The 138,651-nt window shown below is 46.1% G+C and overlaps 11 protein-coding genes, 1 non-coding gene and 2 pseudogenes across 24 annotated transcripts; 5 read left to right on the top strand and 9 right to left on the bottom strand.

Moving 5' to 3' along the window:
* Positions 1–7,273: 7,273 nt before the first annotated feature.
* Positions 7,274–14,538, bottom strand: LOC119061791 (40S ribosomal protein S25-like; annotated as a pseudogene).
* A 1,255-nt stretch (positions 14,539–15,793) lies between these two features.
* S100A5 (S100 calcium binding protein A5) lies at positions 15,794–19,117 on the bottom strand. 2 transcript variants are annotated; one of them, XM_037162495.2, is made up of 3 exons: positions 19,105–19,117; positions 17,796–17,947; positions 15,794–16,096 (listed from the first exon to the last, which is right to left on the bottom strand). In XM_037162495.2, exons 2-3 carry the CDS (start codon positions 17,931–17,933, stop codon positions 15,953–15,955), a joined length of 282 nt encoding a protein of 93 aa, XP_037018390.1. In that variant the 5' UTR covers positions 17,934–17,947; positions 19,105–19,117; the 3' UTR covers positions 15,794–15,952. The 2 variants fall into 2 exon arrangements, 1 of the variants encoding a protein (XP_037018390.1); XR_005084859.2 differs by lacking the exons at positions 17,796–17,947; positions 19,105–19,117 and adding an exon at positions 17,553–17,680.
* Positions 19,118–21,195: 2,078 nt separating this feature from the next.
* On the bottom strand, positions 21,196–23,351 carry LOC119061752 (protein S100-A4). The gene is made up of 3 exons (XM_037162389.2): positions 23,267–23,351; positions 22,278–22,433; positions 21,196–21,490 (listed from the first exon to the last, which is right to left on the bottom strand). Exons 2-3 carry the CDS (start codon positions 22,416–22,418, stop codon positions 21,326–21,328), a joined length of 306 nt encoding a protein of 101 aa, XP_037018284.1. The 5' UTR covers positions 22,419–22,433; positions 23,267–23,351; the 3' UTR covers positions 21,196–21,325.
* Positions 23,352–25,198: 1,847 nt separating this feature from the next.
* Positions 25,199–26,744, bottom strand: S100A3 (S100 calcium binding protein A3). Its single transcript, XM_037162403.2, has 3 exons — positions 26,667–26,744; positions 25,803–25,948; positions 25,199–25,363 (listed from the first exon to the last, which is right to left on the bottom strand). Exons 2-3 carry the CDS (start codon positions 25,941–25,943, stop codon positions 25,199–25,201), a joined length of 306 nt encoding a protein of 101 aa, XP_037018298.1. The 5' UTR covers positions 25,944–25,948; positions 26,667–26,744.
* Positions 26,745–34,278: 7,534 nt separating this feature from the next.
* LOC119061799 (protein S100-A2) lies at positions 34,279–36,285 on the bottom strand. The gene is given in 4 exon segments (XM_037162474.2): positions 34,279–34,712; positions 36,147–36,196; positions 36,199–36,264; positions 36,267–36,285. Coding segments are annotated over 4 exon segments (285 nt in total). The 3' UTR covers positions 34,279–34,562.
* Positions 36,286–57,902: 21,617 nt separating this feature from the next.
* Positions 57,903–58,584, top strand: LOC119061792 (60S ribosomal protein L21-like; annotated as a pseudogene).
* A 17,565-nt stretch (positions 58,585–76,149) lies between these two features.
* S100A16 (S100 calcium binding protein A16) lies at positions 76,150–81,786 on the bottom strand. 3 transcript variants are annotated; one of them, XM_037162511.2, is made up of 3 exons: positions 81,594–81,786; positions 77,120–77,297; positions 76,150–76,842 (listed from the first exon to the last, which is right to left on the bottom strand). In XM_037162511.2, exons 2-3 carry the CDS (start codon positions 77,270–77,272, stop codon positions 76,684–76,686), a joined length of 312 nt encoding a protein of 103 aa, XP_037018406.2. In that variant the 5' UTR covers positions 77,273–77,297; positions 81,594–81,786; the 3' UTR covers positions 76,150–76,683. The 3 variants fall into 3 exon arrangements, with proteins under 3 accessions (XP_037018406.2, XP_037018408.2, XP_037018407.2); XM_037162513.2 differs by lacking the exon at positions 81,594–81,786 and adding an exon at positions 78,428–78,449; XM_037162512.2 differs by lacking the exon at positions 81,594–81,786 and adding an exon at positions 77,983–78,088.
* A 1,610-nt stretch (positions 81,787–83,396) lies between these two features.
* Positions 83,397–85,878, bottom strand: S100A14 (S100 calcium binding protein A14). 2 transcript variants are annotated; one of them, XM_037162481.2, is made up of 6 exons: positions 85,716–85,878; positions 85,408–85,470; positions 84,882–84,942; positions 84,439–84,550; positions 83,847–83,993; positions 83,397–83,623 (listed from the first exon to the last, which is right to left on the bottom strand). In XM_037162481.2, the coding sequence occupies exons 4-6, from the start codon at positions 84,466–84,468 to the stop codon at positions 83,486–83,488; spliced, it is 315 nt and encodes a 104-aa protein (XP_037018376.2). In that variant the 5' UTR covers positions 84,469–84,550; positions 84,882–84,942; positions 85,408–85,470; positions 85,716–85,878; the 3' UTR covers positions 83,397–83,485. The 2 variants fall into 2 exon arrangements, with proteins under 2 accessions (XP_037018376.2, XP_053522287.1); XM_053666312.1 differs by lacking the exons at positions 85,408–85,470; positions 85,716–85,878 and having other exon boundaries at positions 84,882–84,954.
* A 1,231-nt stretch (positions 85,879–87,109) lies between these two features.
* S100A13 (S100 calcium binding protein A13) lies at positions 87,110–101,082 on the bottom strand. Of its 4 annotated transcripts, none has more exons than XM_037162523.2 (4): positions 100,963–101,081; positions 100,752–100,888; positions 99,717–99,910; positions 87,110–87,333 (listed from the first exon to the last, which is right to left on the bottom strand). In XM_037162523.2, exons 3-4 carry the CDS (start codon positions 99,867–99,869, stop codon positions 87,190–87,192), a joined length of 297 nt encoding a protein of 98 aa, XP_037018418.2. In that variant the 5' UTR covers positions 99,870–99,910; positions 100,752–100,888; positions 100,963–101,081; the 3' UTR covers positions 87,110–87,189. The 4 variants fall into 4 exon arrangements, with proteins under 4 accessions (XP_037018418.2, XP_037018422.2, XP_037018423.2 ...); XM_037162527.2 differs by having other exon boundaries at positions 100,752–100,881; XM_037162528.2 differs by lacking the exon at positions 100,752–100,888 and having other exon boundaries at positions 100,963–101,082.
* Positions 101,083–101,650: 568 nt separating this feature from the next.
* On the top strand, positions 101,651–105,205 carry S100A1 (S100 calcium binding protein A1). The gene is made up of 3 exons (XM_037162486.2): positions 101,651–101,769; positions 103,778–103,930; positions 104,878–105,205. Exons 2-3 carry the CDS (start codon positions 103,790–103,792, stop codon positions 105,019–105,021), a joined length of 285 nt encoding a protein of 94 aa, XP_037018381.1. The 5' UTR covers positions 101,651–101,769; positions 103,778–103,789; the 3' UTR covers positions 105,022–105,205.
* Positions 105,206–106,709: 1,504 nt separating this feature from the next.
* CHTOP (chromatin target of PRMT1) lies at positions 106,710–116,972 on the top strand. 6 transcript variants are annotated; one of them, XM_053666216.1, is made up of 7 exons: positions 106,710–107,015; positions 108,345–108,426; positions 109,870–110,023; positions 110,611–110,694; positions 112,446–112,632; positions 113,444–113,581; positions 115,751–116,972. In XM_053666216.1, exons 2-7 carry the CDS (start codon positions 108,362–108,364, stop codon positions 115,954–115,956), a joined length of 834 nt encoding a protein of 277 aa, XP_053522191.1. In that variant the 5' UTR covers positions 106,710–107,015; positions 108,345–108,361; the 3' UTR covers positions 115,957–116,972. The 6 variants fall into 6 exon arrangements, with proteins under 6 accessions (XP_053522191.1, XP_053522193.1, XP_053522195.1 ...); XM_053666218.1 differs by lacking the exon at positions 113,444–113,581; XM_053666217.1 differs by lacking the exon at positions 110,611–110,694 and having other exon boundaries at positions 106,711–107,015; positions 112,449–112,632.
* Positions 116,973–125,522: 8,550 nt separating this feature from the next.
* Positions 125,523–127,683, top strand: SNAPIN (SNAP associated protein). The gene is made up of 4 exons (XM_037162468.2): positions 125,523–125,704; positions 125,973–126,019; positions 126,289–126,407; positions 126,956–127,683. The coding sequence occupies exons 1-4, from the start codon at positions 125,562–125,564 to the stop codon at positions 127,055–127,057; spliced, it is 411 nt and encodes a 136-aa protein (XP_037018363.1). The 5' UTR covers positions 125,523–125,561; the 3' UTR covers positions 127,058–127,683.
* A 392-nt stretch (positions 127,684–128,075) lies between these two features.
* ILF2 (interleukin enhancer binding factor 2) lies at positions 128,076–136,494 on the bottom strand. The gene is made up of 14 exons (XM_037162467.2): positions 136,394–136,494; positions 135,666–135,725; positions 135,416–135,458; positions 134,789–134,893; positions 133,791–133,868; positions 133,418–133,520; positions 131,851–131,916; positions 131,333–131,449; positions 130,775–130,853; positions 130,439–130,526; positions 129,239–129,300; positions 129,051–129,165; positions 128,739–128,829; positions 128,076–128,588 (listed from the first exon to the last, which is right to left on the bottom strand). The coding sequence occupies exons 1-14, from the start codon at positions 136,396–136,398 to the stop codon at positions 128,428–128,430; spliced, it is 1,173 nt and encodes a 390-aa protein (XP_037018362.1). The 5' UTR covers positions 136,399–136,494; the 3' UTR covers positions 128,076–128,427.
* Positions 136,495–136,672: 178 nt separating this feature from the next.
* Positions 136,673–136,744, top strand: TRNAM-CAU (transfer RNA methionine (anticodon CAU)). Its single transcript has one exon. It is a non-coding gene; the product is annotated as a tRNA-Met (tRNA).
* Positions 136,745–138,651: the final 1,907 nt, after the last annotated feature.

Raw genomic sequence — 138,651 nt, 5'->3', positions numbered from 1 at the left:
AGAACAATGAATTGATGTTTTTATCTCTCTTTCTCTCTCTCTCTCAAATTAAAAAAAAATCAGTATACTTTTCAACTGAATCGTTTTATAGAAAATTTTAAAAAATAAAATACTTTACTGTTAATGCTGACCATCACCTGAGAAACCAGGGAGCTGTTGCTGGTGGAAGGTCTTACCTTCAATTTGTAAAAAATGCAATAAAATGAGGTATGCCTGTCCTGGACCATCTCCTACATCTCTCTAGCACTTGTGTATTTCAGGTCTTCAGCTCTACGGCCTCACTCCTGGGCTAGTCTGTTGGGCTTTGTATTTTTTTGCAAGGTATTTTATTGCCGCTATGAAATCCATTAAAACTAGGCATCTAAGTAAACTGAAATGACTTGCTCTGATTTGCAATGGATAAGGAATTTCCCCAGGGCAGAGAATGAATCTCATCCACCAAGGCAATAAAGCTAGTTCCTGGTACACAGAAGGCACTCCCTGGGTGCATGCTTCTGGGATGAAAGAATAAACAATGGCAGAATAGGGACTCTGGCCAACTAGAAACAACTCAAAATGCTGCAGAAAATATGCAAACCCTTTTTAAAGTATATCAATAAATAAACAATTTGGTTAGAAATATTCAGAGGTCAAATTTAAATAAAAATAGAAATCCAGAGAAATAAGAGGAGCTTTGAAGTTGGCTTTTGCTTTCAGGGTATTTGCCAAAATTAGTGAAATTGAGTTTCTATTTTCACTGCCACCCAGGGTAAAAAAATGCAAAAGACAAAGCCCAAGATCTTCTCTAGGTAGGAAGTTTATTGAGAAAAATATCCCCCATCCCTGCACAAACCTGAGATTGTAGAAGTCTTGCCTATAAAGTGAAGGTGACGTAGAGATAAATCTGTGCATATACTCAAGGAAATTTCCTTTTTTGAATCCGGGTGCTGAGTAAGGGAGAAAACTGCTCCCCAATAACTGAACAGCAAACCAGTCACCTCTCAGCTGTACATCTAGAGTTGACAACACAGGGTGACCCAAAACACCTTCGAATTAATATTCTATTTAAAACAGCCCCAGTAGGGAGTTCCACAGGCACCTGATGGAAGCAATGCAGGTCTGCTCTAGGGAAAGCTATCTTCAACCTAAATGCCTCAAAATATTTCACAGATAAAACTTCCAGAAACATGAGCTCACAGTGAAAAAGCAATAAACACACAAGAAAATCAGGCACCGTGATCCAGGAAAAAAAAAAAGAGATCAGAATTAGTCCCCTAAAGACTCCAATATTGAAACAGTAGCTACAGAACATAAAATAACTGTGTAATAATATGTTTAACAATAAAATAAGGAGGCGATATATTAGCAAAGAGCAAAAGACTAATGAAAAATAGCAAGTATATCTGAAGAAAAAACAAATACAGAAGTGAAATGTAATAGAAATTAAAATAAAATACAATAATTGAAATTTAAAACTCAGTGAATGTATTTAAGCACAAACTAGATACAGTTGAAGGCACAGTTAGGCACAAAGAATAAATTTTCCAGAAAGACAGAGAGAGATGGAAAATGTGTGACCAGTTAAGAGACAGGGAGGAGAGAATGATAAGCTCTAACATTCAGACTTCCAGGAAAGAAAGGAGAGGAGAGGAACGCAGGATCATAGATCTAAGGATGAGAACTTTCCAGAACTGAGGAAAAACACCAATCCACAGGTGCCAGAAGACTGAGGAATCCCAAACAGGTTAAATACAAAGGAATCTAAACTCAGAGACATAATAATGAAACTATAGAAATATAAAGACAGGGAAAAGATCTTAGAAGTAATACACAGATTGTAATAACTCTGTGTGGTATCAGATGGGTACGAGACATTGGGGTGATGACTTTGTAAGTTATTTAAATGTCTAATCACCGTGTTGCACACCTGCAACTTATGAAATACTGTATATCAACTGTAATTCAAAAATAAAAATGTTAAAGAAGTAATAGAGAGCAAAGAAGAATTGGTACTAAGGAATAAAAAATAAACTTATGGCCCAGTTTTCAAAAACAAAAGTAGGAGACAGAAGAAAGTGAATAACTTCTTAAATGAGGATTGAGAAAATAACTGTCAACCACCAAAATATCTTTCAATACAAGTTCAAAATAAAGAGAAACGAAAACCTAAGAGAATTTACCCTGACTGCTGTGGTTCAGTGGATTGAGCACCGGCCTGCGAACCAAAGGGTCACCAGTTCTCTTCCTAGTCAGGGCACATGCCTGGGTTGCAGGCCAGATCTCCAACAAGGGGCATATGAGAGGCAACCACACATTGATGTTTCTTTCTTTCTCCCTCCCTTCTCCTCTCTCTAAAAATAAATAAAATCTTTAAAAACTGCCTAAGAGAATTTGCTACCAAATGATAGAAAATGTTCAAAGATAAATTTTAAACAAGAAAAATTGAGCAAAATGAGTGACATAACAAGTGAGTAGTTATATATTAACTGCATAAAATAATAATGATGATAACTTAATAGGACCAAACAAAAAGAGAGAAATAAGCAAGATACCGATACTTCACAAAAACAGTGGATAAGTTAGAAAAGGGGTGATCAAAATTAAGGTATTGTAAGGTCCTTATTTATTCAGTAGAAGGGAAAAATACTGAATTACTTTACACTTTAATGAATGTAATGTACATGTGAACATATACAGGGTAACCACTAAAATAATGGGAATAAAATATATTCCTGACTTGCAGACCAATAAGGAAGAAAAATGAAATGAGAAAAAATATTACTTCAATCAATCATGATAAATAAGGAAACTTAGAAAAACATGGAAAAATTAAAAGCACAAAATAAAATGGTAGGAATAAATAAATATATGAGTTATTTCAACATAGCTAAATGAACTAAATGTTCCAGTTAAAAGAAAAAAGATCACCAGATCAGATTTTTAAAATCCACATATGGTCACTGAAGGCTGACAATAGAAGAATGAAAAAATATATATGCCATGCATGTATTAACCAAATGAAAGCTGATAAATATAAAATGTATAGCGTGTAAAGATTATTATTAGAGATAAAAATAGATATATATTAATACAAAACATGTCCTGAATATATAACAATTCTGAACTTATTTTAACTAAAAATATAGCTTCGAAATTATATAAACCAAATATTAACAGAATTACCAAAAGAAATTAATAGATTTGTTAGGTAGAAGTTAGCAAAAAGTAGGAGGAGTGGGAGCAATTCCACAGTACTCAAAGAAAAAGTCCGCATGTAACTTTGGGCTAACTACCTGCCTCTGGTCACTATCTGTTTTATGAGACAGCCCACAGTGCTTGCAGTAAAAGCCCATAAATAACTTTGAGTAACTGCCTCAACTTTGATTAACTCTGGTCATGTATCTGTTTTACAATGGATGACAAGACTTGGTTTGGATCGAGATAGGGACTGGGGTTAACAGCCCCCTACACATACCTGAATTTAGAAAGTCACATCCCCCAAGGGGAAACTGGCACCACCTTTAAGGACCAATCACTATGTAACTCTCTCACCCATCTTACAATTATTTAAGTCCTCAGGACAAAGGACCTGAGGCAGTGCTGCCCTTACCTTGCCCTGCCTTTACCTATGCCTCTGTTCCTGACCTCAGAAAGGCCCATTCTCTTTCCTGACAAGTTACTACTACTAAACCTGTCTTGCATGCTAACTGACTTGCTGACCTGTAATTCTTTGCTATGTCAGCAAAAAGAACCAGATTTTTCCCACAACAGATTTACAGCCTCAGTGAGATCTTTCAACATAAGTACTTCTTTCAGTAATTGAGAGAACAAGCAGACAAGAATCTTTAATTAGAAAAAAGACATTAGAGAAAATATAGAACAGCCATCACTCAGAACTGTCAGAAATCAGTTTGAATGGAAGTATGACAACTACAGAATTAAAGAAACCTCATCTATTCAGAATGAGCCAGCAAGCTAGTGCCATATCTGAGATTCCATCAACTGGGCTAACACTGTTTGACCTGCCTTGGAGATCCCCAAAGACTCTGTCCCACCCTACTTATGGACCCACTCAAGTGCCTTTTCCATATGAATGGCTGGTCTTGGCTCATGCTTCACAACTTTCTAAATCCTATCAAACAAGCAACAGCTGGCCTTAGTGAGCCCCAGGCTCACTAAGCCCAACACAAGTAGTAGTTCTCTCAAATTGTTTTTTTAGATCAGGCAGGGTGGCCCCAGGCAGAACATAAGTGGGGGCTGACCTTGGCCTGCACCACCCGGGAAATCCCCTGGCCAGCAAACTCAGTGGATAGCTACAGACCATCACCGCTACAGCCACCACCCTGTTCCTACACAGCTGATCCTCCACAGAGGGCAGATGTTGATGGTAAGTGGTCACAGCCAATCCTTGCAGCTAACTGGCCTAGGTAAATCCTTCCCACTGACCAGACAGACAACAGCAACCAAGGCTCAACTACAAGAGCAAAGTGTACTTAGCCCACAAGAAGGGCATACCTTGAGTATCCAGCTTGGGTGATAGGAGAGGCTGTGCCACTAAACCCTACGTGACACCTACTACATGAGGCCATACTACCAAGACACAGCGTCAAAGCAGCTCTACCTAGTACATAGGAACAAACCCTGGGAGGCTGCCAAAGTGAGACAAAGAAATATGGCCCAGATGAAATCAAAGACCAAAACTCCAGAAAAAGAACAAAACAAAACGGAGATAAGCAATCTCTCAGATGCAGAGTTCAGAACACTGGTTATAATGATGCCTAAGGAACTTAGTGAAGACCCCAGGAGCATGAAAAAGATCCAGTCAGAAATGAAGGATACATTAATTGAAATAAAGAACAACTTGCCCTGGCTTGTATAGCTCAGTGGATTGAGTGCGGTACTGCAAACCAAAGCATTGCCAGTTCAATTTCCAGTCAGGGCACATGCCTGCATTGTGGGCCTGGTCCCCAGTTGGGGGCACATGAGAGCAACCACACATTGATGTTTCTCTACCTCTCTTTCTCCTTCCCTTCCTCTCTCTCTAAAAATAAATAAATAAAATCTAAGAAAAAAAATAAAGAAAGAACAATTTACAGGGAAACAATAGTAGAGTATATGAAGCCAACAATCAAATCAATGATTAAAAACATAAGGAAGCAAAAAAAACAACCAATCAGAACAACAAGAAGAAAAAAGAATCCCCCCAATAATGAGGATAGGGTAAGCAGCCTCTGGGACAACTCAAGAAGTCCGACATTCATGTCATGGGGTACCAGAAGGAGAAGAGGAGAAGCAAGAAATTGAAACTCTATTTGAAAAAATAATTTTAAAAATTCCTAATTTGGTGGAGGAAATAAATAGGCAAGTCCAGGAAGCACAGAGTCCCAAAAAAGATGGATGCAAAGAGGCCCACTCCAAGACACATCATAATTAAAATGCCAAAGGTTAAAGATAAAGAGAGAATCTGAGAAGCAGCAGGAGAAAAGCAGTTACCTACACGGGTATCCTCATAAGACTGTCAGCTGATTTATCAAAATAAATTTTGCAGGCTAGAAGGGATTGACAAGAAATATTCAAAGTCATGAAAAGCAGGACCTACAGGCAAGATTGCTGTACTCAGCAAAGCTATTGTTTAGAATGGAAGGGCAGATAAAGAACTTCCCAGACAAGAAAAAAACTAAAGGAGTTCATCATCACCAAGCCATTATTATAAGAAATGTTAAAGGGACTTATTTAAGAAAAAGAAGATCGAAACTATGAACAATAGCTCTGGCTGGTGTGGCTCAGTGGACTGAGTGCTGGCCTGCAAACCAAAGGGTCTCCAGTTCTCTTCCTAGTGCCTGGGTGTGGGACAGGTCCCCAGTAGGGGCCACGTGATAGGCAACCACACACTGATGTTTTTCTCCCTCTCTTTCTCCCTCCCTTCCCCTCTCTCTAAAAATAAATAAAATGTTTTTAAAAGCTATGAACAATAAAATGGCAATAAATACATATCTATCAACAATTGAATCTCAAAAACAAACTAAGCAAACAAGAAGAACAGAGACAGAATCATGGATATAGAGAGTGTTTTGATGGTTGCCAGATGGGAGGGGGATATTGGGGAATGGGTGAAGAGGTGAGATTAAGAAGTACAAATAGGTAATTACAGAATAGCCAGGTGGCTGTTGTAAAGTACAGAATAGGAAAAGGAGTAGCCAAAGAACTTATACGCATCACCCATGGACACAAACAATGGTGGGAGGGTTGTCTGAAAGAGTGGGGATTGCTGGGTGGAGCAGGACAAAGGGGAAAAAAATCAGGAAAACTGCAGTAGCATAATCAATAAAATATAATAAAAAAGAAAACAAACCTACAATAAAAAGATAAAGTCAAGTTTGGTGTCTTAGAAAAAGTGGAAGAATGAAGACAACCCTCTGAAGTATACTCCAGAAGTATACAAAGGAAGGAAAGGCACAAATTATCTTTAAGAACCAAAAAAGGGGGAAGCATAAATACAAATGTTTCAAATATATAGGTAATAAGAATACATAGTAAATAATTTCATGTCAATACATTTTAAAATGTAGATAAAATAGTTAAATTCTTGATGAGTGGGAATCCACACAAGAACTGATACAAGAAAGAATAGAAAGACCGAATAGCTCAATAATTGCATCAATAGTTTAAGCTCTTACAACTAAGAAAACTTCTTAGTGTAAGAGCCAAATTTTACCAATGACATTTGTGGAAAATATTCAAGGAACAAATTTCAGCTTTTTATATACTATACTAAAGTTATGAACAAAAAAACTCTCTCCAACTCATTTTATAAAGGCAGTATACCCTTTGTTAACCAAACTTGACAAAGACAATACAAGAAAGGAAAATTACAAGCCAATCTTACTTAAGAATACAGATATAAAAATCTAAAATGCAATACTAGCAAACCCAGTCCAGCAATGTATAAAAACTGACACATAGCATCACCCAGGTGAGTTTCTCCCGAGAATGCAAAGTTTAGTTTGAGAAGAAAATAAAGTTATATAATTTATTTCATTAACAGATAAAAGAAGAATGTTCAATAATTATCTTCATATATGCCAAAAAAAGCATTTGAAAAAAGTTGACCCAGTCAGGATTTTAAATAAAAACTCAGAAAACTGAGAATAAAGAAAACTCCGTTTTTGAAAAAAGCCTACAGCAAATACTTATGATGAAACATTTGGATGGATGAATGGATGGATTTATTTATTCATTTACTTATTTAATAAAATTTTATTTTTCAAAATATACAGCTGGTGAGACCTGTTGCTCATGCATCCTCACCGGCAGCAAATGCATTCCCAACTTCGGTGTTTCTGGTACGTTACTTGAGCTTTGTGCTTTGAAACTAAATTTAAGTCCTTCACTAAGGAGCTCCTGAAGGGCTGCCCTGGCCAAGGAACAGCAGATCTTCAGTCTCTCAGAGACAACTTCTGGGATTATAAACTTATGCTTGGGAACTTCCTTACAAAGTTTGTCATGTGTTGCTTTGTCAAATAAGACCAGATTATTGAGCTTGTCCCAAACTTTGCCTTGGGACCACTTCTTTTTGGCCTTTCCCCCGGATTTGTTCACTGGGTTTTTGTCTTTCTTGGACAACTTTCCAGAATCTTCCCTCTTGTTGTCATTGGGCAGCAGAGTGAAACTCAGAGAGCACCTGCTACCACTGCTGCCTCCATAAGATGCTGAACCAATGATGAAACATTTAAAAGCATCCCTTTTAAGGTCAGAAACTAGAACCTGGCCAGGTAGCTCAGTTGCTTAGTGTCCTCCACTACACCAAGGTTGCTGGTTAGATCCCCAGTCAGGGAACATACAAGAATTAACCTGTGAATGCACCAATAAGTGGAACAATAAATCAATGTCTCTCTCTCTCTCTCTCTCTCTCTCTCTCTCCTTTCCTCTCTGAGATAATTTTTTAAATTAAGATCAGAAACTAAACATGAATATCCACTATCACTTCTGTTTAACAAGGCACTAACAAGATACTAGACATCCTCTCCAGTGCAATAGGAGGGGGGAAAGGCATAAATATTACAAAGGAAAAAAGCAAAACTTCAATTATTTGCAGACTGAAATAATTGGCTCTGAAAGATTCAAAAGAATCCAAATGATTAGAAATAATTAATATATCCCTGCTGGTGCGACTCAGTGGACTGAGTGCCAGCCTGTGAATGGAAAGGTAATCAGTTCGATTCCCAGTCAGGGTACAGGCCTGGGTTGTGGGCCAGGTCTCCAGTTGGGGACATGAAAAGGGCAACCTATCAATGTTTCTCTAGCATGTCAATGTTTCTTTCCCTTTTTCTCCCTTCCTTCTAAAAAATAAATAAATAAAATCTTTTAAAAATAAACTTTCAGTGATGCCACAAGTATAACTTTTCCATGGTCCCAAATAAAATATCTCATTTTTAAAAAGAAATAATACAAGAGTTTATTTCAATACAAAACTCAATTACAAAGAGGAGAGAAATCTTGTCACATACCATAACATGAATGAAACTCAAGCACATTATGATAAGTCAAATAAGCCAGTCCCAAAAATACATACTGTATGGTTCCACTTACATTGATATCTAACATAATCAAATTCATAGAAACAAAAAACAGAATGATGGTTGCCAGACACTAGGAGAAGGATGAGATGGGAGTTCTTGCTGAGTGGCTATAGATGTACAGTTCTGCAAGATGAAAAAGTTCTGGAGATCTGTTCTCCAACAATGTGAGTATACTTAACACTACTAAACTTCATAAACTATACACTCAAAAATAGTTAAGATGTATAGAATCTAAAGAACTTGAGACACATGGTCATAAACTAAAGGGGGAGAATGGTGGGGGCAGGGGGGTGCAGGGTGGAGGGGAATGAAGGGGGGAATAGAACAACTGTAATGGCATAATCAATAAAATTTTAAAAATTTAAAAATTTTAAAAAATACTTAAGATGGTAAATTTCATGTTATGTGTTTTACCACAATTAAGAATTTTAAGTATCTAAAAACTTAGTTACATTTCTATACCAATAAAAAAGAGAAAAATATTTTTAAAAACATGCCATTTGCAATGTCAATAAATTGTACAATGAAACATTTACATGGTAAAATGATAACATGTTCAAAAATGTTAAAGAAGGCATAAATAAATGGGCATATAAACCATGTTCCTGGATTAGAAGATTCAATATTCTTGACAAGGTGATCTCTAGAATCAATGCACTTTCGATAGAAATTCCAACAAGTTGTTTTGTGGAATTTTAAGAAGCTTGCTCTAAAGTTTATATTTATAGGGCCAAAAAAAGCTAAGGTAGCCCTGAAAATGAATGACAAGATGGGAGATTTGTCTTACCAATTTTTTTAAATTTTTGAAATTCTTATAAAATATAAACATTTTTAAAAGATGACATTGTATTGTATAGAAACAGACCAGTCAAGCAATGAAAGAGAAAAGAGAGCACAGAAACAGACACACGTATAAATGTGTTACATAACTGGCATTACGGAGTGGGGGAGAAGGAATGAAATCTTAAATACATTTTTCTGGAATGATTGTTTATCTGTGAGAGAAAAAAATAAATTTGACTCCTTCATCACACTATAAACAAATATATGGTGTCATTCCAACTATATAAAGCTCATGATAATGCAAAACCACCTATTGTTTAGAGATGAAAATGTATGTAGTAAAAGTCACTAGAGGAAGAAGAAATGACACCACAATGCAGCAAAGTGGTTTGCCCTTCCCTGGCAAATACCTAAATCTCTGCCCCTTACAATGCAACAGATGCACCAAGACAAAGAAATATGGTCCAAATGAAGAAACAGATCAAAACTCCAGACAAATTATTAAGTGACAAGGAGATAGCCAACCTATCAGATGCACAGTTCAAAACACTGATGATCAGGATACTCACAGAAATGATTGAGTATGGATGCAAAATAAAGGAAGAATTGGAGGCCATGAAAAGTGAAGAAAATAAAGAAAAATACACAGGGAACCAATAGTGAGGGGAAGAAAACCAGGATTCAAATCAATGATTTGGAACAAAAGGAAGTAATAAACATTCAATAAACCAGGACAGAATAAAGAAACAAGAATTCAAAAAATTAGGAGAGGCTTAGGAACCTCTGGGACAACTTTAAATGTTCCAATGTCCAAATCATAGGTGTGCCAGAAGGAGAAGAGGAACAGCAAGAAGTTGAAAATTTATTTGAAAAAAATAATGAAGGAGAACTTCCCCCATCTGGCAAAGGAAATAGACATGCAAATCCAGGAAGCTCAGAGAGTCCCAAACAAGATGGACCCAAGGAGGACCACACAAAAATACATCATAATTAAATTACCCAAGATTAAGGATAGGGAGAGAATATCAAAAGCAGCAAGAAGAAAGGAGTTCTTATAAAGCTATTAGCTGATTTCTCAAAAGAAATCTTACAGGCAAGAAGGGGCCGGAAAGAAGTATTTGAAGTCATGAAAGGCAAGGATCTACATCCAAGATTACTCAATCCGGCAAAGCTTTCACTTAAAATGGAAGGACAGATAAAGTGCTTCCCAGATAAGGTCAAGATAAAGGAGTTCATCATCACCAAGCCCTTACAAAATGTTAAAGGGACTTATCTAAGAAAAAGAAGATCAAAACTATGAAATAGTTACATGACAACAAACACAATTATCAACAACTGAACTTAAAAACAAAAACAAACTAAGCGAACAACTAGAACAGGAACAGAATCACAGAAATATCGATCACATGGAGGATTATCAATGGGGAAGGTCAGGGGAGAGATTGGGGGGAAGGATACAGGAAATAAGAAACATAAATGGTTGGTACAAAATAGACAGGGGGAGGTTAAGAATAATGTGGGAAATGGAGAAGCCAAAGAACTTATACCCATGATCCACGGACATGAACTAAATTGGGGGGGAGGGGAATGCTGGAGGGCATGGGGGTACCAGGCAGAGAAGGATAAAGGGGAGAAAAAAGGAATGGGACAACTATAATAGCATAATCAATAAAAAGAAAGACGAGATGAGAAACACAGCGACATGACTGGTTCCACTAAGAAGGAAAGAGATGGGACAGGGAAGACCATCCAGGGGCTTAAAAGATAATGGTAATGTTCATTTCTTAAACTGGGTGGGTTTTGTGTCACTATTCTTATATCTTACATGCATTCTATAAATCATTTCGTAGACTCTCAATGTTATTAAAACATGTAAGAGAAAAAGATGAAGAAGAAATGGCTGAAGTTTGCCATGATGAGAAAAGCATCAGTGAATTGACAAGGGGATGGTGCGTGCTCCTTCCTAACCTAGAGGTTGCCCTGGATAAAGTAATCTCCTATAATTTTGTCTTTTCATTTTTGATTGGGGTGAACAATACATACCACGCATAAATCTTCTAAGGATCACAAAAGGCAGTGGTGATGAAAGTGCCTTGTAAAAGTAAAATGGCCATGCAAATGTGAAGTGGCATTATTCTTGACAATTTCAAACTCACTTGCAGGAGAACAAAAGCCACAGCTCGTGACTCAGTCCTAAACCCCTCACTGGGGCCCGCCCTGGTTACAGAAACAGCTGTGGCACCAGTCTGTGCTCCTCTCCACGCCCAATCCCACCCTTTCACAGCAGCACTCACCAAATTCCATTGTAAATGTTGCTTCCTCCCACCCACCCACCCCCCAACAATACCCTTAAAAATCATACCCTCTAAGCCAACAAAAGATTTGTTATTTGTTCAGGGTTTTGTTTTATTGTTTAAATCCATGTTCCTGTTTCCCTCCACTACCATGGATGCACCTAGGTATTCAGCAGGTGGACTGAGAGCTTTTGTTGATTCTCTTTAACCTGTTGTTTGGCTCACCCACCAGCTCCCTGGAAATGAAGGGTTAGGGCTTTCCCTGAGCCCTGCCTGAGGCAGTGGGTCTTTGACCACAGAAACAACCCCTCCTTCCTCTTTGTATGAAGATCTTCTTGGTTCAGAAAGCTCTGAAAGCAGGGGAGAGCAGGGGCAGGAATTTCTCTTTGTAAACCTTGGATCTGTTCGTGGTAGGTGTGTCTTAGGTGTAGCCAAGTTGCTTTACTTGGGGATTTATGGCTGGAAGTCAAAAAGTTCCCCTGCTGACACCCACTTGGCATCCAAGTTCTATCTTCCTCTTCACAGAAAGGTCTCCTTGATGGCCAGGGTTGTGGTGCCTCCCCAGGGGTTCAGGAAAACATCCCAACTCTTCCCACAGCATCTTTCTGCCCACATGAGGGCACTCGCTCCACACCCCAAATTATGAGTCACTGCTGGCCTGAGGTATTTTCCAAAGAGACTTGAATGGAGCCAAGGCTTGGACGGGGCTGGGCAGACTGGGAGCCGGAGCCTGGGTCCCTTCCTGTGGTCCAGCCATGGAAGTCCCTACTCCCTGCAAGGCAGAGGAGACCACTAGAGAAGGAAGGACTCCGACAGGTGATGGTTCCAGCCTTCTCAGGACGTCCCCGCCCCAGGGAGGAAAAAGAACTACTTCCACAAAGTTGGGTCCTCAGGGAAGTGGGAGGTGAGTAAGAGGGGAAGACGGACATGGTCTTACTCTGAAGTCCCCAGAACCTACAGAGGAACTTGCCTGGTTCAAACTAGGCCTGGAGGGGACAGAACTGTGACAAATGCTTTACTGCCCTGAGACAGTTTACTCTTTTGCCCCCTACTCCCACCTTCTCCCTGCAAACACTAATAATGCAAACGGTGCTGATGGGTTCCTGGCGCCTGAGAGTCAGTCTTGGTTTCAGGAAATAACCAGAGTGATTCCTTCTTCTGAGGCTGCAGAAATGGGCAGGGCTTTATACTGACAGAAAGGCTTGAAGCTGCAGTTTGCCCAGCTCCAGGGACCCCTCTGCCCCCCCCCTGCCCCGCCCCATGACTCATATGTTCCTACAGCTGCCAGCTCCTCAGACCGCCACCCCAACACAAAGGATGCTGACCCTGAATGCAGGGACAGGCTGCTAAAGCATGCCTCCCACCTTAGACCAGGGTGTGGGCAGGTGCAGTGAACTCAGCCGTCCTCAGTGGTCTCAGAAAGAATAACCCGGGCCAGGCTTCGGGTATGCCACCTGCGTCCTCTCGGCCCCCACTTCGCCATGGTGAGAAAGTGAGCTGGCCCAGCCCAGGGCCCTCCTGGCTCTTCTTCTCTCACCATACCCAGAGCAAAACACATCTTCTGGAACCCTGCTAGGACTGTCTCTCCCCCACTCTGAGCCCTTCGCAGCCTGGCTCAAACACCATTTCTCTTCCCAAGCCCAACCAGAACCCTCTCCACTGAGGATCACTTGAGCCTTTGTCCAGAGGGGGTACCTTTTCTAATTCACGTAATGGCACCTTAGGAGCAAGCCGCCACCTTGTCAGAGTTGGATCCGCCATCCTGTGGACCTTCCCACCAGCTCCCCTGGCCTGGTGAGTCACTGAGTCACTCCTAGAGCTTACTGAACACACCCTCTGCCAGCTGGGACAGCACCAAGCAGAGGAGGAGGCAGAACTCATTGGAAAGCAAGGACAAATGATTAAAGTTGACAAAAATACGTATATATTTATTATACAATTACCCACCACTGGATTGGACTTAAGCCAACTAGAGGGTGCCTCTACCTTCCCAATTTATCCTTAGCCACTAAGAAGCTCATGGTAGAACATAACCAAGGCCCCGGAAAAGTGATACGTTCCTGGAAGTTCACCACCTGGTCCTGTTCTGGTCCAGGCCAGCCATTGGCATTCCACTTTGGAATTTCTGAAACTTCTAAAGTGTTACAGTGAAAAATTCAGACTCAGTGGTGATGAGAACCTGGGTCCTCTCCCTTTCCCCCTCCCAGGCAGCCCTCTCTCATATAAGTGGCTCAAGGGAGTATTCACTTGTCACCAAAGATCCCAATCCACCTTGGGTTCACTGGGCTTGACCTCTCCTTTGCTCCTACTCCTCACTCAGAGGGAGTGACTACCAGGCTGAGAGTATCCCCCAGCCCCTCAGGGGAGTGGACCAATGAGCTGTGTGAACTAGGACCCCAGCATGCCAGTCAGATGCATTTAGCACCTCCCCCTGTCTAATCTGCTTCTAAAGGGCAAGAGGTAGGAAGAGCTAAGGAGGATGATGGTTCAAGCATTCTAAGGAGCAAATAGGGCTGCAGCTGGAAACTGTCCTCAAAGGGTTCCAAAAGAAGTAGGGAAGTGTGGGGTGTGGGAAGCAGAGGCTGAACACCCAGCCCTTCACGCACAGCCTCACAGGGCCACACGCTGCAGGCTGACATACCCGAGAAGTGCCCTCTCACACTCCAGAAAGCCTACGGCAGGAGCCATGCCACGGGAAGCCTTAGCCAGGATCCAGCCCACACTCCTGACTCCTGCACAGACCTGCCCAGTCTGGAGTCCGCACAGTGGGCCTGGATGGTGGGGGTGGCTGCACCAGCCCTGGGGTGGCTGAGGGACCACTGACCTGGCCAGAAGTCCTCTTCTAGCTGCAGCCAAGCCAAAGGGAGCATGGAGGGGATGCACTGAGTAATCCAACTGCCCATAGCCGCTGGCCAGGGGTGTACCACACCCCACCCCATGGTTTGCTCAACACTCACCCGTCCCACTCAACTTTTCGTGCTTCCTGCTCTGGAACCGTTGAAGAGAGCAAGGGAGGGGACTAGCAGGAAGATGGGGGCCCAATGGAGACCACTGCTCAGTTTGCTTGCCTTGGTGACAAGTGACATATGGTGACAAGTGACCTCCTGGAGAGCCAGAGCAGTGTGTGTGTGTGTGTGTGTGTGTGTGTGTGTGTGTGTGTGTGTGTAGGGGGAAGGTGGAAAAAGGTGCCCCACAGAGGGTGTTCAGGCTCAAACCTAGATGAAATGAAAGAAGGGGTGTAGCCAGTGACATGATTTACATTTTGAAGGACTTCTACACCTATCCACCAGCAAAAATAAATTCCTACTACCAAACAACTTCCTCCTCCCACCCCCAGCCCCTACCCTGGAATTCTACCTTCTACCTGGAGCTTTAGGGTTATGAGCCTGCCTGCCTGTGGGCCTCACTAGTTACTTCCCCTCCACCGAGGGAAATGGGGTGGCTGGGATTTGCTGCTACCCAGGGGGGAATGGAGGAGAGGGAAGAGGGCTGCCAAGTTTGCCCATCTTTTTTTTTTCTTTAATGAATCAGTTTTAGAGAAAGAGAAGAAAGACGAGAGAGGAGAGAGAAATAATGTGTTCCACTTATTGATGCATTCATTGGTTGATTCTCATATGTGCCCTGAGGAATTGAACCCACAACCTTGGAGTATCAAGTCTATGCTTTAAACAACTGAGTGACCTGGCCAGGGACCAAGTTTACCCTTCTTTTTTAATTATTATTTTGTCTTATTTTTTATTTTGTTTTGGTGGGGGGGCAGGGTTAGGGTTTTGTTTTGGTTTGGTTTTGTCCTTCTTATTAGTGTTGTCAGGGTAAATTCCTGTGAGCTGGTGACAGGTCAGACTGGCTGGCCCACCACCACCACCACCCTCAGTTACCACACCCCAGACAACCCCAGTGTCCTCACTCTCAAAGCGCTTTCCCCTTTAGCTTTCTCTGCATCTTAGCAGCAACCATGGAAGGCAAGCGAAAGCCTGGCCCCACTTCCCCATTTTCCAGAAGGGCAAAACTAAGCCTGGATAAGCTCAGTGATGTCCACAGTGAAGACCAGGAAGACGAGTGGGAGCCCAAGGCTCTAACACCCGGAGGCTCTCAACCCACTCGAGGAGAAGCTCTGCCTTGCCCCACCCCACTCCCGGCCAAGGTGGACAAAACGTCTTCAAAGCTAGCCTCCAGACACCTGGAGTGGAAAAATCTTTATTTCCTCTGGTGGAAGGGAAAGCTGAAGCGGGGTCCACCTGGGAGGGAGAGGGGTGCATAGGGCCGCAGAGCATCTGTGAAAGGAGCCGCAGAGGCTGGGGCAGCAGTTGAGCCCTGTCATTTGTGGTCCTCCAGGAAGAAGTCATTGTAGGCCATGCACAGCGTTGTCAGGAACACCGAGTACTCCTTAAAGTCGATCTCCTGGTCGCAGTTTTTGTCAAGGCTCTTCATCAGGTCATCGATACTGCCCTCCTGCATCTTCTTGGAGGGCCCAGGTACAGGGACACATCAGCCAGCCCTCGCAGCCCTGCCCCACCCCCGCAGGTGCCTCCCACCCTGGGAAAGGCAGCCTCACGGTGACCCCCACCTGAGTCGGCAATGCCTGAGCATCTGGACCCCCAGACCCTCCCCAGCCCACACCCAGCACAGGGCCTGGCACAAAGCAGGGGTGTGGGGACCTGACACCTGAACTTAAATAAATTACAATAGGAAGGCAAGGCCACCCTCCCTCTCCCCCACCACTTTCCACACTCCGGATTTTATATAACACCTGACAGTAACCGCTTGGTGACAATGTGGCATTGAGCATGACCCGAGTCTCTGACTTATGCTGTCCCTATGGCGGATAGGTGAGGACTGACCCATACTACACATCTATCCCTGACAGCAGTGTTGGGAGCTGGGGAGATGCAGTATCCTGCCCTGCTAGCAGAACTTGCAGGGCAGCTGGACAGAGATGAGTGCCTGGCGCCCAACCGTAATCCCTGTCTGGTCCCCTGCCCTCCCAGCCCAGCTCCACCAAGAGAATGGAGACAGGGCCCTGGAGTGGTACACAAAGAAAACACAGACACCCTGCCCTCCTCTCCTCACAGGGGGAAGCTCCAGCCTTTCCACAGGAGACAGGACATCGGGACATACAGAGATGGAAACAGCTTGTCTGTGATGCAATCCTTGTCCCCAGTCTGGGCTCCTGTTATAGAGCCAGACCCTCCCCAGGGCCTCTGTCCTCCTGTAATTAACCCCTACTGGACCCGGGGCCCCTCCCTCTGCCCTCATTAACTCCAGGATGCAGAAAATCTGGCAGGAAGGCCAGAGAGTAGGCCTGGTGACATACACACTTGCTTCAGTCCCCTGCCCACAGGGGCACACTTGGAGGAGCTCCTCTCTGGGGAGGCCCTCCAGGGTTCAGTATGACTGAATTTTAAAGGGCAAGGGAAGAGTGATGCACAGGTCTTGCCTGGAATTCCAGCTCAGCCTCTCACAAGCTGGATGTCCCTAAACAAGTCATATAATGTATGTGAGACTCAATTTTTTTAACTGTAAAAATAATACCATAACTACTTCCTAGGCTGTCCCCTCTGCCAGTTACCTCTCTCCCAACATCTGCATCTGGTAACAATCAGTTCCGCCTCCTTCCAAACCTGTGTTCACAGACTGGCAGAACTATCCTTTTGGTTCCTGAGGCAGCACCAGCTGAGAGCTCTGCTTGGGGGGGCTCTGCCCTTCAGCGGTGTCCAGCCCAGCCTAGTCCCCCTGCGTCCCCTCATCCCCTGCAATGCCTCACATAGGCTCTGCCACCCCTGTGTGGGCCTGGCCTCAAATCAGAGATTCCTTGATTTCATTCTCTAAAGCCTCACCCAGACTTCCTTCCTCCCAGTGAAATCCGACTTACCCCGCAGCCTAGAGATCTAGAGTTCTGTTGGCCTAAGGCGCTCACCTTCTTCCTTTGGTCTCTGTCCCTTTTGGCCACCCTGCTCCTGGCTGAGACTAGAGTGCCCTGTGGGTAGGTGTGTGTCCCCTCATTCTGGGTCTCTATGAAGGCAGGGCTGGGTCTCCCACCTCTACTGGGACTCCACGACAGTGGTATCAATGCTTCGGTGCTTCCTCTTTTTCTCTCTCCATTCCCATGGGGCCCACAGGGAACACATGAACTTGGGTGGGTGAGGGGGCAGCCACCTACCTCGCCCAGACACAGCTCCTTCTTGATCAGCTCCTTTAGTTCCTTCCTACTCAGGGTCAGTTTGCTGCCCTCTCTCCCCGAATATTTGTGGAAAGTGGTGACCATTGTGGCCAGGGCCTTCTCAAGAGGGGTCTCCATGCTGGTGTGCAATTCTGGAGGGGAAAGGGAGGGGACAGGTCATATTTCCTGGGAAGCCAGGTCTTCTGCTGCCCCCTATCACTAGCCCATCTCCAAGACCCACCCCTCAAGGATCAGAGACTGGAATCCATGAAACCAAATCCACCAACAGGTGGACTCAAGTGTGTCAAGGATGGTTCTAGTGAGAGCCAAGCTCGAGTGGAACAGCCAGAGTGGTGAGACTGACCAGCTCCCGAAGGAGACTGCACACCGCCCTGCTCAGGGGGTGTTAAAAAGGGGGTCTAGGGGCTGAAGTAAGACAAGATGAACTCTCCAAAAGAAGAACTGGTGATAGATGATGGAGCAGATAAAAGGTCAGGATTTCCTCCCTGCCCCATCCAGCCTAGACATTCCTTTCGAGAGGCACCCTAGTCACCCTCCTTTGCCTCCTGTCCTATGTGGGAGTTGGGAACAGGGAAAGGAGAGAGTTCAGAGGTTGGAGGGGGCTAGAGCTGGACCCAGGAGATATGATCTCAACAGGAAACAGAACAGAGGTGATTGGACTTGTCCAGCTGGTCTCCAGTCTCTGGCCCAGAGAACTGTGCCGGGAGACTGGCCCCGAGGCAGCAAAGGGGGTGCACTTATTGAATTCTCCAGATCATTCTGACAGCTGGATCCAGAGGTAGCATTGGATGGGGCCCTCTGGTCCATCAGCACAGCCACACCCACCCAAGTAAGGAGGCAGCTGGAGCTCCTGTGACTCAGACTTGAAAACCACTTCCCCCTTTAGGAGGAAGGAGGCAACACCCAAGGAACTTGGAGGCTTCAGGTAAATCTGCAGAGTCCAGAGTAAGCAGAAAGAAGCTGCTAGCTTTCATTGTCAAGCCAAAGACCACCCCATGATTCTTGAAGTGGACCTGTCATTCACCTCACAGCTCCCCAAAACCTCAGCTTCTCCCCACCTTCTGGAGACTCAGCCAGGACCAAAGTGGAGGCAACCCTAGAATCCCTCTCAGGAAATGCTGAAAGCCACAGTTCAAATGCTCTCTCTGTTCTCCTTTCCCTAAATAGATGCCTACTCATTGGGCCGGGTCTCCCTTGGTGGAGGTCGTCATGGCTTATCACCCTCTGGCCTCATTGCCCAGCTTGCCCTACCATATAGATGAGCAGGAGATCAAAAAGAAGGACTCACCAAGGAAGGACCAAGCCAGAGAACTCACGCAGCAGAAACAGGCTCCCTTCCACTTTTCTCCGCCTTTATTCCCTCTCTCCAGTCCCCAGGAAATTAACAGAGGGACAGAGCCAATGAGAAGGGGCCAGGGACATGAAGAGACCCAGGTCAGAGTCTCCTGGGACAGGGTTGGGGAGAAATCCCCTCTGCCAATCTCACCTTTCTATTTCCAAAGGAAGGGACGTCACACTGAGCCCACTGTGACTTACACATCATCAGCTCTGGAAGCTTTGTTTCCCCACAGAAACCCAGAATTCACAATCTGATGGGTCAATAGAGCAGAAGAGAAGCCAGGCTATCCTCAAAAGAAGACCCAAGAGGAGTGGACCAAACACAGGGTATCTCCCATGCCCCAGGCTGCTGTCCACTTGGGCCCTCCTAACCTCTTCAAGAGCAGAGCAGACACACCTGGAGATGGGAACTAGATGGGAAGATGTTTTTTGTCAAGGCGATGGTCCAGGTCACTAGTTAGTATAGAGCTTAAGGTTTTGAAATGGCTTTCAAATGAATGATTTCTTCTACACCTCATTTAACTTCCTGAGAAAGAATTGTCAGAGATTCTTGGGCTGGAGAACTGGAAATCAGGGCCTGGGGAGGGGGCCCGGGAAGGGTAGTCCTGGTGATGGGCTAGAGGTTTGGATTGTGGACAGCAAGTTCCAGGTGCAGTAATGAATGGGATAGGGGTCAGGGAGAGTTGCCTTATCCCAAGAGAGACTCATTGTTCTACCACGAACCAGGGCAAGTCTGAGAACAGAACAGAGTTGGGGCTTAGCACCTGTGGCTGCTGCAACCCCACCCTAGCTTGCCTAGGTCTTCTCTGCAGCCCCACTCCACTTCCACCCCCAGCTGGCAAGGCTAGAAAGGCAGCAGGGACTGGTTGCCTAGCAACAGAAGTTTCCGAAGCAGAGAGTGAAACTGGAGGAGGCTCTGGGGAGGGCACTCCCCAGGGTTATGGGCAGACTTGGGGCAGGGCGGAAGGCAGAGAGAGAAGAGGGAAGAGCCAAACTTTTTCCTCGACCAAAGTTCTACCAAAGTCTCTGTAGTCACACTGAGGGAATATCTGAGTCACCTACCCCATTCTTCTGAAACTTGAGAGAAAAACACAACATAATGAGAAGAAAAAGGGAAAGCTTAGAAGGTCAGGGGGACAAATACCCCCTGCCTCTGGACCTGCCCTCTACTCAGCTCTTCCCTAAAGGTCCCCACACCACTCAGGTGTGGCCTGGAAAGCTAACCTCAGTCCCACTCACTGGAGGCTGAAGCTACTTCCCTTTAACCTACAGAAAAGCAATGCCATGCCTGATATTTTGGGGGTGGGGGATTCTCAATTTTATTTATCAGATCATATGTCTGGAATTTTGCCTTCAGAATTGTGGTCGCCTCCCACTGTCTCCCTCACTGTCCTCCACTCACCCCCTCCGAGCTGCTCTGTCCTTCTGTGAAGGAATGTGATCCCTAACTAATAACAGATCTCACTCATCCCAGGACCTCTGGGACAAAGACGGGGGGGTTAGAGAAGGACAATATTCTCATGCTCTTGCCAACAGCTGGGTCTCCCTCCAGGTCGCCCCTTCGATCCGATCCTGTCCAGGGAGGACTCACCCATGCCTGGGGGTTTAAGTCGTGCCCTGGAAGGAGGTACCAGGACGGAGCCCGCCTCCACATCCCACACGGCCTCCCCGTGACTCAGCCCGTTCCCCCACTGCACCCTCAAGGCACACAAGCTTCATCCCAGACACCAACCAGGAGCAGATGTGACCTTCCACCCATCCCAGCCTTAGTCAGAGGTCCGGCCAGAGCCACCGTTGGAGGGGTGGGAGTAGCAAATGCCCCGACTAAGATCCTAGAGCTGGCACATTCCAAGCCTCTGGGCGTCCCTTTATCTGCATTTGGTCCACTCAGAGTTGACTCTGTCACACACATACACACACAGAGTCACACTACATCCCTCCCCCATCCTCCAGTTCTCTCCACAAAACTGCAGCTCAACTCCCATATCCCTTAGCCCCCACCCCATGCCCCTAGTGTCTTTCAGACCATTAGACTCATACATAGTTTTCAAAAATCTTTATTGAATTTGATCAGCATCCTGCACACATCCGGAGGAGCCAGGATGAGGCTTGTGCCCACTGCCCACAGGGAACACCCCAGCTGGCAGGCTCCCACCGCATCTGAGGAGCCCTCATTTCTTCCGGGGCTGCTTATCAGGGAAGCCCTCGAAGAACTCGTTGCACATCATGGCGATGCAGGAGAGGAAGACACAGTACTCCTGGAAGTCCACCTCGTTGTCCTTGTTGCTGTCTAAGTTGCTCATCAGTTTCTGGAATGCTGCTTCATCTGTCCTTTTCTGCAGGGGGAAGAAGCTACAGGTAGACACCAGCACCCCAAGGGATGGAGCCAAGACTAGACCAGGTTTCCACATGCAGACGGGCTCAGGAAGGTGCAGCCAGTGCTGGGGGGTACAGCTTTGGAACTCTAGCCTCCAGAACTAAGCTAGGCCAGGAGGTGGGTTCCCTGCAAATGAGGAAATCTGAGTCCCAGGATGTTACTGGAAAAGGGGACCCCATCTTCCCCCAAGGTCTTTTTGAGAATCCAATTAGCAAATGGTCATGAAAGCAGTACATAAACTGCATCAAGTTTGATACAGGTAGAAGCTGTGCCTGATCAGGGGAAATAAGCAGGTGAGTGTCTCCTTCATTGTCTTCACATCTAAAAGCCAAATAGAAACTCAAAAATTGTTCTTTGCTGGAGTGATGGTGGACCATCCTGGTTCACAGATCTCAGCTTTGCACACTGACTACCTCAGGATGTTACTTAGCTTCTCTGAGCTTTGGTTGCCCTTCAGTGAATTTGTGCAAAGCCCCTGGCCAATCGTCAGGCTGGTAACCTGCCTGTTCATTCTCAACCACCTTTCTGCTGGGCACCAGGAAGTAAGTGGTAGGTGCTCGCTCTGTCTCCACCCCAGGCAACCAGAGCAAGCTCTCTGCCCCACCTTCCCCAACTCAGTGTTAGATGCCAGCTGCAGCCACTGCTCTGCAGAAAGACTCGTGCCTCCCAGGGCCCTAACCCCTCCTCTGTGGGGGATGCCCCACAACGGAGACTCAGAGACTCGTTCCCAGGCAGTAGTCACTCACCCCCAAGAAGCTGGGCATCTCCCGAGTCAGCAGGTCCTTCAGCTCCGATTTATTGAGCTTGAACTTGTCACCTTCCTTGCCCGAGTACTTGTGGAAGGTAGACACCATCACATCCAGGGCCTTCTCCAGAGGGTATGCCATGGTAGCAGTCGAGATCTGCAGATGGGGGGTCACAGAGGCCTCCTTATCTACCCCACCCCAGCTATATAATTAGAATGCTTCACCCCACCTCCATCACTCAAGTATCCTTGGTAACATTCTACTCCCACCACAGGGGGAGCCCAGAAAGGTGGGGCTCAAGCTCCTGGGGGGAGCACAGTGGGAAATGTATGTTTTGGCAGGACACACTTGCAGGATCCACTGCACAGGCTCTGGGTTTCAGGCAGCAAACTCCCGGGGCCTCACTCGGTCCACTCAGCCCACAGGAGCCCGCCCAGCTCATTCTTCCCCCTCCCAGTGTTGGGCGAGGCTGCTGGAGCCTGCCCAGGAGCCTGTAGCGGAAAACACCAGCGGTCTAGCATAGGGAGGGGCAGGGTGAGGTGGCAGTCAGGGATGCCGGGGAGGCTGAGCACCCATGGGCCGGACTGCTGGGTGCTGGGCAGAGGTTCACGGACACTACCGGACAAAAGCTCACAGCTACCTTCTGCCTCCACTTTGCTTCCCACACCAGAGTATGCACACACAAGCCCGTGCAAGCCAGCAAACACAAGCCAATGTGCACACCCACAGGTCACACGTACACCAAACATACTAGAGCAACTGAACGTACTATAGCTCAGATCCAGCCACCTGCACACATCTTTCTCTTTGTTTTCTCTTTTGCACATGCAAGGGTGTGCACGGCACACACATCCCACACCAAAGCCTCCACCTTGGAATCTCACATCTGGACCTCATTAGCACATCTGGCCCCTACCAGCCACCTCTTTTTCTTGCCCTGAGCCTCAGCCTGCCACCTCTTGCTTGCCAGTCAAGTGACCACAACTCACCAGTCCAAGAGAGAGGAAGCGCTGAGGAGAGAGGGTTGGGGAGACAGGAAGAGTGGGGAAAGCCCAGCGGTCTGACCTATTTATACCCCAGCCAGGCCCTGCCCATGGCAGCGGATGGGGGAGAGCAGGAGGCAGCCCTCCTGCCTGGGCCAATGTGGTGCATGCCAGGGCCCCCTCCACCAGCCCAGCCTGGAAACACAGCTCCCTGCCCTGAGGGGCCAAAGAGAGACAATGGGGGAGCCCAGTGGGCACAGGCAGGGGCCTCAGTGAGGTGGGCACCCTCCCCCCACAATGCACACCACCCGTTCAGCCTGAGTTTTAGGTACCTGAAGGAAGGGGCAGTCTATGCCTGGGAATGGGGAGCAAAGAATAAGTGGTCCCACCCGGCAGCTAGGAAGGGGATCCAGGTATGGTGGGTGGTGGGTGGGAAATGGCCCTGGAAACGTGACTGCCCAGGAATTAAGGGACAGGACCCCAGGCTCCTGTGTGTGTGACAGAGTTGACTCTGAGTGGACCAAAGGCAGATTAAGGGACCCCCAGAGCTTGGAATGTGCCAGCTCTAGGATCTTAGAGCAATTGGGACAGCTCACGCTGCCTTTCTCCCCTCCCCGAAGGACTCTCTACCATGCTGAGTGAGGCTCAGGGCAGGAGCTGGAGGTCTGGGAGGGGGAACAGGCTCACACCTAAATGAGGCACTGGGACCACGGAAGCTTGTCAGTGGAGAAGGGAACCTGGGTGAGGTAGTGATGAGTAGGGAGTAGGAATCAGGTGTGGGAGCTCAGGGATGGATTGGCGGTACCAGGAGCAGGTGGGGCAGGGAGGGCCTCCACAGTGGGAGTTTAGAATTGGGTGGGTGTCTAATGAAAAACGGGGTAGAAAGTTAGACATAAAATGACACAAAATGGGAGAGTTAGGGATCAGGGTTAGCCCCTCAGGGTTGGGGTATGAATTCAGGGACTGAGTGAGGGTCAGAAGCGGTGGTTAAGACCCTCAAGTGGCTGTGGCTTCAGGGATGGGGTACACCTCAAGGTTTCCCCTTCCCCTCCCATTGCAAGGCACCCCTCCCTGGCTGGGACAATACCCTAATCAGATCTCAGGCACCCTAATCCAATTAGTGCTGCGCTCTGGGCTCACACAGCCCTGGGCAGGGAACAAACCCGCCCCAGGCCCACAGCCCCGCCCCCACGGCCCCACCCTCATTCACAACATCCTGTCAGAGGGCTGACTTGGTCCTCAGGCTGCCCACTCTCCCTCCCCAGGCTGCCCTCTCTCCCTCCTGAACAGCCCAAAGAAGCTTGTCCCTCAAAGACCCCAGAGAGAGAGAGACCCCCAGCCTCACCTGGACATCGGCCTTGTGTAGATCCCACCCTCTCCTGCTGGACCATAGAGACCATTTCATTTCTACAGTGTCTGAAACTGCCCTCCGCCTCTTGTTCTCCAGTGGAAAAGGCCAGGGAGGAGCTAAGAAGTCCGCAGACTTTGCCCCAAGGCCCTGGCTGTCCTCTTAAAAGAACCAAATCCAGCCAAGTGACACCAGTTCTTTATTAAGAGTTAAGTAGGCTTGCTCCTGTCGTGGTTTCCTTTGTGCACATACTCGGTCAGGCCCAGAGGGCCTCAAAACAAATCCCCACCCCTGCCCACCCATCTCAGGCCACGGACGGACTCGAGGGTGGCTGGCGTGCACATCACTAGCTGTGATCCTGGAAACAGGTCCCTCATGTGCCCCCTACCATGGGCAAAGGGAGAAAACTCCGATGGGGATACCGGGGGCAAAACTGGGAGACTCCTGGTGCAGAGGGTGTAGGAGAGAGGGGATGGAGGTGAGGGCAACATGACCAGGACCACCTCAGGGCAGAGATGGAGCAGATCTGAGCAGATCCCGGCTTGCAGGGGCCCCACCTGCTGGAGCAGAGGCTACTGGGAGCAGGGAGGCTACTGGGAGCAGGGAGGCTCCGGGGGGCAGTCCTTGAAGTAGTCGTGGCAGTAGGTGCAGACGCAGGCAAGGGAGCGCACATACTCAGCAAAGTCCACCTCGCAGTCTTTGTTGGTGTCCAGAACGCTCATGAATTTATTGTAGTCACACTCCCGGAACTCAGTCTGCGGGGGGTTGGGAGGGATTGATGGGGGCAGGTTGAAGAGGTCAGGACACCTTACACACGCACTGCTTCCCTCCCCTCTACTCCTGCGTGATCCCACCCACCCCCAACCCACACCCCTTTGGGGGCCAGCCTCACCCTCCCCACCCTGATAACTCACCACGCCAACCCCCTCCCAAACCCTCCTTCTTGGGTCCTGTACTGAGCACCGGCTCTTGACACCGAGTGCCTCTATGCGTTAGGCATTCTTCCCAAGCTCTCACTCCATCCTCCCAGCAGCCCTGAAAACCAGCAGGGCTGATGAGGAAACGGAGATTCCGAGTGTCAGTTCCCTTCCTAGTGTCCCCTCCCTGTGGTCTAGCCTCGCCCCTCTTGCTGTCCCATGCTCGGAGCTCGTCCAAGCAGTGCTTCCCTGCAGGGTCGGTACCCCAGGTGCTCACCGGGGTCCAGGTGGGCAGCTCCTTCTGTAGCAGCTCCTTGAGCTCTGCCTGGCAGAGCTTGTGCTTGTCCCCACAGCGCCCCGCATATTCTCGGAAGGTGCACACGATGGCAGCCACCGCCTGTTCCAGAGGCCTGGCCATCCTCACTGTTACAGAATAAGGATGTGAACCACAGCGGAAGCCCCAGTCCCCCCCCCCCCCCGCACCTGAATCCTCCATGTTTCTGGGCCTGCTCCCAGGCCTGTCTTAATCTCTACCAAACTTCTGGCCCTACAAGCCCCTTCTCCTCTGAGCAGCCCACCCTGATTATACCAGTGTCACCTAATCTACCTCCCTACTGCCTATCCCTCCCACCTGGACATTATTTTCCTGGACAGAGGTCTCATTTCCCCATCATCTTGGCATAGGGACTCCCTGATTCTCTCCACATTTTCTCATTCCAGACACCCAAGAAAAATCTATTCCTTCTGCACCACCCTAGAACATATAGCCCTTAGCCCTGGAAGCTTCTTCCCCTTCAGGACCCCAGAGCTTCTGTAGAAACTTACTCAAAAAGACCCTTGCCCCATGCTCCATGCTCCCTGTCCTCAGGTTCTTGAAGAAGCTGGGTATTCTTAGGAAAGGTCAGGTCCAAGAGGGACCCCCGCTGCCTCACCACTCCTCACCAGCCCTCCTCCCCTGACTCAGGGAAGCTGCATCCAGAGGAAATACTTCTGGGACCCTCTTGCCTCTCACTAGCTGTGCAACCCTGGACGAGCCCTTTACCTTGCCTGGGTCTCAGGTGCCTTATCTGTAAAGTGGGGTCAATCCCATCTCAGCCCCAGTCAGGCAGGTGCCACATCTATAAAGTAGGGCCAGTCTTACCTCACAGGCCCAGATGGGGAGCTAGATCAGGTATTTGCCTATCTCTAATCTGCCCCATCTGCGGCCATCCCATCTTCCTGACCCTTGGGGGTCTTGTGACAGAAAGCTCTGCATAGGGGTACCCTGTTCTGTCAGAGGGGAAACCCTTTCTGGAATTTCCCTCCACCCCATTCCACTGGCTCCTTTCACTGGCCTTCTGGGAGGACACTTCCAGCCTGGGGAAACCATAAGGCAGCCGGGGAGCCAAGTGTTGTTTTCCTGTGAGCCCCGTGACTCACTCCTGATTCCCTCAGGGGATAGGAGTCTTACAACATAGGAGACCCAGGGCCAAGCCTCTCCCTCTAATGATTCCCCCTCTGCCGGGCCTATGGAACAAATGGCCAGCAAAATGGTTGTGGCTGTGGGGGAAGAAAAGGCCGGGGGAGATGGGTCCAAGCACTCCCAGGGGTCTCTTTGTGGCAGCCCAGGATGGGAGCAGGGTGCCCAGGTTCCCAGGAGGAGAGAGGGCCATGATCCCAGACAAAGGAATCTCAGAGGTGCTCAGCTGCCCTCCTAGGCTCCCGCCAGCCTGCCCAGTGCCACCACTGTTGCTTTTCCAGAAGCTCTGTGCCTGTAAACTGGAGGGAACCCTCTCTTCCTCCAAGCAGTCTGACTTGCCTCGACCCGCGGTCAGCAAAGAAGAAAGAAGGCAAAGGGGAGGAGGAGGGAGCTAACTGAGGGCAGCACCAGTGCTTTTAACCCATTGCCCCCACCCAGGCCCAGACCTCAGCTCTGCACACCCCCTAACCCAAACTTCCCAACAGCCCCTCACCGCACAAGGGAAGCCCTGAGTCCACTACATCTGACTTCCCTCACCTCATCAACCCCTGCTGTGGTTATCCCTCCAGCCCCATGCCCAGCCCTGGGCCAGGAGACAGGTCCCGCGCTGCCTAACACCCCGACCAGAGCAGGACCCCAGCAGCTGGCACTCACCACTGGTGTTGGTGTTTCAACTGTAGGAGCCTAGAAGCAGCACGCCCCTATTTGTAGTCTGCCAGGGAAGGAAGAGGGCAATTATAGGAGAACCCAAGCAGGTCAAGCGGAGGATGCCCCCAGGGGCTCCCCCTCTTTCCGGCAGCACCTATTACTGGGGCTGTCACCCACCCACCTATCCACGCACACATCAAAGGCCCAGTCTGGGCCTCAGTCATCACCCACTTCATTCCTCCTCTGCCCTCCCCCAGAGCTGGGAACTGGGGCGGCCTCTCCCCCAGCTCCTTCTGGACTAGTCCATCACTCCCACCCCCTACACTTCACTCTGGACAGGCACCACAGAATACTAAGTGGGAACACACTCTACCTGGAGTAAGTTTGTACCCCAGAGAACCCTTGTGCCAGGGGGATCTTGGAACATCTGGCTGAGCCTGTCACTTACAGATGACAAGAAGGAAGCCAGGGGACATTCCCCTGCCTGATCTCCATTGCTTTGCATTTGGTTGCTTTGGGCTGGTGACTGTAACTGCTCACTGCCCTGAAGAGATCACCTGTAGGATGTGTGAGGGAAGAAAAAATTTTATTTTACCCTTCTAAGTTCTTTGGCTGGTCTAATAATCAAATGAACAGGAGAAAAATATGGTTAACTTTGTATGTACAGGGGTCTCCATAAGAATATGGGGTCTACAGGTGGTCAGACAAGAGGGGTGATAAGCTATTAGGAACTAAAGAGAAGGGAGCTAGGGTCTGGGGCTTCAAAGGAGAGAAAGACAATTCACATGGAGGTGGAAAAACAAATGTTTGCTGGGCCCAGAAGAGACAATGGGACACAAAGAGGACTCTCTCCGACGCTGGAAGAGTCTCCCCTCCCCCACCTGATTCTCCCCTCCCCCACCCAGCCCACATTCTTTGCAGATCTTTCTGGTAATAGTGCTGTTCTTGGACCAGGTCCTTTATTTAAATTCTTTTAGGCAGCTAAGAGGGACATAAATACCCTTCCTGAGACTTTTGGACATCTATTGTCTTCAGCTCAAAGAATCCGCAAGCCAGGGTGGTGCATTCTGGGGATACGCATTCTGAACCCCTACAGATGTCTTTGAGACACAGGAGGAAAATGTGTTGCTCATAGGGGCACTCGCAGTGGTCTAGCTGGGCTGAGTTCTCCCACCAACCCCTGCACCCCCGGCCCCCACCACTGCCAAGGTGCCTTAAATGAAGGTGGACCGCGGAAATGTGCCTGGGCCGCCTATTTCCTGTCTTCCCCAGCCCCCTTCAGCACCACCGTTCCTTGCAATCCCATGAAGTGGGTGGGATGGGTTTCCTCTGGTTTTTAAGCTTAAACCATTTAGGGTCACAGCATAATGGAGAGGAGTCCCCCTTGTCTCCCCACCTCGAGTGGACCCTGGGCTTTAGCTCTGTCTTCTTCACTTCACAAACCAACAAAACTAAAGTTCTTCTTGGTTAGTTCGGTCAGTGCCTTCAGGGCACAAGGGGCCCTGGTGCCCTGCTCACCTCCTGGAGTCTGCTTTTACTTAGACTGTGATTTCTTCATTCCTTACTGCTTTGTCAGAACTTACATACTTGAAAAAAATTTTTTTAATCTGTGCAGCATTTCTTGATGTTTTTAGCTGGAGCAGGCACAGATTTCCTTGTTACCAGAAACGGAAATCCCTCTTGCGGGGTTCAGAACAGGCCTCTCCGAGAGGTAACACTTGGGCATGTGATTTATTTTGAACTGAAGGCAATCGAGACCCTATGGGCTCATGAGAACAGTTTACCTCTCCCTTAAAGAATTTAAATTAGTGGCTTTGTCCATAATAAGAGTATCACCAGAAATAACTTTTACGAACTACCTACATGGCAGTGCAAACATCTAATTACTGAACACCGGCTCTTTTTATCATCCTACCAATAAGCCTCCCCTCTGAAGCCCCACCTCCTGACCCCATCCTTGGCTCAGAATGTCATACATACCTCATTTTAACTTTCTGTCTCTGAACCCTGCATGTATGTGGGGTCTCTGACTCTCTCGTGTATGTGGGGTTTCCATGTGTACATCTGTAATTAAATTTGGCTATTATCTTTTGTTAATCAGGCTCATGTTGATTTATTAGACCAGCTGGAAGAACCTAAAATGGGTAAAGGTAAGTTTCTTCCTCCCCACACTTCATATTCCTTCTTCATTCCTTATCCCTGAGCCTGAGAGACCCCTTCACATTTCACAACGGAGAACCCAAGACCCAGAAGAGTGTTGGACAGGGAGGAGAGGTCACGTGCCAGGCCTCTGAAGAAGCCCCAGCGCTTGTGGAGGTAGACCAAGAAATGACATCATGAGCTCACCCTGGGTCCCCAGCACCCAAACCTTGCCTGCGCCATCATCTCCTCGGAGACAGCCCCTGTGGCTGAGGGGAGTAAACAACGGGAGAGAAATGGGGGCTGTGATTAGACCTGTTTTATAGACAAGGAGTTATAAGGAGCAGGGCTCAGAAGTGGGGGCTGGAGTGGACCAGCAATTAACTCAGTTCTAGGTCAAGCATTATTCTCACCTCTTATAGCCCAGCTTCCCCTCCAGCCACCTCTTGGCAGCAGGTCACTCCCTTACCTCCACCATCCCTCATTTTCCTCATCTGTCAGTGACCGAGGATAATAATGGGGACCACTTCATAGGATTGCTGTGGGGTTTAAATGAATTCATTTACACGAAGTTTCTATATAAGTGTGCCTGGCTTTTGGTAAGGGCAGAAATGTGAAGGTAACTTGTTCAAGGTCCTGTAACTAATCAGTGGCAGGGCTTAGAGCCATTTATTATTCATATAAATATTTAGAGACACCTGTCCAAGGCATTGAGGATATAGCCATAAGAAAACAAACTGCCATAGTCCCTGTTCTGTGAAGATGACAATTGAAAGCCAAACTCAGACAATAACAAATACATATGCGATACACTGTAAGCAGGCAGATTAAATGCCAGGGAGAACAGTAAGCAGGGTTGAGGGGAAGAAAGTGGTGGTGGGGCCCAGGGAAATTTATACAGGTGGCCCGTCAGAGCAGGGCTGGGTCGCCAGGCTCCCGAGCTACATCCTCATCTCCCAGCCTCTCATGTTTCTCAGCCTCGATGTCTCACCTTTGTTTGCCCAATGGGAGAGGCTGAGATTTCCAGAGCAGGGCAGGCTGGAGCGGGCTGGGGGATGGAGGGGGGGTCTGAGTATAGGCATTTTGGGCTTGGAGGACCACCAGAGAAAGAACCCTTGGTGGGACACTTACTCCAAGCTCCAGCACCCTCTTGCCCACCTGATTTGAGCACACCTTGTACCTAGTTTGGACCTTAATTTCCTTTTCTCCAAAATGTGTTGGGAAGATTCCTAGGCAAGACTCTGACGTGAAAGTCTTGCTATTACCGTCGACAATTCGGGCAGAGGTCTCAGTCTCACTCAACAGTCGCACATAGTCCCCTCGATGGAGGCAGCACAACGGAGGCAGCAGGGAGAAGGGAGGTGGAGGGAGAGAGCCAGGCCCTCCGCACCAGGTCATTTCGTCCACCTTCTACCTCCACGCAGGCAGAGGGCAAAGCTGCAGCCTCTCTTCCCTTGCTCCCCAAGCTCTCCTCACAGTAACTGGAATCTTCCTGCACTGCTGGGAGTGCTGCCCAGCATCCACCGGAATCCCCCTTTCCACAGTGGTTCCAAATGCACGTCACAATAACTGCCCCTCTGAGGCCCTGATGGGACCAGTCCTCCTTTCCCACCCCCACTGTCTACAATGTCCACTTGATTCTCCACCCTGGGCTGGAGCCCTGCCCTTGGCCTCTCACCAGAACTCTCGGGTGGGATATGGAGCTGACTCTGAGAAGTCCACCACGTAGGGAGGGTCTGTCCCCGCAGAGGTAGCACCAGAGTGTAAGGGTGAGAGCAGATGCCATCTTGCCTGGCAGGACTTCTTACAGCACTGACCCTCTCCCCAGCTCTCACTACCTCTGCCCCTCGCCATCACCCCCATCCCTTCACAAAGGCCTCCCGGCAAACTGCCTTGGGCCCTGAAGGTCAGGTCTAGTGCTGCACGTCAGAGAGAAAGATGAAGTGTCCCAGAGCACCTGGGTGCTTACGTGCTTGTGCCAGAGGACTTGGGCCTGAGGGACAGGGTGACCCATGGGGCCAATGAACCTTGTCACACTGATCCACCTCCATTCCCATCACCTAAGGCAAGTACAGAGAAAGCGTGGGAAGGGGTGTTTGATTCCCGGGACTAGAGCCAGGGAGGCCTTCGCTCCAGGACTGGGGGGTAGGGTAAGAAATGGGATCAAAGAGAGCCTGTGGGGTTTAGACCTACTACCCTTCTTGACTGACAAGTCAATGCCCAATTATGCCCACTTCCCAGAATGGCGCAGTGAGTTGGTGGGGAGATCAAGTGATTTAAAGACAGGGAGACCTAAACAGGGAGAGCCCTATTTCAGTCATTCCCCTGTCTCAGAACCCACCTTTGCTTTAAGTCTCTCTTTTCTTAGCGGGTCAATAGGCTGCCAGGGGCTTACCTCAAAGACCAGAGACCAAAGTGACAGTAGGACCCGATGGAAGGTGAGATGTGTATACCTAAGGCTCTCTCTCCTCCCAATCACAGTCCCAGTGGGAGGGGAGAGAGCACCTGGTCAGCGGTCTCGCATGCAGAGCTATTTTCCTGATCCTCCTGCTCTCTGCACCAGCACAGAGATGTGAGAGGAATGTCGGGACAAGGAAAGATTGTTGAGATCAGTTAAGAAAGGCTGACGTTTGTTAGATTGTCAAATGTGCGGAAGGAAATTAGTCCTGTTCAGTCCCTAGCCAGCTGAGGCCAGTCTCCACCAGCCAAATAAGCCCCAGCACCTGGAACTGAGCCCCAACAGAGTCTGGGGTCCACGGTGAACTGTCAGACTATAATATGCTACCACTAGCAATTGGGCCTTGTTCCCCATTGATCCAGAGCATCTGGACTCTGCTCACCTAGAGTCCCTGTCACCTGACACAAAGCCAAGGCTCTGGAGGTGGCTCGGGGAAGGGGAGGAAGGCACAGACTGCCACCCCTGTGTTGCATAGGGGTGAGACCTTTTCTCCGAGACCCAGGTCAAGACCCAGCACGGCTCTTCTTAACCTCTCCCAGCCCCTACTTCCTCTTCTGTGAAGGGCAAGAACTGATGGCAAATCCCTTGTCCAATGCCGAGGAGTCAATGAGATGGCGCTTGGTGCTCAAACAGGCTCAGCACAGAGCCCGGCCAGAGGAAGTGCTCCTGAGTGGTGGGTGTTCTTTCCTCCCAGTTTCCTCACCTGTAAAATGACCTAATAATAGCGCCTCCTGGTGTTACCATGAGGCTCAGATGACAATGTACGCTAACAGAGCTTTGAGAACTGCTGTGGAAATGTTAATTGCCATTATCGTGATTTCCTGACCTATATTCACTGGCTCCCTTTCCTACAGAATATTAGGAAGGTAGGCTTCTCATTTTTTTATTGCTAGAACATACCTGGCCTTGCCTCGCCAGCCCCAGACATGCCGTTAAGGCAGAGGAGTAAGTGAGAACAAGCAAGTTGTCCCAGCATCTCCTCACTCGGCTCCTCTCCATCTCTGGGGAGGAGGAACTCCAGGCACAGCCTTGAACTAATCCGGCAAAGGGTGGTGGGGTTTTTCTTTGGGTGTTTCCGAGGGAATGGGCCCTGAGGCAGAAGCCTGCCATTCTCCCGAAGTTGTGAGTCTTTTGAATAAACAACCTCTTTCCTTTTTCACCAAGCCCCTGCCTCTGGAGTTTGCCTATGGGCAGCGGGCAGTAGAACCCCATTTCTGTTCAGTAACAATCCCAGTCTACTCACAGAACCTTAAGGGATAATAAATTTACATTTTAACTCACCAAGTGTTGGGGTGGTTTGTTCTACAGTAACAGGTAACCAGAAGAGTATCTTTGAGTCACTGAACCAAACCTGAATTGCATACACCAGACTTGCTATTGTATAAAGCATTTAAATGCCAACATTTAATAAGGTTTCCTGTAACTCACAACTGAATATATTCCCAACTGGTAGAGAATTTAGCAACTAGAAGTGAACTCCATTTTAAAAAAAAGGAACCAAAAATGTGGAATTGGATGAAGAGAGAAAAGAATAAAATCTAAGGACCTAACCTTTGCAAATTGGAAAATTGATGACCTTGTTATGAGATGGCAAAGCATGGTCAAACCATCATCTGATAATGCTCCATAGGATGCAAAATATATGGCAATTTTAGGGAAAATGGTAGAAAAAATCAGAATGTTGTTATGAACAAGGTGCTAGTAGCTTTCAGCAGAGACCAACAGGATAGGAATGAACTCTGACTAGAGCTAGCCAATCTGAAAGCAGATATGAAAGGAAATACAGCTTTGCTGGAAACAGCCTATGGCCTGCAATTAGACAAGAAGTCCATGGTACGCAGCCTTGCTGGGTGACTAGACTAACTCACATCTCTCAAGCAGATCCTAATGCCATGACTGCTTGCAGTACTGAATGTCAAAGTCTATCCTTTGTTCTAAGATTATATCTTTCCTTCTTCATTGGAATTTTCTCTTTTTTTTATGAAATGATAGTGATAGTAGACAGAATTTGCCTTTTTTAATATCTTTATTTGGCAAAAAAAAAAGTTAGCAAACTATCTCCATTTCCAAATTTTTACTGGTATTTGAAACCCCAAAGTATGAGACCTCAGGCCTTGGGGAGACTTCTAGAAGGAGAGTCGGGGCCCAGAAGGGGGTCAGATCCAGGAGGCCTTCGGTTTCCAGCACTCCAACTAAGCCAGCCAGGTTACAGGGCATCACTGGATGATTAAAATTTTATCACCAAACAACAAAGTTTACTGAGCACAAAACTAAAAAGATAGGAAGTCTTCCTGGGCCCAAGAGACCAATGGCAGGGAGTCGAGAGCTCTGCTTCAGGACTGGTCTGGGAAGCCCTGGAAGAAGTCATTGCACATAACAGTGACCAGGGCCAGAAAAATACCATACTCCCAGAAGTCCACCTCCTGGCCGCTGTTATCATCCAGGTCTTCTATGAGCTTCTTCAGGCTTTCTTCATCCACCTTCTCCTGAAGGCAAGAGAGAGTGGAGTCATCACCAGGCAGCTCTCCACCCGCCTCTACCCCAAACACACAGTCACTGATCAGAGCCCAGTTCTCCCTGTGAACTGGGCAGCCTGGTAAGCAGGGTGGGGGGGAGTTGGGGGAGAAAGAGAGCCCCTGGGAGCTACTCAGAGGCCCTGTGAGTGAGGACAGATGGATGCTCATTGGTAAGAACATCCAGCTCTTCCTGCTGAGAGTGGGGAGCATGCCGGGTACCCCCTAAGCACGGGGTCAACTCTACTCCCCACAGGAGCCCAGTGAGGTGGGTATCATAACCCCCATTTTGCTGACAAAGAAATAAAGCTTTCTGGAGCCACTGCCACTCTTCATCATCAGCAAGTTAAATTCACAAGAAAGCAAACTTTTTAAAAAGTCCTCACTCAGGGATATGTTTATTGATTTCAGAGTGAGAGGAAGGGAGGGGGAGAGAGAGACATTGATGTGAGAAAGAAACATCAATTGGTTGCCTCCTGACCAGGGATCAAATCCACAACCCAGGCATTTACCCTGACTGGGGATAGAACCCACAGCGTTTCGTGTGTCGGACGAAGATCCAACCAACTGAGCCCCCCAGCCAAGGGAGGCAAGGCAAACTTTTTAATACTAGCCAAAATGAAACTAAATTTTTAAAGTTTGGCCAAAGAAATTGAATTAACTTTTAACTGATTTTAGAGAGACAGAGGAAGTACGGTGGTAGGGGGTGGGGACATCACTTTGTTGTTCTACTTATTTATGCATTTGGGGGTTGATTTTTATACATGCCTTGACTGAGGATTGAACCCACAATCTTGGCGTATTGGGACAATGCTGTAACCAACTGAGCCACCTGGCCAGGGCCCAAAAATTGTTTTAAAGGAATAAAGGACATACCTCCTAGGTTCAGAGTCTAAGACCTGACTTAGGGATTATCCAGTAGTCAGTATGGGGAGGACTTTCAAATGAAAGTTGAAAGTTGAAAAGTTGACTGCATTTCTCTGAAAATATCTCAGGGGTGTGTCTTAGCTGGACCTTTCTTCCCCAGCACACCTTAGTGTGGCATATATATATATATATATATATATATATATATATATATATATATATATATAATGGGAGAGAGAGCACACTGTGCAACCTTGGGCCAGGCACTTCCCTCTCTGGGCTCTGGTTTGTTCAACTCTCCAATGAGGATAGAACAGCCAGACTTTGAAGGCACTGACAGCACATCCATTCCCTGGAGAGCTGCAGGGAACAGGCAGTACTAGGGCTCTCGCACGTGGGCCTCTCTCCCACTCCAGCGAGGCCATGAAGGGCCCAGCCCCACCCTGGTGTCTGTGTCAGCAGGAGGAGGAGAGAAGGGGTTTAACTGGTGGCCCCACACTCGCACAGCAGGGCCCTGCCACCCCAGGCCAGCCCCACTCAGCCCTGCAAAGCTGGGCAGCTCTTTTTCAGAAGTTCCTTCAGCTCCTTCTCAGCTGGAACTTGTCACACTCTCAGCCGGAGTACTTGGGAAAGGTAGTGACCGTCACAGCCAGCCCTGCTCCAGGGAACTGCACATCCTGGATCTGGGACCCAAATAGGTGACGTGATGGCGACACCTCAAACCCGTAAAACCCACTCTGCCCTTGTGCCCCAAACTGCCCCTCCAAACGAGGAAGGCAGGGTCTGTGTGTCCTCCTCAGTCTGACTCCCCAGGCAGGGGCCACACCTGCACCTCACACTGAGGGCAGATCCTAAACCTCCCCTTGTGTATGGAAGTCCCCAAGGGCAGGGCCTCAAGCCTCCTCTTATCACTCTTGGGGCATAACTCTGAGGGCAGGTCTCCCGCCTTCGAGTGTCTGTGGGAAGGGAAATGACAGGGGCACCAGAGTCCCATTTGGCTCCTTCTCAGGCCAAGGACCCTCTGCCAGCAATGGGGTGACAGGCATTTCCACGGGTTAGTTAGTGGACAACCACAGGGCTAGGGCAGTAACCGTGGCTACAGCCTAGGGGTACAAGGTTCCCTGAGGAGCTGTTTCCATCCTCAGACAGGGGCTCCTAAGGCCAAAAGTTGTCACTCTCCCATTTAAATGGAAACTTCCTCAGGCAGGATGTTTCCTCTCTCAGACTAGGGACTTTCAGAGGGTAGGAACTAAGCCTCCCTTCATATCAGAGGCCCCTGAGCCAGGGTGCTGGCTCCTTGCAGACGGGACATGAACACCTTCTCCACAGGAAGGATCTTGTTGGGTTTGGAATTAAGGAAATTAAATGCCCAGTGCCCTGGGATCAGGGTGGGGTCTTGGGACATAGGGGCAGACCTCAGAGGTCTTTCCCAAACTCCTGCCTCTGAAAATGCTCAGACCAGCCCAGGAGGGTTGGGCAGGACCCAGGATGAGGCCAACAGAGCTGGTGAGGGAGGCAAAAAAAAAACCCCACCTCCACCCCAGGGGCCCATCCTGCCAGCAAGGGAGGGCAGGAGACAGGAAGCTGCAGTGGGCAGAGCTATACTGCTACTGGGGCGGGGACCCAGTGGCCCCCACATGTGAGATCCCTGACTCTTGTTCCTTAGTCCTGCTAGGTTCCAGGACTTTGCAAAAAAACAAAATCACACAAACTCAGGATTCTCACTAAAGCACCACCCCCACGCCTCATACTCCGAGTCCTGGATCCCCAAGAAGGGCCTCCAGACTGAAACATTCAGACTGAGAGACCCACAGGGAGCCCCCATACTGAGATCCAAGAGAAGGCCTCAGAGTAACCTCTAAACTGAAGCCTCACAGAGAAACTGGAAAGAAACCTTCAAACTGATCCTTCATAAAAGTTCTGCCCAGTGGGAGAGATGCAGAGAGGCCCCGAGCTGATCTATCAAGGAAACCAAAAACAAAACCATGAAGGAAAAGTCAGGACAAAGAGGCAGATACAGAGACTCATGGGGGCCCTCCCTTCCCAGCCCTCAGCAAGACAGAGGTACTCACCAGAACAGATGGAAGAGAGAGATGGAAGGAAAGTATAGGGCCAGGTGCCCAGAGTGAGGATTTATATGCCAGCCCCACTGGCCCTCAACTCGGCATTTCCAGGAAACTGAACGTGCCCTAACCTGATCCTGCCGAAGCCTGGCCTTCGGCCACCTCCGTGCCCTCCCACCGGGTACCCTCCCTCTCAGAGACTGCCAGCTCTGCCACCAGCTGAAGGACAGCTCAAGGCCCAGAAGGCAGCCCCTGGGCACACCCAGGCCCCAGAGGGAGTGGAAGGAGCAGCCTGGGCCCGTTTGTGGGGCCTGGAGACTCATGTTAGGCCTTGTTCTCATGACATGCCTGTGAGTCACAGCTCTTTCATGTGTCACAAGCTACAAAGGCACACTGGGACTTCACAGACGTGTGTGTGTGTGTGTGTGTGTGTGTGTGTATTTAAAGCAGTCTACAATCACCCTTAGAAAGCTGGGGGCCAAAAAAAAAGGTGGGGAAGCTATAGGAGGAGGAGGAAAGTAGGGCGGACTTCAAAGAGTGGGGACAAATGAAGTTACTCTTTATAGCCACCACCAGAATACTTTTTAATGAGGTAATAAGGAAAGTGGGTTTGCTTAAAAAGACCTTGAAAGGCCCACTTTGGGTCTGAAAAGTTCTGGAAGGAGATAGGGACACAATGCGAGATGTAGATGGCTCTGTTCACCACTGGAGTCGATGAGCAATAGACTGTTGTGACCGTAAAGGAGTCCAGAGCTGAAAGGGAGAGCTTTCGGACCTCCTCCTCTCCAGCGTGGGGGATGGGTGATAGAGGAGGGGTGTGGCAGCTTTCCAAGCCTGGAAGCCAGTCCCAGGGCAGAGGCTACAGACCCCAGCTCTCCCTCAGCCTTCCTTACAGGCAATCCCTACACCAAGAAAACAGTGAACATTGTGGACATTCAGGACCCAGCCTAGCATGCAGGTTTCTGGGGCAGAGCAGGATTCATGCTGCCCCCTTCCAGGCCTGCTCTCTTGGTCTCTCCCAAACTCAGTCTGGGCACTGCCCTTTCTGCAGGCCCGCCTCTCCTCCCCCACTCCAGATGTCCAGCAGATTTTCCCCTATCCCAGCCCCCTACACTTCCCCTAGTCCTACGCGATTCATGACTCACCCCTCGTGCAGGCCCAGATGCCCCAGGCAGTGAGTCAGCAGCTCCCTCACAGCCCTCCTCCCCCAGGGCCAGCGCAGCAGGCGGAAAACCCCAACCCTGCCTGAGACCCTCTAGTGGCCCACCCCGGGCAGCTGTGGATTACAACACAACAGAAGTTCAGACTGAGAACTGACTAGGATCATATGTGAAGCCAGCTGGCCTCTTCCTGGGGGTCACCTTGGGACTTGGGAAGCAGCCAAGCATCATAAATAAAGTCAGGCCCTGGAGCCCCAGGGTCCTCTTCTACACTTTTGCACACCACCCAGTGTCCCCTCCTTCCCAGGACGCCTGAACCTCCCATGCTACTGCACTTCCTCATCAAAACTATCACATGGAGCTTGGAATAAAAATTCTTTACCCTGAGCACCAAGATCAATGCGGAGTGAGAAATGAGTGAAGAAAACAAGATGGAGTCAGTACAGCTAAGCTGACTTAAAATGGATTCTTTATAGTGAATTTGACAAAGCTGGTTCAGACCAAATAGGCTGAAGCATGAGGAATAAATTTTATTTTACTTTAGCCTGAAGACTTAAAGTTTTGAACTTTCCGGTTATACGGCAATGTCTGGAGATACATAAATTCCCACAGATAGCCCTCTGAAGGACTTAGAACAGAATAAAAAACTTAGGAAAGAACCTTCACTAGTCCAGAGCACCTGCCATCCACTAGCCAGACCACTGAACATCTGGAAGGTTACTACCACAGACCAGAGGTTGAGATTGAAGAACTGATTGTTCTCAAGAATGTACTTTTTCCTATAAGAATTCTCAACTTTTCTTTCTTCTTCAGAACACTCTGGGTATTGCTTAGTTGCGTTTTCAATTTGCAAATCCTAAAACCCTCTAATAAATCTTTGTCATTATTTTCTGCCCAAGCCTCCTGACTCCTTTATGCTCATCAACAGGTGCAATGCATTATTTTTTCTCAGCAGTCCTTCCATTTTAACTGAGAGTTTTAGCAGATGCCTCTCCTGCTCTGTAATTGCAGTGGTGTCCCCCGGCTGTTCTACAAAGCCCAGAAATGAGGTCCACCTGCTTTCCAACTTCCCCGGCATATGCCCTAACTGCCTTGTTCATTGCTCCTGAACTATAGATACTGTACCTGGGGTGGCCAACATCCTTTGCATATGCAGAGGGATCCTATTGAAATCCCACCTGTCCTTCAAAGCCCAGGTATATGCCATCTACTTCATGGAGCCTCCCCAGGCCCAACGGGATTCCATCTCTACCTGCTCTGTCCCATACAAAGCACTCCTTTTGTCCTTGTGTCCTTGTGAGCATTCTGCTTTAGACTGAATGACTTGTGGACATGTCTTCTCTTGCCCTTGCCCCCACATGGTGAGCTCACTGGGCAGGGACTGGGTCTTACTCATTTCTGCATGTGGAAATGGTCTCTCCCACACCAGCTGCCAACTAGTGTTTGTGGTTACTGCATGGCAACAGAGATCAGGGAGCACAGGGGGTAGCATTTAGGAGGCAGGAGGCCTTCTCACCTCCCGTTATGTTACCAGGTCATAATATCTCTGGATCCCAGGAGTGGAACTGAGACACTGGGTTGGAAAACAGAGCTTCAGAGAGCTACAAATCCCCGAAGACTGACTGCAGGAAACATCTCACTCCAGGGACCCAATGAACAAACTCCCCATCAGGGAGAGATGAGGACAGGAACAAGAAACACAGAGGCAGACAGATGGAAACTAGAAGAAAAGATCAAAGAAAAATATTTACAGAAATAAAGAAAATGTGACAGAAAAAGAAATAAGGTGAGAAAGACAGAGAGGAGAGACAGAGAAAGAGAAGCTGAGTTGATGATTACTAAGGTGGGGACAGGGCCCCACCTAGAGACCTGTTCCTAACCTAAGAACTGAGGGTAGAGGGTGTCCATCAAGTGGCCATATGCCTGAGACTAGTGAAAATCACATTAATTTGCCACCAGCATGCTATGTGATCTTGGGCCACTCCCTCCCCATTAGCAGAACAGGAAGATTTGTATAGAACCAACCCTAGAATCCAATCCCCCTTTTGACTTTTCACTTCTCGGTGAAGGCAGAGAAGCCAGGACACAGACAGGCAGTGGGCACCTTCCTGGCAGTGATGCTGGCCATGCCCAGCCTAAGAAGTAGGCTCCTCAAGGAAGCGCACACCAAGGCACATCATAACTACAACACCCAAGATTAAAGGTAAGGAAAGAATATTAAAAGCAACAAGAGGAAAGGAGAGAGTTCCTTACCTACAAAGAAGTTCCCATAAGACCATCAGCTGATTTCTCAAAGGAAACCTTACAGGCAAGAAGGGGCTGGAAAGAAGTTTTCAAAGTCATGAAAGGCAAGGACCTATATCCAAGATTACTCTATCCAGCAAAGCTTTCATTTAGAATGGAAGGACAGATAAAGTACTTCACAGATAAGGTCAAGTTGAAGGAGTTCATTATCACCAAGCTCTTATTATGTAACACTATATGAAACATTAAAGGGACTTTTTAAGAAAAAGAAGAAGATAAAAAATATGAATAGTCAAATGACAACAAATTCACAACTATCCACAACCAAACCTAAAAAACAAACAAACAAAAAATGAACTAAGCAAAAAACTACAATGGAACAGAGTAACAGAAATGGAGGTCCCATGGAGGGTTATCAGCAGGGAGGGGAAGGGAGATAGAGGGGGAAAAGGTACAGGGAATAAGTAGCATAAATGGTAAGTAGAGAGTAGGGAGGTTAAGAATAGTATGGGAAATGTAGAAGCTAAAGAACTTACAACACATGGACATATACTAAAGTGGGGGAATGTGGGTGGGAGAGGGTGTGCAGGGCAAAGAGGAATAAAGAGGGAGAAATGGGACAACTGTAATAGCATAATCAATACAACATATTTAAAAAGAAAAAACCATAAATGGGGTCCTCACTCTGTCCAACACACACACACACACACACACACACACACACACCAGTTTTTCCACCAGCAGCTTCTTGTTTTTGCCTGCCTGATCTGTGCCCCCTGGTGGTTCCCTGCTTTCTCCTTTCCTTCCTCTTGGGGGCTGGCCAGCCCTTGCCATGCCCTGCTCCCGACTCACACAGGAGGATGCTGTGCGGATTCATCTCCAGGGAGCCTTCCCACACCCACACGCCTCATATCTGCCTCACATACAGTATAAGGTGTTTCCTGGACAGTCCCAAGTGGACTTTTGGAAGTAAGCCAAATGCCTGGAAGCTATTTTAAAAGCCTTAGGATAGGGGTATGAGGGAACAAGGTGGCAAAACCCGGGAGCCAAACACTGCCCACTCACCCCTTTCCTTGGGGCAGCTATGTCACAGGGAAATGGCCTCACTGTTGGGGCCCTGGGTTTAAGTCCTGGTGTTCCCTTGGACTCATCACCCTACCTTAGGTGAGTTGCCCCATACCTCTGAGCTTAAACTTCTTCATTGCAAGGATCACTCAGATTATTTCCCTGCCCTCAGAAATATGCTTTGAAACATTTCCCCCTAGAAAACTGCATTAAATAATTTATCTAGCCCTGGCTGGTGTGGTTCAGTGGATTGAGTGCCAGCCCATGAACCGAAAGGTCTCCAGTTTGATTCCCAGTCAGGGCACATGGCTGGATTGAGGGCCAGGTCCCTGGTTGGGGGCATGCAAGAGGCAACTAACTGATGTTTCTCTCACACATAGATGTTTCTTTCCCTCTCTTTCTCTCTCTCTCTTCCCCATCTCTGAAAATAAATAAAATCTTTAAAAATGATAATAATAATTTATCTAACTATCCCCTGATAGCATGATCAACACGACAGTGTTGTCACAGTGGGTCTGGGTCATTCTGGACTTGCCGTGTACGATGGGTTTCTGCGTGTAACATTCCAGAGCACCTATTGGGGTGCTAGGGGATTCCTGTGTATTTTCCCCTTTAATTTACACAACAATCCCAGCAAATTGGTACAATCTCACCAATTACAGAGGAGGAAATTGAGGCTCAGGAGAGTTTGCCCAAGTTCACACAGCTAACACGACCTGATGAGCACAGGTAGTCACCATGTTAAACCTCCTCTGTAGCCCCAAGCACTGAGGAGCCCCAAGCTCCCTAACTTTCCGATTCTTCTCAGACCAGCCTTGGTCTCTCTGCCCATCCTCTCCCCATCCACACATGAAGTCTCATTTCTCAACCTGCCCCTGTGCCCAGGAGCCCACCTTCGCTGCCTGTTCTGGTCTGTCGTCTTCAGGGACCCTCTCTCCTCTTGCCTCCAAATCATCTGGACTGGATTTAAAATAAGCTTGAAAGAAACCTTCCTCACATCTCCCACCTCCCTTAGCCCTTCTCTTTGCCACAAATAACACCATCACCCACCCAGTGACCCAAAGCAGAAACTCGACCGTCCTCCTAGCCTCCTGTTTCCCCCTTGCCACCCTCCAGGTGTCTGATTTTTCATCCTGCCTTCTACATACTGCTCAGCTTTGTCCACACGGCCTGCGCTTCTGCAGTCCCTGGATGCTCCAAACACATCTGGACCCTCTCCCCTACTCTAACATTGACCCCCATTCTGACCCCTTCTCAGCTCTGCCACCAGGGTAATCTTAATATTCAAACCTGAGCACAGCACTCTCCAGATTAAAACACGGAGTGAACCCTCAAACGTTCAGGAGAAGGCTACAGAGCCTGGCATGACTTCCCAGGAATGAAACTTCACTGTGCACACCCCAGACCCATCCATGCTTCCGAGCCCTGCCTACACCTTTGTTCCCTCAGAAAGCCTTTCCTCAGCTTGTCCCCCAGTCAATCTCCTCGCCCGCCACCTTCTAAACCCATTTTATGTATCAACTCCTCTGTACAGCAGTCCTGAATCTACTTCCCACACGCCGGAACACGTGACAGTATATGTGAGCATGCGCACATGCACACATAGAGTTAGGTGTTTCTTTTATGTACTTCTGCAGCCCCTTGCCCATCACCCTTTAAGAGTCATTGTAGACTCACGGACACAGAGAGCAGACTGATGGTTGCCAGGTTGGGGCGGGGAGCTGGGCGGAGATTGGGGATTGAGTGCACACTGGCAGTTGCTGGGTGGTCACAGGGATGTGGGATGCAGCATGGAGGGTGTAGTCGGCAGTACTGTAACAACTGTGGACAGTGAGCGCTGGAGTTATTGGGGGGATCACTTTGCGGGTTATATGGGTGTCTGGCTACTGTACTGTACTCCTGAAACTAATACAAAATAATGAGAATGTCAACTGCAACTGAAACATTAAATGTGCATGTGTGTGTGTGTGTGTGTGTGTGTGTGTGTGTGTGTGTGTGTGTGTTTTTCCTTGGTCAGGTAGCTTAGTTGTTTGGAGTGTTGTCCCGATATGCCAAACTCGAGGGTTCAATTCCCAGTCAGGACAAATACAAGAGTCAACCAATAGAACAACATATATGAGTAGTACAACAAATTGTTCTCTCATCAATGAATTAATTTTTTTTTATTTTTTAAATTTAATTGTGACTATTTATGTGTCACCCCCACTAGACTGGGCTGCTGGGAAACACACTGAGTACTGTTAATTGCCTCGGTCCCAGGTGCCTGACACAGAGCAGGTGTTTGGTGAACGGCCAGAGGGGGGCACCAGTGCTGTCTCAATGGCCACTATCCTTCCCCTCCCTTCAATACCACATTTCCAGACCCCGCCCTAAATTCTCTAGCCCCACCCCTGAAACTTCTAAAAGCTCACTGGTTATACTCTATGGATCGACTTTTTCCAGTGGTACCAGAAACTTCCTTCTTGCCAATGGCAGTGTTTTGGGGAGGGAACAATATAAAGCCCACTCCTCAGAGGGCTCTTCAGTGGGAGGAGCCAGTCCACTCCTCTCTCCACCACTCACCCTCCTCTGAAGGAAAAAGGGTGAGATGCTGCCTGTTCTAGGTTACCAGCTCCCTCTTTCTCAACCAGCCAGTCCCTCTTCTTCCCCACCTCCCAGGTGACCCCATTACCCACGGGACAGGGTACAGTTGGGCAGCTGCTCTCTGCGAGGAGTTTAGGAAGGTCAGTAAGGAAGCAGCAACATTAGAACATAAAGAAAATAGACAAAAAACTGTACTTGAAAAATAACTAAATAAAATTATAAAAAAAAAGAACATAAAGATTTTTTTTGGCTTCAGCTCCAAATTACATTCTCTGGTCCACAGCTGAGATTTGGAGGTTTTATCAGCACTCAAAGGGAAGAGGGGTGTGAACAATCAGCACCCTTGGAAACCCCCGTGTCCAGGCCTCCTCCTCCTTGGCCCTTCTGTTGTCATCTATACCATTAACCAGGGTCATTCTGCAGAGAATCCGGTCAAGAACAAACCATTTCTTGTGCCCCCAACATTCATTTGTGTTCTCATGAAAGCAGGCTCACAGGAGCACAGCACTCTGGGCCATCTGCCCAGCTCAGGTTTGGAGAATTACCTCCTCAACCCACAGCATCTACAGAAACTCAGGTACAGAGACCTGTGGTTCTGAGGTCCGACCTGACTCGGGACCCCGGGACACTTCCGCCCCAGCCTATAGGCTCCTCACAGCCTCCCACAGCCTGGAGGGCAGCAGCTGTCCCAGCAAACTCTCAGGCTTGGGTGTCAGGCAGACTTGGGCTCTGCCATTTGCTAGAACGGAAAGACCAAGCATGGAAAATGTCACTTGGTGAAACCGGTGCTAACAGAAATCAACATAAAATGGAGTGATTAACCACCTTCCCAGAGGACTCAACTTGAGAGATACATTCTGATGTGTCCTGATAAACCCAAGGAACTTCGAAAATCTCAGAAAGGGACCAAGGCCAGCTTCAAGAAAAGAAAGGTGACTCAGGGGAGTGAGCAGTGGTTTTAAAAATTATAGGGTGTTGCTCATGAGGAAGTGGTTTAAAGTGATGTTTTAAGAGATCAATGTGTAATAGTAGAAAATGTTTGTTGCAGAGAAGAAGATGGATTTTGGGTTTGAATCTTTTTTTTTTTTTTAAGAGGGGAAGGGAAGGAGAAAGAGTGGGAGAGAAACATCAATGTGTGGTTGCCCTTCATGTGTCCCCTACTGGGGACCTGGCCTGCAACCCAGGCAATGTGCCCTGACTGGGAATCGAACTGGCAACCCTTTGCGTCACAGGCCCGTGCTCAATCCACTGAGCTATACCAGCCAGGGCTGGGTTTGAATCTTGACTCCCCCATGTTGTAGTCCCATCAATACCCACTGACACAAAGAAAAGGGGAGGGAAGTCTCGTGTTACATACTGGTAAGGTCACTTGGAAGATGCACAGAATCAGAGAACCACACGCTTGGAGGCTGCCACAAGAAACTCCACAGCAGCCGTCCTTCATCCTTCCTTTCATCTGTCCATCCTTCTCTCACCACCGTTTGTCTCTCTTTGCATGTTGGCTTTCCTTACTGTAACAGGACCGCTCTAAATTATGAGCAACATGGTCACAGGCTGTTCCAGCTTTATAAACCCAGTGTTCATACATCCCAGGAAGAGCCTTGATTGGCCCTGCTTCGTCCATGTACTCAGCCATGAACCAGTCCCTGTTTTCAGGAGGTCAGGGTGCTATGCTTGACTGGTGTGGTCAGGTACTCAGCGAGGATCTCTTACCAAAAAAAGAAAGCAAGTTACTACACCAAGTGACCTTACTAGCATTACTTAACCTTCCGCTAAGCGTCATTTGCTCTTCTGTAACACAAGGATATTGTCACTTACCTCAGAGGTCAAATGATATAACACATGCAAAGTACATAGTGAGCACTCAGTGTATGTTACTGGATCCAGCAGTAGAAAAAGAAACCATGACACACAGTGGGAACGGACATCCTTGCTGAGATGAGGCTGTCTAACATATCAGCAGCATTAAACCGCGATCAAGCCCCACACATCCGCTAACATACAAGGACAATCATCTGCTCCTGGATTCCTGTCAATATGTATTTATCCTTTGAACCCTCACCTTGTCAACTGCTAACATCAAGTGTTAACAGTTTAACAAAAAATAAAGGAAACCTTCAAGTTGAGAAGCCTGTTCATTTGCTTCATTCTTTCTCCTAGCTTGGAAATGGTCATATTTTTCCCATTATTGCAACTGAGGACAAACCTAGGCTCAGTCTTCAAAAATAGTGGAGTTCGATGACAACCTGGCCTGACCTAGGTCAGTGCCTCTCCATACCCCATTTCACAGATAAGAAAGTAATTCTTTGTGTGGTGTGGGTAACACACATGGCCATCCCAGCTTATTCGTGCAGCTCTTTAAGATCTTGCACTTCCAGTCACCTCAGCTCTCTATTCACCAACCAACCTCCGGTTTGCACTTAGATTCTCAGAGGGACTTTCCTTCTGGCAAAAAATCGAGCTGATTCCTGGAACGTTTGCGTTTATCATGCAGTCATAAGAATAAACAAGAATTCATCTCTCAGAACAAGGTCATCCCTAAGGGAAGTGATTTAAAAAAATGACTTTCTGAATCTGCCCAGCTTTGGCCAGATAAACATCTTCCAGGAAGGGAAGAGGGCGGCAGGCAGGTAAGAGGGAAGAAACTAAAGTTTACTGAGTGTTTACGCTGTGTAGACATTGTTCTCATACTCTATACACATTATCTCATTTAATCCTCCCAACCATTTTATAATGTGGACAATGTCTATGATTAATAGATCAGGAAATGGAAGCTCAAGCAAATAAGTCCTGAGCCAGGGTTTGAACTCAGGTTGGCCTGGCAGGAGAGTGCCACTCCTCAGTCACCCCAACAACTGCTCCCTCACCCAGAGTCCCTTCCCTGGCCACTTCCTGGTTCCTGCCCCCCTCCCTACCTCCATCAGTGGGTGTAACTTCTTTTCTGGCTAAATTGCTTCTCTTAGACTCCTTTCCCCTTTTCCCTCAGTCTCACAACACCACCATCTCGATTTAGAGAACTCTTAAAATGGAAGAGTTTGAATCTGTACTCAGCTGGCCCCATCCTCCCAGCCCCAAGCTCCCGCTGCTCCCCTAGCCATCCAGGCCCCGAGCCACATCACCTCTGCCTTGCTCTGTAGAATCCCAGATCTGGCCAAGCAGCCTCGCCAGCCACGAGTGCTCCCCAAGTGCTCAGAGTTTTCCTTGCAACCTCACCTAGTCAGACAGACTTTTCTTCTCAGTACCTTCAGTTACTGCCTCACCCCAGCTGTCCTGGGACTGCAACCTCCTAACCAATCTTCTCCTGGACTCCAGTCTCTCCTCCATTCACTCTGATCGTAGCTATCCATTTTGGCAGTCAGTTGCTCAAAAACCTTCTGGTTCTCTCTACTGATCTCTTTCTCAATTAGATTATCCTGTGTGGCTCTCAAGGATACAACTCTCCAATTCATTCTTCATTCATATATTCAACAAATGTTTATCATGCATTGACACAGCACTAAGCCCTGGGGATACATTAGTAAATAAAACAGACATATTCTCTGCCCTGGTAGGGCATGTAATCAAGAGGGGAAGACAGGAAGTATATGTATAATTACAAGTGGTAGTAAGTGCTATGAATGAAAACAAGGGCACAATGACTGAGAATCACCACCTGAGCAGGATGCTCAGAGAAGGGCTTGCTAAGAAGATCTTCCATCAGAGACCCAAAAGAGGAGCAGTTACCTATACAGGGAGTGGGGGGTGTGCATTTCAGGCAGCAGCCCAAAGGTAGAAAGGAGTTTAGGGTGTGAAAGAAGAACTGTGTGAGTGGGGCATGAATGATGAAGGAGAGAATGGCATAAGATGAAACAGGTCGGGAGGGGTTAAATCATGTACAGGCTTAATAGGCCAGTGTGAGGAGTCTGGGTTTTATTTGAAGTGCAACAGGAAACCAAGTTTCCTCAAAGCAAAGGAGGAGCTAAAAATCAAGTAAGCATGAGTTAATCCCACAGCTGTTCCTGGGAAGGGGTGTCATCCAGTACGAGGAACAAGGGGCTTCAGTTTTTAAGGACCAATTGAAAAGAGAGGAGTCTTTGTATTTGCATGGAGCTAGGAATTGGAGAGCACCTACATGAGGCCAAGACTTCCAAAGGATGACACTATCTCCCACCAGCAAAATGAGGTTACAGGGAGGTTTGTGCATGTCGGCCTGGGCTCTGGGTGGGAAAAATCATTTTCTTAGAGAAATTTTAACCATGGTCTGCCTTCCTGCAGATTTGAGATTTTAGTTTACACGACAAGGATGGATCAGAAAATCCCAAAACAAAAAATTAATATTAAAATGGTGCTAAATTTGTAATAGCCCTGGGGCACTTGGGGAAAGTGAAATTATTTTGCTCACACCCTTAATCCAAATTAACCAGATTCCCCCAATAAAACTAAGATTGAAATGGGAAAAATTCCAATAACCAGGTAGTTTTGCAGAAATATATATCTATAACTTACCAACATGGATGAAAAGAGAGAAAATCTGAAGATCTATAACCATTAAAGAAACGGATCAGGCAGCACACGGAGCTCCACAGACAGAGCACTGGGGCAAGTTACAGACAGGCACTGGAGGACTCCGTGCTCACAGAGGAAGAGTAAATAAACAATCCTGCGAGGCCAAGAGACAAAAATGTCACCCCGTGCTTTCTTTGTACAAACTGGCCAGGAGGAACACAAGAAGAAGCACTCGGACTCTCCAGTCAACTTCTTAGAGTTTTCTCAGTGCTTAAGAGGGGGAAGACCACATCTGCTAAAGAGAAAGGAAAATGTGAAGACGTGGCAAGGGCACACAAGGCCCGTTATGAAAGAGAAATGAAAACGTATCCCTCCGAAAGGGGAATTGAGAAAGAAGTTCAAGGATTCCATGAACCCGGGAAATTTCCTTTGGCTTGTCTCTTGTTTTGTATTGCCCCAAAACCAAAGGAGAGCTTCCCGGCCTAACAACTGGTGGTGCTGAGGCAAGAGAGTAAAAAGCGGGGAAAATTCCTAGGCAAGTGGATTAGGGAAACTGAGACAGATAAACATCAGTTTGCAGTCATTTAGTAAATCCTACCTTCCCTAAACCGAGGACACTTAAGAGTTAAATGATTTGCAGTAAACCATTTACAAAAGTAAGTGATTCTCCCCAACAGAGAGTGAATAGCTTAAATCACTTTACTCGGGTAGGTAAATAGCACAAATCCAATTAGTACCATTGGCCAACCACACCCAGGACAGATGCTTTTAAGGGAATAAATCTCATTTTGGCATATTAGCATAAAGCTGGTGTACATTCTATCAAATTCCTTCCTTAAGACCTCCCCTAAACTCCCAGCCTTTAAAACCCCTCAGCACCCTGGCTGGTGTGTCTCTGGATTGAGTGCTGACCAGCAAACTGGAAGGTCACCAGTTCAATTCCCAGTCAGGGCACATGCCTGGGCTGTGGGCCAGGCCCCCAGTTGAGGGTGTACCAGAGACAACCAATTGATGTATCTCACACATCAGTGTTTCTCTCTCTCCTCCTCCCTCTTTAGAAATAAGTAAATAAAATCTTTTCTTTAAAAATCCCTTCAGAACAAAGGTTCCCAAGTGCACGACGCTCCCTCCCAGGACCGCGCCACAGGGCTTTCCCTTCCCCATCTCCGTTCCTCATCAACATGCTTCCTCTAAACTGTGAGCTTCTCCACAAGGCTTGCAACCGGGGGCAGTGGGCAGCAGCAGCTATTCCAGGCTAACAACCCCTGCCCTGTCCCCAAGGCCCCCTTTTCCCTGACTTCTTAGTTAGCTAAATCAGCCTCCCCAAGGTTCATTTCTTTCTTGTAACATTTCCTGCAAATTATACAGTGTCTTTTTTTTGTATAGTTAACACACTACCAAATGTGGCTTTTTTTTTTTTTACTCCTCACACAAGTATATGTTTTCACTGCCTTTAGAGAGAAGAAGAGAAAGAGAGAGATAGGGAAACGACAATGTAAGAGAAACATCAGTCAGTTACCCCCTGTGGCACCCCAGCCGAGGACCTGGCCCACAGCACAGGCATGTGCCCTAACTTTTCAGTTTGCAGGACAACGCCCAACCCACGGAGTCACACTAGTCAGGACAACAGAGAAAGCTTTAAAGTATTCTTACTAAAGTCAAGGACAAGGAAAGGATTCTCGCTATTGTAGCTTGACTCAACATCAAATTGAAGATTATGGCCACTTCAGTAAGAAAAACATTTTTCTTAAGGTTCAAGTAAAACCAGATGACAACCAAGTCGGGGGCTGGAGGTGCCTGTCGCTGGCTCAGCCAAACCTCCAAGACAAGGACTGGATTATAACTGCACTTTTACTAATATCAGAGGCCAGCAGTCTGAGAAGGTGGCAGGTAAAAACCCTAACACCCACCTCCCCTTGAGCTTTCAGAAGCAAGTTTATCCAGGGAATTTGGAAAAGGGGAATTCCTAGGGGGGAGCTGAAAGGGAAGTGTGGCCTCCTCCCAGACTGGCTCCCTGGGTCCCAGTCTTATCTCTCCTGTTTGCATTAGAATTCCTCCCTACCCTGGAAGCGTGTGGGTTTATGGCCAGGGAGGTTATGTATTCTCTGGTTAACAAAGATAAGGTCTTGCCATTCACCAGCTGGCAGTAAATTGTTCGAAGGATTGGCTTTGTTTAATTTACTTGCCTCAGTTTCCTCATTCCACTAGCCCAGGAAATTTCCCAGGAATTACTATGGTGGGTTTGTGGCCAGGGAGGTTATGTATTCTCTGGTTAACAAAGATAGGGTCTTGCCATTCACCAGCTGGCAGTAAATTGTTCGAAGGATTGGCTTTGTTTAATTTACTTGCCTCAGTTTCCTCATTCCACTAGCCCGGGAACTTTCCCAGGAATTACTATGGTGGGTTTGTGGCCAGGGAGGTTATGTATTCTCTGGTTAACAAAGATAAGGTCTTGCCATTCACCAGCTGGCAGTAAATTGTTCGAAGGATTGGCTTTGTTTAATTTACTTGCCTCAGTTTCCTCATTCCACTAGCCCGGGAACTTTCCCAGGAATTACTATGGTGTCTCATAAGGACTGAAAAAAAAAAAAAGCTGATATGATTGCCTCCATAGAAAAGACAAGACCCCTGACAGCTGACTGCAGAGCAGCACAGAGCCTTCTTGGGAAAGAAGCTGATGAAGACAGGTAACCGGAAAAGCTGGTGTTCGTGCTGCCTGTCACCTGCCAGACCCAAAGAGCAGAGGCCAGGATTCTATCTTTATGCTGCTTTATTCAGATGGTCAGTGATCTGAGAAGACAGATGGTCTGCACCCTAACACCCTGTCTTAAATTCCATTTTCAAATGACCCTTTTTTATAAGGAGACAAAGTGTAGGTAAGGGAATTGGAATTCAGGGGAAAGTTCATTAGATTTCAAAAAAACTGCAGCATTCTCGCCCTGGGCAATGGTCTGTAGCTGAGTCTCGGCAGTGGTCATCTCACCTTTGAGTACAATGGCTCAGATACCACTTTGACTGCTTGCAGTCCTCCTGAGGCACAAAGGTGGAACTGCTTATGGTCTCCCGGAATCAGTTCCTGGAACAATAGCTTTTACATGCATTGATTACTAAGCTTATTAGCTATTACTTAAAATAAAATTTTCCAACTTTCCAGCCCCTCATCAGGATGACTTGGGCCAACCAAGTCTCCTCCCCCTTTAAATTCCCAGAGCTGGACGATTACTATCTGAAGACATTGCCTCTTCCCAGAGCTGCATTTTAGAGTTAAATTTAAAGGCAAATCCCTGGTCAGGATGTCATTCAGTGGAGTTGTTACAGAACCCCAGCCTATGCTGTTCTGGAACAGCTATGGAGTCCTATTGCCCGCTACCAAGAAGCATGATACCCAATGCCAGAATTTGGTAAAAAAGAAAGAAATTGCTTATTTAAAAGTTATACAGATTTAGCACTGGTTGGTGTAGCTCAGTGGATTGAGCACAGGCCTGTGAACCAGGGGGTGGCCAGTTCAATTCCCAGTCAGGGCACATGCCTGGGGTGCAGGCCAGGTCCCCAGTTGGGGTTGTACAAGAGGCAACCACACATTGATGTTTCTCTCTTTCTCCTTCCCTTCCCCTCTTTCTAAAAATACATTTAAAAAATATTTTTAATTATTTTTATTGTTGTTCAATTACAGTTATCTGCATTTTCCCCCTAAAATCTTTAAATATATGTATTTTTTATAAGTTATATAGATTTAGAATAAATTTTGCTGTTAAGTCCCACTCCCTTTAAAATACCTACAAACTCACTGTCCTGCCTCTCTTTGCCAAACCAGGCCAGTTTGAGAGTATGCCATTCAGAGGTACTCTCTTTCAGAAAAGTAGAAACCTGCAGCTCAGCACTCCTGGTCACAGTTCAGCATTCCAGGTATCTCCCATTAATCTGTGCTTGGCTGGGCAGGTCCTAGCAACTCCATAAGGCAGGTTTCCCAGAGGGTCTCCTCTTTTTTCCTCCAGCTCTCAACCCGAAACCATGTGGCACCTCCTTACACACCACACCACATGGCAGTCCAGTAGGGGCCCTTCTACCCCTTTAAACCACATCACCCCCATTCATGGTTGGCCATCCTAATTTTGAATGCTGACCTGGGGTCCCCTACATGACTCTGTGCTCGGCACTATACTGAAGGTCACATACGCCTCTACCCAGGGCAGCACAGCTTCCCTTCAAGAAGGACTCAGCTAACTACTTGCCATTGTAACGTTGTCTCATTTCCTTCCCCCATTCCCCATGGGCTGTGGGGGTTTTCTGGGGGTCATCGCCCAACTCTGTACACCATTTCAGAGTGACAACAAAAAGAATGATGACACTAGCTCTCTGGTGTCTGTCTTTAGCTGTCCACACTGAGGGTCATCACTAGCACCCACTACCAGATACAGTAACTGAGAACAACAAGCCTTACCCCAGCCCGGAAAACGTACGCTCACAAGCCTAAGTGATCAGAACCTGAGCGGTTTAGCCATTATAACGACGAGCCCAAAAGGAGTGACATAAACCACTTGAAGCAGAATTATTGAAATTATTAGACTAAGAAGTTAAAACAAGATAATATTCTCAAAAAAATAAAGAGAAGATTAGTGATATAGGGGGCAAGAATAGTATGGGAAATATAGAATCTAAAGAACTTGAGACACATGGTCATAAACTAAAGGGGGAGTAATGGTGGGGACGGGGGTAGGGTGGAGGGGAATGAAGGGGGGAATAGAACAACTGTAACAGCATAATCAATAAAAAAATAAATTAAAAAAAAGATTAGTGATATAAATAAGAACAACACATCATTTAAAAAAATAGACAGGGAGGCCCTGGCTGGTGTAGCTCAGTGGATTGAGTGCGGGCCTGTGAACCAGAGTATCACGGTTCGATTCCCAGTCAGAGCACATGCCTGGGTTGCAGGCCAGTTTCCCAGGAGGGGACTCATAAGAGGCAACCATACATTGATATTTCTCTCCCACTCTTTCTCCTTCCCTTCCCCTCTCTCAAAAAATAAATAAATAAAATATTTAAAAAAAAAATAGGGAGGAGGGTATGGGGGACTAAATGGTAGTGGAAAAAAGTGCAATAAAGATTAAATGATTAAAAAAAAGATTAAAACCAATAACTAAAAGCAGATATATTAGACATAAAAAATATTAGTTGACATAAAAAACATTAACAATTGGTAAAAATAAAGAATGCACACAGCTAGTGAACAAATGGGTGAGCTAGGAAGTCAGATTAAGAAAATCTCCCAAAGAGAAAAACAAGTTTAAAGACATGAAATATTTTTATTTTATTTTTTAAGACTTTTTATTTCTTTATCTTTAGAGGGGAAGGGAAGGAGAGAGGGAGAGAATATCAATGTATGGTTGCCTCTCGTGGTACCCCTGCTGGGAACTGGCCTGCAACCCAGGCATGTGCCCTGACTGGGAATCGAACTGCAATCCTCTGGTTCGCAGGCCTGTACTCAATCCACTGAGCTATACCAGCCAGGGCTAAAGACATAAAATATTTTTGAATAAGCTACATGACATAAAAAGAAGTGTGGCTATCAAGATAATAAGACTTCCCAAAGAAGGGAGAAGAAAAACAAAAGAGAGGAGACAATAGTTGAAATGATGGTGGTAAATTTCTGAGAATTGGAAGAAGGTAGAAGACCTCAGATTGAAATGGCTCCCAGAGTGCTGCATAGGGTAGCAAAGGGAGAAACAACACATCCGGAGTCACTACATGGAAATATAGAAACAGCCAAGTCAAACATCAAATTTAAGAACATCAAAATTTTAAACAACTCCAAAAGCAATACAAAGATACAAGAATTAAATTGACATCCAACTTCTCAACAGAAACACTAGATGCAAGATTAACACTCTTAGAGACAGTACTAAAATGAGGAATGAATCACCATCATACCTGAGATATGGAGAGTAAAATTGGTTAAATATAAGAAAACCAATTGCTTTAAAAGGCTAAAGAAGGAGGGAGGGTAGGGGGAGAAAGAGAGAGATAGTGAATCAGAATGGAATGGTCAGTTGGAGAGCAGTCTCCAGCTGCTGCAGATTGTATTTGCAGCTGGACTCTGTCAGCAGATGAGCTGAAAGCAAAAAGGGCTTAGCACAGAATTTTATTAGCAGCACAAGGAAAAGAACTTGAAGGACACAAGAGCTAGCCTTTTGATGGGGACTTACACAAAAGAAGAATCAGCCTGAATTTAAGAATTGTAAAATGATGGGATATTAGAGAAAAGAAAGGGCACGACTAAAGGAATATCAGGGTATGAAAAAATATTTCTCCTGTTAAGGGAAATATCAAATGACTGGTACGCTTGGAAATTATTCAAAGGAGTAACATGGAGTAATAAAAACAACATTTAAAAAACATTGCTCTGGCTGGTGTGGCTCAGTGGATTGAGTGCCAGCCTGCGAACCAAAGGGTCGCCAGTTCAATTCCCAGTCAGAATACATGCCTGGGTTTTGGACCAGGTCCTCAGTAGGGGGTGTGCAAGAGGCAACCACACATTGATGTTTCTCCCCCACCCCTTCCCTTCACTCTAAAAATAAATAAAAATTTAAAAATAATTTTTCAAAAAGAAAATAAATAAATAAATACATAGGATGTAGCCCTGGCCAGTGTGGCTCAGTGGGTTGGGTGTCATTCCACAAACCAAAACGTTGCAGATTCCATCCCCAGTTGGGATGTATATGAAGGGCAACCAGGTTGAACATCAAAATCTTTCTTTCCCTCTCTTCCTCCTTCTCTCCCTTCTAAATAAATAAATTTAAAAAATTAAAATACAGACTATGTAACTCAAAACATAAGAAGAAAGTTGCCTCTCTCCCGTGGAAAGCAAGCAAGAAAAAAAGAAAAACAACCAAACAACAAAAAGCCTGAGATGTTCCCATGGAACTCGCACTGGCCACAAACAGGGTTGCCATATCTTCGGGGCTCAGAGAGAAAGAATGCACGACCATAGAATTTTATGTTCTGCCAAACAGCAACAATCTCAAGGTGAAAGAACTCAGGGAACATGTAAGCCAAGAGCCCTTTGAAATCCAACCGACCAAATGATGAATCAAATAACAGAGGCAGGAATGAAGAAGCCAGGAATAAAATGTCTGTTAATAAGCACTGAGTTTATAGAACTAAGACTAAACTTGCATTGGAAATCATGGTTACAAAACAGAATGTAAACACTGTGTATGTCAACATTTTTAAATTAACATAATTATCAGAAATTGGTAGATTCGAACAGGAGCAATGGGAGTTAAGTGTAAATGTACTGTTTTTCTCAGTCTTCGGGCAGAGTACAAAGATTCTGTCTAAAATAAAAAAAATGTGGAGAGGCATTTTTTTAACCTCTAGAATCTTTTACAAATTAATATTTCTCGTGATGACAAAAGATTTATCTGAAGTTTGGTAATTGATTCATTTTCCCTTCAATATTTTTCCTTTTTGTTATCTCTAAGTGAAACTGAAATAATACTTTTTATTATAAAGAACAATATTATTGTTCCATTTTTGTAACTTTTGTTTCAGTACATCTGTCTCTGAGTCTTTCTCACTACATGTACTGATAGAGAGCCAAATGATGTCCATTTAATGTTAATGCCTATTTCTATGTGGCACTTATTAAACTTTTTTCTTTTCCTCTGTACTTTGCTGCATTGTTTAACTTATTGTTAATGGTGGCATTGCTAATGGATATGAGCCCTGAACATTTTATTTAAGATTTTATTTATTTATTTTTAAAGAGAGGGAGGGAGAAAGAGAGGTAAGGGGACACTGATGTGTGAGAGAAACATTGATGAGTTGCTTCTCACATGCCCCCAACTGGGTAGCTGGCCAGCAAGCAACCCAGGCATGAGCCCTGACCAGGAATCAAACCAGTAACCCTTTGGTCCTCAGTTCTCAATCCGCTGAGCCACACCAGCCAAGGCCTGGACATTCTAAAAAAGATGCAGAAAATATGACTTTGGCAGGCATTTCTAAGAACAGATTGAAGCAGGACTTGTGGAAAACAGAGAAGACTGGCTCTTATATGGAGGAGACGGTGGTGGGTTTGAAGTGATAGGAGGGCCTTTGAAGAAGGAAATAACTGGAAAGATTACATATTTCTTTTTGAAGTAGAACCAGTAGAACTTGTTGGTCAATTGGCTATGTGGAGCAAGGGGTAAGGAGGAACCCAAGAAGTCTTCTAGATTTGACTTGAACAACTGAGTAAATTAATAATTATGAGTAAATTAACTGAGCACCATTAGTATCAGGGAGTGGATTTGGAGGGAAAACCAAAAGTTTGTTTTTGAACTTGTTCGGTTTCAGACACTGAGATATTCACATAGAAGTTCATTTATTCAACAAACACTGAGCACTTGCTGTGTCCTAGGCACTGGAACACTCCAGTGACCAAGACAGACAATGAAATCTTCCTTCATGGAGCTTGTGTTGTAGTGAGGAACAACAATAAACAGCAAGTAAAACATATAGTATTTTAGAGGCTATAAATGCTGTGTAGAAAAAGTAAAGCAGGGATAAAGGACAGGGCATGTCAGCCCGCAGGAGGTTTCAATTTTAACCAAAGTGGTCAAGGAAGGTTCCACCCAGAGTGACATTTGAACAAAGACCTGAAGTACTTTTCCTTTTCGGCCGGAACTGCCATCTTCCAGTAATTCATCAAAATGACTAACACAAGGGGAAAGAGGAGAGGTGCCCACTACATCGGGAGTGTCAAACTCATTTTTATGGGGGCCACATCAGCCTCGAAGTTGCCCTCAATGGGCTGAATGTAATTTTAGGACTGTTTAAATGTAACTACTCCTTAACTAGGGGCAAGGAGTTCAGCACCGCTGCCACATAGAAACAAGGTGGAGGGCCGGATTCTGCCCACAGGCCTTGTGTTTGCCGCCTCTGCACTATAGGTTCCCTAGGTCTTTCAGAAAACATGGAGTTGTTCCTTTGGCTAATACACGTGAATCTACAAGAAAAGTGATATTATAGCTATCAAAGGAATGGACACTGTTCAAAAAGGAATGCCCCACAAATGTTACCATGGCAAAACCTGAGGAGTCTACAATGTCACCCAGCATGCAGTGGGCATTGTTATAAACAAACAAGTTGAGGGCAAGATTCTTGCCAAGAGAATTAATGTGTGAATTGAGCATATTAAGCACTCTAAGAGTCGAGATAGCATCCTGAAACATGTGAAGGAAATTATCAGAAAAAGAAGGAAGCCAAAGAGAAAGGTACCTGGGTTCAACTGAAGGCCAGCCTGCTCCGCCCAGAGAAGTGCACTTCGTGAGAACTAATGGAAAGGAGCCTGAGCTGTTGGAACCCATTCCCTATGAATTCATGCCATGGTAAGTGTGAAAAAAATAAAAGACTTCTATACTGATAAAAACGTTAAAAAAAAAAAAAGAAAGAAAGAAAGACCTGAAGTAGATGAGAGAGGAAGCTCATGAATATCTGGGGAAGAGGATTGCAGGAGAGAAAATGGACAAGTGGGTGTGCTAACAATAGCCTTGGGGCCATTGGAAGGATTTCCTCTTTCACTCAGGGAAATGGGAAGCCACTGGGAGATTTTGAGCAGAGGGGGGCTATGACCTGATTTACATTTTTGGTTTTTATTTATAAACAACAGAAATTTATTTCTCAGCAGTTCTGGAAACTGGAAGTCCAAGATCAGGGTGCAGCATGGTCAGGTTCTGGTCCCTCTTCCATGTTGCAGACTGCCAACTTCTCATTGTATCCTCACAAGGTCGAAAGAAGTCTGATTTTTAAAAGAATCATCCTGACTGCTGTATGAGTATATAAGATAAGTATGTGGTATATAGTCTCTATAAAGGGACAAGGAGAAAAGCTGAAATATAATTAGAAAACTGTTGCAAAAGTGCAAGTGCAAAATGTACATTATTTGGATCAATGTGGCAGCAGTGGAGGGGAGAGAAGCACTCAATCTTGGATGCATTTTGAAGGTGGAACTGGCAGGACTTGAAGACAGACTATATGTGGAATATGAGCAAGTTATTCATCAGATAAAGAGTTTAGAGTAATGATTATCAGGATACTCAATAGCATGAAAAAAGACATAGAATCCATAAAAGAGGACCAACAAGAAAAAAGGAATGCAATATCTGAAACAAATAATGCATTGGAAAGAATAAACAGTAAGTTAGAAGAAGTCAAGGATTGAATCAGTGATTCGGAAGACAAAGTAGGAAAAAACACCCAGGCAGAGCAGCAAAAAGAAAACAATAATTTAAAATAATGAAGAGCTAGTAATTGAACAACAATAAAATTTTTAAAAATTGAAAAAATAAAGTAAAATAAAATAATGAAAAGCGCTTAAGAAACATTTTAAACAACATGAAGCATAACAGCATTCGTACAGTGGGACTACCAGAAGGAGAAGCGAATGAGCAAAGGATCAAGAACCTATTTAAAGAAATAATGACCAAAACTTCCCTAATCTGGTGAAGGAAAAAGACATACAAGCTCAGAAAGCTCAGACAATCCCAAACAAGTTGAGACACATTGTGATTAAAATGGCAAGGCTTAAAGACAAAGAGAGAATCCTAAAAGCTGCAAGAGAAAAGCAGGTAGGTTACCTACAAGGGAGCACCAATTAGACTGTCATCAGATTACTTAACAGAAACATTTCAGACCAGAAGGGAGTGGTGTGAAATATTCAAGGATAAAAAACAAGGATGTACAACAAAGACTACTTTACCCAACAAAGCTATCATTTAAAATTGAAGGAGAATAAGGAGCTTCCCAGACAAGAAAAAGCTAAGGGAATTTGTTAATACCGAACCAGTACTGCAACAAGTGTTAAAGGGCTTGCTAGAAGAAAAAGGAGGAGAAGGATGTGAAAAAGAAAAAAGAAAGAGAAAAATAGCCTAACAAAAAATGGTACTACATATGTATCTATCAATAATTACCTTAAATGTAAATGGTTTAAATGCTCCAACCAAAAGACATAGCTGAATGGATTTTAAAAAAAAAAAGACCCATATATATGCTGCCTCCAAGAGACCCATCTCAGATTGAAAGACACACACAGACTAAAAGTAAAAGAATGGAAAAAGATATTTAATGCAAATGGAAAAGGAGAAAAAAAAGCTGGGGTAGCAGTACTTATATCTGACAAATAAACTTTAAAACCAAGTCTATAGTAAGAGACTAAGGGACTTCCAGCCAAGACGGAGGTGTAGGTGGAAACACTGTGCCTCCTCGCTCAACCAAGTTTAAAGATAACAAAGATTTAGTAACAAAAACACAACCAAATCAGACATATAATTGAACTGTACCGAAGTCCGACAACAAAAAAACATTCACCCAGACCGGTAAGAGGGGCAGAGTCAGCAGCTGGCAGAGATGGGTTGTGCAGGACTAAGCGGCCGGACCGACCTAGGCGCTCAGGTGATGGTTGGCAGACCCCAGGCGTGGGGTGGCAGCAGGTGGACCCAGTGAGGGCACAAGGCGGCTGGCTGACCGCAGTCACACATTCGTGCGCAGATAAACCAGGCAGAGGAGCAATCAGTGAGACAGACCACACAACCGAGGGCCCCAGGGCCAGGAAATAAATTCTAAAAGCACCAATCGAAAAAACTTTCCAGGGTCGAGGTGCCGGGAGAGGCTCTCAGGCTCACAGAGAGTTCGTTGGAGGGACCCACAGGGTCCTGGAGGTTGCACAAGCCCACACACCCGGGAACCAGCACCAGAAGGGTCCAATTTGCTTGTGGGAAGCAGCAGAGGGGACTGAAATCCAAGAAAGTACAGAACAGATGCCACTGCCCCTCTCTGCCCCCGCCCCCACATACAGCATCACAAACCAGCTCCATGGGTTGCCCCACCCTGGTGAACACCTAAGGCTCCGCCCCTCATACATAGTAGGCATGAACAGACCAAAACGTTATGGCTCAAGAACAGCTCAAAGCCCCAGACCCAATAACACTAAGTGACCAAGAGATACCCAACCTATCAGATGCACAGTTCAAAACATTGGTGATCAGGATGCTCACAGAACTGGTTGATTTTAGTCACAAATTAGAGGAACAAATGAAGGCTAAACTAATTAAAATGAAGGGAAATGCACAGGGAACCTATAGTGATGGGAAGAAAACTAGGACTCAAATCAAGGGAGTGGACCAGAAGGAAGAAAAAAATGACCAAACAGAAAAGAATGAAGAAATAAGAATTTTGAAAAATGAGGAGAGGCTTAGGAACCTCCAGGACATCTTTAAACATTCCAACATCTGAATTATAGGGGTACCAGAAGGGGAAGAGGAACACCCATGAGTGGAAAACTTATTTGAACAAATAATAAAGAAGAACTTCCCAAATCTGGCAAAGGAAATAGACTTTCAGGAAATCCAGGAAGCTCAGAGAGTCCCAAAGAAGTTGGACCCAAGAAAGAACACACCAAGGCACATCATCATTACATTAGCCAAGATTAAAATGAAGGAGAGAATCCTAGAAGCAGCAAGAGATAAGAGGACAGTCACCTACAAAGGAGTTCCCATCAGACTGTCAGCTGATTTCTCAAAAGAGACCTTACAGGCAAAAAGGGGCTGGAAAAAAGTATTCCAGGTCATGAAGTCCAAAGACCTACATCCAAGATTGCTCTATCCAGCAAAGCTTTCATTTAGAATGGAAGGGCAGATAAAGTGCTTCTCAGATAAGATCAAATTCAAGGAGTTCATCATCACCAAGTCCTTATTATATGAAATGTTAAAGGGACTTACCTAAGAAAAAGAAGATAAAAAATATGAACAGTGAAAGGATAGCAAACTCACAGTTAATGACAACCACACCTAAAACAAAAGCAAACTAAGAGGACAGCTAGATCAGGAGTGGAACCATAGATATGGAGATCACAAGGAGGGTTAGCAACAGGGGAGTGGGAGGAGGGGGGCGGGGAGAAGGTACAGAGACCAAGTAGCATAGACGGTAGGTAGAAAATAGACAGGGGGAGGGCAAAAATAGTATGGGAAATATAAAATCTAGGGAATTTGTGACACATAGACATAAACTAAAGGGGGGGAGAATGGTGGGGGATGGGTGTGCAGGGTGGAAGGGAATGAAGGGGGGAAATGGGACAACTGTAATGACATAATCAATAAAATATATTTTAAAAAGAAAAAAGAAAAAAGAGACTAAGAAGGACACTACATAATAAAGGGAATAATCCAAAAAGAGGATATGACCCTAGTAAACATTTATACACCCAATATAAGAGCACCCAGATATGTAAAGCAAATCTTGATGGAAATATTTTTGGGAGAGATTCACAAAAATACTGTCATATTTGGGGATTTTAACACCCCATTGACTTCAATGGATAGATCTTCCAGGCAGAAAATAAACAAGACAGTAGCCTGAAATAACAAACCAGATCAAATGGACTTAATTGATATCTTCAGAGCATTTCACCCCAAAGCAGAAGAATATACATACTATTCAAGGACACATTGAATGTTTTCTAGGATAGACCACATGTTAGGACACAAAACAAGTCTCAATAAATTTAAGAAGATTGAAATCACATCAAGCATCTTCTCTGACCACTGAGCACAATGCTATGATATTAGAAATTAATCACAGGAACACTGAAAAACACACAAAGATGTGGAATCTAAATAACATGCTATTAAACAATGAATGGGTCAACAACAAGATCAAGGAAGAAATCAAAAGATACCTCAAAACAAATGAAAATGAGGATATAACAATCCAAAATCTGTTTGGCACTGGGAAAGCAATTCTAAGAGGAAAATTTAGAGCATGAAGGCCTATCTCAAAAAACAATCTAACTTTACACTTGAAGGACCTTGAAAAAGAACAACAAAGCCCACAGTGAGTAGGAGGGAGGAAATAATAGAGCCCAGAGCAGAAATTAAAAAAATAAAGTCTCAAAAAAACCATATAGCCCTGCCTGGTGTAGTTCAGTGGATTGAGTGCGGGCCTGTGAACCAAAGGGTCGTTGGTTTAATTCCCAGTCAGGGCACATGCCAGGGTTGCAGGCCAGGTCCCCAGTTAGAGACACATGAGGGGGAACCACACATTGATGTTTCTCTCCCTCTCTTCCTCCTTCCCTTCCCCTCTCTCTAAGTAAATAAATAAAATAAAATAAAAATGACATAAAAGAGCAAAGAATCCAAAATCTGGATCTTTGAAAATATAAACAAGATTAACAAACTTTTACAAGACTCTTCAAGAAATAAAGAGAAAGGAACCAAATAAATAAAATTAGAAATGAAAGTGGAGAAATAACAACTGACACCAAAGAAATATAAAGGATTATAAGAAAATATTATGAACAACAATATGTCAATAGCCTGGACAAAAAGGATAAATTCCAGAAACATACAGTCTTCCAAAACTAAATCAGGAAAAATCAGAGAATCTGAAGAGACAGATTACACCTAGTGAAACTGAACAGTAATCAAAAAACTCCCAAGAAACAAAAGCCCTGGACTGGATGGCTTCTAAGGTGAATTTTACCAAATATTCTCCTTCTCAAACTCTTTCATTTTTAGAAAGAGGGGAAGGGAGAGAGAAAGTGGGAGAGAAACATCAATGTGTGGTTGCCTCTTGCACACCCCTCCCACTGGAGACCTGGTCTGCAACCCAGGCATGTGCCCTGACTGGGAACTGAACCAGCAACTCTTTGGTTCACAGGCTGGCACTCAATCCACTGAGCAACAGCAGCTGAAGCCATTCTTTATTTTTTTAACTTTGATTTTTAGAGAGAGAGAGAGAGAAACATCAATTTGTTGTTTCACTTATTTATGCATTCACTGGTTGATTCTTGTATGTGCCCTGACAAGGGATCAAACCCAAAACCTTGGCATATCGAGATGACAGTCTAACCAACTGAGCTACCCTCCAGGGCAACATATTCTTTAGAATGAGCGTCACTGTGTTAGCCTATCTGCACCTATAAAAATTCCTTCCTTTCATTGATGTACTAATTATCCCCTTGCCAACTCTCGTATTAAAAAACCCTTGCCTTCACCCCCTAATGGGAACACTTTTTGAGTTGTTTCTTGCAACAGTGCTTCTCAAATAGTTATTCTTTTGGATCTCAAATAAATGCTTATTGCCTCTCACCTTGCGCCTCTCTCCCTCTCTCTCTCTCTGTTTTTTTGCTAACAGAACTGAACATGGCTCCAGGTTTCAGTCCTCAGCATTGGGAGAATGAAGTTACCAATTGACTTGAGAGTGGGCAGACTGAGGGCAAACAAAATGTGGTAGTTTGGGACATGTTAACTTGAGATGCTGTGATATTGTGATTTATAATAAGAAATATATATTTGGTGGTCCCATTTCTGGCACAGAGCTCTCAAAACCCTTGGAATTCCTAAGTGATAAAAGCAATAAAGGTGTCACAATATTTATAACAAAACCCTCTCAACCACAACTCAGTTCATGTTAATGAAGTGATGGTGAATGAAGGCTGGTTGCCATGGAAACCAGCTCTGTGATTAGAGGGTTAGAACTCTCCCGTGGGACTCCAGAGTGGGCAGGCAGGAGGTTGAATGATCTTCACCATCCAATGATTTAATCAATCATACCTGTGTAATAAAGCTTATATTTTAAAAAAGAAAAAAATATTTCCCCCCAAAAGAGAGAAGAAGGTCAATGTTCAGAGAACTCTGGGTTGGTGAACACACGGAGATTGCAGAGATGTGCCACACCTGGGAGACATGTACCCTTTCCCACATAGCTTGCCATATCATCTCTTCCGGCTGACTGTTCCTGAGTTATATCGCTTTATAATACCAGTTATCTAGTAAGTAAACTGTTCCTCTGAGTTCTGTGGGCCACCATAGCAAACTAATCAAACTCAAAGAGAAGGTCATGGGAATCTCTGATATATAGCCAATCAGTCAGAAGCACAGGTAGCGACCTGGACTTGTGTTTGGCAGCAGAAGTGAATGCGCTGCTTAGTAAGACTAAGCGCTTAACCTGTGGGATCTACACTATCTTCAGGTAGCTTGTGTCAGAATTGAGTTGAATTGTAAGACACCTCGCTGGTGGAGAAATTGCTTTGGCATAGGGGAAAAAACAGTGGAATTGGAATTGGTGTCAGAATTAGAGATGCTATTTATTTATTTATTTATTTATCTTAGAGATGCTTTTTTTTCTTTTTTAAAAAATTTATTTATTTATCTTTAGAGAGGAAGGGAAGGAGAAAGGGAGAGAAACATCAATGTATGGTTGCCCTTTGAGCATCCCCTGCTGGGAACTGGCCTGCAACCCAGGCATGTGCCCTGACTGGGAATTGAACTGCAATTGTCTAGTTCGCAGGCCTGAGTTTAATCCACTGAGCTACACCAGCCAGGGCCAGAGATGCTTTTTAAACAAAACCTCTTCTGTTCTCACTCCACGGTCTATCCCTCAGCAAGTTTATCCATGCCCAATGCATAGGTTTCTATCTGTATGTTTCTGACTCAAGCTGCCAATCCAGCCCCATCCTCTGAACTATAGATCTGTAGATCCAACTATTTCTTTAATATTCCCACATAACTAGTTCAAAGGAACGTCTACAACTAAACCTTCAATATCTACATACCCACCCCTTCCCCCAACAATCTGGGCCTCTTCCTCTCCCTGGTCCATCATATCCAGTGCCTCAAGGCCTCCCCATTTTATAGCCTAAGTCTCTCACAAATCTATCCCCATTTCACATCTCCCCACTACCTCATTCCCCAGAGCTCACTGTTCCTTTCACATGCTTTGTTCTCCTTTACACACTACACGATGTCTCCACCTGGAAAGACCACAAGTGCCACGAGGACAGAGCTAGAACAGTGCCTGGACATCATAAGTACTAAATACGTACATGCTGAATGAAGGGATGAGTGTCCACTTTCACCACCCTAGCTCAGGAGATAGCTGCAGTTAAGAGCAGCAGACTTCCTGGATTCTAGCCCTTATCAGTTTTATCATCTCCAGCAAGTTTTGTAATTTCTCTGTGTCTTGGTTTCTCTATCTGCAAAATGGAAATAATAGAAGCACTTCCTTCATTGCATTGTGGGGAGTTAACACATACAAAATATTAAGAACAGCACCTGGTATAGATTAAACACTTGGTTTAAAATTAGATATTATTTGCTTAAAATTACCTCCTCATTAGTCTTCCTTCATCTACTCTGCCCCTTTCTCTTTTCCATATTGAAAACGAAGATTTTTTTCAAAATGCAAACATGATTATGTCACACAAACAAGTGCACACACATGTACACATATCACTGAAAAAAAACATTTAGTGGCTACCAATCCTTAACATGCCCCCCAAGATCCTGCCCACCACTCCAGCCTTTTCTCTTGTCTCCACCTTGCTCTTGGGCTTTAGCCACACTCACTTTCCCTCAGTAACTCAGGGCCTTTGCATATGATGAGAAGCCCTTCTTTCCACCAACTCCATCCCACCTCTTCTCTTTCTGGAGAACTTCTGTTCATCTTGCAGATTTCAGCTCAAGTGTCACTTCCAGAAGGCTATGATCTACTCCCAGTCTGAGTCAGGTTTCTTTGTTAGAAATCACCACAACTGTGATCCCTCCAATGTTTTCTTAGTTTGTAATTATCTACTTGTTTGTGTGATCATGTGTGTAATTGCTGTCTTCTCCTCTACCTCTAAACCGAAAGCCCCATAAAATCAGAAAATATGTATGTTGCTATTCTTTTTATTGCAGCATCTACTGTTAATGGCACCTACAAGGTACCATTTTGAATGAATGAATGAACAAATGAGTCTCCACAGAAGAAACCACAGTCACCATACAGGGCATGTAAAGGGTACTCTTGGCCCTTCTAGCTATTGGGACTAAGACATAGCAAGAGCCTCTGCCCTTCAGGCAGTCCACAGAATTAGTAAAAGATGGTCTGAGTCACAGGGCTGATGGTCACCAGCAGTGTGTCCTTGGCTAAGTCACATCAGCTCTCATATCTTCATCTGTAAAATGTGATCATGATTTTTGTTTCACAGGGCTGTCAGGAGGACCAATGAGACTTGAATGAAAAAGTGTTTTTAAAACTTTTAACATTGGACAAATAGAAAGAATTTTTTAGTTTTTCAAAAGGAATTGTAACAGGGTGCAGCCAAGAGGGGGGGCCCAAATAGGGATTTGGAATGGGATCCAGAACTCAAGGTGTCCAGAAAATATTAGAAAAGTATATAGGATGTCCTCCCTTCTCCCCCACAACAGGTTTGAGTTGAGGGAAGGGACACATGGAGCAAGACCCTGCAGAGCTATTTTGTATAGCCACAGCTTTGCAGCTAACCTCTGGCATGGTCACTTAACATATCTATAACTTTTAACTGGTTTCATAGATATGTTGAATAGCTGTGGACACGCCTTGAGCCAGGGAGATGGAAGTTACTTCCACCCAAGATGTAACTGGGAGGCAGATCCCCCTGGTTACAGTGCCCGTGTGAGAGTTTGGAGATGATTGGCTCCATGCCATGAGGCCACACCTGCCCAGACTCATTATGGCAGCCCAGAAAAGCTGGAAGAATACAGGAATGCTGGCAGGTGTAGCCAATTGTAGGAGGAATTGGAAATGGAGCTGCAGAGGAATACTGGTGTGGGGATTTAAACCCAGACACAGCAGCCATGCAAGGGAGGACCACACAGCTGTGGCAGTAGAAAGGGGAGAACTATGCGGCTTTGGCAGAGTGGGGACCCTGCAGCTTTGTCAAGAGTGAGGACCACGTGGCTTTGGGGTGCTCCCTTTTGCCACGCAGCTTAGGAAGCAGGAGAGACTTTTCCTGAAAGAAAAGAGGTGAAAGGACTCTTGCTGGTGGGCCATGAGAAGGTGCCATATGGCTTTGGATTAACTGGAGATCGTGGTGGTGACACAGCTAATGGTGCCAGGGCTCGAATCACAGACTTCTACTTCTTTTCCTGAGTTATGGTACCCAGATTAGGGCAGAGGGAAAAGGAAGGACTGTGTGTGTCTGTGGGTATCCTAAGGACTTTAATATTTTAAAGAAGACATTAAGTCACTACTCTAAGTCTGTATAGCTTTAAATAAACATTTCCTTTCCTTTTCACAAATCTCTGGCATTGAGACACTCTTTACTCTGGCGGCTGGCATAGCGAACCTAGTGGGGGGGACCCTTTCAGTAATAGTACATCACACACTGCCCCCCTTGAGTCTGTTCTGTAACAGAATTACTAGAAATCTAAATTAAAAGAAAAACCAAATGTACAGGAAGTACAAAAGATGACATAGGTGGTTTTTGGTTTCCTACCCTAATGTAGCAAAATAAACAAGGTTATCATCCTAAAGGAATGACAAGCCTGGCTACAGATGGGTTTGACAGGCAAAATTTATTGGGCACCCACCACCTTAGACCCAAGTTGTTTAAATACTAGGTCAGGCCCAGGCGAGACCCCAGACAGAGAGACCCTTCTCAGTACTACTGTGGGACCTACTTCTGACACTCTGTCCCCTGCTCTGCTCAGGCCCTGCTCAGGCTGTCTGGTCCCTGGACTCCTGGGTAAAGGAAGAAGGCTTGCCCTTGTCTGGCCCCACCACTCCCCAGGGAGGTCTCAGACTGAGCTGCCTGACCTGTAGTGGCAGCTTTTGTCCCTCTGGGGCCTATCTGGCTCTAGGCCCTGAATCACAAGTCCTGACTGTTGTTAAGATTCTCTGACCTCCACTGAAGCTCAGTGTTTTCCCCAACACTTTAGGTTGGAACTTAAGTCTCCTAGAAACAGTCTTCTAACTGGGGTCACATGCTCTCTTATTTCCTGCCAGCTGTTCTGAATTCTTGAAAGCATGAAGTGCTGAGCTCCAGACATGTACCAGAGCACTGAAGGGGGCATAGCCACTTCTCTCAAAGAAGCAGCAGCAGAGTTCTCAGGAACAGGGCTGGGGTTGGCCCACCAGACTCCCACCTACCACTCTTCCCACCCACCCTCTTTTAAGAAAGATTCAATGTAGAAGATTGAAAAATGAGGAGCCAGTCATTGGAAGGGAGGAGGCAGCAAGGAAGTGCCTCTAGTATTTCTCATGGTATCCAGGGACCACTCTGGCTTTGAAAAGCCACCTCCTTCACTACGGCAAGGCCTTGGCACCTGACTGTTGTCTCTGTCCTGTTCTTCAAGGCCCCTTTATCCCCCTACTTGATCTGCTTCTCTCCTGTTTTCATTCCAGTTCAGCTCATCCCTCCTCCAAAGCCCACCCAGGTAGCCCCACTCTACATCCCCAATGCCCCCGATGCTCTCTAAAGCAATGGTCTTCATGGGGTTTTCTCCTGTGCTCCCTAAAGAAATTTTGGGTTCCAGCCAAGATGGAGGCGTAGATAGATATACTTCACCTCCTTAACCAAAAGGACAACAACAAATTTAAAAACAAAAAATAACCACAACTGCCAGAAAATCGAACTGTATGAAAGTATAACAACCAAGGAGTTAAAAAAGAAACATTCATCCAGACTGGTAGGAGAGGCAGAGATGGGCAGCTGAGGTGGAGAGGACTCGCAGCAAGGCCGAGGCTGGCAGAGTCAGCAGTCCCATATTTGCATGTGGATAAACCAGGAGGAGCAACTGGGGAATGAGGAAGACCACACGACCCAGGATTCCAGCACAGGGAAAATAAAGCCTCAAAAGCTCTGACTGAAAAAACCTGTGAGGGTTGAGGTGGTAGAAGAAACTCCCAGCTTCACAGGAGAGTTCATTGGAGAGACCCATAGGGTCCTAGAATGTATACAAACCCACCCACCCAGGTATCCACAGAAGGGCACAGAAGGGCTGGATTTCTCTGTGGGTAGCAGGAGAAATGACTAAAAGCCAACTGAGAGCAGAGCAAGCATCACTGTTCCCTCTCTGACCCCTCCCCCACATACAGTGCCACAACTCAGGGAAGTGGGTTGCCCCACCCTGGTGAATACCTACTGCTCCGTCCCTTACAACATAACAGATGTGCTGAGACAAAGAAATTGGCCTAAATGAAAAGACAAATCCAAACTCTAGAAAAAGAACTAAGCAACAAGGAGATAGACAATCTATCAGATGCAGAGTTCAAAAAACTGATAATCAAGATGCTCACAGAAATGATTGAGTATGGCTGCAAAATGAAGAAAGAAGTGAAGGCTATACAATGCAAAATAAGGAAAAATATACAGGGAACTAACAGTGAAGGGGAAAAAACTGGGATTCAAATCAACTATTTGGAACAAAAGGAAGAAATAAACATTCAACCAGAACAGAATAAAAAAAAAACAAGATTTAAAAAACAAGGTTTAAGAAGAGAAACTTAGGAACCTCTGGGACAACTTTAAACATTGCAACATCCAAATCATAGGGAGAAAGGAGAAAGGAGAAAGCCAAAAGGAGAAAAGGAAGGCAAGAAATTGAAAACTTATTTGAAAAAATAATGAAAGAAAACTTCCCCAAGCTGACAAAGGAAATAGACATGCAAATCCAGGAAGCTCAGAGAATCCCAAACAAGTTGGACCCAAAGAGGAGCACACCGAGACACATCATAATTAAATTACCCAAGATTGAAGATAAGGAGAAAATCTTAAAAGCAGCAAGAGAAGAAGAGAGTTACCTACAAAAGAGTGCCCATAAGACTATCAGCTGATTTCTCAAAAGAAACCTTACAGGCAAGAAGGGGCTGGAAAGAAATATTCAAAGTCATGAAGGGTAAGGACCTACATTCAAGATTACTCTATCCAGCAGAGCTATCATTTAGAAAGGAAGGGCAGATAAAGTGCTTCCCAGATAAGGTCAAGTTAAAGGAGTTTGTCCTCACCAAGCCCTTATTATAGGAAAGGTTAAAGGGACTTATCTAAGAAAAAGAAGAAGATCAAAACTATGAACAGTAAAATGACAACAAACTCACAACTATCAACATCTGAACCTAAAAAAGCAAATAGCAAACAACTAGAACAGGAACAGAATCACAGAAATGGAGACTACTTGGAGGGTGATCAGTGGGAAGGAGGAGGAAGGAGAATGGGGGAAAAGGTACAGGGAATAAGAAGCATAATTGGCCCTGGCTACTATGGCTCAGTGGATTGAGTACCATACCACAAACCCAAGAGTCTCCAGCTCACTTCCCAGTTGGTGCACATGCCTGGGTTGCGAGCCAGGTACCCAGTAAAGGGTGTCTGAAAGGCAAACACACATTGATGTTTCTTTCCCTCTCTTTCTCCCTTCCTTCCCCTCTCTAAAAATAAATAAATCTTTTTTTTAAAGAAGCATAATTGATAGGTACAAAATACATAGAGGGGACTTCTGGCCAAGATGGAAGCGTAGATGGAAACACTGTGCCTCCTCGCACAACGAAGTTTAAAGACAGCAAAATTTTAGTAACAAAAACGCAACCAAAACACAGAAAATTGAACTACACGGAAGTCCGACAACAACAAACCATTCAGCCAGACCAGCAAGAGGGGCAGAGCCAGCGGTGGAGCAGACTGACCCAAACGTGCGGCCAGCCGTGGGTGGATCCCAGGTGTGGGGTAACAACGGGCAGACCCAGTGAGGGCGCAAGGTGGCAGGCTGATCGCGGTCACACATTCGTGTGCAGATAAACCAGCAAGGGAGCGAGCAGTGAGACAGACCGCGCAGGCCCCAGTGGCAGGAAGCAGCAGAGGGGACAGCTATTGCCCCTCTTTGAACCCGCCCCCACATAGTGCTTCTCAGATAAGGTCAAGTTCAAGGAGTTCATCATCATCAAGCCCTTATTATATGAAATGTTAAAGGGACTTACCTAAGAAAAAGAAGATAAAAAATATGAACAGTGAAAGAACAGCAAACACAGTTATTAACAACCACACCTAAAACAAAAGCAAACTAAGATGACAGCTAGATCAGGAGCAGAACCATAGAAATGAAGATCACATGGAGGGTTAGCAACTGGGGAGTGGGAGAAGGGGGAAGAAGGTACAGAGAATAAGTAGCATAAATAATAGGTAGAAAGTAAACAGGGGGGAAGGCAAGAATAGTATGGGAAATATAGAATCTAAAGAACTTGAGACACGTGGACATAAACTAAAGGGGGGAATAGTGGGGGAGGGGTGTGCAGGGTGGAGGGGAATGAAGGGGGGAAATAGAACAACTGTAATGGCATAATCAATAAAATATATTAAAAAAGAAAAAGAAAAAATACATAGAGGGAGGTTAAAACAGGGTAGAGAGGGGAAAGGGGGGGAAATGGAACAATTGTAATAGCATAACAATAAAATATATGTAAAAAATTAATGGCCCTGGCTGGTGTAGCTCAGTGGATTGAGCACGGACCTGCGAACCAAAAGATCGCAGTTCGATTCCCGGTCAGGGCACATGCCTGGGTTGCAGGCCAATTCCCAGCAGAGGCCAGTTCCCAGCAGGGGATGCACCAGAAGCAACCATACATTGATATTTCTCTCCTTCTCTCCTTCCCTTCCCCTCTAAAGATAAATAAATAAATTTTTTTTAAATTAATGAAATTTTTGAAAAAAGAAATTTTGAAGAAAAACTATATACTGCCTCACATGTATTTTAATTTCACAGCTAAGATATTTTGTTATCAGTTAAATCATTGCAGAGTGTATAATTTCTGGAATGCTTTAAGCATTGTGACTTTTAAAATGAAACCATTAAGACTATTTTAAATGTGTCCTTAATGACATCTAAACACTGCAGTGGTGTGATGCCCTCTATTATCCATTTAGACATATATTGAATGTCAACTGTAACTGGAAAAAATAATAAATAAATAAATATATATAATATAAATACGACAATGTTGGGGAAAGAAACTTCCTCTACCCTCAAGGCTCCTTTAGCTGATCTAATAATGAAATAGACATGAAACAGATTAACAAGAGGAAATAATCAAATTTAATACATACATATATATGGAAGCTCATATACATGAGAGAGTCAGAGACCTCACTTGCACAAGAGGTTCAGGGACAGAAAGAGAAAATGGGTATATAATGTACTTTTTAATTTAATTTTTTAAAAGATTTCATTTAGTCCTGGCTGCTGTAGCTCAGTGGATTGAGCGCGGGCCTGCGAACCAGACAATCGCGGTTCCATTCCCAGTCAGGGCACATTTCCGGGTTGCAGGCCAGTTCCCTGCAGGCCAATTCCCAGCAGGGGACGCACGAAGGCAACCATACACTGATGTTTCTCTCCCTCTCTCCTTCCCTTCCCCTCTAAAGATAAATAAATAAAAAATTAAAAAAAGGGTACAAAAGGATTTAAAAAAAAAAAAAGATTTCATTTATTTATTTTTAGAGAGAGGGGAGGGGAGGTAGAAAGAGAGAGTGAAACATCAATGTGCAAGAAATACATCGCAGCCCCCAGCTAGACACCTGACCCACAGCCCAGGTATGTGATCTGACTTAGAATCAAACCAGCAACCTTTCAATTCACAGGTCAGCACTCAACCACTGAGCAATACCAGCCAGGGTAGATATACAACACATTCTGAATTAGGAATGAAGTAAGGTGCTTAGGGGCTTCAAAAGATGATAAGAAGAATAGGTGTTTAGTAAATAGAAGTTTGTCCTGCCCTGTAAATAAGTCAGAAGAGTCTACCTCTAATAATCTCTTATTATGAACAAGGCTCCTAATTCAAGTTCTGGGAGTTAACAAAGAGGCAGAAGTTTCTCTTGAGCCCATGGCTACAGTTGACTTTAGCTCAAAACAATACACCCACCACAGAGGTCACCTTGGGGTGGCTTGTTCTGAACCCCCACAATAGAACAACCAGACAGAAAATTAGTAAAGAAGCAGAGGACTTGGACAACACTATATACCAATGGACCTAACAGACATGTACAAACATTCTACCTAACACAGCAGAATATACACACTTCCCAAGTACACGTGGAACATTCTCAAGAACAGGTCACTTGTTAGGCTGCAAAACAAGTCTTTTTTTTCCTTTTTATTCTCACCCAAGGACTTCCTTTTTATTGCTTTTAGACAGGGAGAAAAGGAGGCCAAAAAATATCAATGCAGCCCCTATGGAAAACAGTATGAAGTTTCTCAAAAATTCTAAAATATAACCACCATATGACCCAGCAATTCTACTTCTGGGTACATATACAAAACAGTTGAAAACAGGGTCTCAAAGACATATTAACACTTCCACGTTCGCTGCAGTTTTATCCACAACAGCCAATATACAGAACCAACCTAAATGTCCGTGGACAAATGAATGGATAAAGAAAATGTGGTCCATACACACAATAGAATATTATTTAGCCTTTTTAAAAAAGGAATTTGTGTCATATGCGACAACATGGATAAAATTTGGGATTATGCTAAGTGAAATAAGCCAGTCACAGGACAAATACTGGGTGATCCCACTTGTGTAAAGTATCTGAAGCAGTCAAACTCACAGAGGCAGAAAGTAGAATGGTGGTTGCCAGGGGCTGGGGGAATGGGGAGATATTGTTCAGTGGGCAGTTTCAGCCAAGCAAGATGAAAAAGTTCTGTGCATATAGCTAACAGTCCTGTAATGCACTCTTAAAATGTGTTCAGGGTAGATTGTGATGTGTTTTTACCACAGTTATTATATATATGTATACATACATATGTGTGTATATATATATATACATATATATGTGTGTGCATATACACACACGCATAAAGAGAGGGGTTGGCAAAAGTAGGTTTACAGTTGTATGTGAATCACAGGATTTATTATAGCAAGTACCCTACAAGATTGTGTAATGAAGGCCAGAAGTTTGAGCACTTATTATGAGATTGTACCTAGGTTCACTGTGCCATTGTGACATTCTTCTGAGTTAATAACGCTATTGTAATAATCATAACTGTATGTCTTTTTCCATATAGACCACTGTAAACCTACCCTTGCCCACCCCTGTGTGAGTGTGTGCCCACCCTCTCAAAAATGTGAATGAGTTCTTCACCATTCAGTCAGGGCAGCATCATAACCCCTTTTGTTAATACCCAGGGAAAGGGTGGGACACCAGCCTGCTACCTTGTCTGCAGGCTTATTCTGAGGCAGGTCGACTTTAGAAGGTTTAGGATCTACAGGTGGATTCCAGGAAAACTGCCTGTGCATCTTTAGAAAAATCTTAAACCTTGACATACACTGCCCCCGGCTAAAAACATGGCTGCAGAGCCCTGCAGGCTGGACTTTGCTGTTTCCCTGCCTTCCTGTGGAGCACGGGCCTTCTCTCCACGGCAGGGGGCGTCATCGGCGGAAGAACAGGGGAGAAACAGAGAAGCTGGCATTACCTCTCCAGCAGCTACAAGCTTTGATTTCCATTCCCCCTCCCAGTTCCAACTCTGGCCTCTGACACCCCTCTCTTTGAACCCCTATTTTCCCATCCCACCAAATTCTCTGTGTATTAGAATAACCTGTTGCTGAACATTCAGGGCCTCAGTGCAACATGTGGCTAAAGACTGAGGGTCAGCCAGGCCGTTGTGGCTCAGTGGATTAGGCATTAGCTGGAAAACCAAAAGGCCACCGTTTCAATTCCCGGTCAGGGCACATGCCTGGGTTGCAGGTTTGTTCTCCAGTTGGAGCACATACAGAAGGCAAGCTGATTAGTGTTCTTTCTCAAATCGATGTTTCCCTCCCTCTCCCTCTCTCTCTCTCCCTTCCCCTCTCTAAGATTAAAAAAAAAAAACAAAACAAAAAACCACGAGAATCTCTCACAGAATTTCAGTAAGGACTACCTGGGACAGACTGTGTATCTGGAAGGTGAGTATGAGTCTGAGTCTGGGCCAGGAGGGACCCAGATGGTGACATGTGGCCTTCAGACCTTCACGGAGCTGGAGGGAAGGAGCTGCTCCCAGGGCTGACAGCCCTGCTGAGATGCAGGAGTTCTATTTCTTTGTTGCTCTGCCAGGGGCCTCCAGAAAGACCACCAAGCTTGAGGAGGTTCCAAGGAGTGGAAAGGTTTTAATGAGCATCACAAAGGGACTGAGTGAGTGGGATACAAATTTCAAATCCAGCCTTTATTGCCATGCTTCAGGGGCTGAGCAGGAGGGAGGGGGCTCAACCCTGCTTATCTCTTCCCAGACCCAGAGGCAGCTGGAAGGCAATCCCTGAAAGTCTTTCCCCAGCAGAGGGGGTACGGGGAAGGGGAGAGGTCTCTGCTGCTGATACCAGGAGCAGGAAGACCTGGAGCAGCAAGCTGACCTCCAGAGGTCAGTAGAGACCTAAAATTAGGCAGGAATATCAGATGTTAGAAGGGTAGGTGGACTGAGGAAATTCTTGGGGTCCCCAAACAGCACTGAGATCTCAGAAGACCCAGGCCCCCAGGGTCTGCTGGCTCCAGGGACTGGGACCCTGAGGAAGGTGACCCCAGACTGAGCTCACAGAGGCCCTAACATCACCCCCTCCCCCTGTTCAGCAAGGGTCTGGAGAGGGTCTAGAGGGAGAAGTGAGGATGGGGCCTGGGTGGGCAGGAGGCTAGGAGGGGCCGGGCATGCAGGCAGTGCTGTGAGGGGACGGTGGGATCCTTTAGCTGCTGCTCTGCTGCTCCTGCTCACGGATGAGGTTGGCAATGGGGCTGGTGATGCCACCTATCAAGGTCCAGTACTCATCGAAGCTGATGCGTCCATCATGGTTGGCATCCAGGTCCTGGATGAGCTTGTCGGCAGCCTTGCGGTTCCCCGTGTCCTGGGGAGAAACGGGGTCAGCAATGCTGAGAGCGGCAGTCTCACAGAGTCCCAGGCAGTGCCCAAGGCAGAAGCCCAGGATCTGGCCTGGGCAGCCGCTCTCCTATTACAGGAACAGAGCCCTCACTGGCTGAGGCCTGGGTACCCCAAGAGGACAGAGGCTTGGGTGGGGTCAAGACCCTGGTTAGGAGGATAACTCAGAGAGAACAGAGGTGACACCCTGAGAGGACAGGGCTTTGGGGCTGGAGAGAAAAAAGGCCCTTGGGTGGGGGCTTTACCGTCAGCATGTGATTCAGCTCATTCTGAAGCATCTTTCGGAAGCTGCTCTTGCTGATCTTGTTCTTGACTAGACTGTACTTAGACACATACTTGTAAAAGTTTTCCACCAGAACCACAACCGCCTTCTCCAGCTCCGTGTAGCAGTCCGCCATCTCACTGCCTCACTCCTCGAGGGTCCTGGGCACCGTGGGAAGCGCAGATGAGAAGAGACCCACAGGTCAAACCTCCTCCCACACCCACCCTGGGCCCTGGGTCCTCCAGGCTGGCAGGTGCCCCAGGAGGAGGAGACAAGGAAAGCGGGGCATAGGGTAGCCCTGGAATGAGAACTATGTGGCTCTTCTAATCCAGGTGTTCCCCAGCTTGACTGCCTTAACAGGTTCTCCGGGCCCTTCCCCAGCCCCAGGCACTGGGCTTGTCAGAATTCCAGTGAGAGCAAGAGGCCGCCGTGGGAAGAGGAGAGTAGATGCCCATCACTCCACCCTCTGCGCACTTGCCTATCCAGGCCTATCCAGGCCCCCTGCCCTAGGTGCATATACCACTAGAAACTGCTAGGATGAGCCAAGAGGGCTAAGGGGTGGAGGGTAGGAGCCATGTACCCTCACCAAGACGCCAAGATTGTCTGAGAGCCCAGCCCTAGGCAACAAAGCAGGGGGCAGGGATCTAGGCCCTCCCCAGGCCCTTCAGTCAGGCTCCAAGACAGAGACTCTGGAGTCTCAGGCCATGGCCGCTTCTGGGAAAGGACAATGTCCTGATTCACTGAGGCAGACATTCAGCAGACTCCCAGCCACACCCTGCTGGCCCAGCCTCCCTCAAACCCACCCCACAATACACAGCAACACGCAAGGACCCGACACCCCATTACCTAAAGAGGAGCCAGGCCGGGTTTGCCCCAGCTGGAAACAGCTGCAGCCAACCAGAGGCCACAGTCACCCCCTCACCCCAGGACAAAAGACACTCACATTCCCAGCAATTACAGACTTCTGAATAACAGGATATGAAGGGAACAGGCGGATCTACTCTGAGTCGCCGCCCATGCCCAGTGCCCCCCCAAGTGAACCCGGGCAAATAAGCCTTCCCTCATACCCCCAAGCCCAGGAATGGCTAGGGAAGGTAAACACAGCCACCACAAGAGTTTGGACATCCACAAGTTTCAGTCCCTGCCCTTGCCACCTGCTCTCTAATCCCCTTGGGGCCCTCTTCCTCCATGCCCCCATCACCCAGCTGAAGCCTGCTGGAACTGCACCTCCCACAGGAAGGCTGCCCGGACCCCTACCCTCCCCGCCATTCTTCCTCCCCTGGCTCCTTACAGACTCAGTCAGCAGGGTCCAGTGCCGCTAACCGGTGTGGCTGCAGCCTTTTCCTGAGTCTCGTCTCCCCAGACACCAGCTATTACTAGAAGCAAGGAAAGTGTTTCTGACACACAGCCATTGTGTTTTCTGAACCACACAGAAAGATGAGGCTTTGGGACCATTTTTTTTAAATCCTGGATAGACAACTTCCCTGCTTTTTGAATCTCTGCATCTGGCGTAGCCTGTATTGCTCAGCCCAATGCTTTGCTCAAGGAAGATGGTGTATAAATGCCCTACTTCCTTCCAGCCCTGACATTAAGTATGCAAAGCCCCTGACCACCCTTCTAAGACTGTTTGTTTTTTGTCATGTTTTTTTCAGACGGAAGAATGAGACTAGTCCAGATACAGGAAGGAAAGAGAGTTGAGAGGGTGAGGGATCAGGCTTCATCATCTCTGACTGGGAATCCTGTCCTTCTCTCCCCTGGTCTGTGGCCAAAAGGATGAAGTATGAAACCAGCACTGCAGGATTCTAAAAGTTGTACACATTTCAGCAAGGACTGTGCCCAGGTTACTCCCAACCAAGCTTCGTGAGTGGCAAGAGAGTTCAGAGAACGCCCCCACCCTTACTCATCCCAGACCTTGATGCCTGCACGAGGAATTTAGTGGGAAATAGGAGGAAAGGGAAAGAAATCTGTTTTGGAGGTGATAGGTCTTGCTCCTTTTCCCAAAGTCCACCCACCATCTGCCTTCTTGGAGCCTATTCCTCTGACCAGAGGAACCCCCCACCCTTCCTTGTTACCAATCCCCAATCCCTACTGAACTTCTGGCAGCCAAGTAGGCAGGACCCAGGTGAGCACCTAGGTGGTAATCATCCGCCTGCTGTCAGGTGTTCAGATCACCCCAGAGAGGTAGTAGCTTCAGCAGTGCCCAGGCCTCCCAATGGTCAGCCCCACCCCTGCACCTTGTAGTCAAATAGACGCTCCTGGAGATACATCTGGGTAAATGCCTCTCTGATGGAAGAATGTCAGAGTGAGATAGTCGGATGACTCTACCCTCTTCCACCCTTCCTCCCTCCCCTGGAGGCCAGGAGACAGGCTCTGCCACTACACTGATGTCATAGCCACCTGCTCCTCCCACCTGCCTGTCCCATCCTCCCACCAACCAGGCTGGATGGTCCCAGGCACAGGACTGGGGCGAGGTGGGGGGTAGGCAGCGTGTTGTTCTATATTGACTTGAGAGTCGGTAGACATTGAAGCCCTCCCAAAAATGGGGAGACCACCGGGGAACCGGTGGTCTCCCCCAAGGGTCCTCTCCCCTGGGGCCCTTGCCCCTCCAGAAATGTTCTCATTGTCTTCTCCTTGGCTGATTCATCACTGAGCAATCAGGAGGCCCCGTCCCCACTCTGCTCACCTGAGCTCAACTTGATGACTTGATGACTTCTCCAAAAGCCCAAATTGCCCGACACCATGCTCCTGGGTTTCAGCCACTCCAGCCACACCCTCCCACACCAACCCCAGTTCTGGGCCCCACCCCTCCAAGTGCCTGCTAATCATCCCCCATCTCTTCATCTCTCTGGTCCCCTTAATGTGCAGCCTGAACATCCACATACTCTCCAAAATTCACCTTCCTCTCCCACCTCCACAAACACTTCTTGAGCCTTGAACTGTTTGCAACTGTTGGGATATGTCCCTGGACTCCTATCCCTCCTAGTCACCATCCTTGTACAGCCTAGTCCACTGTCGAGCCTAAATCGGACATGCTCTGTGTTCCTTCCATCTACCTCAAATTTTTTCATTCATTTATTCACTATTCATTTGCTTATTCATTCATTGACTCATGCATTCATTTATTGACTCATTCATTCATTCTCACTCACTCACTCATGCATTTCCTTAATTCACTTCAATATACAGGGAAGGTATAACCTGAAGTGCTGTGGTAACGCTTTACTCAATTTTCAAGGCTGTTTCACACTAATCTCTTCAGCCTCGATATCCCTACTTTCTGCTCCATGTTCTCACGGTCTTTTCCCAGTTCCAGAGGCTGCTACCTCACACAAGCGCCCTGCCTCACCCACCCCCACATCACAGGACTCACTGCATTTAATTCACACATACATATACACAAAGTGAGGGTTCTGCCATTCCTGATACCCTCTGCTTGGGTAACCCACCTACTTTCTACCCACTTGTGTTTTTGGAGAATGTAGCCAGAGAAAGAAGCCAGCTCCTCTGAATGTTTTTCCAGAACAGTAACGTTGGAGGAGTTTTTGGTGGACACACACAGGCACACACACCACTGCCGCCCCTGGCCTCTCCAACACCCAAAGAGCTCTTTCCTGGTGGATGGAGAAAGGCTGAGCCCAATGCATCAGAATGTCCAGTGTTTCCTCCCCCAGCACCCCTGCCCTCGCCCCCACGGAGCCTCACCCCCACCCAGACAGGGCTGGGCAAGGGAATGCTCTCGGCGCAGTACAAGTGGCTCCACCAAACAAAGCCAGTCAAGCCAGAACCTGCCTGGGTCCTGAGGTGAATGAGAAGCTGCCCAGGCTTCTGGCCCCTCTCCCGAAGCTCCCAAGCTCCCCTGGGATGTCACCCAGGTTCCTCCAGGTTCTGTCTGCCCTCCCAAGGAACCGCTGCAGAGCACAATGGCATCTACGTCCAGGGACCTTCCTGAGTCCTGAGGTGGAGAGAAGCCACCTCAGCACCCCTCAGATTCTCAGGCTTTCTGGACCCTCCCTGGCTCTTCCTGGACCCCAACACCTCTTCCAGAACACAGCTCCCAGAGGCCAGTGTCCAGGGTCTGAGCACCCTCCAAAACCCACCAGCAGGCATTTGCCCTTTTTCTGTTAGGGAAGGATCAGAGCAGCTGTGGGCAAAGCTTCCACAAACACCCTGCCCAGTGGCCCAGCCCCTGGAGAGGAGCCCAGACAGCTTCTGGGCTGGCGAGGGGTCTCGCCACCCCTCCACTCCTCTGAAGGCCTCTCCAGTCCCCAATCCCACCAGAATTCTCCATTCACAAACCAGCCTTTGGGGAAAGTTAATCATGAACGAAACCTCCCCCGCCCAGTCACTGGCAGGCCCCCCTCCCCAGGACCTCTTCACTGCCCCTTCTCCTGGCCTCTCAAGCCTGTGGGGCCTCTCTGGTAGCCCCAGACCTCCCAGGACGGGCCTGGGGTGCTCACCTGCCTCCTGGGTTCACCTCCTCTCCAGCAGGGCTCTGGGGCCTGGGCTCTGGCACGGCCAAGCAGCAACCCTCGCTCAGCCCAGCCAGAACTCCTCCCCGCCGCACTCCCAGAACGTGTCCTACTCCCTCCTTCCCTGCCTGGCTGAGCTGGCTCGGTGGGGAGGTAGTGACTGAACTCCCTTTCACTTGGCCCTGGGATTGGGCCCTTGTTAAAGGGATACACACCTTTATTAACACCCCTCCGCCCCCACCCCAGAAGGAGTGGTGGAAGCTGGCACTCCCCCAACCCCACCCTCCTAGACCCGCAGGGCCTGACGGAATTTACCGGGCGGAAAAAGGAAGGGAAGGACTGTCACCTGCCCTTCTCACCTGGGTCACTGGGAGCTCAGTTTCAGGGTCCCCAAACAGACAAGTTCAGTTAGCATTACAAACCAGTTTGGCTAGCCACAGAAATTTCCTTGCTCTTGGGATTTCAGGGATTATGCTTGATTTTTGTGTGTTCAAGTCAGAAGGCAGACACCAGCGACCAGACACAGGTCCCTCTCCCCCCCAGGGCTTCCAGCTCCAGGTCAGCCTACCAGGAGCTGTCCTGACCATCTCCGGATCTCTCAAGTGCAGCAGAGGATTCCTCTGGAAACACCCTCTAGCTCTTCCCCAGTCTAAGCAAGGAAACTGGCCAGTTCCACATCCGCATGGGGAGGCAGAGCTGAAACCAGAGGGGACCCAACGTCAACTCCACAGCTGTGACTTAAGCTCACCAGGCACCCACTGTGTCAGGCTCTTTGCTAAGGACATGATATCTTGAGTTAGCCGCCTAACCATCCCATGAGGGAAGAACTGTTAATATCCCCATTTTAGAGGTGAGGAAACTGATACTGAGAGCACACCCACCTTTCCAAAGGTTCACGCCCAGGCTACCAGCCTCACATTTCCCTTGCTCATCAGCCAGGCTCCAGCACACCTAGGTTCCTAATCCCAAGTGTGTGCTCATGCCTTCCCCTCCAATCAGAGGGCCGGCCCACTGGCAAAGAGGAGCTTGTCCCTCACAGAGAACCAGGCTGCCCACCTTTTGGGCCCAAATGCATGAAGTGAAGTGGGTCTGCATTCACTTCACTGACAACTGCAGCAGCGCCACAGGTACCACCCACCCAAAGACTCTGCCCCACACTCCGACCACCCCTCACCCATGGCTTGCCCAGTAGGCCTGGAGGGAGGGTGTCCAGTCAAGACATCTTTCACTTTTTTCATTTTTTATTAATCAAACAATACAAAATAACCATCACTCTTTAAACGCCCAAGCACCCAGCTGGTCCTCTCACTCCGAGGGTCACACTCTCCTTAGCCTGTCCCCCACCCTGCTCTCCCACTTCCCCTGCCCTAGCCCCAGGACAGTCCTGGGAGGAGACTGGGGCAGAGCTGGAGGCAGGAAGAGATAGCATTGGACAGACAGCTAATTTGGGCTGGGGAGAGATTAGGAGGGGTAGGTTCTTAGAGACCATTTTTAATACAAAATATCCAGCACTATTTTCAGCCCCTTTCAAGTCATTTCCCATAACCCAGCTCCTCTCTGCCTTGCACCCACTACCCAAAGGGTGGCCCTTACACCATCCTTACCCCTCCACACCCATCCCTGGTCCCAACCTGACCCATGAGCCTCCCTCTGGTGGGGATTTCTGTACCCTTCCTGGACCCATCAGCTCCATGGAGGTCCCAGGGATGAAGTGCAGAGACCCCCAGGATGGACTATAATGAACCTGAACCTTGCAGAGGTGAGACAGGTGCAAGCTGGGGAACAGTGTGGTAATGGTAAAGACAGGAGTTTTATTTCTGTGCCCAGTCTCTAAGCTCCCCCTTCCCCAACATCCCCCCATGAATCCCAGGGTAAGGTTTTCAGCTCCCTGGGACAGGGCTCCCCAGCTTCACGCTCTTGGCTGCTTCTCCAATCAGCTCCCAGAAACTCCCAAACTTGAGTTTAGAGTCATTACAGCTGCCCAGGTTGGCGATTCTCTCTTCCAGTCCACAGTTGCTCTGAAGGGAGGAAAGACACCACAGCTCAGGGAGGCAGCACTTTCCAATCTTCCCACCCCGCCCTGCCCAGGGGCTGGAAGCAGGGCCTGAGCCTACCTGGCACTGGCAAGGGGGAAGGGCTAAGGGTTGCTAGTGCCAGGGGCTGTGGCTGTGTGGGTGGGGCCTTGAAGCACTTGCTTGGGAAATCAGTGTTCGGCCTGGTGTGGGGTCACCCCCTCAGTACCGGCATGAGGTGAGGCAGCTGCTGGGTCACCAGGTCATGTAGTTCAGAGGGGGTCAGCGTCTCCTTTCCACCCTCCACCGAGTACTGGTGGAAGTTCTTGATGAGGGTCTCAATGGCCCTTTCCACATCACTCAGTTCCTGGGCATCCTGAGGGCAAGGGACATCACCCACATCAGGGAGTCTCCACCCCAGCCTACCACACCCTGCTTTCCCCAGGAACCTAGCCAGGCCAACAGGGCAGAAGACAGCTGGAAGGCACACAGGCTCCCTCCCACTCCAGAGCCCAGCATCCAGCCCCCTTCACCCCTACCGGCCTCTGCCCTGAGCTACAGGTTGGACAAGGCTTTCTTCCCAGCACCCCAGCCCCTCCTCCCCAGGCAGGGCAGGTCTCAGCACATGGCCCAGGCATCCTCCTCCTGGGAAGCCTCCATCTGCATCACCTTGTGTGGGCCCCAGAAAGGGGGGTCTGGTCTTATAGGCAGAGTCTGAAGGGTAGGCCAAGACCAAGGTGAGGGAGAAGTCCATGGGGGAACACAGACCCTCAGGGGAGAGTGTGAGAATAGAAAGACAGGCCAGGAATGAATGGGCCCACCTCGGCATTGGCTGACCGACACTGTCCCATGGTGCCTGGTGTGCTTGGTCCTTTGGTGAGAGTTGCGTCGTCCTATTGCCTGCCCTGGAGGAGCTGGTGGCTCATGATCTGCCTAGAGGAGTAGGGTGGTCAAGGAGAGGTCAGATCCCAGGATTTCTTTTTCAACTAGCCCCTTTGGCTCCACCCCAGATAACCTGAACCCCAGGCTCCAGGAGCTAAGGTCACCACCCCCGAGCCAACCCATTTAGAGAGAATCCCTTGGGCCTCACCTTAGCTTCATTCCTTTCTCCTCCTCCAAATACCCATTCAGTTCCATGCACACACACCAGCCTCCAGTGCCCGCCCTCCAACCCTTTCCCTGATAGTCTAGGGCAGGAGAAGCTGATCATGCCCTTTGGACAGGGGGAAGCCCATTTTGGATGAAAAGCCCTAGGTAGCCTTACCTGCTGGCAGCCTCTGAGACAGGACAGGATGAGCCAGCTCACCTGAGCTCAGCTCTTATACCTGGGGGAAGGGAGGGGAGACAGGGGCTGGGCCTCATCCCTAAGCCGCCCCTGCTATTTCGGCTGCTTGGGTGGTGAGCCAGCTGTGTGGGCCCCGCCCTCCATTGGCCAGAGCTCCAGAGCCTGCTGCCATCCCTGCCAAGAGGAGGGAGCCATGGGAGTCCAGGTCTGAGGTGTCCCTGGCCCCAGACCAGGAGGCAGAGTCCCGAGAAAAGATAGGGGAGGAAAGGTAGGGAAGGGAAGGGAAGGGGGAAGGTGTGGCAACACTGTAGGGTCGACCTGGGGAGGAAAGGCCTGGCTGGAGGAATTGTGGGGCAAGGAAATGGAGGGACCCTGAGTTAAGAACCGGGAGAAGTAGATGCGAATCAAGGCAGGGTTTGTGGTGCAGAGGACATGAGGGACATGTGGGTTGAGAGAAGTTGTCAGGGACCCCTCTGTACTTTGATGCCACACACACACCCCTCACCTGGACCACTGTCGTCAGTGACACTCAGGCCTGCCCAGATCACATAGCCCAGCCTTCCTCAGTCTAGATGGCAGAGAGATGAATGAGGACTGGATCAGGAAGGAGCCAGAGAGGGGCCTGGTAGAGGGGCCAGACTGGGTGCCGTCCTGACTTCCCTTCAGCTCCCCTCAACCAGCGTGCACATATGCAAGGCCCAGATGATTTATCTGGCAACTAATGACCTCTCCAAACTGGTTGGGCTGCCTGCTCCTCCCTCTCTCAGAGCCCCAAGCCTTGCCTAACCCAGCCACTCCACAGCAACCACATACCCACAAACACACACTCCAGTACAGAGGATGTCATCTCAGGGAGCAGATCCAGGGACTCAGCTCTCCTCACCTGATGGGAAGGAGGAAGGGAGAAGGGCAGGGGGTCAGGCCAAGAATGGGGTGTGGCCCAGAGTCAAAGTTCCTGGGTTCCTTTCCTAAACCCTGAGCTCAGAGAGCATACCTGATGAAAAAAAATAATAAAAGATCCATTTTATTTTTATTTTTTAAATTATTTCTATTATAAAAATTTTATATTTATTTATAAAGGAGCCACTTTAAAGTGAAATCCAGCCCTGACTGGTGGATTGAGCACAGGCCTGCAAACGAAAGGGTCGAAGTTTTGCTTCCCAGTCAGGGCACATGCCTGGGTTTTAGACCAAGTCCCCAGTAGGGGGCACTCGAGAGGAAACCACACATTGATGTCTCCCTCTCTCCTCCCCTTCCCCTCTCTCTAAAAATAAATACATAAAATATTTAAAAAATAAAAATAAAATTAAAAAACTGAGTTCAAGGTGCCACCTCAGAGGAACTACCTTGTTTATATCACTCTTCAAAACTTTGGAATGTTGAAACTGGACAAATAACCTTTGGAATGGGCCTAAAGCATTGTAATCCAAACACCTGTTTGCAGAGATAACAAGAAAACAGACTGAAAATTGAAACATTCCTAAGAACTAGCATCATTATGCTAGCTTACCTGCCCTTACAGAAATTCCTTCCTTAGCATATTAACACCACTAAAAAACCCTTTAGCCCTGGCTGGTGTAGCTCAGTGGATTGAGTGCGGGCCTGCAAACCAAAGTATCTCGGTTCGATTCCCAGTCAGGGCACATGCCTAGGTTGCAGGCCAGTTCCCAGCAGGGGACACATGAGAGGCAACCACACATTGATATTTCTCCCCCTCTCTCCTTCCCTTCCCCTCTAAAGATAAATAAATAATAATAATAATAATAATAAAAATCTTTAAAAAATAGACTCTACTTCAAAGGGCTGTGAGTATTAACTAAGATAATGCAGGAAATAGCAAGCCTTCAACACATGTTCCCTGCTTTCATTATCATTCAACGACACAAACCCTAGGAATAAGAAAGATGGGAGCCAAGCCCATGCCCCTGAGCCCTAGGAGGCACATGGTAGGATATGTGTCACTTCACCTGCTGCTCTAGGAGATCTCTGTCTTTCATACATTCATTCACCAACCGTTTATTTATTGAGCAACCTACCCCAAGCACAAGATCTAAGTGTCGGATGCTGCATAACACTCAAAGATGAATAACATTTCTTATCCTCAAGGAGCTCATATTTTTTAAACCCACTCTCAAGTCAAGGCAGAGCTTTCCCACCCCTTTGTCTCAAGAGACGAAATCAGGGTAGGTGTGAATAAGAAACATTCATGTTTTAAGCAGGAGGTTTTATTTGGGGGAATGGGTTCTGCATGGTCCTGCCCTGCGTGCCCCGTCCTGGCCAGCAGGTTTTACTTCTTCTGGATCTCCAGGGCCTTCTCTTTCCTGATCTCCTTGGCCAACTCCCCAATCAGCCTCCAGTACTCGTTGAACTTGAACTCTGAGTCCTGATTCACATCCAAGCTCTTCATCTTGTCATCCAAGGAGCCCACATCCTGAGGAGACACCAAAGGGAAGGGCGGGGTTAGAAACGAGGGTTCTGGAGACCAGGAGAGGGAAGAACTGCTAATTGTCATTCCCTTCCCTCAGGGACTGTGAGGACCTGCCCCACACCTTCAGGAGGAGGCTGCAGCCCCAAGACAGAGCTGCCGTGGTGCCCAGCCCCAAGGGGCAGCAGGACAGGGAAGTGGAGAATGCGATTCATAGCGCTCGCTGGAGTATAAACACTCCCACCACAGCAGATTATGAACCACAAACGTCACTGAATGCAGAGCTGGGAGGAGATGCACACAGTGGGCCCTCACCTGTAGGTGCAGGTGGGTGCCAGCACACTACAGCACCAGCCCTGGGATTTGTCCAAGGACCTCCAGGGAGCCCTTGTAGACGCGGACCTACTCTGACCACCCTCAGAGCCTTCCTGGGCCACCCTCCTGCTTCAGAAAGCTGGAGAAGTTCACAACACTTGGCTGCTCATTTGCACAAACCTGATGTCTTCTCGTTTTTCCATTTCAGTCACTAGCCTGGTAGACCAGGGGAATGGCAAAGACACAAGGTATTTGTTTTTCTAGGGGACCCTTGAGAAAGTCCCTCATGACAGGCCTGTGACATCAAAGGACACTACACGTAAGCTGGACCATCATGATCAAAAGATTTGTTGCCAGATAAACAAGCACAACCAAAACATGGACTATTAAACAGTGCACCCATGTCAAACCAGAAAAGGGTGCCTCCGGCCCTTCCATGCTAAACATCAACATTTGGATGAAGGCAGAGAAGACTTGCCAAATCTATAGACAGCACAAAACTAATCCATAGAAGAGCTACACAAGAGTTTTCAAAAAGCCACAATCATTCCTAATTGTGTATAATACTATAAGTAATGCCCGTGGAAGACTGAGTTGCCCAGTGTAACACTATATGGGGAAGAAGAGAAAACACAGTTAGTCAAGAGAAAGAAATAAAAAATATAATAAGTTTTAGGAAAGAAGAGAAAAATGCACCTCTTACTATATCAGCAATTATATCATTGTGTACCTAGAAAAAAAAAGAATCATAATGGCTATCATTCCAACAAGTGTAAGCACTTTACAGTGCTGACTGTTCCAAGCATTATGCTAAACACATTACACTCTTTGACTTCATTTAATCTTCATAATCTACTGGAATGAAAGGCTCCATGAGCACAGGGACCTCATCCGCCTGGTTCACGGCTGTGATGCCAAGGCCTGGGGGACTGCCTGGCACACGGCAGGTGCCTGCTCACCACTGTCACCGAAAACCTGGGGCAGCACCGAGACAGCACAGAGTACTGGCTGAATAAATGCAAGACCAATCCAACAACAAACATTACTATGAGTCCATTTCACAGATGAAAAATTAAGGCTCTGAAAGATTAAGTAACTAACCAGGGACGGCATGCCAGAATCTACATTTGAACCTAGATTGTTTGACTTAGAGTTTATGCCCTTATCCACTATTCTGTATTTCTCCACACACACACACACAAAACTATTAAAAGGATAAAGTATTTAATTATAATATTAATATTCAAAAAGCACTTTTATGTATATAAATATTAATCAGTTAAAAACTATACTAAAAAGATCACATTTAAAATAGTAAAAAAAGAAAATAAAGCACTTAGCATAAATATAGAAATCTATCTAGCTTTTGTGAAGAAAACTCAACTGAAGGATATATATGATATTGTGATTTACAAAAAATATATATTTAGTCATTCAAATGACCAAGCAAAATATAACTCTCATATGTATGTGGTCATCCTCCACAGTGCCAAACTCACAACTCCCAACACCTTTGGAATTTCCTAAGTGTTGAAGAGTGATGAGGTGTCTTTTGTTATGTAAATGAGGTGAGCCCCACTATACTGGAAATTGGGTCTCAGACAATGTATTTAATATAAAAGAAAACTGGAGCCCTGGCAGAATAGCTCAGTTGGTTGGAGTGTCGTCTCAATAGCCCAGGGGTTGCAGGTTTGATCCCCAGTTAGGACACATAGAAGAGTCAACCAACGAGCTCTGACTGGTGTGGCTCAGTGGGTTGGACGTTGTCCCACAAACCAAAAGGTCACCAGCTGGATTCCCAGTCACAGCACATGTCGGGATTGTGGGCCAAGACCCTGGATGGGGGTGCACGAGAGTCAATGGATCAATGTTTCTCTCACCCCCCTTTTCCCTCTCTTTAAAAATAAGTAAATAAAGCCCTGGCTGGTGTTGTTCAGTGGACTGAGCATGGGCCTGTGAATCAAAGGATCATGGTTCGATTCCCAGTCATGGCACGTGCCTGGGTTGCAGGCCAGTTCCCAGCAGGGGACGTGCAAGAGGCAACCACACATTGATATTTCTCTCCCTCTCTCCTTCCCTTCCCCTCTAAAGATAAATAAATAAAATCTTTAAAAAAATAAGTAAGTCAATCTTTTTTTAAAGATTTAATTTATTTATTTTTAGAAGGGAAGGGAGAAAGAGAGTAAGAGAAAATCAATATATGGTTGCCTCTTGCACACCCCCTACTGGGGACCTGGCTGGCAACCCAGGCATGTGCCCCGACTGGGAATCGAACCACTGACCTCTTGCTTCGCAGGTGGGGCACGCAATCTACTGAGCCGTACCAGCCAGGGCATAAACAAATCTGAAAAAATCAACCAGTGAGCATAAGTAAGTGGAACAAGAAATCAATGTTTCTCTCTCTTTCTAAAATCAGTCAATTAAAAAAATTTAATTTGAATAAATTTTTAAAAAACATACCTTTATTTGGAGAGAAAGGCTCAATAGCGTAAGGTGTCAATATTCCCTAAAATATATATACATAATCCCAATTAACAAGCTACAGTTTCTTTTTAACATGATTAAAGGTTACTAAAATTCTTCTTGAAAAAGAAAATATGAGATCCACCAGTAAAATTCTGAAAAATAAGAGAGAAAACACCCTACAGGTTATTAAAGCATATTATAAAACTACAGTAAATGCGCCCTGGCTGGTATAGCTCAGTGGATTTAGTGTAGGCGTGTGAAACAAAGGGTTGCTGGTTCGATTCCCAGTCAGGGCACATACCTGGGTTATGGGCCAGGTCCCCAGTGGGGATCAGGTGAGAGGCAACCACACACTGATGTTTCTCTCCCTCTCTTTCTCCTTCCCTTACCTTCTCTCTAAAAATAAATAAATAAAATCTAATTCTAAAAAAACTACAGTAGGGGGTGGGCTGGAATGGGAGTAAAAGACAGAAAACTACTTGAACAACAATTAAAATTAAAAAAAGAAAAAAATTACATTTCAAAAAAAATACAATAAATGAGATTGTTACTAAATAATAAACAATAAATTAAACAGAATAAAGACACCCAAAACACATGGGAATTGGATAATTTCCATCAGTAGAAAAATTTTAATAAAACTAAGTGTATTTTTTAAAGATTTTATTTATTTATTTTTAGAGTGTGTGTTTTTTTAGTATGTTAAGTTGGGGGAGATCTTTCTAAGCATGACATAAAACACAGAAGCCATTCAGGAGAAGTTGGATAACTTGACTACATAAAATGTTTTTATATTCCGTATGGCAAAAAACTACCCAAAATAAAGTCAAAGGACAAAGGACAAATTAGGGAGAAATATTCACAACACACATAATAGATAAAAGTTGATTTCTTCATTCTATAAAGACCTAGAAAGAAATTAACATGAAAAATAAAAACTCTTTGATAAAAGAAATAAACAAATGGTTCACAGAAAAAGCAATATACAGGTCCATGAAAAAGTTTTTTCAATGTTGTATTTCACTCAGAATTTTAAAAGTGGTGTAAATCAGAACAAGCACCATTTTCACCTATTAGACTGGCAAAAATTAAAAGCTTTGTAACTCTTTTCAGGGCTCCTCAGAGGCGGCCAGTTGCTTCAGGATGAATCTCAAAGAGATTGAACATCTCTTTCCCAGCCAATGGTTGCCAAAAACTCATTGAAGTGGAAATTAACACAAACTTTGTTCCATTTTGAGATGTGTATGACCGCAGAAGCTGCTGCTGATGCTCTGGGTAAAGAATGGAAGGGTTATGTCATTCAAATCAGTAGTGGGAAAAACAAACAAGGTCTCCCCAGGAAGCAGGGCAGCTTGCCCTGACCCTGTTCTCCTGCTGCTGAGTAAGGGGGATTCCTGTTACAGACCAAAGAGGACTGAAGAAAGCACAAAATTATTCAGGGCTGCACTATGGAGACCGATCTCAGTGTTCTCAACTGGGCCATTGTAAAAAAGGGGAGGAAGATATTTCTGATCTCACTGATATTACTGTGATTCATCCATTGGAGTCCAAAAGAACTAGCAGAACCCAAAAACTTTTCAATCTCTAAAGACTGATTATATCCACCAATATGTTGTGAGAGAGCCCCTAAACAAAGAAGGGATGAAACACAGGAACAAAGCACCCAAGATTCAGTATCTCGTTACTGCACACATCCTCCAATACAAATGTCAGTGAACTGCTTTAAAGAAATAGGGTACTAAGAAAAATAAGGAGGAGGCAGGAGAATATACTAAACTCTAGGCTGAGAAAGTGAAGGAAGCCAAAGAAAAACGCCAGGAACAGGTTGCCAATAGATGAGAGTCCACCTTTGAGTACAGTCAGAAATGATCTAGCCCTGACTGATGCAGCTTGGTTGGTTGGACATTGTCTGTCCTGCAAAGCAAAAGGACTGGCTTGATTCCCAGTCAAGGTACATCCTGGGTTGCTAGCTCAGTTCAGTTCAGTCCCTGGCCAGGGAGCCAACAAAAGCAACTGATTGATGTTTCTCCCCCTCTTTTCTTCCTGCCTCCACTCCCTCTAAAAACTTAAACTTTTTAAAAAAATAATGCAATTCAATCCCCAGTCAGGGAATGTACAAGAGGCAACCAATCGATGTTTCTCTCATAAAAGGATAAAGTTGGCACCATTTGCTATCGTGGCACCATTTGCAAAGCAGGCCTAAGACCTTGTTAAACAGGACTGCCATTTTATTCTTCTAAATTTATTTTCCCAAGACTGGAAATAACTCGAAAGCAAGAGCAGAACATGACTAACTGCCCCCATAGTTGCAGGCAGAAGATAACATTGAAGCAAATTGCAGTTTATACAAAATGACCCAAATCTGTGTTGCAACACCCCCAACAGCCCAGGGCCACACAACAGCAACCCCCACACCCCTTTATAATCTAATTATAATCCAAAAAAAGCTCAAAGCCCCCACCCCTCAGTGCTGGTGTATCTCTCCAAACCATGCCCCTTTCCACTCTTGGTTTATCTCACTTTGTATAGCCTTCACTGCTTCCTCTATTTTGCAACCATACTCAACCACTTCTGTGAGCATCCTGATTACCAGTGTTTTGAATTTTTCTCTCTGCATTTTGTTCTCTTTGTGAACTCTTATTTTTTGTAAATATAAGTCTGTCTTTTTAAGATTTTATTTATTTATTTTTAGAGAAGAGAAGGGAGAAAGAGAGAGGGAGAGAGAAACATCAATGTGTGGTTGCCTCTCACACACCCGCTACAGGGAACCTGGCCCACAACCCGGGCATGTATTCTAACTGGGAATCTAACCAACCACCCTCTGGTTTGCAGGCTGGTGCTCAACCCGCTGAGCCACACCAGCCAGGGCTCTTTGTGAATTCTTTCATAGCCTGCATCACTGATGACCCTAACATCTCATATCAATGTTTTCTCTCTCCCCCTTCCTCTCTAAAGTCAATTAAAAACTTACCTTCAGGACTTCCGCCAAGATGGAGACATAGGTGGAGACGCCGTGCTTTCTCACGCAACCAAGTTAAGAGACAACTAAATATTAGCAACAGAAAACACAGCCAGAACACAGAAAATTGAACTTTTCGGAAATCTGATAACAACAAATTATTCAGTCTGACCGGTAAGAGGGGCGAAAACAGCAGCTGGTAGAGCGGGTCACACAGGGAAATTCGGTCAGACGGACTCAGGCGCGCGGATCCCAGGCACCGGGTTGCAACGGGTGGACCTAGTGAGCGACTCAGCGAGCAACCGCGGGGGAACCAGCGAGGGAGCAGGGCCAAGATTTGACTGTGGTCACACATTAGTGCACACATAGACCAGCGAGGGAGTGGGCAGTTAGACGGGACCCAGCAGGCGCCTGTGGTGAGGCATAAGAGGGTGCTGCCATTTCCCCGCTCTGACCCCGCCTCCACATACAGCATCACAACCCAGCGACCTGAGTGGCCCTGCCCTGGTGAACAACCTAAGGCTCTGCTCCTCACCCAGCGGCACGAAACAGAGGGGGCCGCCATTTCCCCGCTCTGACCACGCCCTCACATACAGCATCACAACCCAGTGACCTGGGAGCCCAAGGCTCCGCTCCTCATACCTAACGGGAGCGAACAGACCAAAAATGGCTCAAGAAGATCTCAAAGCCCCAGAGCCTATAAATCTAAGCAATTAAGAAATAGCAAAACCCTCAGGCGCACAGTTTAAAACACGTGATCAGGATGCTCACAGAACTGGTTGATTATGGCCACAAATTAGAGGAACATATGAAGGCGAAACTAATTGAAATGAATGGAATTGCACAGGAAACCAATAGCAATGAAAAGGAAACTGGGACTCAAATCAATGGAGTGGACCAGAAGAAAGCAAATAATGGCCAAACAGAAAAGAGCCAGGAAGCAAGAATTCAAAGAAATGAGGAGAGACTTAGGAACCTCCAGGACATCTTTAAACACTCCAACATCCGAATTATAGGGGTACCAGAAGGGGGAAAGGCACAGCCACCAGTGGAAAACTTATTTGAACAAATAATAAAGGAGAATTTCCCCAATCTGGCAAAGGAAATAGACTTCCAGGAAATCCAGGAAGCTCAGAGAGTCCCAAAGAAGTTGGACCCAAGAAGAAACACACCAAGGCACATCATAATTACATTAGCCAAGATTAAAATGAAGGAGAGAATCCTAGAAGCAGCAAGAGATAAGGGAACAGTCACCTACAAAGGAGTCCCCATCAGACTGTCAGTGGATTTCTCAAAAGAGACCTTACAGGCAGGAAGGGGCTGGAAAGAGGTATTCCAAGTCAGAAAATCCAAAGACCTACAACCAAGATTACTCTATCCAGCAAAACTTTCATTTAGAATGGAAGGACAGATAAAGTGCTTCTCAGATAAGATCAAATTCAAGGAGTTCATCATCACCAAGCCCTTATTATATGAAATGTTAAAGGGACTTATCTAAGAAAAAGAAGTTAAAAAATATGAACAGTGAAAGGACAGCAAACTCACAGTTATTAACAACCACACCTAAAACGAAAGCAAACTAAAAGGATAGCTAGATCAGAAGTGGAAACATAGGAATGAAGATCTCAAGGAGGGTTAGCAACGGGGAGTGGGAGGAGGAGAAGGGGGGAGAAGGTACAGAAAATAAGCAGCATTGATGGTATATAGAAAATAGATAGGGGGGAGGGCAAGAATAGTAGGGGAAATACAGAATCTAAAGAACTTAAGACACATGGTCATAAACTAAAGGGGGGGACGGGGGGGTAGGGTGGAGGGTAATTAAGGGGGGAATAGAACAACTGTAATGGCATAATCAATAAAAAAATAATTTTAAAAAACATACCTTCATACCTCTGAGTGACAATTTAAAAAAGAAAGTAATAAAATAAATAAGATCAGACATTTTTTTACAAAGCTTATTATTTAGTAAGGCTCAGTTTGGGCTTCTTTAATTGTTCATCTAAAGAAAATTAACCTTTCTTCTTTCATTACTGAAATACAGTAAATAGATTAGCAGGGGCGGGAAGAAGACTCATTTTGGACAAGGACATGGGAAACAGGCATTCACATGCACTGCTGGCAGCCATACAATGGGATACAAACTTGTTGGGAAGCAAATTGGTAATACTATAAAAATTAAGAACAGCCCTGGCTGGTGTAGCTCAGCGGATTGAACGCGGGCCTGCGAACCACACGATCGTGGTTCAATTCCCAGTCAGGGCACATGCCTGGGTTGCAGGCCAGTTCCCAGCAGGGGACTCACGAGAAGCAACCATACACTGATATTCCTCTCCCTCTCTCCTTCCCTTCCCCTCTAAAGATAAATAAATAAAATCTTTGTAAAAAATGAAGAACAGCCATGCCTTTTGATCTAATATTCCTGCTGTCAGACCTTTCCCTTAAGTATGTAAAGATATAAAACAAGGATGTTCTTCTCTGCATTTCCCCCCTTTTTTGTAAAAGAGGGAAAATGGACATAAGAGAAAACTCCAAGACACTGGCTGCACAAATTTGTGTTAACCCATATTAGAATACAATGCATCAATTTTTATTTAAAGACTTTATTTATTTATTTATTTTTAGACAGAGGGAAAGGGAGGGAGGAGAGAGGGGGAGAAACATCTATGTGTGGTTGACTCTTGCAGGCCCACACCAGGCCTGACCTGGCCTGCAACCCAGGCATGCGCCCTGACTGGGAACTGAATCAGTGCCCAGGCTGGCACTCAATCCACTGAGCCACACAGCCAGGGCCAGTGCATCAGTTTTTAAAAATGGGAAAATATCTTTTATGCACTGTAAGAGGGAGCAGAGTTTGCCATCCTAAAATACCCCGTAAGTACTGATTATTTGAAGTTGGTTGTTTTTTTCTTTTTTTTGTTTAAATACCAGGGAATGTCCTTTTTAGAGATTTGATGGTCTTTTTTTAAAGATTTATTTATTTACTTTTAGAGAGAGGGGAAGGGAGGGAGAAAAAGAGGAAGAGAAACATCAACACATGGTTGCCTCTCACCTGACCCCCAACAGGGACCTGGCCTGCAACCCAGACATGTGCCCTGACTGGGAATTGAACCAGCAACCCTTTGATTTGCAGGCCAGCACTCAATCCACTGAGCCACACCAGCCAGGGCTCACTCACTCAATATTTTATTGAGCACCTACTCCTAGTCAGATACTGCTCTAAGTAGAGATACAACAGTAGATTCCTGTCCTCATGGGACTTAACAGTCTTAGTAATGTATGAGCAGACAGTGCAGGTCAAGTTGTGACAGAAGTGTTCTAAAAGAAAATAAAGCAGAATAAAGTAATAGAGCATGAGGGAAGTGATCTTTTTATTCAGTGGTGAAGGAAGACCATGCTGAGGATTTGCTATTTGAGCAGAAATCTGAGCAAAATAAGGAATAAGCCTAGCAAATACCTGAGGGATGAGCATTCTAGACCAGGAGAGGAAAAGTGAAGACAGTAAGTATAAATAACTCTCATTGCTTTTGAGGGGTTTTGCTATAAAAGAGAAGTAGAAATCTGTGGCATAGCCAGAGGGAGTTACATAATCAAGAGAGGTTTGTTTGGTTTTTTTCTTTTAAAGATGAGGTATATTGTAGCATATCTGGAAACTGATCAGAACAATCTACTAGAAAGGGAAATTTTGATGATGCAAGACAGGGAAGAAGAATTGAAAGGGTAAAGTCTTAAGTAGGTGAAAAGGGATGAAATCCGGGGCACCGGGGAGGGTCTGGCCTTGGGAGCACATATGGATCATTCACGGAAACTGGAAGGCAGGCGGGGTATGTGTTGATCATTGGTAGATTTGGGGCAAGGAGTACACAGATGTTGCTGATTGCTCTTATTTTCTCAGTGAGAAAATTTCTTAGGGAGAATGTGGAAAGAGATACTAGAGTTTGAGGAGAGAGGAAAAGTTGTGAAATAATCATCTGAAAGAGCTAATAAATGAATCAACCAAGGAAATACCGTAGAATTGGCAGGCATCACTGAAGCTCCCATTGGAGTTGTGGTTATAGATTTGCCTGGTGGCTCCTTTTTCTACAGCCAAATTCTGCTTCGTGAGTGCAGACATGGAATGGCAGATTTAACCAGCAAGGTGATTAAGACGGAATGTTGGATTTAATCTAGGTTGGGAGTTTGCCAGACAAGGATAGGGAATCAGGGGTTCTCTGAATCAGGGGTTGAGGGAGTGGTTATGATGAGCCTTAGAACCCAGCTGAGTAACAGGGGAAATGAGGACGCAAGGGATATGATGGAAGACAAAAAAGTAAGAAGGAGTCAAGGACACGCTGGAGTGGAGGAACTAGCTAGAAATGAGGGGAAGCAGAGTTTTCCACCCCAAAATATGCTCTTGGGGATGGCAACTGAATACTTTAGACTGGTTATTTTCAAAAAACAAACTCAGGGAAAACCTTTGACCTTCCCCCTAAAAGCTTAAAAAAAATTAGATAGAGGGCCTGCTTCAGGAAGGGAGCTGTCTTTATAGATTACCATAGTTTATACGAATTAGGTGTGATAGAGAGGCCCGTTTGCTAAAAGTTTGCTAAAAGCCCTCTCTGCGTCCCATGTTAAAGATGGCCCAGCAAATATTTATTTACCAAACATTTGCTCTTCTGTCTCCATGTGAATTGCTTTCCTGCCCTTTCAAGTCCCAAACCACAACCCACTCACCCTTTTTCTTAGCTCCAGAACCTCACAGAAGCCTCAACTGCCCAGGGTGTCTTCAGACCCCACATTCTTTGGAACCCCCATGTGTACATGTGTATAAAATTTGGTTATTTCTGCCTGTTCATCTATCTCATGTGAACTTGATTATTATGCTAGCCAGAAGAATATAGAAAGGTAAGACAAAAATTCATTTTAACTCCCCTACAGAGAAAGAGAATTGGAATGATGGGGTAGAAGATAGAGAAAGGGAGGCTTAAAACTGAGATTTTGGAGGTGGTATGCTTATTTTGGCAATGAGAAAATCTGAAGCATAAACAGAAGAGTGGAATGGTGAGATGCAAGAAAACAGAATTTTTGGAAGTGAGGAGTTCAAGAAATGGGAAAACTCAGGTGTTGGATGAGTAGTCTGTGTGGATACTGAGGTGAGAAGTACCAGCGGAGAGAAGAAAAACAGTAAGCTAGCCCCTGGAGAGCTATAAGGAAGGCAGGAGGTATACGAGCTTCCAAGGAACTGGGCATCTTAGGAAGAAGAAAAGCACTAGGATCTGGAAGCAGCGATGAAAAGCAGAGTTCACTCCTGCACTTTCAGGCCCAGAGGAAGTTGTATTTGGAAGAAAAAACAGTCATTATGTTATTTGACAAAGCTATAGGAAATGCTGTACTTTCAGGAAAGAGTCTAAAGTTTACTGTGAGAAGAGGAAGGGAAAAAGTCTACGAAGTTTAAGGATGTTGGGGATTTTGCAAATGATAGACTATGAGTTTCAGAGACCTGTTTGGTTTTTTTCTTTTTCTTTTTAAAAGATTTTATTGATTTTAGAGAGAGGAGAAGGGAGGGAAAAAAAAGGGAGAGAAACATCAGTGTGAAAGACAAACATTCATCCGTTGCCTCTCATAAGCACCCTGACAGGGGACGGAACCTACAAGCCAGGGTATGTGACTTGAAAGGAGACCAGTAACCTCTCACTTTGCAAGATGACGCACAACCAACTGAGCCACGCTAGTCAGGTCTGTTTGTTTTTCTCTTAAATCTATTTTCACACACTTTTATGTGCCTGTGAATTTTCAGAAAAAAGGTAAAAAAAAAACCTACTAGCAGCCTTGGATGGTGTGTCAATGAAGAGTAGATGAAATTTAAATCCCTACTCTGTTCAGTGAGGAAAGAAGGAATGACCTTGTCAGGCGCCTTATCAAGGGTATTCCCAGAGGGTGGGAGGTCACCGTTGATCACTGATATTCTATGACTACATGAACTACGGTAGGCTGTGGGGCTTGGGTATGTCAGACAAACTTCTTCCCACAGCTGGGCCTCAGTTTCCATTAATTGTTAAGTAAGGAACAGAGGCCGTGTTTTCTCTTGCCCTCCCAGCTCTGATGCTTTATGAACCTCCTAGAAGCAGCTCTGGGGCCAGCCCCATGAAATGAGACCAGAGAGGCACCAAGCAGGCACAGGAATCTAACAGCATCAGGAATCTAACAGCATCTTCTTCTTAAAAAAAAAAAAAAAAAGATTTTATTTATTCATTTTTAGAGATGGGGAAGAGAAGGAGAAAGAGAGGGAGAGAAATATCAATGTGTGGTTGCCTTTCGCATGCACTAGTACTTGGGGACCCGACCAGCAACCTAGGCATCTGTCCTGTCTGGGAATCGAACTGGTGACCCTTTGGTTCGTAGCCCACGCTCAATCCACTGAGCTACACCAGCCAGGCTAACAGCGTCTTCTGATGGCAGCACAAAGCCCAGTAACACACTTCCCCTCAGACAGTGTTACCTAGTTACACACACACCAAGGAAGAACACCCAGAACCACTTACACAAGCAGTCACCTACACCCTTCATCACAACACATCTGTGGTCACATTATCATACCTAGCAATATCATGTCACACGCAGTGTCCCACAGCCACTGTCTCCCAAAACCTCAGGCCCAGAGACCCACACCTACCTTGAGCAGGTGAGGCAACTGCTGAGTGGCCAGTTCCTTAAACTCATTGATGCTGAGGCTGCCCTTCCGGCCCTCTCGCCCTGCAAAGGTGAAGAAGGTGGTGACTACTGTCTCGATGGCTAGCTCCAGCTCAGTCAGTGGCTCTGCCGCCATTAGGACCCTGGGACTGCAACTGATGGCCTCACAGCGCTGACCTGCCACCAAAGAGTAAGGAGAGAAAGGGAGACTCAGGATAGGCCGGTGTGCCCCTGCGCTGGCCCACCGCCTCAGCCTCTGCCTGGGGGAGGCATTGGGCAGGAGGAAGCAGGGGGCAGGGATGGCGCTTGGGGCAGAGGAGCTCCTCGGTGTAGATGGGAGAAGCGGTATTCACTTCCAGACCCCTTCCTCCTCACAAGCAATCTTCTGAAATGCTTGTGTCTTAAGGACCCCTCTGTGGTGGTCCCTCAGCCAGCAGACGCCCCTCTCAGAGAGAGGCTTTCAACCTCAGCCTGGTCTTTAGAGCCCTCTCAGTCTCCTGGCCCCTCGGTGGAGTTCAGTCGCATGGGTCCTTTTGTGGCCTCAGAGAGCCAGAAGGTTGGCTGTCGCCAAAGCTCGTTTTGTTTGCTCGGGAACCTGGGTCCTTACCCGCAGGCACTCCGCCTACTCCTCCCAGCAGAGCTGCAGGAATCTGGCAAATGCCCGGCTGTGGTCAGGGCAGGTTCCTTTAGGCCGGACCCGCCCCCGGGTGGCCCCTCCCTGCTTCCACACAGGGACAGCTGGGCAGTGCACAGGGCCCACCGGACCTCCCGCCCATTTCCGGGTGACAGCGGTCCTGGGTGGGCCTCTCCGACTGCCGCCTCCGTCAGGGCACTCGCAGCCCCAAGGCGCGGGGAAGGCTTGATGTAGGGGATGTGCCCACTAATCCTCCCTTTTCAGCCATCCCCCTACTCTCCCCCAAGGGACTGTGGCCTCTCCACAAGCTACTTCCCAATCTGAGCGGCCTCCTGGGGAGGGACCTGGGATCCCCAAGAGAAAAAAGGCTCCCCATGCCCTGACCTGCTTGGCTCAGTTGGTTGAGCGTCGTCCCACAAACGGCCACCAGTTCGATTCCTGGTCAAAGCACATGCTTGGGCTGTCCCCGGTTGGCGCACAAGAGGCAGCTGACCGATGTTTCTCCCTCCCTTCCCTTCTCTCTAAAAATAAATAAAATATTTTTTAAGAAAAGGAAAAGGATCCCCATGGTCCCTTCAGAGTTAGGGGGACTCACCGGGACTAGTCACCGAGATGGGTTGAAGCGTGCGGAGATAAGGTTTACAAGCCTGTCAGGCTGGGAGGCAACCGCTCCCAAGCCCAGAGGTGTCGAGTTTCCTGGTTGATTCTGAAGATGGGAGACGCCCAAACGGAGGCGGGGGCAGGGGGGAGGCTGTGGATTGCCGATGGAAAGAACCAACAGGGGGAGCACCAGGAGGCCCAATCTGAGAAACACTCGTCTCAGAATGAGATCCCACAAAAGACCCTGCAGCCCAACATCAGCCCCTCAGAAGATTCCAGACAGAGACCTCACAAATAGGGGAATCAGAATGAGACCCCAGATTGAAATCCCTCAGTGGGGTCTCATATTGAAACCTCTGAGGGAAACTTCCAAAATTAAATTATTCACTGAGGGGTCCCCCACTGAGACCGCCTCGGTGGGCTCCCCCCTTCCCTGCCTAGCTGGTGACAACTGGGTACTGTGGGGTATGAGGGGCTCTCAGTGTCCTTCCTAGGACCTTCCCGCCCCCACCCCCCGCCACCCCCCTTCCTCCTGGGCCCTGCCTGCTGGGGGCCAGCAGTGGGGGAGACGCGACCAAGACTGGAGAAGACACAGGGCAGCTTGTTCCAGCACAGAGGGCGCCTCTGTCCACTCCTGGCCCCTTGCCCCACTGGGTGTCTGTGAAGGGGTGGAGCTGGTGAAGAGGTGGGGTCAGTGGGGGAAGGAGGACTGAAGACAGGTCTCCCGACACAGCTCCAGTGGCCACATTTCAGCCTTGTCTGTCTGTCCAGAACCTGCTCCCACCTCAGGTCCAGGCTGACAGTGAGTATCCTGCCCCAACCCTGGCCAGCTTAGGGGAAAGGGGACTTCGGCGGGGGTCCAAGACTTTGGGGACAATGGCATTGTGGTGCACTGAGGTGAGGGTCTGGGAAGAGTTTGGATGATGGCAGTTCGGGACTTGGGGGAGACAGGAATTGGAGGTGAGTGAAGGTCAGAGGGCTATCTGGGAATGAGGTAAGCAAGGAAGCCTGAGGGTAACCCAGCCACCGAGCTTCCAAAAGACCAGCCTCTCCTAGCAGGGAGCCCTCAAGTGCTCTCCCAAGGCTCCCTCAATCTCCCGGGTCCTGGAGATGGGACCCAACCCTTGGCTCACTTCCCGTAAGGTAAGACTGTGCAGATGGAACAGCTGTTTCTGCCCACCCCCCTGCAGTCTCAGCCTCTGCCACCCCCACCCAGCTTTGCCAAGATCTCAGGGCCCAGGGAAGTCTGGGGGTGGCAGAGCACGGACCATGAAATTTCAGGAACAGGGGGCAGTGGGGTACTATACCCACTCCCAGCTCTCACTTCATATAACCTCCCCTTTCTCCTCCTCCTCTTTCTTTGCCCAGACCTCTAGATTCCTCTTCCCCCCAATTCTTTTTTGTTTTGCCCTCTTCCTCCTCCCTGCCAAGATCCTCTCAGAACTGCTCCTACATAAAATACCTGGCTGCTCAAGAGCTCCAGGCAACCTCCAGGTGCCCCTCCTGGAGGGGCCCAGTAACTTAGCCACCGGCAACCCTCCCTCACATGCCCCTTATCCCCTCCATCAGCGGGGCTTGGATTCCATCTCCCCCATGTCTCTGTGACAACCACTTCTCATGTCCGGAGTTCAGGTGACACTCACAAGGGCCCCATTGAAGAGCTGGGATGTCATTTGATCAGGGCCCATTGTCCAGCCCCTCAGGCCTGGGACAGGATGGGGACACCTGATCTGAGATACCTGAGCTGCCCCCTGAGGCTGTGGAGGAGTTGACTGTCCCAGGACCAAGGGAAAGAGCCCCCTGGCTTGGCAGTTTCCTCTCCTCAACAGACCCCTACATTTTTCTCCTCCTCTCTCCCAGACCCTTGAACTCAAAAGTCCCTCATCTCTCCCAATGCACACCAACCCCTTCTCCCTGCTGCTCCTGTCCCCACATCTACCAGGCCAGGCCCTTGGGATAGGAGGGCTGGCGGCAGAAGACACAAGTCTCCTCTCCTCTTCCCTGGAAGCTCTGGCTCCAGGGCAAAGGCTCAGACATTCCTCTCTCCCTTCCCACCACCACCCAACAGAAGGGCTGCTTCTGCAGAGGAGTAAAAGGAACCAAACTAGAAATAATAGAGGCATGCCCTGGGGAGCCAGTGTGCCATCTTCAGGACAGAACAGGGTTGAAGGACCAAAAGAGGCCCCTGGTCTGCTGACAGGAAGCTCAGAGGCAATGAGACTCTCTCCCCCATGAACCCTGGGCCACCCACTCAGGCTGGCGCCTTCTCCATCAGGTGTCCAAGGGCACCAGACTGACTCCTTGCTAGGGGTGGCAGCAGAGTCTATAGAGAGGAGCCCAGCCCACCACACCCAACAGCAGAGCTTGGCTATGCTTGGCAAGCAATGTCCAGAGTAAAAATAGAGCCAGAGGAAGACTGGCTGGGTCCTATGACCACCCCTGCCTCCCTGCCTGCCTCCCACACCCTCCTCAGAGTCTGCTCAGGCAGTCAGGAGACGCTGCAAGATCCACTGCAGGTCTCCAGAGCCAACCCTGCTCCAGCTGTTCTACCTCCATGCTCTTAACCGTGACTCCCTCTGGCTGGAGGAGTATGGACTGTGGGACACAAAGAACAGCTGTGGACTTAGATATATTTGGGTTCTCCTACATCATAAAATCCCAGTGAGAGGTAAATTGCAATGGCGATGGGACTCCAATCTCATGGCTATTTGGGCTGTGGGACCAGGGCCAGGTCTGAGGGCTCCCCTCATCCTGACCCCAGATATCCTGAACACGGTTCCCAGCTCACTTCCATGGTGGGGGGTGGGTAGGTGAGCTGCGCAATGGGTTCTGAGCTGGAGACAGCGATGGAAACTCTCATCAATGTGTTCCACGCCCACTCGGGCAAGGAGGGGGACAAGTACAAGCTGAGCAAGAAGGAGCTGAAAGAGCTGCTGCAGACCGAGCTCTCCGGCTTCCTGGACGTGAGCACAGGGCCAGGGCGGGGGTACAGGGTGGACTGGGTGAGGGGTGGGGGAACAGAGTGGGCATCTCCTTGCCATCTCCCCACCCCCTCCCAGCACAGCTCATCCATCTCCTTACTCTCTTAGTTCAAGTCAAAAGGCCCTGATATATTACTGATCACCTGTTAAGTGCCAGGCCCTCTGTAAACGCATCAATAACAAGGCTCACAGTCTAGAAGGAAAAGACTGACACTTGAATGTGAAGCCTGAACACCAGGAAGCACACAGAACCTCAACAGAGGTGGCAGAAAAGATTATGGGAGAATATTAACCTGGCTGAAGTGGGACAGCTTCTCCAAAGATGTGGCACTTGAGCCATAGATTTCCAATGGAAGATTATTAGGATAAATGTAGGCATTTCAGAAGGTGTCTGCATGAATAAAAGCATGGCAGAAAGGATATGCAGCTTGCTCAGTAGTTTTGACTGGAGTGAAGGATGTAGAAAAGGAGGCTAAAGGAGAAGTAGAAAGGCAACAGCTTTGAGGTTTTATTAAACCTGGGTTCAAATTCTAGCACTGCTACTTTCTAGCTGTGTGGCTTCAGACACATTTAACCACAAACTGTCCATTTGTTTCTTTTTTAGAATGAGAATAATGAAATCTACTTCATACTGTTTGTATTAAAATTAAATTAGATAATACTTATAAACTCCTGGTACAGTGCTTATCCCATTGTAGGCACTCAACATATAATAACTAATGTTATTACTCTGCCTTTTTGAAGAGCTTATTCTGTAGGCAACAGGAGGCCACAAGTGTTAGTTTTGAGGAGGGAAGCAGAAGAGTCCCATTAGATGTAGTTCTCCTTGCTTATCTATGCCTCCCTCTCCCCAACCAACCATCCCCCTTCCCTCTGATTTAGTTCTATACGACTCTATACAACTACCCCTCCATCTCCTCACTTCACAGGCCCAGAAGGATGCGGATGCTGTGGACAAGGTGATGAAGGAGCTAGACGAGAATGGAGATGGGGAGGTGGATTTCCAGGAGTATGTGGTGCTGGTGGCTGCCCTCACAGTGGCCTGTAACAACTTCTTCTGGGAGAACAGTTGAGCGGACAGCCCCAGTGGGCAGCGCCCTTCCCCTCTGTACTGCCATACCTGCCCCTACACCCTGCTTTCCTTTCACTCCACTTTTCCCTCCCCACAATCCCACCTTTGCCCACCCTCCAACAAGGGCGCAAGAGTAGTGGGTCAGTCCTGCAACTCATCTTTCATTAAAGGCTCCTTTCTCGCCAGCTGCTGTGTCTCCTTTGGACCCTGGAAGTGGGTGGGAAGTAAAGGTGGCTCTCTCCCAACTTGCCTAATTTGGGGCAGGACCTTGTTTGAAAAGAAGTCAAGGGACCATTACATCTTCCTACCCGAGGAATGCTCAAGGCCCAGGAAGGTAGGGGTTCAAAGTTCCAGCTGGAAGTGGATGAGACCTTAGTTTCTCAGCTACAAAGCCAGAAAAAGAATTTCCCTTCAACCTTCAAAGAATATTTAGAGGATCTCCCATGTGCTAGACATTGTGTAGGAACATGGGATAGAGCAGTGAACAAAACAGACACAACGCTTACTCTCATACAGGTAAACTCTAGTAAGGGCACCAGGCCACTAAACCTACACACATAAATGCTAGGAAGGAAAACAAAAGGATTCAGACGGCATATATAGGGGTAAGGGTAGGGGGGTGTGGAAAGGTTGAAGATGTGTTCATTCACTTATGCATCAAACATTTAAGCATTTTGTGTACCCAGGCTTTAGAAAAATCCCGTATATGTCTGTATCAAAACCAACATGGATGGCAGATAGGGATCTTAGCCAAATAAGAATTTAACAATATTCGAGCCAAGTTGGGGAGGGGAGAAAGTGAAGAAGAAAATACTGACTGGGCTGTGGAAACTGAAGCAGAATCCAGTAGATATGAGCTGTGTGCACTGGCCCCCCACAGGCCTTGCCTAGGGCCTTCATGGCATTCCACAACTGTGAATGAGAGCAAATGTGAAAGAGAGCAAATGAGAATGAAGAAAGGAAAGCTGATGCAAATTACCCAATCCCAGTGGTCCCTTAGAGAGACCAATGCCAGTCCCATATAAAGAACTTTTATCAGCCCTGTCTGGCATAGCTCAGTGGGTTGTGTGTGGGCTGCAAGCCAAAGGATTATTGGATTGTCAGCTCAATTCCGTCAGGGCACATACCTGGGTTGCAGGCCAGGTCCCCAGTAGGAGGCACTCAAGAGGCAATCACACATTGATGTTTCTCCTTCCCTCCATATTTTGGCCCTGGCTGATATAGCTCAGTAGATTGAGCACAGGCTGCAAACCAAAAGGTTGCCAGTCTGATTCTTGGTCAGGGAACGTGCATGGGTTCCTGGCCAGGTCCCAGTACAGGGTGTCCAAGAGGCAACCACACATTGATATTTCTCTCCCTCTTCTTCTCTACCCTTCTCTCTAAAAATGAATAAATAGATCTTTTTAAAAAGTAAAAATAAAATAATTTTAGACAGTATACCTTAGCCTGGAACCTGGCCAGGAACGTGAAATCCCTCCCAGACCCAACTGCGAGGCCTTGGCCACGCCCCTTCATGACCTAGGAGCACTCAGATCCGGACTTTACTAAACGCCAGCCTACTCCCTAGGACTCCGCTATTCCTGCGCAGGCGTAACACAAATCTTCTCATCTCCCCCCCCCCCCCCACCCACCTCGTTGTGCGCGGGTCTGACGTGTGACGTAAGTGGCGCCGACTCCATTTTAGCCGGTCCCACTCCGCACTGGGCGTGGCGGCCATTTTGTTTGGGCACCGAGCGGGAGTTGGCGGTAGTGGCTGTGGTGACACAGACGAAAGACAGGAAAGGGCAGGCCAGGTGAGCAGGTGGACCGGTTGACCAGACAGCCAGCCAAAAGCAACGAACTAACCTAGCAGTCCACCGTTCACACATCTAGCCAACCGCCAAACAAGTTAACCCGAAGCCCCTCCACCATCAACTCAGGTTCGGCCGGCTTCCGGCCCGCCTTCCGCAGCAGTCGTGGCAGCCCCGGGAGGAGCACTGGCGTCCTTTTCCTTCGGTAAGTTTCTACAGTGAGAACGAAAGCCTTGGGGAACAGAAGGGGCTGGCTCCTGGAGCGGTGGTGGGCTGAGGAAGCGTAAACGCTGCTGGAGTGTGGAGGCCCCGGGGAGGGGGCGGAGCCCTGGGGGGAGACGGGGGCGGGCCTGAATTGGAAACTGGTGGCGGGACTGCTCGAAAAGGTTGGTATTTGAAATGGATAGAAAGGAGAATGGGTAGATTGAGCAGTTGGTGGTCTTGTCAGGGCTTTGAGATGGTAGGGAGATGAAATGAGGATTACAGGACTTTGGGGAACGTTAGGAAGTAATTGCGGCTTTAGGGTTAAATTTCGTAGAGCGGTGTGGGGTAAAATTCCCAGGTGAGTGCCCCATTAGGAAACTTTGTCTGCTCCCACCACCAGGTCCTCAATCCCTTGCTCAGGCCCCTACCTGATTTTGGAGTAGAATGTTAGTTTTGAAACGGTATGCCCGTGTCATCTCTAGATGAATGGTTCTTGATTTCGGCTGCAGGGACCCACCCCGCAACTTTGACTATGGGTCGATCTTGTGGGAAAACGCTTAACCAACTGAACCACACGGATCAGGGCCGCTTCTGCACTTTTTTTAAAAGATTTTAATTATTAGTACTGGCCAGTGTAGCTCAGTGGTTTGAGCGCGGTGCTTCGAACCAAAGGATGATAGCGGTTCGATTCCAGTCAGGGCACATGCCTGGGTTGCACGCCAATTCCCAGAAGGGGACCCATGAAAGGCAACCATACACTTATATTTCTCTCCTCTCCTTTCCTTCCCCTCTAAAGATAAATAAATTTTAAAAACTTTACTTATTCGAGGAAAGGAGGGAGAAAGAGGGAGGGAAACATCAATGCGTGGTTGCCTCTTGAGAACACCCTGTTGAGGACCTGTCCCGCAGCCCAGGCATGTGCTCTCACTGGGAATCAAACCTGCGACCCTTTGGTTCTCCGGCAGGCACTCAGTCAAATGAGCCACACCAGCCAGGGCTACTTCTTTACTTTTTAAAGAGCTACTTGCAGCCAAGGTTTTTGAGAAAGGATATGCTAGATGAAAAACCAAACTTTTAACACTTCCTTTGGTTAGGTCTAAGTCTGCCGTTTTGGAGGCTTTGGCAGATTATTTTCTGTTTTATGCCGTGCCCTTAAAGTATATTTGACAGAACTAGCTTAAAAACATAAGCACCTGAAGTGAATTTAGTGTGCCCTTAAGTAGTCTTTGATACAGGCCTCTCATTCATTATTGGTTTGGGCCTTTGGCCCTTGTAGAAATAAGGTCGTTGTTTACTTTGATTTGCTCATTCTGCCTATTGTCCTTTGTAGATCCTCGGGATTTGAAGATGGCTGCACAGTCAGCGCCGAAAGTTGTGCTAAAAAGCACCACCAAGATGTCTCTAAATGAGCGGTGAGGCAGCCAACAGCAACTTCAGCTCATTGATAAGAAAACATTACTTAAATTGGCCCTGGGGTCCAATGCACAAAAACCAGTTTTAAAGTAAATACCAACAGAAGGCTACAGACCTCTGTTCATAGTTGCATCTTATTTATGTGGTACACAGAGCAAATTGGGCGGTTGTTTCAAAACCCCTTATCAGTAGATTTTTATGTTAAGCTGTCTGAAATATTAATCTGTTGGGATGTATTTTAAAAAGACTCCTTATACCCTCCCTTTTCTTCACATTTTTTTAACATTGATACAGGGATGGTGCAGCTTGGTAGCACAGTACCCTGGCTGCAGTAGGCTTGCTGCCCAGTCCAAGGCCAGCAGTGTTGTGTCTGGCCTGTAAGAGGCAGGTAGCAAGCTTTAAATATGTCCAAAGGCCCTTGAATGCCATTCTTGGGCCTTGTAAGAGGCACTTGCTTTTGCTCCATTTCACTTTCTTTCCATTCTGCTTTTAGTTTGTTTTTGTTTTGGATTCTCTTACAGTTAAGTGTTGTTCTTTTTCATTCTATTAAACTTCCTTTTTTTGTGGAGAGACACATTGATTTGTTGTTCCACTTATTTCTGTACTCATTAGTTGAATCCTGTTATGTGCCCTGACCGGGGATTTAACCTGCAACCTTGGCATATCAGGATGATGCTCCAACAACTGAGCTACCTGGCCAGGGCTAAAAGAGTGTCTGCACCAGCTTTAAACAGTTGAACTAATTAACTTTTTCAGAAGTAATCAGTTGAAGTCAGAAAAACTAATCATTTGAGACTAAGAAAAGCAAAGATATTCAAAGGCAGTTTGTGTCAATGAGAGTTTGTTGAGTGCCTTTGACCAGTGATTTTAGTAAGTTGATATTCGACCATTATATATTTTCACCTTTTCTGAAGCATATTTGCTCCTTTTCTCTTAGGGTATGATACACTAATTCTTCATCTTCAGATAACTAAGCAAACATATATAAGAAAATATGCACTCTCGTCTTACATGGATGCATTATTTTCTTAAGTTTTGGAGGTGCTCTAGTCCTTATATTTGCCCTTAAAATGCACCCTCAGTTCTCCAGGGTTTTGGCTTTCTTCGTTTGTCTTTGAAACTACATCTCCTGTCTCGTGTTGTCACCATATCTGCTTATTGCGTGTATTTCATACCTTCCACCTCTCTAAAGGCTGTTACTTGAACCCTTGTTATCACTTTTGATTGAATGTGCTGCACTTAGCTGCATTTCTAAGTTTCTGATTCTTGCAAGTTTGTGGAAGCAGAGGAGTCTTTCACCCACATCAACCTTGATCTAAGTGTACCACTTTACTTAAAAGTTCGTGGGATCTGGAGTTCCTGGTCTAGCAAGCCATGAAAATGCCAATAAATGTTTTATAATAAAGCTTTTATTTAAACATCCATTTTGTTCGACCTTGAAGCTTTACTAATATGCTGAAGAACAAACAGCCGATGCCAGTGAATATTCGGGCTTCGATGCAGCAACAACAGCAGCTAGCCAGTGCCAGAAACAGAAGACTGGCCCAGCAGATGGAGAATAGACCCTCTGTCCAGGCAGCATTAAAAATTAAGCAGGTGAGAGAACAGGTCTTAATGTTCCAGAAGCAGCTGGTGATCTCTGTCAGGCAGTCCACTAAGGCTGTCAGGAGTGATACCAGGTGGCTCAGGGCAAAAGCTGAAACTTCTCTGGAAGAAAGAGAAGTTTCAGAGAATTCCCATTTGGCAGGTACCAATAAATAACTTCTTGTTGTCTTTCTCTTTTAGGGAGTTTGCCATCAGTGTGGCCTGTTTCTTTGTTATCAGTGAATGTTAATCTGTTATTTTCTGATCCCTTGCCCTTCAAATTCACTGGCTTTTTCCACAAAGAAATTCTAATTCTGCTTTAGAATGACCTTTAAAAAATCCTTTATTCCTTGTTAAATGATTTACAAATTAGGGAAATGATATTATTATTTCTCACCTAGTCTAGGGAGTCTGAATGGCCTTAGTTAATGGCTTTTAGTGCTGAAATGTAGGGTGACCCTCATTTCCACAGCAGCTAAAGTTTTCTCCGTAGAGCAAGAGCACTGAGTAATTAAAAGTTAATGGGTTCTCTTTCAAATTTTCAGTAGGAGATAATCCTATTCAGACCTGAAATAAAACCTGCTCTTTATTATTCATAGACTTTTTATGCAAGTCCGGACAGTGGCTGTGGAAGGATATGTCCAAGCTGTGGCTGGGCGTCTGGAGGGCGGTGCCATGCAACTGTAAGGACTTTAACTGGTAGCACTGCATGGCTGTGCATAAATTCAGCAGTTAAATATAACCCTCACCCAGAACTGTTGGGCTCACTCACCAAAAATAAACAAGGCCTTCTGCTTCAGCTACCTTAAGCCTTGGAGTGACTGCGTTCGTCCCTGACTCAGGAAAGTAGTAAAAGGCACCACCATTTTCTAAGAATAAATACAAAAATTGCTGAAGATATGTCTTTGACAGATTATTCCAAAGGATCTTTTAAGAAGCTTTAAATGCAGAAATAGCCTCTAGAGTGGTGCTGTCCAACAGGACGTTCTACAGTGGTAGAAATGTTCTATATTTGTGCTCTGCAGTACGGTAGCTGCTAGTCCACATGTGACTTCTGAACACTCAGAATGCAGCTAATGAAATTGAGGGACTTGATTTTGTTTTTATTGTTATTTGAATAGCCACATGTGGCTAGTTGCGATCTTTGCAAGCAGAACAGCTCTAGAGTAGAAACTGGATGGCAATAGTGGACATCCTTAAGCTTCCCCGTGTTAGAGACCAGTTTTGGTGGTAGATAAAGCTTGGGAAAGGAAAATATTCTCAGGATGATGGAACACAAATGACATGTAGAATGAGGTATGCTGTCAGGGGAGTGATGTAACGGGCTATCATGATTGCCTACACCTGCTCACACGAGGCGCATAGTGTTCAGAGTCTGCCCCTCCGATTAGAAAGAGTTTATGATCTTGTGCAAGAAAGCTAATAATAGCTTAGAACATACAGTTGCAAAAGAAATCATTGGTAGTTGCTTATGGGTAAAGTCTGAGGGTACATAGAATTTATTTTCATTTATATTGACTGATGGGTTATAGGAAAACAGGTTTGCTAAGGCCTTGGTTGTGTTCAAGGCTACACAGTTACCTTCTTTGAAGGAATTTAATCATTTGCAATGTGGTCTTCATTGTTTTTCTTTTAGGGACAGATTATTGAAAATCTTCATCTCTGGTATGTCCTTGTCCTCAAGTGTGGCCCTGAGTTTTGTGAATGTAGTCTGTCGTTACGCTAATGCAAATTTGGCTGGCTCTAGAGATATATTTGAGCTGTATGTTTATTTTGAATTAAAGGTCTTTACACTAATTTAATGGTGCTGTTTGCAAGGGTAGAGATGGAATTGTGGCTGTTTAAGAAATGTAAGAAAAGGAAGTTTGGCTTTTTTGTGTTTGGTTACATCATGTGGTAGAAAGTAGACTACATACTCAGGAAAAATGGAACTCACTGAGAAATCAGATGTTGTTCTTAAGTCACAAGAAGTCAGGTAAACTTTTCATTTAAATTTTTCCCAGAGTGTGATGAACTTCCTATGGCGTTTGAGTAAACTTTTGAAGAGAGTGGTAGTTTTTAGGCAGGTATGAATCAAGTCATACGTTGTCAACTCGTGGTTTAAAATCAACAGAATCAGGATTTGAAATAGTGTCCTCATTAAAACCTAAGTTTCAAGCAGTGGTGTATGACTTTGCCAAACTAGCAAGATAATTTGTGGTGATGCCAACTTCATGGGGCCATACTCAAGCTTCTTAGAAGCTCAGTCAAAATTCTTTTATACTGTGTTTTGAGGCGCAGGCCTGCTTCTGGTGTAGTACCCTTATGATACCCATAACAGGTTTAAATGCCTCACACAGACATCTCACTGGCTTCCTTTTCTCTGCACTTTGAGTTACCACATTCCACTGGATTGCTTTTTTTGATCTCAATTCCCCAACACCTTTTCTTCCAGAAGAGCTTAAAGCAGCGCCTGGGTAAGAGTAACATCCAGGCACGGTTAGGCCGACCCATAGGGGCCCTGGCCAGGGGAGCAATCGGAGGACGAGGCCTGCCCATAATCCAGAGAGGCTTGCCCAGAGGAGGACTACGTGGGGGACGTGCCACAAGAACCCTACTTAGGGGCGGGATGTCGCTCCGAGGTCAGTGCTGCGTACCTGATAATGGTTGGGTCTCACCCTGTTTGTTTTTCTCTTGGGCTGCTTATGGACACGTTGGTTTAACATCTTTAAGCCTAAATTTGTATTAACATAATAACTTGAAATCACATATATTTAATAGTGCTGCATGTCCTTTTATCAATACCATTTCTTTTCTGATAATGTGCAGTGGTGAGAGACTATGACCTACATAACAACTGGTAATCCATGTCATCTTCATTCCATTTTAAAACACCCTGCTGCTGCTTGAATTAAAGCACATTCAAGTTCTAGAAATAAGTCATGTCTAAGAAATGTATGGGTCTCTTGGCCTTTGTCTTAACCAATCATCTCTTTTCCTGGTGCTAGCGAAATACATTTGTGAAAAAGAGAAGACAAGTTGACCCATAACACTTAACTATGTATTACATTTGGGGCACTGTTTTACCATTCCCTGTATAGTTCTTGGCCCCTATAAGAGTTTTTTGAGAGCAGGAACCATATCATTTATTTGTAAATCTGTTGTAATATTAGGTGCCTGTCTGATTATTCAACAGATATTTACTAAATGTATGTGCTTACTGATTACTTTAACTCCTCCCAGGTTCTTCCAAAAATGGATTTTTGGTCAGACTTGTTGAATTGATTGAATAAAGAGCATCTTAATCTATTCACACTCAGTATGCAACTTGCCCCACCCAACCTAAAAATTACCTGAATTAACTCATCTAACCCTCACCACCTTCCTTTGGTTAGAATCTACTTTGTCTCTCTTGGACTTACCTGCATATACATTGTATGCCTCCTCTCCAAGGTCAAAACCTGCTCCGAGGTGGACGAGCCGTAGCTCCCCGAATGGGCTTAAGAAGAGGTGGTGTTCGAGGTCGTGGAGGTCCTGGGAGAGGGGGCCTAGGGCGTGGAGCTATGGGTCGTGGCGGAATCGGTGGTAGAGGTTAGTCAGCTACCAACTTCAGAGAGTAGCTCCCTCTTATTTCTCTCCCTTCAAAACTCAGAGCCACCTTTCTGCACAGCTTTAAGTCATAGGCAGGCTTATTTGTTTGTCTTGTTTTGTTTTTTGAAACTGGCTTACTTTCTGAATTCACGTGGTAGTAGTGCAAAAGTCTGTCGTGGGTTTTCCGAGAACTAGTGAGGTACATGAGATTGTATTATTAAAATGACAGAGTGGTCAGTTTGGGGTTTTACCTTACTCTGTCCCTGCCCCACCACCACATACAACCCACCCCATAACTCAGAACCCCCCTTTTAAATCTTAAGAATCCAGAAGAGGAGGATGTACAAAAATGAAGCAGGGTTAAAGATAAGGATAGTGAGACTTGGAGCTGGGTAATGACTCTGAAACCAAGTAAATCCAAGGTAAAGTTGTACCTCTAGGAAACCAAGGATGACCTTTTTTTGTTTGTTTGTTTGTTTGTTTGTTTGTTTTGTTTTGTTTATTTTTAGAGAGAGGGGAAGGGAGGGACAGAAACACCAATTGGTTGCTTCTCACACACACCTCAACCAGAGACTGGTCCACAACCCAGGTACATACCCTGACTGGGATTTAAACCAGTGACTTTTTTTTTTATCAAGGTAGAAAGCAATATGGCACTACCATATTTTGCCATGTATAATGTGCACTTTTTGGCCCAGATTTTTTAGGGGAAAATAAGGGTGCACACTATACATGGGTATAATAATCTGTGCATAATGTGCGCAGAACCGTGGGTGCACATTATACACGGGCACAAAATCCCATATGTCAGTTAACTGACTGACTTGTTAATAATCTTTTTTCCTCCTTTTAGTTTAGGATTAGATTTAATTAGCATTTTAATGAATCATGTTTTTATTACCTTTTAGATCCCTTATATCTTTCTCCCCCCATCACATTGATAATACTTACCTTTGAGACTTAATGATAATTCTTTTGTGACCTCATGACCCAGATTGGAGGAGTTTAATGATATTGCTGTTAAAATGCCAAGTCTCAGGAGTTTTGTGGCATAGAGTTTAGCAGAAAACTCCCAACAGCACCTGTCCAAGAAAAAGAAAGGATTTTTGTTTGTTTTTGTTAAGATTTTATTTATTTATCTTTAGAGGGGGAAGGGAAGGAGAGAGGGAGAGAAGTATCAATGTATGGTTGCCTCTCGTGCATCCCCTGCTGGGAACTGGCCTGCAACCTAGGCATGTGCCCTGACTGGGAATCGAACCGCAGTCTTTTGGTTCGCAGGCCCGTGCTCAATCCACTGAGCTACACTAGCCGGGGTGAAAAAGTTTTTATTCTCTTAGCCCTGCTGTATATTTGCTTTGATCGTTTTAAAGTATGTGGTCTGTATTCCATAATTTATGGCCTTGAGGTTGCCAAGGGATAAAAACTTAGGAAAGGAAATTTGATAACTGGGGGCTTGTTTTCTTCTCTCCCATTGTATGTTGCTTGCCTTATTGAGTAAAGTGCAAGCTAGTTTGGATTTCAGTATGAAATAAATGGCATGTTTCCAAATTATCTTGACTTGGTTTCTGAGCAGTGACACGGGTGGGGAAGTCTAAAGTCTAAACTGGGTATGTTTTGCTAAGTGAATTGAAACCATCTCTCAGATAACCTTAAGTCTCTAGAATAGGAGATAAAAGTGGCTGGGACTACTCAAGATGTTTTTTCCCATCTCCTGGTGTAGAAATAACTCCTCAGTCTCCTGACGTAGGGTCAGCTCATTTTAGGTCTTTATTTTTGAAAATTGCCTGGCTTCATATCCCTGTTGCTCTGTGCCTTTATTACTTCCTATCTTACTAAATAGTTTTATATGTAATTTAATGAGGAACTTACAGTGGGTCTCAAACTTTAGATCATTTGTTCTAGAAAAGATTAAGATTTTTTAAAGTATCAGTTTCCCTTTGTGGACAGAAGAAAAAATTTAAGTGACATTTAGAGATGAGTATATAATAAGGGAGTCATTATGTGTGCTTTCTATGTGTTGCTTGCTACCCAGTGTGTTTACTGTTTTTCCAGATTTCTCCTCCTTGCCCTGCCCTTCAGCATTTCAGCTAGGCCCCTGTGCTCTAAGGGGCATTTACTATAGCACCTGTTAAACCTACTTGTAACTGTCTTTTTTTTCCTTTGGGCCAGGTCGGGGTATGATAGGTCGGGGAAGAGGGGGCTTTGGAGGCAGAGGCCGAGGCCGTGGACGAGGGAGAGGTGCCCTTTCTCGCCCTGTACTGACCAAGGAGCAGCTGGACAACCAATTGGATGCATACATGTCGAAAACAAAAGGACACCTGGATGCCGAGTTGGATGCCTACATGGCACAGACAGATCCAGAAACTAATGATTGAAGCCTGCCTGCCCTCCTGTGAGAGACTCTTGTTAAAGTTAACACGTCTGTAAATAACCTTGAGATAACAGATGAGAAGAAACCTACCTGATTGATGCTGGAAGGACCTATCAGAATAGACTATGGACTTAACTTGCCACCAGTTTGTGCATTTAGTGTGTTCCTTTTACTTTTTTGATACTATATTGTATGAAACCCTTTTTTCCTCTTGACTTGAATTTGGTTTCATTTTGTTGTTTTGGGTTTTTTTCCCCATCCTTCTCCCAGACTTCTCTTTGAACATGAATATGTTGGCCTTCTTTCCACCTCTACCTCCCCTCACCTGTTACATATGCCCTGACATTCTAACATCTCTATACCCTCTGGGAAAAGACCCAGAAATAATCCATCAGTGTTCTTCCCTGACACCTAGGTTTCTGAGTTATAGTTTTGTTCTGTATCACTCAAATAGACTCTTAGAAGTGTTGAGAAAATCTGGAGTTCAAAATGTACTCCGCCACATTGATATTTTAATGTAAGTTAGGGACATTGACCTAGCTACAAAGCCACACAACAGGTTATATACATGGTAGCAGCTCTGGTTTGATTAAAAGTTGCCACCATGTGCATTGATACCACATAATGTGTGCTGGCTTGGGTGTGTGCATACTCTCTACCCTGAAATAAGGTTTATAAACCTTCCTCTTGGCTTTGCATCACATCCAAAGGGGTCCTGTTGGGTTGGCTTATGCCTGAAATATGAAATAGGGAAAAGCCATTTGGTTAAGCAGGTGCTGCAGAAGGAATGGGAGAAATATAGTAGATAACCTGCTGAGGAGGGTTCAAAAGATACTCATTCTGAACATAATTCTTATGTTTATCCTAAACCAATCAGGCTTTTCCATACATTGGCTTTGTTTGACCATCTTATTTTTCTTAAAGGTTTGTAAGTTCAACCATATCCTGTCAACTGTCCCAGTTCCAGTGAAATCTTGTATTTCTGGTTTATTATAACAAGAAATCATTCACTCAGACCCAGCCAGGACTTTCTCTTTATTTGTTGTGCTCTTTGAAGTGCTATGGCTACTATAACAATATCTCGGTATACCCCTTGTAGAGCTGAGTCCTTTATAGTTGTGTTGAAATTCTGAGGAGGGGATATTGTGGATTTGGTATAGAAAGTGAAGAATCTGTCCACCTTTGAGTAAGCTTTGCAGAAAGATTAACCACACAGTAATGTACTGACCCACTTGGTCCATAGAGGACTCAGGCAAGGTGGTCTTGGGCAATATCTTGGACCCTAGCTCTAGTACCCCCTTTTCCCTGTACTGTGTAAGGGGTAGGAGCCTAATTATACCATTGAGGTACCTAGTACCCTGATCTTTTGAGAGGTGGGGTTTATTGCATGCCGGGAAGGAAATTTTGGTTAGGACATCATGAACTTGAATCCTGTTGGTTTGACCTAGGCTACTTGACTGTGCAGCAAGTGGTTTAGTCCATTTGGGAGAGCTTGAAAAGACCATGTGAGGGTGGAGGACTTAATTGCGCTGACATAACCAAGCTAACCTGGGTTCAAGTGTACTATTAAGAATGGACCATGAAGTATTTTTCTGTGGGCATGGCTAATGGTAAGGTTATCTCCTGTGGCAGGCTCCAAGGCTTCTGTGAGTGAGGGTGGTGCTAATTGGCAGTGGGCAGGCTACCTTGCAAACAACATCCCCTGGTTGCCTTGCATCAAGCACCCCTCAGGGCCTCTAGGGAACCATTAAGAAGAGGAAGAGGGAGCTGCAATATGAGTTGGGTTTCTTATCCTCTTTATACAGCCTGGGATGACGCTCAGCCCTCTCTCCCTAGTGCTTGACCCCTCCCCTAAGGTAGCTAATAAGTTCATTCCCCCAAAATGACATGTTTGTTTTTTTAATTATTAGAACTTTCCCTCTTTTTATCTGGTGGCTCTTGGTCCATCCTTGATAATACGAGAGAATCTTTCATCTATCTAAGGAGTGAAAGTGGCACAAAGAGCTCTGGAGCAGTATGACTAAAAGGGAACCTGGCTGGGTCCAGAAGGGGCTACAGTGGGTCCCTTCAACAGCTGTCCAATTATATAGAGTGCCCCAGTCTGTTTGCTCATGCTGGTCTCCACTTGGCAAGATTTCCAGGATAAAAACTGGAGCGGGTGGAGGGGCTAAGGAAAAGATGCTAGGGCCTAAATACCCAGGTCTTCTGAGACAGGAAATTCCCAAGGTGCTGGGTATACTTGAGCTGCTGTCTCCTAAGTCAGCCTCTTCTACCTCAGGCTACCCCTGCCCATGGTGCTTCCAGTCCAACTCCACTCTGCTGACTCATTGCTCTTAGTGCCCAATGGGACTGGTTGTCCAAAAGAACTTTTTTTGTTTAAATTTATTGATCTAAAAGAAAAGAACATTTATTCTACATACTCATTGGTTGCTTCTGGTACGTGCTCTGACAGGAGATCAAACCCTGCAACCTTGGCACTTTGGGACAACTCTAACTAACTGAGCTACATGGCCAGGGTTGTCCAAAAAGACTTGCCCCATGTCTTGTACACCCTTCTTTTGCACTGGCTCCACTTGGCAGTATAGGGGCTTGTGTTCTAGAATCTGTGAATCTTTGCTACTATGAAAATGTCGAGGCATGGCCTGGTGGTCAAGGAACACTGAGGCATCCTGGTGGGGTGGAGTGTGGGGGCTTTGAGGATCTCAGTAGAGACAGACAATGAAGTGACGGCTGGAGCTTAAGCCCCTCTTCCTTTCTGCCTTCTCTATATTCCTCCTCCATTTCCTAAAGTGGGTACAGGGAACCCCCTCTACAGTTCATGGGCTCTCTAGCCCCACCTATGCTTCTCACTAGTTGCAGTATCTCCTGGGGCTTGTGTCCTGTTCTGCTATCCTCTGTCCCTGGTGAGTGCTCCAGGTAGAGAGACAAGGAGAGTCAGCCTGGCTCCTGGGTGAGCTTTCACTCATTCAGCCACAGTCTGTGGAGGGCTTTCCATACAGACACAAGGCATTGTTAGAATGGCATAGGGAGCCCTGGCTGGTGCAGCCCAGTGGATTGAGCACTGGCTTGTGAACCAGTGGGTTGCCGGTTTGATTTCCAGTTGGGGCACATACCTGTGTTGCAGACCAGGTCCCTGGTGGGGGGCATGTGAGAGGCAACCACATATTGATGTTTCTCTCCCTCTCTCCCTCTCTAAAAATAAAATCTTTAAAAAAAGAAGAAAGAAAAAGAAAGGCTTAGGGAGCACAGAAGAGATCAATAAACTGGATCTTGAAAGTCAGTAAAATTTAACAGACAAGAGAAGAATATTCCCAATAAAGGCAACAATACTCTGGTTTCTCTTCAGATCATAGATATCTTTTGCCTTTTACCAAATAGAGGCAACAACAAATAACAAAGGTATCCAGACCTAAAAGAGTATGTCGTATGCCAAGGAGAGTTGAGTGGTAAGTGGGAATAAACCCAGAAACTGGGAACTGATGGTGTCAGCAGTCCCTAGTCATGGACCTCTTACCTTGAAGGGCTGGCAGGCCAGTAGGCCTGGGGCAGCTGAGGCCCCAGGGGGCCTCTAAAGCAAGAGGTGAGGGGTGGGCAAGCAAAGCTTCATGCAGCTCCTATTGCTTGAGTTACTGCCTGAGTTCCAATGCCCTACCCCATCGCACCCTCTCCCCCATCTGTGGAAAAATTGTCTTCCACAAAATTGGTCCCTGGTCCAAAAAGTTTGGGGACCACTGCTTTAAAGGATTTGTTTTGAGGAAAGAGTAAAAACTAGGGAATAAAGAAAATGGAGTTGCTTTAATCAAGCTGCTACAATTATCAACACTGTGAAAGAGGGCTCTTGTTCTAACCAGCCTGAGGACTTAAACTTTGAACTTTTCAGTCCTGCATCAATGCCTATAAATACATCTGGACCTCCAGATAACCCTCTGATTATGCTTTGAAGGACTCATACCCACAGCACTGGATTTGACCAGACCTCCTGGTGCCGGTCTTCCAGACCACTTGACTTATGACTGATAACCATCCTGGGGCTAAGAATGCGAGAATTTATTTTTTACTCTAAAAACTTGATTTTTCTTTCTTTGGAACACTTCTGCATTTTTTGCCTAGCTGCATTCCAAGTTTGCAAATTTTAAGATCCTTTAATGAATCTTTATCATTTATTTCTTGCAAAACCTCCGTTCTCTTTCAGTTTGACAACTTGATTCTCCATTTAGGCTTGATTTATTTAATTCCTTTGCTCTTTGGGGTAACATGATTATTACCTTAAGATTTAGTATGGCTCTGGCTGGTGTGGCTAAGAGGATTGAGCACTGGCCTGCAAGCCAAAGAGTCACGGGTTTGATTCCCAGTCAGGGTACATGCCTGGGTTTCGGGCCAGGTCCCCAGTGGGGGGCGGGGTTGTGGGAAGCAAGCACACACATTGATGTCTCTCCCTCTCTTTCTCTCTCCCTTTCACTCTCTAAATAAACAAATAAATCTTTTTAAAAATGTATGATTTAAACACATGTATGATGTGATATATGAGAAATATATTTGGTCTTGAATGCTGTTCCTGGCACAGAGCTCTTAAAACCCTAGGAATTTCATGCGATTAGAGCAATGGTGTCTTGTTATGCTAATGAGCCCCACAGGATGGGGGCTGGTGGCTAGTGGAGCCAACCAGGTGATTAGAAGACTGGAACTTTCAGTCCCACTCCCAGACCTCTGGAGAGGTAATAGGTACGAGAGGTTGAGTTATATTAATGAGGTGCTTTTGGGCCCCATCTGAAAGTGAAGGCTGGTTGCCAATCTTGTTATTAAAGAGATAGAAATTTCAATATCCTCTCCCCTTCTCCCCCCCCCCACCCACCCACCCTAGGGAAGAGGGGTGGAGGTTGAGTTCAAGCACCAATAGCCAATGATTTAATCAAACATGCCTATGTAATGAAGCCTCTATAATAGCCCAAAAGAAGGGTTTGGAGAGCTTCTGAGTTGGGGAACATGTGGAGACTGGAGAAAAGGGGAGCAACCAGAAGAGGTCACAGAGCCTGTTGCCATTTCACTATACTTTGCCTTCTTTCATTTCTTCCATCCAGCTGTTTCCTGAGTTACCTCCTTTTATAATAAACTGGTAATCTAGTAAGTAGATTACAAATGTTTGAGTTCCGTGAGCTGCTCTAGGCAAATTAATGGGACCCTAGGAGGGTATCACGGGAATTTATGAATTCTAGCCAGTAAGTCAGAAGCACAGGTAACAACCGGGACTTTCAAATAGCATCTGAAATAGGACGGGGATGGTGGTGGATCTTACAGGACTGAACCCTCAACCAGTGAGATCTGATGCTCCTGCCTGGTGGGCAGTCCAGGTAGATAGTGTCAGAATTGAGGTAAACTCTCAGACACTCAGCTGGTGTCTAAGAATTGCTTGTTAGAGGTGTTTAAAAAATAGAAAAAGAACAGACCAAAATGGAGTCACTTTTGCTAAGCTACATCACCAAACCAAAATTTAGTAACTAATTTAATTGCAGTTTCAATTCCTTCCAGGAGTTGAATTTTAAACCAATCAGTCTGGAATTACCTGGTCAGCACTACTAAGGTAATCTGCCTGATAAGACCCCCTGCCTTACCCTAAGGGAAGGGTCACCTTAAAAGGTGACCTTTCTTGAAGTAATTCATTCTTTTTTTTTTTTAAATATTTTAATTAATTAATTAATTAAGTTTTAGAGAGAGGGGAAGGGAGGGAGAAAGCATGGGAGAGAAACATCCATGTGTGGTTGTCTCCTATGTGGCCCCCACTGGGGACCTGGCCTGCAACCCAGGCATGTGCCCTGACTGGGAATTGAACCGGCGACCCTTTGGCTCACAGCCAGTGCTCAATCCACTGAGCTACACCAGCCAGGGCTTTTTTTTTTTTTTTTCTAAGATTTTATTTATTTATCTTCAGAGGGGAAGGGAAGGAGAGAGGGAGAGAAACATCAATGTGTGGTTGTCTCTCGTGTGTCCCCTGCTGGGACCTGGCCTGCAACCCAGGCATGTGCCCTGACTGGGAATCAAACCATGGATGTTTGGTTCAGAGGCCTGTGCTCAATCCACTGAGCTACACCAGCCAGGGCTTGAAGTAATTCATTCTTAATTTTCTCATTCCACCCTCCTTCTGCCTATAAAAACCTTCCAATTTATACAACTCCTGAGAGCATCCTTCTAGTTACTAGATGGGATGCTGCCCAATTCATGAGATTTATGAATTGCTTAATAAAGCTAACTAGTGTTCATATTTACTCAGTTGAATTTTGTTCTTTAATAGAGGTGTGGGGGAACACATAAACACATGTTGGAATTGGGTCCAGGGACCCAAAAAACAGGGATGGCAGACACACAGAGTGAAGCTGTCTGTAACACTGAAGTTTCCAAAATTTCTAAAACTTTACCATTTGTACTTCAACAAAAAGCACATCCTTTTAAAAGAGTATCATTTCAGGGGGAAAGCCAGGTCAGCAACTGGAGAAAGGAGGAGATGGGAAAAAGTCAGACCAAGAAGATAAAAGAAGAGGACAGGCCTCCTCAGCCACTTTGCAGTGCCCAGTGCTGCCAATGCCAGGACCCCACCTTCAGCCTCTCACTCCTCTGTGATAAGCAGGAGTCCTAGAGTCTGACCTGATACTGGTTTGACCAGAGAATTCACCCATGGGGAGGTGAGATAGATGGCAGCTCTCCGGGAGCACCAGTTGATAAAACAGCTAGAATCTCAGGCCTCCTGACTGCCCATCTACCCCATCCCTGCTCCTTCCAGTACTGTTGCCCACTTCAGCTCTGCCTCTGAAACATTGTAGGGCTCCCTAAACAAAGTTCTGACCTCCCAGAAAGTAGGGTGGACCAGGAAATCCCTGTCCCTGACCTGGACTTAACAGGCCCAAAGAAGTCTAACTCTCAGGTCCCCCTTCACAGTTAAAGCCATCACCAGATGCCAGTATCTGTGGGCACCACTACAGGAAGGACCCTCTGATAACCCTGACCACACCCCCTGCCCCATCCATGGTCCACAGTGGTTGCAGGGGTGCAGCTAGCCTGTGAGGCAGAGGGCACTGTGTGGCTGTACTGCCTGAACCAAAACAGCCATTCCCACAAAGTTTCCTCATGGAACTACCCTGAAACCCACCTTGAAGTCCCACGCAAGGAGGGGTCAGGTTAACCTAAGCATGACCCAGGAGTAGGAGTTGGGAGACAGAAGAGAGGGGGAGTTCTTATAACCTGCATCTCCTTCAGCCTCTATGGAAAAGCCAAGGACTGGAAGGCCACTGCTATGTGATATGGGTGCAAGCTGGGAGGAGGGGGGTTTTGTGCTGAATACCTTGTGTCGTGATGCTTGGAATTTGATAAGTGTTTAAAGAATGAATAATTGAACCAACACTGGCCTTCAACCTGTTATCAGACTTCAGGGTTTCTGTAAGACCCTTGTTCAGTCTTCCTCACAGAGGTGTCCAAGAAACCTAGGAAACAAGGATTCTAAAAGTCCCTTTCAGCACTTACTTTCTCAGAGCAAGTTTATTATGTCATCTGACTGGTATTTTAGAATGTAGTGACTGGGAGAGTAGAAAGACTAGAGTCAAGTTCAGGCAGGAGGGTGTTGCAATGCCTTCCTGAGAGATAACAGCTAACTCAAGGTAATAAGAACAGGAGTGGAAAGGAAAGCGTAAAAAAAAACCCAAATATTCCTCAGAGAACCAGCCTTTGAAGTAGGATAACTTACACTAAAAATTATTTGTTGTTTATCTAAAATTCAAATTTACCTACTGTCCCAAGGTTTTTGTTTGTTGTTTTCTAAATTTGGCAACACTACTTTAAAGAGGTACCTGAAAGAAAGAACTGCAGCATAATGCAGGGGCTTTGTGTCTAGATACTAGGCCATCAACTTTCTTTCCCAGTCCAGGCCAGTCTTTGTTCTCTCTCAGGCCTGAAGGACTTGGTCCTCTTCTCTTTCCTTTTCAACAATGTCACCATTTTTTCCCACCTCCTAGGCTTCCCTGTCTGAAGGCCTGACTGTGAAGTAGGCTGCAATTGCCCTAGATACTCACTTATTTACTACTTACTCCCAAAATAAGTCCCCAGTCTCTCATGAAATTTTTACCTCTAATCACTAAAGAGAAAAATACAGAGAAATGGGAGACAAACAAAAAATGTACAAAGCTTTAAAATGACCACAGTTACAATCTCAGGTTTACAGCTGCTGACCAGCACTCTCTCACAGTGATTTAAACATCTCCTTTACTCCTGAGAATGAACTCAAGGCTGAACCCCTTGAGTTCGGCCTTGAGTTGTGCCTGTAGAGATGAATGGCTGAATTCCATTCATCTTTACAGGCACATCTCATCCTATGGCCCACAGAATTGTGAGCCACTGGGACAGAGGGCTGTGCCTCTTGCTGAAAAGTCAACAAGATTGTAAGAGATGTACAAGATGTAAACTTTCGGAAAAGCCATAAAAATGAAACAAAACTTAGGAAACTTTTGGAAGGAAGAACGATGAAAATATGGAAACACATGCAAGTTTTATTTTTAATTTTAATTTATTTACATATTTTTAATCCTCACCCGAGGAAGTGTTTACTGATCTTAAAGAAAATGCGAGAGAAACATGGATTGAGAAAGAAACATCAGTTAACCGTCTGTCTCCTTCACCCCTCCCCTGCAGACTGGGGATCAATTCAGCAACCCAAGTATGCAAAGCCACTACGCTTTGGTGCGTGGGTCACACAGGATGACGCTCCAACTACCTGAGCCACCCTCCCGGGGCTACTTTTTTTTTTTTTTACTGTAACAAAACATGCATAACATAAAATTTACTACTTCAATCATTTTTAAGTATACAGTTCAATGGCATTAAACTACATTATTGTGACACGGTCACTACTACTACCCACCCACCACACTGCAACTGTACCCATTAAACAGTAACCCCCCATTCTCCCTTCTCCACAGTCCTTGGCAACACTGTTTTGATTCAGAGATAAAACATTTTAACTCCATGAATTTGACTGCTATATGCAGTTAAATTTATACTGCATATAAATGGAATCATAAAATATTTGTCCTTTTGTGTCTGGCTTATTTCACCTAGCATAATGACTGCAAGGTTGATCTATATGGTAGGAGGTAGTAGAATTTTATTCCTTTTCAAGGGTGAATAATATTCATAAACGGTTTTGTACATATTTTAGTGCCATTAAAATATACTCATAAATTTAGAAACAAAACTGTACTCTGAATGTATTCTGATTTTCTCATAAAGTTAGCATAGCGAGGCTATGGACAATTAGGGATAGAATTTATTTTTCACCTTCAGAGAAAATAAAAAGTACCCACCCTTCCCAAAATCATTCCTTCCCCTAGCTCCTTAAGTCTGGAGATTCAAAAAAATATCCGCCCCTTCAAAGTTTATGAAGAACTACAACTACCGAGAGCATTAAGGCCTGGCCCTTCTCCCCACCCTGCGGGCTCCAGACTCCATTTCCCAGAAATCCGGAGGCTGAATGGGACCAGGCATTTCCCGGGCGCCCCCTCGCGGCCATTTCAATTGGGCTTCAGTTCCCGGCGGCCCTCGCGGCAGATTCCGGCGTTAGGGCAATTCGAAATGGCGGGGGCTGGTTCCGCTGCTGTGTCCAGAGCGGGGACCCCGGTGGCCGGGCCCGCAGGCCGCGACCTTTTCGCCGAGGGACTCCTGGAGTTCCTGCGACCTGCAGTGCAGCAGCTCGACTCTCACGTTCACGCCGTCAGGTGCCGGGGACGGGATGTTGGGGCGGGGCCTCTCGATTTGGCTTTGTAGGGGCGTGGCCAAGAAAGGGCGGAGAAAAGACGAGTTTCTTCGAAGGTTCTGAAGAGAATAAGAATAAATTTGGGAAGCTGAAGGAGGGCGGAAAGGCCTCGGCGGGGTGGGAAGTAGTAGGGTGTGAGGCAACCTTCTCTCTGCAGTTGGGAAACACGTAGGGGAACAGGTTTCTTGAGTTCCATTGATTGATCCTGTAGGCCTTGTACTCCTTTGCAGAGAGAGCCAGGTAGAGCTGCGGGAACAAATTGACAACCTAGCTACTGGTGAGTAAGCATCCCTGTGTATCCGGAATTCTCCAGCGCACTTTCAGAACCAAATGTTTTGCCGTCCTTTGGGCCGGGTTTACTGTCACTTCCTTGCAGCACAGCAAGCCTGCCAACAGAATCCCTTAAGTTTCTAGTGACTGTGGCCCATGTGGGTGGTGCACGAGTGTTTTCCATCCCATTTACCAGCTTGCTTTGCCTAAGAACAAGAAATGAGCCAGTAGGTGTTGTACTAATGTACAACTAGGACACATTACTTCTACACACAGAACTGTGCCGTATCAATGAGGATCAGAAAGTGGCTCTGGATCTCGACCCCTATGTGAAGAAGCTACTTAATGCCCGGCGACGAGTTGTCTTGGTCAACAACATTCTACAGAATGCCCAGGTAAAAGTATTTCCTAACAATAGTGAATCTTTGCTCTGCTTTCTAAGTTTTTAGGATATGGCTCCAATTTTCAAGGGATGCCGCAAAGTCTCCAACACAAAGAAAGACGTGATATTTCATTTTTTTTAAATGTATTTATTTTTAGAGATGGGGGAAGGGAGAAAGGGGAATAAAAACATCAATGTGTGGTTGCCTCTCATGCCCCCTGCTGGGAACCTGGCCTGCATCCCAGGCATGTGCCCTGACTGGGAATCAAACCTGTGACCCTTTGATTTGAATGCCAGCACTCAATCCACTGAACCACACCAGCTAGGGCCAAAAAAACCCCGTAATTTTTCAATTAGAGAAGGAGAATTGTCAACTAAACTAGTGTCTGTCATGATAGAACTGCTTGTTCTCAATATCCAGTTGCTGTCATTTACATTCTTGCATACCTTAGAAGACTACATTGACATGGAGCAAATCTGATAGTTTCCAGTGCCCGGATGACAGTGAGCTCTAAAGCCTTTCACAGAGGAGTTACTAAGACTGCAAATCTTGTCTTGTAGGAACGGCTGAGGAGGCTAAACCACAGTGTTGCCAAGGAAACAGCCCGAAGGAGGGCAATGCTGGATTCAGGAGTTTATCCCCCTGGCTCCCCAAGCAAGTAACAGGCCAGATGGTCCCATGGCCTCAGGATAGCACAAGTACTGTTTTCCAGCTGCCTCATTTCCTCCAGGATATCCTGGGACATCAGGACAGTGCTGTCATTTGTGTTTGAAGCACTTGGAGTCCAAAGCCTATGTACATACAGGACTCAGGATCCCAAAGGATTTATTACAGCTTTTGCTTCCTTCCAAGAATGAGCTAAGACCTCTTCATTTGATTTTTCTTTTTTATCCTCACCAGAAGACATTGTTTTCATCACTTTTAGAGAGAAACGTGCCCCAACTGGGGATCAAACTCCCAACTTGGATATGTGACCTGACTGGGAAGTCCAGTCCATGATCTGTTGGTCTCCACTCCAAGCCACACAGACCGGGCTACATTTGATTTTTTTTTAAAGGTACATAAGACCCACCTTTATCCTCAAGCCAGTTAACCAGGGAGGGGCTTCCCATTATATGACTGGTTGTTGGCGCTTGAGCAGCATATCCTTTGCCTATGACTCTTTTTTCTATTTATACCGAAGATTTGGAGGGCAGTCAATGTGAATGACCTATCTACCCTCTTGTGGATTTCACTAGCTTGAATGCAGTAGCAGTGTTAAAACCATTTAATAAATGCTCAAACAATATTCTGGTTTACTCTGGTACGTGGAAAAGTTCCAAGAGTCCTTGTACTTCAATTCAAATTGTGATCTAGTGTTCACAATGAAAATACTTTAGTGTTTTCTTTTTTTCAGATTCTATTTATTTACTCTTTTTAGAGACCGGAAGAGTGAGAGAAACATCAGTGTGATACATGGATTGGTTGGCTCTCACACGCCCCCAAACTGAAGACGTGGTCCACAACTCAGGCATGTGCCCTGACTGGGAATCGAACCAGCAACCTTTTGGTTCCCAGGCCAGCACTCAATCCATGGAGCCACACCAGCCAGGGGATGAGTACCATTTTCAATTAAGAGTATAGAAAGAAAAAGGAAGCAAAAAAAGTGGCCAGATACCACAGAAAAACAATACCAAGAGCCCTACTAGGAAGTACTTTAATCATTTTTCTTAGAAAAAGAAAAAACAATTTGAAGCATGAACAGTTGACATTTCAACAAAGTACTGGTTGAAAGAGATTTCCAGGAGCTGGGGATTGTACAGTACTTACTATAAAGAAAAGTTGTTATCCTGCTTCATTATAGATGGGAGACTTATGACTAAGTCAGTAAAAGAACTAAGTGGGATGACATTTCCTTCCATAGAGCTTATTTTTATTTCCCTTCCTGTCTCCCCATCCCTCAGAAATGCCACCGTGTAAAAGCCCAGTAGCAGCCAGCTTAATTAAGCTCCAGTCTTCCCTCTGGGTAACAAAGGGTGAAGATAAGGAACAGTCACTCCTGAGTCTCCATGCTTTCCTCCTCCTCTCCCTGAGGCGGTTCTTCTGTATTCTCCTCCTCTTCCTCTCCTTCCTTCTTCTCTGGTGGCTTCTCATAAGCCTTTTCTGAAGGTGTCACTATCACTCCATCCCAGGTAGATATTTCAGAAGCAAGATCTAGAGGGGTAAAAAACGTGATTTCAGACAAGTAGCCCAACACAGAAGCCATGATCTACACAGTGGAAATGTTAAGATGTCTGAGTAGTTTAGAGCTGCTTTGTAGAACACACAATACTCCAAAGAACCCCTGGCCCACTGGTCACTCACAGCTGGCATCACCCTCCTGGCCAAGGATCTTCCTAAAGCCACCATGTGAGAGGATTCGGACCAGAGTCTGTGCTGTGTAGCAGACCATGTCCTGAAAGAGAACAAAGTGAGGGCAAATAAGGAGAATCAAAGTACCTTTATGTTACTAACATTCTCATGAAAATAGAGATAATGGCAACTTTTTAATTTCAAGACCAAAGTATGTGAGAACCCCCAAATCCTTGACCCCTAAAGACCACATTTCCTTTGCCTTCTGACCCAAGGATATTCAAGAATGGGACAAAACAGACCATTTCAGAGCTGTCCTAATACCTGCTGTTCCAGAGTCATGACTGTGTGTACTCTGAAGTTGCCACTCTCACAGGGGTCTGTAATACCCATTGACCCTGGCAGGAACAGTCCTGCAGCCAGAATCTGCAAGCAACGCCTGGAACACAGGGAGGTGTTAAAACATCGAGACAGTTTACATCCAGACCCAAACCCAGAGAAGCATGCTCTACCTGTATGCCACGTTTAGGGCCAAAGGTTGTCTGGTGGGGTTGTTCATCACCGCATAGTGCCCCTGGAAAACAATAAACCTGGTAAGTGTGCCATAAGAAATAGCAATCTATCTTCAAACAAACTAAAACCATAAACTGTTATGAGGAAAACTGGTTATTAAGGCCTAGCCAAAATTTTCATGTTCAGAAATGATTCTGAAGTGACTGCTCATCTGATATGTTCTCTCCATTATCATGTTAATGAAATGACAGCATAATGAAAAAGACAAAGGGGCAGTAACAACTATTTATTTAAGGCACTAAAAATCCCTGTGAAGTAATAACAAGCACTGAATTTTTTTAAATTTATTTTTTTATTATGCTGTTACAGTTGTTCTATTACCTTCATTCCCCTCCACCCTACCCCCCCGTCCCCACCATTACCCCCCCTTTAGTTTATGACCATGTGTCTCAAGTTCTTTAGATTCTATATGTCCCATGCTATTCTTGCCCCCCCCCCATCTATTTTCTATCTACTGTCTATGCTACTTATTTTCTGTACCTTCTCCCCCCTTCTCCTCCTCCCACTCCCCTATTGCTAACCCTCCTTGAGATCTTCATTTCTATGTTTCCACTACTGATCTAGCTGTGCTTTTAGTTTGCTTTCGTTTTAGGTGTGGTTGTTAATAACTGTGAGTTTGTTGTCCTTTCACTGTTCGTGTTTTTTTTAACTTCTTTTTCTTAGATAAGCCCTTTAACATTTCATATAATAAGGGCTTGGTGATGATGAACTCCTTGAATTTGATCTTATCTGAGAAGCACTTTATCTGTCCTTCCATTCTAAATGAAAGTTTTGCTGGACAGAGCAATCTTGGTTGTAGCACTGAATTTTTTTTAAAGTACGTATTTGATGAGAGGCAGAGAAACATTAATCAAATGCCTCTCATATGTGACCAAACCAGGGTCCAAACCTGCAACCTAGGCATGTGCCCCAACGAGGAATCAAACTCAAACCCTTCAGTGCATGGGACAAAACTCCATCCGAGTCACACCAACTGACTCACGTAACTGAGCCAGGGAAGCACTGAATGTTTATTGGATTAGTTGTCCACTAATGAGGTTTCTTTTAAGCTTCACCAAATTTCAGATTCTGATAGACGTCAGAGTAACTCCTGTTAAATAGGAATGACCAGGAAGAAACCCCAACTGCCCTTTACTTACGAGGAGGTCAAGGATCCAAGGTGTGAGGGGCTCAAAGCCAGGAAAACGAATCCTCAAGTCCTTCAGAAGTCTGATGAGAACTTTAACTCTGAAGGTAAGAGGAACCCAGGAATTAAAAGTAGTATGAGGTATACAGCTGAAGCTATTTCTGGAACTATGCATTCTCTTATTTGTCTCAATTTAAATTTGCTTACTTAAGGTAAAATTCAAAATCCAGACTCTGAAATCTGGCTCCGAAAACCGGGAGCCAGAAACATCAGATGAAGTGTAGGGGTAGCCTGCTATTCACTGTACTTGGAAGGGTTAGGTGATCTTAACACTGAGGGAGGGACTCACGTGGACTGAGAAGCATTTTCCTCAAACCAGCGGGCATGTCGGATGGCTGCTAAGGCACTCTGCAACACCTTGATATCCACTAGGAGCATAACAGGCCAAGGAGAAACATTTCTATTATTAAGCAAGCAATTCAATCCCATTGCCATAGTTCAGTAACTTGGATAATATAATTCCTTATACCACTCCATGTTCATCAGATCAGCAAATCATTTGTCTGAAACTTACTACTCGTCCCCTAGACCAAATCTAGAGGCATATGAGGTCCACAATCTTCTCTGAAAGCCTAACCCACCTCCATAAATATTTCCTTGGTTCTTTTTCTTAAGTCCTCAAACTGCTTTTCTGGCCATCCTGTCTTTGACAGTTTCACTAGCAAACCTATACAGTTTGCTACCTCCATCTTCACAATACAGATGGAGGTAGCAAATTTTGAGAGTTAAACCTAGGTTCTACATGGTTTCATGTGGAATGGCAACAAGCTAAGTAAACTTAACGGCAACTTTATACTATGTTTTGAACTTCCCCCAAATTTCCCAGCAACGGAATAAAAGTACTAACAATGGAGTTCTGGATCCAGTTTTCGGAGATTGGGTGGCACTGTTGTAATGAGAATCTTCACTGTAGCATCAGAAGAACTGATCTCAAAACCAGTTTCATTGGTCAGCATGGTCAAAACTGTAAGAGAAAAAGTGGGCAGGGGGTGGGGAAGATGGAGGTAGAAGAGGGAAGGGGGAGAGTGGTAATGGAAAATATAAAATAATTTCTTAAAAAAAGGAAATTAAAAGCTCCAACTCTCACATAATCCATTGGATGATCAAAGAAAAATCCAGGATGAGGGAATAAATAGGTTTTCAAAAGCAGCAGAAGTTCAAAATGAGAATTTACAACACAGAGTTTTAAAAAGTAAGGGAGATCATCAGGATTTTTAACAATGGGATCTCTGCCAAAACTTCCCCAACATAAAACTCTTCATTCACTCTTCCTTCTAGCCTGACCAGTCTTTGTTAGCTATGTACTTAGAATTACAGACATGCCTCCTCTGACCACTAAATACATGCTCAGCAACAAACTCAAACCTTCAGAAGGATCCTGTGCTCTTAGGCTTTCCACGACTTTGTTCCCTAGAGCAGCAACAGCCTCCACTAGAATGAGAGAAAAGGAGATAATAAACATAATTATCTACTAAGCACTCTAATTTCCACCCCAAGTTCAAGGCTGGAGTAAGAGTAAGCAATAGAAAGAAAACAATTTTACAATGGGGAAGCTAATGACTGGGCAGAGAAATTGGAAGACTCTGGACACAGGATACTTTCTCCTAGTCCCACATCCTATAGGAATGCTATTTTAGGCTGGATAATTCTTTGGAAGTTGACGGGTAGGGTCCATCCTGCATCCCACTCGATGCCAGTAGCCCAAACATATCTCCAGACATATCTGCCAAATGTCCCCTGTGGGGCAAAATCACTCACGTTTTAATAACACTGCCCTATAGTAACTGACCATACATTTTTTTTATTATTTATTGATTTTTAGAGAGAAAAAGGATAAAGGAGAAAAGAAGAGAAACATTTGCTATTCCACTTATTTATGCATTCATTGGTTGATTCTTATGTTGTTGTTTTTTAAATTTTATTGATTTACTTTTAGAGAGGGGGAAGGGAGGAAGAGAGGGAAACATCGATGTGTGAGAGACACATTAATCAAATGCTTCCTGTATGTCCAGCAACCCAGGCATGTACCCTGACTGGGAATCGAACCAGTGTCCTTTCCATTCCCAGGCCAGTGCTCAATCCACTGAGCCACACCAGCCCAGGCTCATTGGTTGATTTTTGTCTGTGCCCAACCAGAGATGGAACCTGCAAATCTGGCATCTCAAGGACAATGCCCTAACCAAGTGAGCTACCCAGGCAGACTGCCATACCTTTTTTCAGACACATACTCCACAGTTTGTCCCTTATTACCCCCACACTTAAAAAAAATAAACTTTTTGTGTTTTTCCTCCCTGGCTACTTGAAGATTGGCCACCATCACGAACAGCACAGGAACTACCGTGACTAAGTCCAGACCAACAGACTACTTCAGTGGAAACAAATGATCACTGACATCCCTCACCCTGAGAAGGCAACAACAGGGCCTACAGCAGAAAATCTGGAGAAACCAGCCAGGATGTGTAAGACCACAGCAGATGTCATCTGTTTGTATTCAGATCCTATTTTGGTGGTGGCAGGACAACTGGCTTTGGCATGATTTATGATTCCTTGGATTATGCTAACAAAAATGAACCCAAACACAGACTTGCAAGACACGGCCTATATGTCAAGATCCCCCAACAAAACAAAGAAAGGAATGTAAGAACAGAATGAAGAAAGTCAGGGAGACTGCAAAGGTCAACACTGGTGCTGGCAAAAAGTGAGCTGGAGAATGGACAACAGAAGGAGTGAAGATTTTTCAGGGACTTTAATCTGTGGTGATTGTACAGATTTTTCATGAGAGGATTAATAAACTAAGAACTCTTATAAATAAGTATATTTTCCCATTTGTCTTCCAAACATCCTCTTACAAGAAATTAGGGCTTTAAAGACCCCTATGCCTCAAATCCAACTGCTATGTTCTGTTCCCATGCCCAGAAAGAAATACACTCACATGTTGGCAGAATCTTTAGGATCACCACCAGGTCAGCCACATTGTGTCCTGTCGTCATGGTTCCCTTTTTATATGATCCGACCTGTCGGACTTCTTCAATTTGCTGTTGGAAAAAGGATTTCAGAAAAAAGAGGAAAAAAGGGAAAAGGCTGCCTAGTTCCTCTCAGAGTTCGATTACAACATAGCTTGTTATTCAGATTTGGAAGTTGCAGAGGGCAAATCATATCCCCAAACCACACAAAAGCCTTGATACATCATGCCTAGCTGATAACGATACAAGTCTTGTCTCCAAAATCAGTACCACAAAGGAGCCAATGAAACTTCCATACTACTAAGGCTGCCCTTTTCTAGGACTAAATCGTCAAAAGCTCACCACTTCAAATGTTCCTGGAGCCACAATCAAATTGTCAATCACATTGTTTATTTTTGTCACCAGAGAAAGGATAGAGGCCTGAAAAACAGCAGGAAATAAAAATAACCTAAGGTGAAAAATTGTAAGCAATTTCTCAGTTTGATTATTTCCCCCAATCCCTCCCATACAAACTGAATCAATAGTGATACAGTGCTTTGAAAACACTGACCCATCTAGCCTTGAACATACCAAATCAACTTTTTTATCTCAAAGACAGATTCCCCAGTAAAAAAGCAAAAATACATGTGATCTAGCACTCTCCCTCCACCCACAATGAGAAATAGGAGAACAATTAGAGTAGTCCCCCGCCAGCCATAGTTTTGCTTTCCATGGTTTCAGTTATCCAGTCAACTACAGTTGAAGAATATTATATGGAAAATTCCAGAAATTAACAATTCCTAAGTTTTACATTGTGTACACTCCCCTCAGGACATGAAGCATCCCTCTGTCCAGCCTATCCACACTGTATGTGCTACCTGCCCAAAGCCTTCTTTCTTGGCTATCAGATCAACTGTTAAGGTGTCAGTTCTTGTGTTCAAGTAACCCTCACAGTAAGTAGCCTAAGCCTACATCACAGTGCCTGCCTCCATCATTTACCCCCCTTCATTTCATCATATAAGCACTGTAACTTTTATTACAGTATACTGTTATCATTGTTCTACTTTATTAATTATAGAAATTGCTGTTAAGCTCATACTGGGTCTGGTTTATAAATTAAACATGATCAGAGTTGTGCATGAATAGGAAAAAAGATAGTACACACAGGGTTTGGTACTATCATAGTGTCAACATCCAGTGGGGGTCCTGGAACATATCCCCTGTGCACAAGGGGGGCGGGGGGTGGCTAATATAAAACTGTGGAGTTTAGGCTAGGCTCTGACAACAATAACCTCACCAGTAATTATTCACTTCTCTAGCTGTCTTTGAGAAATTGCAGGAAGAAAGCCAAAAGGATATACCTGTTCAGCAGAATTAGGAGCAAGGTCCTGATTTCTCTTCAGCAAGGCCTCACTGAAGGAAGTTTCATCAGGTGCTGGCTTGACCCGGGGGAAGGCCATTTCACACTAAACCAGAAGCAAACAACTGTTATTTATAAAAAGTAATATATAGGTGCCCTGACCAGTGTAGCTCAGTTGGCTGGGCACCATTCCACAAAGCGAGGGCACATGCACAGGTTCAGGTTCTGTCCCTGGTCCAGGTGCATACAAGAGGCAACAGATCAATGTTTCTCTTGATTCAATGTTTTTCTCTCTCTCTAAAAATAAATGAATAAAAAATATTTTTTTTAAATTATATACAGGAGAAATTGGTTTTTGTGGCTACAAAATATTGAAAACCTTACACTTGTTTCTATTCCTTAAGATGTTCAAAGTAGCTTACCTACCCAACAGTGTAAACAGTGGCTTATTTCTGGTTTTGTATGTAAAGCAACTCAGCTGACTCAAAACCCCAACTCTACACACCAATTTCCTTTTCCTACTGCAACCAGTTTTAACAGGGAGATGCTGGGCTCCCGGAAACTGCAAGTGACAAGTGGCCAGGCTCCACTGCTATGTCCACGAGTGAACAGGGGCCGTGGTACTCACCAAATAGAAATCAAATGGGATATGTGGCACAAAGGGCCTGAACCTAAAACACAAGAAACAATCAATTATTAACCACAGATAATCAAGTGACTTAGCACAATTCGGCCAAATTCATTTAGCAAGAGAGCTTGTGGTTTCTAAAGCACAATGGGCTCTCATAAAAGCAGGTAACAGCAGTCCACTCCAGGCTCCAGTTAAGATGACTGAAATGGAAATAACTAGTGCAAAGATGCTAAAAGCTGGCACTCACCCTCCTCCTGGGCCTCCTCTGGAACCAAAGCGCCCACCACGACCTCGGCCTCTGTCGCCCCTGTTAAGTGCATGAACAGACTAACTTGTTTTGACCTCGTTAAAGAAATCTCTCCATCATACTGGCCACATCATTTCAAGTTTGCCTACTTCCATCGCTCTGACCTTCCCTTTGGAAGCCAAGTATACCCATTCCCACTCACACTTCTCTTCGTTCCAAAAGCCCAGTCTCACCCCTTTACCTCCTCGTGCTGGATAATTTAATCACAGCCCACACCAAACAATGACGATGCTCAAACACTGAGCCCCTATAAGAAATACCCATAATCCAAGGATACGCCAACCCTAACACTTCAGAGACTAATTGCTGATTTATTAACGTAGTTGGACGAGGATGACTGAGGCACGTTTAAGCCTTTCTCAGGCTACTTGGGGGGGGGGGGGCAAGAGGGGACCTGGGACCTGAGGACATCCCCAAAGCCGCTCAGAAACAGACGTGCCGACCCCCGCCCCGCCCCCGCCCGGTCTCCTGAGCCCCAGCGCCACCCCAGGCCCAGGCTTCCCTGCCTTGGAGGCCTCGCACCCCCCACTCGCCCGGACCCGGAGCGCTCAGGTTCCCGGGCAGCCCCCACACATGCGGTCCTTTCGGACCCTCTGACTCCTTCCCGCCCACCTTCCCAGTTTCGGGCCAAACGCCCTATGTCTTCCCGGAGCACCCAGTGCCCTTACCTCATGGCGCCCAAATCCCGAACAATGGAAACCACACTAACCGCCCCTCTCCGCCGCGGAGCCCGCACCCGGAGAGACGGCTCGGAGGCGCATCCCAACAAACTCTGTTGCGATTGGCTCCCGCCTTACCCCTCCGCGTAAGCCTATTGGTTTACCTCGGAAAATGATCATTTTCTTTACTAGACACTAGACACTAGACGGCACTGTATAAAAAGTCAGGACAGCGACCAAGTAGAAAACTTGCTCTAGGAATCAGAAAAACCACCTTTTACCGCCGGGAGCAGAGTGGCGCAGCGGAAGCGTGCTGGGCCCATAACCCAGAGGTCGATGGATCGAAACCATCCTCTGCTATCATGTCCTGTTTTTTACCCCCAGAACAGAATTCCTACTTTTTAAATAAGAATAAACGCTATCTTTCTACTTTCTTCCTCCCTCAAAAACGCAGACATTTGAAGCTGTTTTGGCCATCGGCAAGTGCAACGGGGCAACGCGCAGAAAAAGCGGTTTTGAGAAAAGGAGGCAGTTGTATTGGTTAAATCGGGAGAAAAGGAGTGATGGTGAGGGACCAGAAGGGAAACTAGACACTGAATTAAAAAAAAAAAAAAAAAAAAGCCAGGGTAGCAGCGAGGCGGGAAGGACCCTACCCATCATCCCGTTGCCCAATTCCCCCCCCCCCCCCCATTTCTCTTTTTTCCTCACTGGCAGATTTCACCTTTATGAGAGGTTTCACCAGCTGCACTCAGTGGGTATACTGTATTTGCATTTAAATTAATCAGATTACTATTTGCTTTGTCCTTCCTGTAATACTTTCTTCCATTGTTTGCCTTCTTTTGCACTGATTAGTTTATTATTCCCTTCCTGCCTTTGTTGACAGTTACACACTCTTTTTCTCTTAAAGCGACTACCCTAAAAATTACAACATGCATCCTTGACTTAGCAAAATCTAAATTTACGTAATATTCTCACCCTCCCGGGGAAAATGCAGGAATAGTTAGTTTAATTCCATTTACCACCATCACTGTCTCTGGAATTATATACTATTGTTGTTGTGTGAGTCTTTTTTTAATTGATTATGCCATTACAGTTGTTCTATTTCCCCCCTTCATTCCCCTCCACCCTGTACTCCCCCTCCCCCACCATCCCCCCTTTTAGTTTATGACCACGTGTCTCAAGTTCTTTAGATTCTATATTTCCCCTATTATTCTTACCCTCCCCCCTATCTATTTTCTACCTACCACGTATGGTACTTATTTTCTGTACCTTCTCCCCCCTTCTCCTTCTCCCACTCCCCTGTTGCTAACCCTCCATGTGATCTTCATTTGTATGGTTCCACTCCTGATCTAGCTGTCCTCTTAGTTTGCTTTTGTTTTAGGTGTGGTTGTTAATAACTGTGAGTTTGCTGTCCTTTCACTGTTCATCTTTTTTATCTTCTTTTTCTGACCTAAGGCCCTTTAACATTTCATATAATAAGGGCTTGGTGGTGATGAACTCCTTGAATTGGATCTTATCTGAGAAGCACTTTATCTGCCCTTCCATTCTAAATGAAAGCTTTGCTGGATAGAGCAATCTTGGCTATAGATCTTTGGATTTCATGACTTGGAATACTTCTTTCCAGCCCCTTCTTGCCTGTAAGGTCTCTTTTGAGAAATCTGCTGACAGTCTGATGGGGACTCCTTTGTAGGTGACTGCCCCCTTATCTCTTGCTGCTTCTAGAATTCTCTCCTTCATTTTAATCTTGGGTAATGTAATTATGATGTGCCTTGGTATGTTCCTTCTTGGGTCCAAGTTCTTTGGGACTCTCTGAGCTTTCTGGATTTCCTGGAAGTCTATTGCCTTTGCCAGAATGGGGAAGTTCTCCTTTATTATTTGTTCAAATAAGTTTTCCACTTGTTGCTCTTGCTCTTCCCCTTCTGGTACCCCTATAATTTGGATGTTGGAATGTTTAAAGATGTCCTGGAGGTTCCTAAGCCTCTCCTCGTTTTTTTTAAATTCTTGTTTCTTTATTCTTTTCTGTTTGGTCATTTTTTTCTTGCTTCTGGTCCACTCCCTTGATTTGGGTCCCAGTTTCCTTTCCATCCCTATTGGTTTCCTGTGCATTTCCCTTCATTTCAATTAGTTTAGCCTTCATATGTTCCTCTAATTTGTGGCTAAAATCAACCAGTTCTGTGAGCATCCTGATCACCGGTGTTTTGAACTGTGCATCTGATAGGTCGGCAATTTCTTGTTCGCTTAAATTTATCGTCTCTGGGGCTCTGAGT

Source organism: Artibeus jamaicensis, unplaced genomic scaffold (assembly GCF_021234435.1).
Source record: "Artibeus jamaicensis isolate MK-2021 breed Jamaican fruit bat unplaced genomic scaffold, CSHL_Jam_final contig_447, whole genome shotgun sequence".
NCBI lineage: Eukaryota > Metazoa > Chordata > Mammalia > Chiroptera > Phyllostomidae > Artibeus > Artibeus jamaicensis.
Note: the sequence above shows the minus strand (reverse complement) of the source record. Positions and strands in the feature narration are given on the sequence as shown.

Excerpts from the sequence above, each read along its gene's own strand:
- S100A5 (XM_037162495.2), bottom strand. The coding sequence starts at position 17,933 with ATGGAGACCCCTCTTGAGAAGGCCCTGGCCACAATGGTCACCACTTTC. Across the intron at positions 16,097-17,795 it reads AGGAGCTGTGTCTGGGCGAG|AAGATGCAGGAGGGCAGTAT; the intron begins GTAGGTGGCTGC and ends GGGCCCTCCAAG.
- LOC119061752 (XM_037162389.2), bottom strand. The coding sequence starts at position 22,418 with ATGGCATACCCTCTGGAGAAGGCCCTGGATGTGATGGTGTCTACCTTC. Across the intron at positions 21,491-22,277 it reads AGATGCCCAGCTTCTTGGGG|AAAAGGACAGATGAAGCAGC; the intron begins GTGAGTGACTAC and ends TTCCCCCTGCAG.
- S100A3 (XM_037162403.2), bottom strand. The coding sequence starts at position 25,943 with ATGGCCAGGCCTCTGGAACAGGCGGTGGCTGCCATCGTGTGCACCTTC. Across the intron at positions 25,364-25,802 it reads AGCTGCCCACCTGGACCCCG|ACTGAGTTCCGGGAGTGTGA; the intron begins GTGAGCACCTGG and ends AACCCCCCGCAG.
- S100A16 (XM_037162511.2), bottom strand. The coding sequence starts at position 77,272 with ATGGCGGACTGCTACACGGAGCTGGAGAAGGCGGTTGTGGTTCTGGTG. Across the intron at positions 76,843-77,119 it reads AGCTGAATCACATGCTGACG|GACACGGGGAACCGCAAGGC; the intron begins GTAAAGCCCCCA and ends GTTTCTCCCCAG.
- S100A14 (XM_037162481.2), bottom strand. The coding sequence starts at position 84,468 with ATGGGACAGTGTCGGTCAGCCAATGCCGAG. Across the intron at positions 83,994-84,438 it reads GTCGGTCAGCCAATGCCGAG|GATGCCCAGGAACTGAGTGA; the intron begins GTGGGCCCATTC and ends CCTTGCCCTCAG. Across the intron at positions 83,624-83,846 it reads AGCTGCCTCACCTCATGCCG|AGCAACTGTGGACTGGAAGA; the intron begins GTACTGAGGGGG and ends TCCTCCCTTCAG.
- S100A13 (XM_037162528.2), bottom strand. The coding sequence starts at position 99,869 with ATGGCGGCAGAGCCACTGACTGAGCTGGAGCTAGCCATCGAGACAGTA. Across the intron at positions 87,334-99,716 it reads AGTTGCCTCACCTGCTCAAG|GATGTGGGCTCCTTGGATGA; the intron begins GTAGGTGTGGGT and ends GTGTCTCCTCAG.
- S100A1 (XM_037162486.2), top strand. The coding sequence starts at position 103,790 with ATGGGTTCTGAGCTGGAGACAGCGATGGAAACTCTCATCAATGTGTTC. Across the intron at positions 103,931-104,877 it reads AGCTCTCCGGCTTCCTGGAC|GCCCAGAAGGATGCGGATGC; the intron begins GTGAGCACAGGG and ends CTCACTTCACAG.
- CHTOP (XM_053666216.1), top strand. The coding sequence starts at position 108,362 with ATGGCTGCACAGTCAGCGCCGAAAGTTGTGCTAAAAAGCACCACCAAG. Across the intron at positions 108,427-109,869 it reads AAGATGTCTCTAAATGAGCG|CTTTACTAATATGCTGAAGA; the intron begins GTGAGGCAGCCA and ends TCGACCTTGAAG. Across the intron at positions 110,695-112,445 it reads GAGGGCGGTGCCATGCAACT|AAGAGCTTAAAGCAGCGCCT; the intron begins GTAAGGACTTTA and ends CTTTTCTTCCAG.
- SNAPIN (XM_037162468.2), top strand. The coding sequence starts at position 125,562 with ATGGCGGGGGCTGGTTCCGCTGCTGTGTCCAGAGCGGGGACCCCGGTG. Across the intron at positions 125,705-125,972 it reads TCTCACGTTCACGCCGTCAG|AGAGAGCCAGGTAGAGCTGC; the intron begins GTGCCGGGGACG and ends ACTCCTTTGCAG. Across the intron at positions 126,408-126,955 it reads ACATTCTACAGAATGCCCAG|GAACGGCTGAGGAGGCTAAA; the intron begins GTAAAAGTATTT and ends CTTGTCTTGTAG.
- ILF2 (XM_037162467.2), bottom strand. Across the intron at positions 135,459-135,665 it reads AGAGGAGGCCCAGGAGGAGG|GTTCAGGCCCTTTGTGCCAC; the intron begins GTGAGTGCCAGC and ends CTTGTGTTTTAG. Across the intron at positions 129,166-129,238 it reads GCCCTAAACGTGGCATACAG|GCGTTGCTTGCAGATTCTGG; the intron begins GTAGAGCATGCT and ends CCTGTGTTCCAG.